The sequence below is a fragment of the Notechis scutatus genome, chromosome 11 (assembly GCF_049901735.1).
Source record: "Notechis scutatus isolate UNSWTSFEM ecotype Mainland chromosome 11, rNotScu1.2, whole genome shotgun sequence".
Lineage (NCBI taxonomy): Eukaryota > Metazoa > Chordata > Lepidosauria > Squamata > Elapidae > Notechis > Notechis scutatus.
Window position 1 is genome coordinate 2,459,999 of NC_142019.1, and position 121,896 is coordinate 2,581,894.

General features: G+C 44.5%; 1 protein-coding gene across 6 annotated transcripts; it reads left to right on the top strand.

The window, feature by feature from the left end:
* Positions 1 to 56,234: 56,234 nt before the first annotated feature.
* INSYN1 (inhibitory synaptic factor 1) lies at positions 56,235 to 121,661 on the top strand. Of its 6 annotated transcripts, none has more exons than XM_087972520.1 (3): positions 56,235 to 57,360; positions 57,949 to 58,880; positions 120,350 to 121,661. In XM_087972520.1, the coding sequence occupies exons 2-3, from the start codon at positions 58,719 to 58,721 to the stop codon at positions 121,046 to 121,048; spliced, it is 861 nt and encodes a 286-aa protein (XP_087828646.1). In that variant the 5' UTR covers positions 56,235 to 57,360; positions 57,949 to 58,718; the 3' UTR covers positions 121,049 to 121,661. The 6 variants fall into 6 exon arrangements, with proteins under 6 accessions (XP_087828646.1, XP_087828650.1, XP_087828647.1 ...); XM_087972524.1 differs by lacking the exon at positions 56,235 to 57,360 and adding an exon at positions 77,512 to 77,590 and having other exon boundaries at positions 58,792 to 58,880; XM_087972521.1 differs by lacking the exon at positions 56,235 to 57,360 and adding an exon at positions 103,942 to 104,093 and having other exon boundaries at positions 58,817 to 58,880.
* Positions 121,662 to 121,896: the final 235 nt, after the last annotated feature.

Genomic DNA, 121,896 nt, shown 5'->3' on the forward strand with positions numbered 1-121,896 from the left:
GTATAAAATTCAGGGGTTTATTATACAAAGAGAGCTAGCTCCAGGAACGCAGACTTCTTGCTATCTCTCGCCTTCCTGAAAAATAAAATAAACCTGGCTTCCAAGTAGCTGTCTGAATCCTTGCACCAGAGTATTCCCAGCAGGAAAATCGAATCCTCAGAAGAAAGGCATTTTCCAGCCTTTCAACAGAACGTACTGGAGATGAACAGCGGCCATGTGGGGCCATGTGATCACCATTTGCAACCTTCCCAGCTAGCTTCCGCCAAACAAAATCAAGGGAAGGGAAAGCCAAATTTACTTTAAAACCATATGATTCTCTTAATCATGGGCGTGTGTTGGCTCAGTGGTTAAAGGCACTGGCGTGGTCAGCTGGAAAGCTGACAGCCCGGGTTTAAGACCGAAGCACTGCGCGACAGGGTGAGTTCCTGTTCCTGTGATGTCCCGGGGTGTGGCACGAAGGCAACACAGTCAGATAAGCAATAAGAGTCCCTTTATTATCTCCAACTTTGCCTCCAACGTCTTTCTGGCTGGAGAAAAACTCTCCCAGGAGTAGCCTTTGATTGCTGAACATTAAATCCAAAACATGAGCAACACAAACTGTAACTTAAAGTCCAAACAAGCCAAACTGAAATAATTAGTTTGGCAGGGCAGGAGCAAGGATTTCAGACTTGAAAACACAGCAAAACTCACACAGTTGGGAAGATGCCAGGAACACAGATAAGCCACGACAACACAGGATGAAGTCACATTTGTTCCCAGCAGCCTGCTGCACACAGCCTGCCTTTCTTATCAACTGTCTTCCCAGCTGTGGCTAATGAAGGGAATCGGGGCCCTTTCCTCCCTCATAAGCCACACAAACCACATTACTCTCTTCTCCGTTCTTCCCTGCGTGCCCTAGGATAAAGAGTGGGTGGACCTGGATCTTCCTCTCAACTCCCTCTCCCTTGTTCTACCTCTTCCCTGCTCTGCCCAGCCAGACTTTGCCCTTCCCCAGCCTTCTCCACAGCCAATGGAGTCACACTCCCACTCCCTGTCAGCTGTCTGGCTTCCTCCTCGGATTCAGACTCTGACAGGGGCATGACACTTCCTCACTCCAGCTTCTGCCCACATCATAAATTCAAAAGTGTGCAAACACGAATAAACAAATAGGTAGCACTTCGGTGGGAAGGTAACAGAATCCTGTGCACCTTTGGCATATAGCCATGATGGCAAACCTATGGCACGCATGCCACAGGTGGCACGCAGAGCCATATGTGCCGGCACGCAAGCTGCAGGCAAACTTACCTCACTGTGCATGTGCATGCCTCACAGCTGAGAAAGGCTTCTGCAGGCTTCTCAGGCCAAAAACTAGGCCTGTTTCGTCACTTCCTGTTTTTCTGGAAATACTGGAAGTGATGAAACGGGGCTAGTTTTCGGCCTGCAAAACCTGCAGAAGCCTTCCTCAAGCCTCTGGGAGGCTGAAAAAGGTCTCAAACCAGCCGAAAATTAGCTGTGAGGCGCAGTGCAGGTAAGGGGGTGGTGGGGATCTGTGGGGATTGCTCATGCATGTGTACGGGGCATGGGGGACGCACATTGCCTTCTGGGTGCTGGCATACGAATGCAAGCGTGCACACAATTTTTGGCACAGGAGCCCAAAAAGGTTAGCCACCACTGGCATATAGCCTTGCTGACCACATGACCACAGAAAATGTCTGACGCTGGCTCCTTCAGCCATGAAACGGAGATGAATGCTGCACCCTAGACTGCACACACAACTGGAGAGATAAACCTTTATCTTTACCTCTTTTTTAAAAAAAAAAAACACTTGTAGCGATCAGCTTAACAACCGTGGCAAAAAAAAGGACATAAAATCAGGCACAACTCACTTAACAATTGATTTGCTTGGCAATGGAAATTCTGGTCCAATTTTTTGGTCATAGATCAAGGATTACCTGTATTCTGTGCTGCGGAACCAGGACGCTGTGATGGCATATGCTCAGGTTATAATTGGAGGGTAGCAACTCAATATTAAATACTAAATCCATTGTCATTGGTGCATATTGTGTCTAGGCAGGAAACAGTGGCTTGCCACAAATTATCAGCCTTGCTGGAATGATTAACCCAGATTCCTAAGATTGGGTAGGACTAGAAGCAGAAAACCATAGTCTCTCTTCATCAGGTGGTGCTTTTCCCGTCTCTCTCTCTCTCTCTCTCTCCCTCCCCTCCCTCCCTTCTCCCTTCCTTCCTTTCCTCTCTCTCTCTCTCTCCCTTTGTCTTTGCCTCTTTCTGTCTCTGCCTCTCTCTCCCTCCCTCCCTCCCTCCCTCCTTCCTTCCTTCCTTTCCTCTGTCTGTCTCTCTCTCTCTCCCTCTCTTTCTCTCTCCTTCCTTCTTTCCTTCCATCCTTCCTTCATTTCCTCTCTCTCTCTTTCTCTGTTTCTGTCTCTCTGTCTCCTCCCTCCCTCCCTCTTTCCTTCCTTTCTTCCTTCCTTCCTTTCCTCTCTCTCTCTCTCTCTCTCTCCCCTCCCTCCCTCCCTTCTCCCTTCCTTCCTTTCTCTCTCTCTCTCTGTCTCTCTCTTTGTCTTTCCCTCTTTCTGTCTCTGCCTCTCTCCTCTCTCCCTCCCTCCTTCCTTCCCTTCCTTTCCTCTGTCTTTCTCTCTCTCTCTCTCTGTCTCTGTCTCTCTTCCTTCCTTCCTTCCTTCCTTCCTTCCTTCCTTCCTTCCTTCCTTCCTTCCTTCCTTCCTTCCTTCCTTCCTTCCTTCCTTCCTTCCTTCCTTCCTTCCTTTCCTTTCTCTCTGTTTCTCTCTGTCTCTGTCTCTGTCTCTCTGTCTCTGTCTCTCTCTCTCTCTCTGTGTGTGTGTGTGTGTGTGTGTGTGTGTGTGTGTGTGTGTCTGTGTGCATGGAGGGGGAGAGAAAGCTCGGCAGGGAAGATGGCAAGAAAATCACCAGGAGACAAATCTCTCCAGAATTCCACAGAACAGCAGAAGTATTATGAAAAAATATCCCCTTGATTAACATGTTGATGGAATAAACACTTCCCCGTGAAGGCCAAGTCATAAATCATATCCCATTTTGCCTTTACAAAGAGAAATAAATAAATCTAAGGGAGATTTAGCAGAGATGTTCCACAGCTATGAATTCAAATTGTACTGCCTGGGGAAGGGGTGCTAGTCCCCTGCTGATTCTGAAAATAAGGGATGGAGGGAGAGAGGATACAATGTCTAAATACAGAACCAAGAGGGGCTACTGAGGACATCTGTCTAATCTCCCAAGTCCCCGAAGAAGTGAATTGTCCCGTGACTAAGTAGGACAGGTGGGGAGGAAGCCAACCACCAGATTGCAAGAACACAAGGGAGAGGTCTGATGAGTGTGATAGCCTCACACTGCAATGAACAAGGATATATATTCAGTTTTGCAGCTACTAAAATTGTTGGATGAGCAGGGACAAAAACAGCCAGGGAATGGATTGAAGTCTGGGAAACAGGCCTTTCATCAGTCAACAGGAATACTGATTTACCACCAGCTTATCAAGTACTTAGGAGGCAAGGGCTTGGCAGCACAAGGAAACAACAACCAACAACTTAATAGCCATCCATCCATACCTAATCAATAACTAAAAAGCCACACACAGCAAGCACTGTATAAATACCACATACAGAGTAGCCGAAAGTGCACAGTCTTCTAGAAAGAAATTCCCCGAGGATGGGTTCCAACACAAGTTTGAAAGCTCAGAAAACTAAACCTCCAATCCTGGTGACAGACCGAGATGGATTCTGTCTGGAGAAGTCCTCATTAAAGCAGTAGAGCGTCCACCCTCTGGTTGAATACATCTCATGAAGATAAGTCCACCTCCATCCTGGTCATTAGTACCACTGTTGAACTGCTCTTACTGGGGATTTCCCACATATCAGAAGTTCTACTTCTGTTGATGAAGCCTAATATTGCATTGGCCTTTTTAACAGTCACTATTGACTCTTATTCAAGATCCAAGGTGTTCTTCACACAGATGATCACCCAACCACACATCTTATTTTCTCTATTGGTAAACTTGATTTCTGCTTCCAGAGTGAAGACCATTTCAGTGTTCTCAAAAAATGTTGTTGTGCAGTTTTCATCCTACATCTCTAACTTATCAAAGTGTTTTTATCTCTTCCTACCACCCCTCCCTTCCAGTTTTGCATCATTTGGAGATCTGATTGGCCTTCTCAACCCCATTATCCAAAATGTTGAAGAACATCCGATTCTCCTTGGAACCCTTCTTGATATCTCACTCCAATCTGTGCCAAAACCCATGGACATATCGGTATCTTTGTGTTTGACTCCAGGTCAGGGGTCTCCAAACTTGGCAACTTTAAGACTTGTGGGAGTTGGTCCACAAGTCTTAAAGTTGCCAAGTTTGGAGACCTCTGCTCCAGATCATGGCATGCAACTTCTGGTTTTGGACTTAAGGATGTGGTTGACCATTCTCGTTGAGACAATCAAGTGTGTGAGTGGAGAATCTAACAGGAGGAATGTATTCCCTGGTTGATGGGTAGAGAAAGAGAAGAGAAGTCTTATTTGTGCCGGTTGAACATGGAAGGCATCTATGGATCTTCTGCCACTGTGGAAGAACGTGGGGGTGGACTGAGGTCCATGTAAAGTGATGATAGCATTGGTTGGATCTGAAGATTTGGCTTTGCCAGTTCAGTTTCTTACCCACAAACAGATGCCTTTGACCCAACTCTAAAGTTGGAGGTGGGGAAGGAAGAAACCCCATCTTTCTTTGATTGTGTTCCGATCAAATAGAGACTGGATTCCTCTGTCTTCCACAAACTCAAGGCAACAGTCCAACTAACATAAGACTTATTCTCTTCTTAGAAAAGCTCGAGCCAAAATAGAAGTTGAATATCTATTGCTTTTTCTCTTGTTACCTGTTAGCCTTTTGGCATTTTCCAGGAGCAGCTGGCATACTCTTTTGTTTCTCTGCTTGCTATTCTCAACTGCTCTGAAAACAAGTTTTTGTTGTTCTTAGCATTCAACTCTAAACTTACCTCATCCTGACCTTTCATTTCTCGACACCTTCTCTACAAATCCAAGTTACTCCGATGTACTTACATGTGGCGAGTTAACCTTCTTCTTTCCCCCTGTATATTATCTTCAGGTTTTTGTTGCATTTTTGTTTTTGCAGGGTTCAGTTGACTTCTCCCTGCAGGCAGTTGTTTGCAATTCTGCTTGGTCTTCTCCTTTTGAAAGAATTCCCCACAATCCTGAGCTGTTTTTTTAATTCCCCGAGATTGTTCCTATTCCCTTTCTCTCCAAAGGGCTGACACGTTCTTTTTATCTTGTATATCAGGGTCAGGCTTGAAAGCGGGTGTTTATATATATGAAAGAAGAGGTTTGCGAAGCTTCAAAAACATGCTTTGCTTGGACTGGGTTTCCATTGATGCATCTGTTTTGCAAATCGATGCGCTCCTGATTTGTTTTTAACACCCCAGATTTAAAGGCTGGAGTGAAAATTCTGTATTGCTTTCACTTGGCGTCATTCCAAATTCTGGTCTGGCTCTTTCACTGGCCGCGTAGAAATTTCATCCAATCGAGAGGGAAGATAGGAAGCAATCTACGATCAGGAAAGGTGACCGATTTGCTCTTGAATTTGGCTGGCTAAAATTTGGGGTCCACTGAGCCTTCATCAGGAGATCACACATAACTTGAAGGATTTAGGCCACTAATAGTGAACCTATCACATGTGTGTCAAAAGTGACATGCCACAACTGTTTTGGGTGGCACACCAACAAAGCCTCACCAGCAATCAACACCCAGCTAGGCAGAGATGAATGCCAACAGTAATATCATACCAACAATCAAGGATTAAACAAATCAAGGAACTAGCAACTCAGACAAACAATCAAACAAACAGTAAATAACAGCCTTATCAAGGAACTACCAAGAAGAAAACAACAGTTCTACCAACAGTGACAAGGCAAACCACTGTATATAAACAGAGAGCATATCTCACTCCTTTACAGCACTGATGATGTTACCTAGCTGGGTCATGAAACATCTGCAAGAAAACTGGGCCACCAAGGAGCCCACAGTTCTCCTCTTCCTCCTCCTTCCTCCTCCCCTCCACAAACCCCACTCTCTTTGGTACTGATTATGTCACCTAGTTGGTGACATACAATGTCTGTAAGAAAACAACCAAGCTCAGAGACCACCAAGGTTTCCATAAACCTCAACCTCCTCCTCCTCCCCCTCCTCTTCCTCCCTTCCACAAACCACATTCCCTCTTGTAATGATTATGTCATCTAGTTGGGTCATGAAATGTCTGCAAGTAAACAATCAAGCTCAGAGACCACCAAGGTTTCCATAATCCTCCTCTTCCTCCCCCCCACAAACCCTTCTAGCACTGATGATATTCCCTAGTTGGGTCCTGAAACGTCTGCAAGAAAACAGCCAAGTTCAGAGAGCACCACAATCGGATCCTTCTCCAAGAAGGCTTGCATGAAACCAACACTGTGCAAAACACAGATAATGGAATTTGGAAGACAACAGATTCTTCCTTTCTCACGTTGTTGTTGTTGTTGTTGTTGTTGTTGTTATTATTATTATTATTATTATTATTATTATTATTATTATTATTATTATTATTATTATTATTATTATTATATTTTAAGAGCCTTTCCTCTCCTCTGGATGAAAGATCCTAAAGGGAGAAGATGCATCTGGTATGCATGGCATTTGCGCACCAACTTCCTTTCATTTGACTCTAACACAAAGCACTTTTAGCATTGGAGTGCAACATGATTCACTTGAGATTCTATGGCATTAGCAGAAAGAATGGCTGAAGCATAATAGCCTTGCCTTAATAGCGTCAGGCACAAAAGCGTGCATTTTTTTTTTTTAAAAGATGGGAACAATAATCCCAAATTAGCTGCAGGGATTGTGTCTTTGATGAGTTAAAGGTTTTCCTTGAACTGACAGAGACTAACTAGCGATCTCATTCTCACACCTCATTTCACTGTGCATGTATGTGTGTGTTTTTAAAAAGCACTAACCTGTGTAAAAGAGCCATGACATCAAAATTAAAAATAATGGTTCCCACCCCTATAATCTTATGGGAGACAATGGATTACTGTTATAAATACTTTGTCAAAGAACATGGGGTAGTCAATTTTTTAAAAAAAAACAAAACAAAAACAGAACAGTAACATTAAGTAAACATTAAGCAGCACTGACTATAATGGCCCTCTTTTAATTGGGGGTGTCGGTCGGGAATAAAGGTAAAAGTAAACGGTTCCCCTGTCCAGTCGTGTCCGAGTCTGGGGCATAGTGCTCATCTCCGTTTCTTACCCAAGGAAGCCAGCATTGTCCAAAGACATTGTCCATGGTCATGTGGCCAGCCAAAGGTACACAGAATGCAGTTATCCTCTCATTGAAGAGGTACCTATTTATCTACTCGCATTTGCATGTTTTCGAACTGTTAGATTGGCAGGAGCTGGAGCCAGGAACAGGAACTTATCCAGTTGGATGATGTCAGGCCTCAAACCTGAGTTGCCGGCTTTCCAGCTGACAAGCTCAGTGTGTCAGGATTCTGGCAGTTACCCCAATTAAATCATGAGTCTTGTGCCAAACTTCCAAAACTTCAAAAGGATTTATTGGGAGTTAAAAGGTCCAGCACTGCCTGGGTGTAGCCAACTCTGAGACATAATTCATTGTCACCCTTCATCCTGGTTTTCCCCCACCCCCTGGGTGTATCCTAATTCATATTCTCCAATGGGACACCTCCATAGCCAAGAGTCATCAATCATGCTCTCCAGTTAGAATTTTGCACGGCACAAACTTCAGTCACCTAGTTGCTATCTTTGAAAACATTTATGGAATGCAGTTTAGTTTTGCAAGCTGCTGCGTTGCTCTCCCCTCCCTTTCTGTTGGCAATTCTAAAAAGACCATAGAAATATTTTATGAGTTGACATAGTGTCTTTAACCTTTTTGGTGGGGAATACAAAATAGAAAACATAGAGATTGGCTAGGAGTGATCCCTGAGAAACGGTAGCCTAGCCATACCCTTGGCGTGGGGGAAAGTTGGAAGAGAAAACAATATTCCAACCCAGACCAGATTGCAATGAGTATGACTTTATTTCTGTGCTATACACGGAATCCTCAACTTATGACTGATCGCCTAGCGACTGAATCTACTGCAGGGAGGGTATTTATGACCTGGACTCAAAGGTCAATTCAAACAGTCATGTAAATTGTATTTGGGGTGCCCAGCCTGCATTGATGATGTTTTGCAACATCCCTCAGTCATGTGGCCATGATTTATGATGTTTATACTCATAAATTGGTGTTTGCTTCCAGTTTCTGTCAAAAAATGCCCATTGTGGACAATGGATTAACTTAACGACTGCCACAAAAAAGGTGGTAAAATAAGGTAAGGGCATGCGGTGACCCACTTAGTGATTAGCATGACTTAATGAGTGAAATTCTGGTCTTTATTACAGTTGTAAGTTGAGGACCACCTGTATGTACCACAGACAAAAAGAGAAGGAGGGAGGGAGAGATTTTTTGAATTAATCAGGGTGACCACTGTAGATGGGATAATTTCAACTTTGCATTGTTTTGTGGCTCAGTCAACAAATCTGAGTTAAAGCAGTAAATTCTGGATTTTAAACTCTCATGATTAACATTCATGTTAATTGAATTAGGAGGGAGAAACACGTTGAAAATCTACACATTTTGGACTCCAGGGGATTCCAAGCTGAATCTCTGTTCTAAGGATCCCTTGGCAGTGAATTACAATATGCTATATAGTTCTAGTGTAAAACTGAAATTTATAGTACACATTTAAAGAGAATTTGGAAAGAGTCTGAGTCATAATTATGCCAGAGGGAGGCCAATTAAACATTTTTACCTTTATTAAAACTCGACTTCCTACGTTTCTTAGTTCGCGAAACAAAATACAAAATATTTTCCTAAGGAGATTTGTCACCTGTGAGTATTTGTGCTTTAAATATTGGGAATGTGGTGTTTGCCTGAGACAAATCTTTTCCACGTGGAGAGAAACTATCAGCACAAAATTATTAAGCCAGAATCATAAATGCAATGCTACAAATGGCAGAAAATTCTTTTTTTTCTAGAACCAGTTTTAGTTGTCTTTAATAGAACCCCTATATAACAATAGGAAAAACATATTGGTTACCAATGTGTATTCCTTTTGTTTAATTCCAATGTTCATATTAGATAGCAAAGATATTCCTCAATTCAGTTAAGTTTACCCAGTGGTGGGATTCAATTTTTTTTTACTACCGGTTCTGTGGGTGTGGCTTGGTGGGCCTGGCAGGGGAAGGATACTGCAAAATCCCCATTCCCTCCCCACCCCACTAACCTGCTTTACAGCCCCATTCTCCTGTGCAGGGCAACCAAAGAAGACCCAGCCGATCAGCTGAGCCTTGGGAGGCAGAGAATAGATGGGGTTGGCAGGGTCAGTCAGAGGTGGGATTTGCCGGTTCTCTGAACTACTCAAAATTTCCGCTACTGGTTCCAGAACTGGTCAGAACCGGATGAATACCACCTCTGAGTTTACCCATGCTTGTCAAGATGTTATAATAGTCCAGAAATTGGATGGTTATCATATCATATCCCTAGATGAATTGATACATAAAGCATCCCTTAGCAGGAAAATTGGCTAATTTTATTATGCATTGGAATCCAGATTGAATTCATATATTGTTTGGAAGAGATTTATGGGTTGACTGATTTGAATCCGAGCTCCTAGAATAGAAGTTCATTTTAGTTCAATTTAGAACAAGACATGGTTATTTCCCTTTTTAGGGCATATGTAGGAGGAGCTTAGATATTGTTCGTTTTTCAGATTTGATTCACAATCTGACAGGGTTACACCACTATCATCTAAGGATTCCAAGCTCTCAATCTAAAGAGTTGTACCTTTCACTGAAGTAAAATCATTTCAACTACAAAAGGCCTCCATCTTGAATTTATTTTCACTGGAAAAAAAAAACTCTGATCTTTTATGCCCATACATGAGCCAACAATCCTTAAAATGCCTCTTCGGGATATGGTTTAGACTTGAAGAATCTCTTAAATTGAAATTCTTGCTGGAATTCATGGTGTGGCCTAGAACCCTCATCTGGAACCTCCTAGAACTTCTGTTTGCTACTCCTTGCTATGTTATGGCATCATAAAGCATCCGAAGTTATTGTAACACTACAAAAAGGCAAGCTGGAAGAATCATTTGATGTGATCTTGACCTGACCTGGACATGATATGGATCTTAGAAGAATTACAATGGAAGCACCAATGATTAGCTCCAACAAACTACCTGAACTAATGAAATCTGGAGATGAACAGTGATCTTTGGATCCTTCAGTCTCCATTCCGTTATCTCTAACACTGGAGACCTAAAGATGAGGAATCTAAAGATAAGTCTAAAGATGAGAGTTTCTCTTAGCTTCTGGTGCCTCACCTGGTCCATGATCTACCAGGATGGATTGACAAGAAGGTATGGGAGGTGCTTATTTCCTTGACCTTATTAGATCCAAGATCTGGACTCCAAAATCCTTTGGAAATGTAAACATTAGAAGCACAACTTGGAGATCATGCTGGCCATACAGGGAAGGACAAGGCATAGCACAGAATCATAGAGCTGAGAGGGACTTTAGAGGTCTTCTAGTCCAACCCCTTGCCCGAGGCAGGAATCCTTATACCATCCCAGACAAATAAATGAATGTCCAATTTTTTCTGGAAAACTTCAAACCCCACCAGATGAGTTTCCTGATGGTTCTAGTTTTCTCTCTTGATCTTCTTCTCAATCTTGGATTTTTTGTGCTCTTCCTGGAAGCATTCTGTTCCTCTACCTTCTCTTCTTTCTTTTTTCTTTTTTTTTTTACCTTCTTCTTCTTTCTTTTCTCCCCCCCACTCCTCTCCTCACAGCAGAATGAGACATTTCATAAAAAGGCGAGGCAACAATATGGGGAAAACGGAGAAAGACAATACAGCTTGACAAACAGAAGGAAATGAATCTCTTTATGAAGATGGAACCGGAGAGAAAGCGAGTGATTGAGTTTTGCTTGCTAGAGTGGCTAAAAATAAAACTTGGGTTGGATACAAACCTGCCAATCATGCCTTAATAATATCTTTGAATGAGTGCGAGAAGCCGGGCAGTTTTAGCCTGGCTGAAGAATCTTCTTGAATGAGTGATAAAATTTCGTACTCGCTTGAAAGGGCATCGGAAACAAAGGGAAGGGTGTTATTTTCCCCAAGCTTGAAGCAGCTATCCATCATCTATGTGTAAAGCTTAATTTAGAGGGAAGGTTAAATGAGGGGCTGATGGTCACACAAGAAAATCACTCCAGTAAGGCACTCACTCTCCTTAAATTTCAGAAGGTTTGAAGGGAGCTGAGAAGGGGATGCATTCTTCCAACAACTGCTAGAAACAGCGCTACAGCTTCTTTGATTTGGTCTTAGGAGGTCACCATTGATCATGATTTCCCTTAGGATGCAGTGGTGCCAATTTCTACTCCTTCCTTCCCCATTCTCTCTTTCCCCTTCCTCCCTTCCCCACTTCCTCTCTTTTCCTCCCTCCCTCCCTCCCTACGTACCTACTCACATACATACCTCTTTCCTTTCTCTTTCCTTCCTTCCTCCTTCTCTCCCTCCCTCTCTCCCTCCCTCCCTTTCCTCCCTCCCTCCCTCCCTCCCTACGACCTACACACATACATACCTCTTTCCTTTCTCCTTCCTTCCTCTCTCCCTCCCTCCCTCTCCCTCCCTCCCTCCCTCCCTACGTACCTACACACACACATACATACCTCTTTCCTTTCTCTTTCCTTCCTTCCTCCTTCTCTCCCTCCCTCTCTCCCTCCCTCCCTTTTCCTCCCTCCCTACGTACCTACACACATACATACCTCTTTCCTTTCTCCTTCCTTCCCTCTCTCCCTCCCTCCCTCCCTCCCTCCCTCCCTACGTACCTACACACACACATACATACCTCTTTCCTTTCTCTTTCCTTCCTTCCTCCTTCTCTCCCTCCCTCTCTCCCTCCCTCCCTTTTCCTCCCTCCCTCCCTCCCTCCCTCCCTACGTACCTACACACATACATACCTCTTTCCTTTCTCCTTCCTTCCTCTCTCCCTCCCTCCCTCTCTCCCTCCCTCTCTCCCTCCCTCCCTCCCTACGTACCTACACACATACATACCTCTTTCCTTTCTCCTTCTTTCCTTCCTCCCTCCTTCCCTCTTTTCCTTCTCCTTCCTTCCTTCCTTCCTTCCTTCCTTCCTTCCTTCCTTCCTTCCTTCCTTCCTTCCTTCCTTCCTTCCTTCCTTCCTTCCTTCCTTCCTTCCTTCCTTCCTTCCTTCCTTCCTTCCTTCCTTCCTTCCTTCCTTCCTTCCTTCCTTCCTTCCTTCCTTCCTTCCTTCCTTCCTTCCTTCCCTTCTTTCCCAGTATATGCATAAAAAGTAAAAGATTGGAAGCGTATCCCAGGGCATATTTTGCTGAATTTCAGAAATTTCAGAAATTTCTTACACTGAAGGAGTAGTACCACAATAGCTCTTACTCAGTCCATCAGGTTTGGGGTTTGTTCAAGATACTGAAAGAGAAATCAAACAGTGAACACAGCAACCTAAGCCCTCAAGGAATAAAACCAAGGCTCACGCTAAGCCATGATTGACCCAATTAATACGTTGCATGATCCCAGCTCCATATGAAAAAAGATGTGCCCTCCAAAACATGACTCCTTTTAATCATTGGGGGTTTCTCCAATCCCCTGAAGGAAGGGGAGAAGAGGACCCCACAGGTTTCTGACCAAGAGGCCCATCACATGTTCTCTGAGCATGGTTTCAGTCTTCCCATATTGCCCTGAAAGGCTGCAGGCAGTGCAGGGCTACACCGTATGGGATTTGGTGTCAGTTCTCTGGCTTCACACTTGTGCTGTCAATTTATGACAGAATCATCACGATGGCTGTTTTTACCCAAGCCCCCAGTTTGAACTATGATGTGTATAAAAAGTTGGTGCCATTGCAAGGAAACACAAGGGAAGAAAATGAAGTGATGAAGTGCCATAAAGGCAGATGGAAATGTCATTTGTAACAAGAGATTTTATTCTGGTCCACAAATCCCTTTTTTCTGCTTTTTTTTTTTTTTTTGGTGTCTGGGGTGCTTTTCTTTTCTTTTTTAAAGTTTGCTTTAGTTTCCTGTCCGAAACCAAGATTCATAATTTCTTGGGAACAAGCAATCCACTGAATGACATTATTTTCCAAAGCATAATTCATTTAATCTTACCATAGGATATACAGATGTTCCAAGCCATTCCAGTTTTACATATATGTGTTCACACACCAATCCATACCTTCTTTTTCTGAAATAGTTCGCATTTCCCTTTTTTCCTTAAAAAAGAGGCATAACAACATGGTTTAGATGTGTCTCCCCAGAGGGGCAGCTTGTTGCAACACAGAGTTTTGTGGCTTTTAAGACTGACAAAATTGCTTCAGCATTCATTTATTAGGCCATGCAGTCCACTTTTAATGAAGTAGACTTCAGTACATAAAAACTGACCTTACAATGCATTTGTGAAGTTTTTCTTTAAAAACATTATTTAGTTAGTTAGTTACTTAATTAGTGTAGGTGAAGAGCAGGCGGAGCTGGAAGGTGGAGTTAAATGTGTCATCAGTTTAGAGTTGTTGTGTTCACACAAGTGTTCCAAATCCAGCCACCCCTTGAATTCTATTGACCCTTATCTGGTGCCATTTTACTGTTGCACTTTAGTTGACCAGATTCCTGTGTGTAAGCATTTAAATCTTTGTGTAAATCTTGTGTGTAAATCTTACATATATTACAACCTTACAAGTACTCCTGATCTTTTCTGCCTTTACAGCCAGAGACGAATTGAGTTCATTCAGTTGGCTAAGCCAATCTATGCATTTCAATGTTTTGGTTTAGTATGACACCTGAATCTAGACACGCAGTCTAGAACATACCATCTCCACCTTTATAATATCTCCTCTCTTTTTTTTTTATGCTTGCCATTTGTCCTACTTCTAATTTTACATCTCTGCTTTACAAACCAGATGCTTGTTAACAACCTTTGCCGTTCAAAACCCATTTCCTTTCTATCAGATCTTTGTGGGTCTCATACGGCCAAAACTGAATTTCCTAGCTAACCGAGAGAACCAAGTTGCTATGGGAATAGCAGCAATTAGAATTTGAAGTATTTTTGGGGGGCGGTGGGGCGAGGAAATATTCATTGGAATAGTGGTGTTATTCATACAGGTTCAAGGAAACCCAGTTCCTAGAGTACAATCCAAGATAAATAAATTCAACAGGCTGTTGAAGGCTGAGGAAAGCAGCTGTCCGTGTAAATATTCTAGCAAATTCCAGAGTTCTGATTAAAACATACCCACCAATGATTGAAAAGCTTTTTAAAAGCTCAATGATGGTGTTTTAAGGAAGGATCCTTTGTCAAATCAAAACCTGTCAAGTTGTCAGGCACAAGTAATCAGGGCTATACATTAAATTGCAGCTAAGATTTATTCCTCAAACTGATACATAAGAATCTAATCAACTCACGTTGAATACTAAATTGGGGCCAGATAAAGATGAGCAGAATTCAAGAGAGGTTGGATTAGTTTGTGGGAATGTAATGACTCTAGACTGATGACTTACTTGACTCCACCACCACCCCCGTCCCCAACTCTGTCTGCTCTTCTCTTATGCAATCTGAGACCAAGGTGATGTCATAACAGGATTAAAAATAAAAGCTGGGCATCTAATTTTAGATCCATATCTCTCAATCTTGGCAATTTTAAGATGGGTGGACTTCATTACCTTCCATCTAGTATCGCTTGCCTGAGACAGTTGCCTTATTTTGTCCAACGGTAGGACACATTATGGGAACAGAGGTGGTCTTCAGCCAGTTCTGACCAGTTCTGGAGAACTGGTAGCGGAGATTTTGAGTAGTTCGGAGAACCGGCAAATCCCACCTCTGACTGGCCCCACCAACCCCATCAATTCTCTGCCTCTTTAGTCCCAGCTGATTGGCTGGGTCTCCTTTTGTTGCCCTGCCCAGGAGAAGGGAGCTGGAAAGCATGTTAGTGGGGTGGGGAGGGAATGGGGATTTTGCAGTATCCTTCCCCTGTCACGTCCACCAAGCCACGCCCACAGGTAGCAAATTTTTTTGAATCCCACCACTGTATGGGAAGACCAAGTTCTCTCAAGAAGGGTCTAATGCTGGGAAAGGTGGAAGAAAATAGAAGAGGATGTCCAGCTTCAAGGGGGATGGAGTCAGTCACAGTGGTAATGGGGCACCATTGGAAGACTTGAAGAACCAGGTTAGGCACAGATCTTCATGGAGAATGTCTATGTCAAGCCTGAATATGGTTAAATGGTGGATTGGTTTATATCTGGTTTATTCATATGAATTCAGTTTGACACACCTGGGAGCTGAAAGTGGGGAGAGCTGAGGTGGAGCTCCAGCCAAAACAACATAGCAGGACAATGAGTCAACCACGTACCAATGGCTTCCTGGAGGAGCGAAGTTGCCAGGAAACCATCTCACATCCTGGTTGGACAATGTGACATCTTGTTTTGGAAAATTGAGAAAATCCTAGTTATAGTGACGTGGAAAGTCAGGAAACCTTCAGTACTGGCTTTCCACTAGTTAGTGCCAAGATAGTGTACCTTAATAAACTTGTTCTTTGAGGAATTGAAATGCCTCAGAGTTCGTTTGATAATGGTTGCATTTCTTGGAATCTGACTTTAAGCCACAACCTGACATTCTACCGATGTGGTTGCTAAGAGTCAATAACGATGGCACATACTCAACCAAAGAGATGACCTTGCCTGGTCTGGCTTACAGATCTCACTATCACCTTTCTGACTTCAAGCACTTTTAGTCACCAAATTCATGACAACTGTGATGACCCAGGGTGGGATACAAAATAAACAAAGTATATAAACAGGTGAAGCTCCTTTTATTCCTTCAACTAGGCTTCAAAGCTCCAAATATCCTTGACTGGAGACAAAAAACCTCCCCACAAACAGTTATGAAAAGGAGGAAATGCCGTTTAAACTAAAAATGCCTATAAATTATAAATAGCAAAAATAACACAAACCACACTGAACCAATTAAGGGAACCAGGCAAGATAAGGGCTTGAAGATGTCCACAGATATCAGAATACACACTGGGAAGGATGCCAAACTCAGATAGGAATGGACAAACTAGAGATATTTTCACGCTTTGTTTCCAGCACTGGCCCATACGCATGTCCGTCCTTTTAAACAGTTCTCACAGCTGCAACCCATGAAGAGGATCAAGGCCCTTTCCTCCCCCGTAGACCACCCCATTCATGTCTCTCCCTTATCCTCTCCTCCCTGCATGCCCTAGGATGGAGATGGGATGGGCCTGGCTGCCCAGCTGGCTTCTGCCTTTCCTCAGCCTCCTCCACCACCTCCTGAGCCACATTTCCACTCCCTGTAGGCTGCTCCTCCTCTCCCTCAGAGTCAGACTCCACCAGGGGCATGACAACAACTGTCACTCCATCGGTCGTGATAGGTAGGACTTATCTACTGAACCCATACAGCTCGACTTATGACCACAATGGACCCCACAATTTCTGTTGTTGTCAGGCATTTGTTAAGTGAGTTTTGCTCCAGTTTTACAGCCTTTCTTCCCACGGTTGTTAAGTGAATCGCTGCAGTGGATAAGTTAGTAACCCAGTTGTTAAGCAAATCCGGCTTTCCCATTGGCTTTGCTTGTCAGACGGTCGCAAAAGAGTCTCACATGACTCTTGGGACACAGCAATTGCCATAAGGATGAACCAGTTGCTGAGCATTTGAATTTTGATCACCGGATCCTGGAGATGCCACAAAGGTTATTACTGTGAGAAACGGCCCTAAGTGTCTTTGTAGCCTTGAATGATCCCTAAATAAATGAACTGTTGTAAGTCAAGGACTACCTGTAGAAGGGAAGAAGCAAGCCAAAGTGTTTAGCAGGCCAAAGACTTAACGTTGGGCTCCGAGATGACAAATGATTAAAACGGCCATTCTTTGCACAAGGTGAACATCAGCACAATATGCAGAAGAGAACTTACCTCGCCCTCCCACCCCACAAAGCAATTAGCTTGGCATCCGATTTATCTTGGGGACCAGGAGTGCTGTTAGTGCAACTCCCCAAATAATGCTTTGCCAAACGGTGCATGTAGTTATTATTAAAACAATATTGAGCACTAAAAATATACCGTTCCAGGGAGAATCCATGCTGATAGAGACAATCAATCATTTATTACCCACCCAGGAGTTGTGCCAGTCATCATACCAACTGGAAGGAGAACGGCAAAGGCGGTTGGCTGTTCAGGACAAAACCATCAGGAGGACAGAAAAAAGGAGGGAAGAGACCCAAAGACGCTTTTTTCAAGAGTTTTTCTTTGAAGACATTTCACTTCTCATCCAAGAAGGTTCTTCAGCTCTGACAGGACAATGGGGAATGGAAGGATTGATACTCCTTGCAGGCTGCTGGTCATTTGCATTCTTTTTAGAGAGTTGTTGAGGCCACTTGGAAGCTTATCTATGTCCCTTCGTTGTCCCAAAGGTGCTTTTTCAAGAGGCAACTGGACTTTCTGGTTTTTCTTTGAAGACATTTCACTTCTCATCCAAGAAGCTTCTTCATGTCTGATTGGATGGTGGGAAATGGAAGGATTGATACTCCTTGCAGACAGCTGGTCATTTGCATTCTTTTAGCGGGTTGTTAAGGTCACATGGAGGATTATCTGTGTCCTCAGGGTCACCTGAGTGGTGCAAATTGGTGTGGGGCCTTCTTGGAACTGTTGGAAGGACTGCATTGTAGACTGGAGATAGAGGATGCTGTATCCCTCTGTTGAGGGAGGGCTGACCTAGATGGCCTCTTTGACCTCTCTTTCAAACCAGCGGTCCTCTCTGTCCAAAAGGTGGACTTTGCTGTCTTCAAATGAGGGACCTGTGTCTTGCAGTTGGACTGCTGAATCTAGTCCCGATGTGTTTGTTCTACTATGTTGCACCATGCGCTTATGAAATGGCAACCATGCGCTCATGAAATTGACCTGGATGACTGAGAATCTCCATAGACAAGAGAGAGGAGAGGAGACTATTCAGAGGAAATGTCCTACCAGAAGAGTTGACAAATAGGTTTACCTTCGTAAGATAGGACAAAGAGTTGCTGGATAGGGATGGTTTATCTCAGTGGTCTCCGACCTTTCTGGCTTGGGGGAAGGGATGGTTGTGTGAGAGTGGCAGTTCATGCAAGTGTGCACACACATGCTCGCCAGCCACTTGCACGGCCCAGTTCCAAATGACCAATGGCCTGGTAGTGGTCCATGGCCCTGGGGTTGAGGACCCCTAGTCTATGTGAAAGACAGATCCCCCCTCCCCCATTGTTTCAGCCTGTTTGGTAAGACATGAGCCATGGCAATGCAGTGGTTAGAGTGCAGTACTGCAGGCTACTTCTGCTGCCTACCGGCTGCCTGCAATTAGGGTTAGGGTTATTCCAAAACAGAGAAATATTTCCCATCTGGGCTTGAATCTAAGAAACCAATGCAGTAACTATAGATGCTTCCATTCAGCTATGAGGATAGAGACCAAGGCTGAAAGAAATAGCCCCTCTTAGCCCGTGTTATTCTTGATTCTAAAAATTTTTAAAAAAATCAAAAGGCCTTTCTTGTATAATTGATTTTCCCGAGCTGGTACTACTACCAGTTCCACAATTATATCCATTCCCATTTCTCTCTTGCGCTGAATGCTACTATTCACATTTTAATAGGGGAATGCAATAAAACAAGGATTGTTCATTCTTGGCTTATGCTGGGTCTTTGATCAGGGAAGTGTTAATTATGCTTGAAAGCGAGAGGAACAGGCTAATAAAAAGGAGATCAAAGAAAGAGGCAGTTAATCTGAGCTCACCCTTGTTTTGCCTTGTGGGTTGAATCTTCCTAACTTCCAGGGAGTCGCCCTTAATATCTTTTTAGAGATCAGGAGAATTAATTATTGGAGGGAGAGCAGCAGAACGTGGGGGCAGAGTCAAAAGAGGGAGCGGCTTAGAATCCCTACTAGCCACAAGTGAACTAAGTCTAATCCCCCTTGAATTCTGTTGACCCTGTTGACCTCCAAGGAGGTGCTAACCATTACTTGAGAGATTTAGTCCACTTGTGGCTACGTAGGGATTCTAGGTTGACCCCTCTTTTAACTTCACCCCTTCTCTTTCACTAATGCCCAATTCACCTACTCCTATAGCAGCTCTCAAGTTGTTTCTTTTTCGTATTTCAGACTTCAACTAGGTTTGAATTGCATAAAAGCAGGGAATTCCATAATTTTCCAATGTACGAGAGGGCTGCTGTGTTGATCTAAGCCAGTTTCTCACCTTAAATTCTCACGGTTTTAAGAGGTATGGCCTTCAACTCCCAGAATTCCTCTTCTAGTGCTTTTTAAGCTATAGAAAGACACATCCCTGTATTCCCTTTCCTAGTCCTCTGCAGTTACACCCTGGAGAAAATACCTTGATCTTAAGACAGTTGTGGGCACACTGTTTTGTGCAAACATTCCCAATCATCACGTTCCCTTCAATTACACATCTCCAGCCTGGGTACATATGTATTTGTTGAGTGACCAGTGTTACAGGCCACCCACATCATGTCGAGTGTTTGTGTGGCGTGCGAGATTAACCGCTCCAGCCTTGTCCAAACAAAAGGAAGTGATAGCCCAGCGATTAAAATAGTGAAACATTCATAAAATTCCTGCAGTGAGTCCACTGGAGGAAAAGGCAGATATTCAATACCCATTTTAAGGAGAGCAGAATTGGGATGATTCAAACCTCTGGGGGATATAATTCCAGAGGGCAGCTGTTGCAACAGTAAAATCACACCCTTGAGGAGCCAGCTGATGATACATTTTTGATAGTGAGACCAGAAGTATGCTCCTTCGGCCAAAGAGCAATAGCAGATTTATATATTGCTCTCTCTAAACAGTTGTATAGAGTTAACATATTGTCCCCAACAATTTGGGTCCTTATTTTACCAACCTCAGAAGGATGGAAGGCTGTCAACTTTATTCTCCCTCTCCCCTGCTCTGCCCAGCCGGCCTTTACCCTTCCCCAGTTTCCTCCAAAGCCAACAGACTCCTGCTCCCTGTCAGCTGTTCGTCTTCTTCCTCGGATTCAGACTCCCACAGGGCCATGACATTAGGGCACAATTGTGGTTGTAAGTTGAGGATTACCTATAGCCTACAGAAAGTCCTCAATCAACACCTGTAAGGAAGTCTATCCATTGCAGTAGGTGGATGTACTCTATGAAGCCAAACAAGCTGCCCTTCCGCCCACAAAAGTAAAAAAAAATAATCAAACTTTTTGTGTCCCGATTACATCGTTCCTTCTTGTAGGTCATTGATGGAGACCTTTGATGTTCTACTAAGCTGTCTGACTCTGGCCTCGGAGCCAGGGATTAAATGGAGTCTGAGTCCGGCGATCTCCGAAGTTCACAGTTTCTGTGGCCTTTGGAACAGTGGTCAAAACGGACACCTGGAACGCTGAGCATAGTTGATAATTAAGTGACAAATACGACACCCCGAATATACCGAAGGTGGATACGACAAAATGGAAATTGCCACGGCCTCCTCAGAGAGAAAAATGGATTTACAGAATGCTCCAAATATGCTCAATTACCCCGTTTAATTGACTTTGAAATGGTACACAGAAAATTAATAATTGTCAGATAAAAGGATCGCTTTCATGCCATATCAGAAGACGCATCTGGCACCAGCCAGGAAGGCCAGTTCAACTGTTTTTTAATTGAATTCTTGTGCAAAGGGGGATTTTCCTTTCCCAAGGCGGCAGCAGGGAATCAAATAAATCTATTCCGACGACAATGAACATATACATTTATTAGGTGGTTCTCTGCTCCACTCTTCAATCACGTTCGGGGGGGGAGGGGGAGGAAGGACATAAGGATGTAAGACGAACTGCGCTGTATGGAATACAAGTCCATTAGCCAACGTGTTGGTCTCCCAGGCAGGATTCACAAAAAAACCCTGGACTCTTATTCAAGAAGGATGACTACTACATGGTTTAGGGTGGCATTGTCAGCCTTGGAAGTCATTTTTTTACTTGGAACAGAGGGGGTATCAGCAGGTTCTGACCAGTTTTGGAGAACCAGTAGCGGAAATTTTGAGTAGTTCGGAGAAGTGGCAATTGATACTTCTGACTGGCCCCATCCCATCTATTCTCCGCCTCCTGAGTCACAGATGATCGGCTGAGTCTTCTTTGATTGCCCTGCACAGGAAAAGGGAGCTGGAAAGCAGATTAGTGTGGTGGGGAGGGAATGGGGATTTTGCAGTATCCTTCCCCTGCCACGCCCTCCAAGCCACACCCACCAAGCCACGCCCAAAGAACCGGTAGTAAAAAAAAATGAATCCCACCACTGCTTGGAAGCTTCGAGGATGCCACATTTAGTGCCTGGGAATTAGGGAGGAGGGATTTCATAGAGAGGTGGAAGATTAGACTCAACAACATTCTTTCTCAGAGAGTCAAGGACAAGTTGCCCTGCACCTGGAGGGGAGTGCCTGGAGGAAGGTCTCCAGTTGGGCCGATGATCTGATTGGGCCGTGTGATCGACTGGCGGGTGCAGGGGATGGATCTTTGAATTTTTCTTTTGGGAAGGGAAAAACACAGAACTCTCAGATTTGGGTTTTCCCAGATGTGCAAATATGACAACTCTAATAAAACGGAACTTTGAGGAATTGTTTGTCTCAGAGTTTATTGGGTTGGTTAGCTGGAACGCTGACATCAAACCGAATCTCTAAATCTCCAAGGAGCTTCCCAGGCACCGGGATTGTCCGGGGCTCCTGAGCACCGAATGCCAACCTGCCAACTGGGCGGCGTGAAGACTCCGGAAAAATGGCTGACAGGCATTAATATACAGCCATTCATTTAGAAACTGTTCAAAGTTACAATGGCACTAAAAAACAAAGTGACTAATCTGACTGGCTGTTTTTCACAGTTATGACCTTTCCAGCATCCCCTTGGTCTCGGGATCAAAATTCAGACTACTTGGCAACTGGCATGGATTCAGGACAGTTGCAATGTCCCAGGATCACATGATCACCATTTGTAACCCTCCCAGCCAATGTCCAAACAGCAAAGTCAATGAGAGAAGCCAGATTTGCTTAATGACCAGCAGTTCACTTAACAGAGCAATTCACTTCACAACCGTGGCAAGGAAGTTCGTACAAGGAAGCCAAACTCACTTAGCTGTCTTGCTTAGCCATGGAAACGTTAGCTCAGTTGGAATTGTAAGTTGAAGACTACCTGTATTGGGGAACACCCAGGATTACACAGCCAACCAGAGGCTTCTGGGAAATCGGAAAGGAGACTTGCTCTGTCTACTAGAATTATCAAGGAACATATGGCCCTCTTATGGGAGGTGCTAAATAACCATCATTAGTAACTACTGATAGGCTTATCATGAAGGCATTTAATCCATTTTAAAAGCCTTTAAGCTGGCAGTGAGGTCCATAAACCAAGAACATCTGAAGTTAGAACTCTTAGTATAATAAGGCATGTTCTTAGCATACCCGTAGCCATGTTATCAACATTCGGCACAGGGGATATATTTACTACAATTCCAAGACCAGTTGTGACCTTCCCAGCTGGCTTACAATAAAGTCAGTGGGGGAAGCTGGATTTGCTTAACAATTGTGATTATTTTAATTTATGTATCTATCTGATTTGTCAATTGCTTACAAGATAATAGGTATAAGTATAAACATGAGTATGAATACAGGAAATAGACATACAAATAAATGGGGACAATAGGACAGGGACGGTAGGCACGATTGTGCATTTACGCATGCTCCTTAAGGATGGGGCATGTAATAGTGATGATGTCCTTAACAACTGTGGCCATAAAGGTCGTAAAATCAGGCATGGCTGACTTCAGCCCCATCGTACTTAGCAACGAAAATTCTGGCCCCAGTTGTGGCCTTAAGTCGGGGACTAGCCATATGCAAAAAGCAAACCCACTTGAAGCTTAAGATAAATGTATTAATGGCACAGGCAATTCAACATGGAAACCATGATCAAAGTGTTAGTAAGGGCGCCTTCACTGAACGGTGTAAACAACAGGTTGGATAGACGTTGTTTATGGCTGCCTGGAAGATGATTATTGCACGGAACAGAAGGTTGCATACAGTGGTTCCTTACACCCAGTTATCGTGTGGGAGAAAGAGAGTTAAGATTGTGCGGAAAAAGAGGGCTGAGACAGCTCCTGCCTTGCAGTTCCCGGAGTCTATGCATAAAAGTGCTAGTAGTCTGCTTTAGCTTGGCAAGATTCTGTCTACAGGTGAGGAACAATAAAGAAACTGCTTAGAAAGACCTCCACATATCTTTATTAGTCCTTGGAACCTGACATCAGCTCTCTCTCTCTGTGTCCCTGTGAAACATATAAGTATTTCTGAACCCTGACAATTTCCAGGGTTCAGAAACATATGTATTCCAAAATTATAGTTCCAGCTTTCCAGGTTTTTTGGAGAATGAATCTGGTAACTTCCTCCAAGCCTAACAGGTGGTCAAAGCTTGGACTGAAATACAATGTGCCCCTTGCTGGTAAAATACTCAGGAGTCACTCATGGTAATGTAGAATCCATTTCAACTGCACATAAAACAGTTTATTGTCACTTAAAGCAAGAGCTTATTTTAGGAGGCTCCGGAGAGTTTTTCTACTGCTCTAAAATGGGGGAAATTACTCCCAAACTCTGCCTGAAATGTGGAAGACTTACCTGTAGCAGAATAGCATCCAAGGGAGATGGGCTGTGAAAAGAGACATAGCTTCTTCCTTTTTTTTTTTTTTTTGCACACCTTCAAAGTAAATCTGATGTGAAATTTAATTCAAAGGGGAAACCGTCTCTAGATTATATTTTAGCACATTTTACCTCATCCACAATTTGAGGTGGTTTCCCCCCCACCCCACCCCACCCCCGTGTATTGGAGTCCATCCTTCAGTCTCATAAGACCTTGAAAGCAGACCAGATTTTGAGTTTTGATTCAATCTACGGAAACTCTAGAGAGTGATGTGGTGATTTATACTGTGTTGATCATTGTTCTTGATGTTTATCTTTGCTTGAAGCTCAAGAGTGGGGTTTTTTTTTCTCATTTAAAGTGCCACATTCAGTCATTCATGATTTACTAATGATATATTTGGACGCCCTTGATGGTTTTTATTTTTCAGATCACTTGTTTACTCATTTCTTCTTGATTCTTTTAGTTCCCTGATTTGTTTTTGTTTTTTCTATTTGCATTTGTTCAGTTTCTCATCAAAAATTAAATTAAAGAAAAGGGACAAGCACTGATGTGAGAGCAGTGTTCCAATACTTGAGGAGCTGCCACGAAGAAGAAAATGTCAACCTATCCAAGTGCCTGAAGGCTGGACACATTTCACACATTTGAACCTGTACCCACGCGACCATCAATGGGTCAACTATCATCTGAAGCTCTGGTTCCTCTTTGGTGGTTACAGTACACATCTGTTTTGTCGATCTTGTCACTCAAAATCTTCACATATACAATCAGCCCCAACAATAAATAGGATTAGTTGAAAAGAAGGACTGGGGTGACATGATAGCAGTCTTCCAATATCTCAGGGCAGTGGTGGGATTCACATTTTTTTACTACCTGTTCTGTGGGCGTGGCTTGGTCGGCGTGGTGTGGCTTGGTGGGTGTGGCTTGGTGGGCGTGGCAGGGGAAGGATACTGCAAAATCCCCATTCCCTCCCCACCCCACTAACCTGCTTTCCAGCTCTGTTCTCCTGTGCAGGGCAACCAAAGAAGACCCAGCTGATCAGCTGGGACTCAATGGGAGGCAGAGAAGAGATGGGAGCGGGGCCAGTCAGAGGTGAGATTTGCTGGTTCTCTGAACTACTCAAAATTTCTGCTCCCGGTTCTCCAGAACTAGTCAGAACCTGCTGAATGCCACCTCTGTGGGAGGGCTGCCACAAAGGGCTGCCACAAAGAAAATGGAGTCCAGCTATTCTCCAAAGCACCTGAAGGTAGGACAAGAAGCAACGGATGGAAACTAATCAAGGAGAGAAGCAACCTAGAACTAAGGAGAAATTTCCTGATATTTAGAACAATTAACCAGTGGAACAGCTTGCCTGCAGAAGTTGTGAATGCTCCAACACTGGAAGTTTTTAAGAAGAGGCTTGGACAACCATTTGTCTGCAATGGTAGAGGGTTTCCTGTCTAAGCAGGGGGTTGGACTAGAAGACCTCCAAGTTTCTTTCCGAGTCTGTTATTCTGTTATTCTGATTTGATCCTCGATTGACTTCTGCTTTGTCTACATCCTTGTGATAATCCTTGTGGTAATCCAAGCAACCTGCTGTTTATCAAATAGCAAATACCCAAAGCTCATCAGGGTCCTTCTGCCCCTGTGACTATTCATCTCTGCTCACACGAGTTAATAAAATTCCACCAACAAAGAAGCATCTTCTTGTCTCGCCAAAAAATACTCATCCATCTGACTATAGTATTTATAGCTTCTCGGGCATTACAGTGTGATTCCAAAATAAAATTATAAAATTAGAGTAGGAGGAGGAAGAGGAGGAAGGAAGGTAAGATTTCAATAGTAGGAGGACAGCACCAACTACCCAGAATATGATTTCATCCTCTCCTACAACATGTTTTGGTTTCAAATATAACACGAAGTCTCATCTAGGTGGGCTCTTGTTATGAGTCACATACCTGCAGGCTGCTCTCCGCTGAATTCAGATGCCTTCTAGCCTTATTTCTCTCCCTTGCTAAAAATGGTAGGAAAGCAAAATACTTGGAAGAACCCAGGCTGATCTTCCTCTGTGCAACCTGTTAAGAGTACAAGAATCATTCCTGGAAGAAAAAACATAGTTTTCCAGAGTCACACAGTTGTCTTCTAAGACACCAAGAAGCAGATTGGGACAATTCACCATGGTTGATTCAGCCTGGCTGATGCTCCCCAGCCATCTCGTCATGCTCGGTTCACCCCAGCCAACATGCCCTGGCCAACTCACCACAGAAACAACTCACCCCAGCCAACTCACCATGGGGTAGTTCAATGAGCGAAAAACTCAGGAGTGGGGCAAGTAGAATTGCAACTCACCCCATCCTGGAGAACTTCTAACTTGAGAAGGTTCAAACCTTAAGGTAAAAGTAAAGGTTCCCCTCTCACATACGTGCTAGTCGTTTCTGGCTCTCAGGGGTGGTGCTCATCTCCTTCACAAAGCCAAAGAGCCAGCACTGTCCGAAGACGTCTCCGTGGTCATGTGGCCGGCAGGACTAAATGCTGAAGGCGCACTGAACACCAAAGTGGTCCCTATTTTTCTGCTTGCATTTTTTACGTGCTTTTGAACTGCTAGATTGGCAGAAGCCGGGACAAGTAACGGGAGCTCACTCCATCACACGGCACTAGGGATTCGAACCGCCGAACCGCCAACCTTTCTGATCGACAAAGTTCAGCGTCTTAGCCACTAAGCCACCGTGTCTCTTAAAACCTTAGGCTTTTAAGGTTCAAACCTTAAAGCAAGACAAATTCACTCGTCCCTCTTTTGGGTTATCCTGCGTTGAATTCTCCCATGGCGAGTCGGTTGGGCGAAGGAAGCTGCGGCAAGTTGTCCTGGACCTTCAAGGCGATAGGAAGAGATGGGGAGAGAAATAATTCAAACCAGTTATTGCTCATTGTTCTCTAATTTAGCATGTATTGATCGGAATGGGAGTTCTGCCAGGTAATCAACACCTCCATTTAGCAAGGATATTTCAATAGAAATAACCTTAGCAATTAAACCGATTATCTGCTGAAGTCCAGAGATACTGCAAGCATTGGTTGCTTGTCATCTCTTTTAGTGCTGCTACAACTTCAGAATTACAGTAGTCCTCAACTTGCAACAGTTTACTTAGTGACCATTCAAAGTTACTACAGCCCCGAAAAAAGTGACTTAGGACCGTTTTTCACACTTACGACCTTTGCAGTATCACGTGATCAAAATTCAGATGCTTGGCAAGTGCCTCATACTTACGACAGCTGCAGTGTTCCAGGGTCACGCAATCCGCTTTGGCGACCTTCTGTCCAGCAAACTTAGCTTGAATGGGATGCAGTGGCTCAGTGGCTAAGGTGCTGAGCTTGTCGATCAGAAAGGTCGGCAGTTCGGCGGTTCGAATCCCTAGCGCCGTGTCACGGAGTGAGCTCCTCATTCCTTGTCCCAGCTCCTGCCAACCTAGCAGTTCGAAAGCATGTAAAAAATGCAAGTAGAAAAATAGGGACCCCTTTGGTGGGAAGGGAACAGCGTTCCGTGCACCTTCGGCGTTTAGTCCTGCCAGCCACATGACCACGGAAACGTCTTCGGACAGCGCTGGCTCTTCTTCGGCTTTGTAACGGAGATGAGTACCACCCTCTAAAGCCAGAAACGACTAGCACGGATGTACGAGTGGAACCTTTGCCTATAACTTAACAACCACAGCGATTCAGTGAATGACAAGTAAAGTTGTAAAAGGGGGACAGGCTTACTTAACAATTTTTTTTTCACCTAGCAAGAGAAATTTTGGTCGTCACTTCGGGACTACTTGCAGTTTCCCAAATGGTGGAAATAAAGGCTTTGGGTCTTTACCGATCGAGCTGAGCATGTTTTCGGAGTGCAGCCAATATGTATTCCAAGACAACGTTCTTTTGTTTCTTTCCCTGCCTTGTAATCTTTTAAAGTTGAGAGAGAGAGAGAGAGAGAGATTGGCACTTCCTTCAGGACTAGGGATGATATCATCTACTTGAGAGCCTGGGTGATTGATTGACCCGTTTTGTTCAGCCAAGGGAATGAGATGATAATGATGTTTTCACTTTGCTACTGATGTATTGTAGAGGATCAATGGGGAGAACAGGAGGAATAATCAAAGCAGACTCTTTCTCATTTTCTTCGGGATGGCATCCATTTCACGCTAGCCTTTTGAAAATGAAAGCTCCTAGTGGCCAGGGTGGGGGGCTTTATAAACTGGAAGGAAAGCATTGTGACCCTTGTGGATGACGCTTGTCCAAGAATCGCTGAGACAACAGGCTGATTCTGCAAACTGCTTAGAGTCAATCTTGAGCCGGTGAGAATCGAACTGCTAGCAGTTGACAGAATTAGCCTGAAATACTGCATTCTAACCACTGGCAAGGAAGGAAGGAAGGAAGGAAGGAAGGAAGGAAGGAAGGAAGGAAGGAAGGAAGGAAGGAAGGAAGGAAGGAAAATAGCAATAGCACTTAGACTTATATATTACTACATAGTGCTTTCCAGCCCTCTCGAAGCAGTTTACAGAGTCAACTGAGTTGACAGAATTAGCCTGAAATACTGCATACTAACCACTGGCAAGGAAGGAAGGAAGGAAGGAAGGAAGGAAGGAAGGAAGGAAGGAAGGAAGGAAGGAAGGAAGGAAGGAAGGAAGGAAGGAAGGAAGGAAGGAAGGAAGGAAAATAGCAATAGCACTTAGACTTATATACTACTGCATAGTGCTTTCCAGCCCTCTCCAAGCGGTTTACAGGGTCAGCCTCTTGCCCCCAACAATCTGGGCCTTCATTTTACTGACCTCGGAAGGATGGAAGGCTGCGTCAACCTTGAGCCAGTCAGAATCGAACTGCTGAAATGCAGCCAGCAGTCAGCAGAAGTAGCTTGCAGTACTAACCACTGCACCACCACCACCACAGCCCATAGATCGCAGTTAGTTACTCCCCAGACAATCATGGATAGATCTTGAAGCTCTGCTGACCTCAAGAAGTGGAATCAGTCCTGAGATAAACATCCACCTGCCTTTCTGAACTTTCTTTGGGGAGCAGAAATATGGACTTCCTCAGGGTGGCACAGTGTTCGGGAAGATCATAGTGAGTTGATGTCCTTCAAACCTTACCAGTGAATTCCCAGAAAGAGAAAAACTGGGACCAGATCACTCCGAGTAGAAAGGGCCCCCAAAGCCGGGCTTTTAATTCACGCCCATGCAGGAACTTGCCCTTTCCTTACCAAAATGTCTTTTTCTCCCCAGAAAGTTTGCTTACTCAGACTTTAAAATTTATATGCCAAGAGTGATGCCAGTAAAGCCTTTTGTGAATCAGCAGTGATGCTTTCCATCTGCTGTGTGTGTGTGTGTTTGTGTGTGTGTGTGTGTGCACGCACGCACGCACGCACGCCAAAAGTTTCCTCTTCGTCTCTCCTTGCCTTTAAATCCCGAATTGAAAGCCTGGCTTGGTGAAACATCTGCAGGATGTTTAAGGATGCAAAATCTGGCATGGATCTTGCAGACTGTCAAAAAGGATATTGTCTGTTTTTAAACGCATCCTTTTCTTTCTTTTTTTTTCTTTCTTTCTCTTTCTTTGTTTCTTTCTTTCTTTTACATCTCTTCTTCTCTTCTCTTTCCGGTTCGTAAGACCGAGTGTTCTTTTTTTGTTTTTTTTTCCCTTTTGTGTATGTAATGTCGATATGTTTTTAATTGTAAATTTAATAAAATATATTTATAAGAAAATGGAGGACTTAATGGGGCCTGGAAAATCAGTAATGCGTCTTGCAATCTTTCCCTTCCCTTGGCTCGGATCGGCATTGGAGGGGAATATCGATCCGATCCAGGGATGTGACCAGCTTGGCAATGATCTTCTGGCATAGTCAGACACGGTGGCTATCTTGCATTACAAGGGAGCCGGTGCAGTGCGAGAAGTTGGTCCCAGTGAAGCAGTCGGGAAGGAACACAATGCGGCAAATTTGGCTGACGTTGAGCAGGACTCCAAGGACAGGTAGTCCTTGACGTACGACCCTAATCGAGCCCAATTAATCTGTCGCTGAGTGAGACCTTGGTTAAGTGAGTTTTGTCCCAGTGCATGACCTTTCTCGCCACTGTCTTTAAGTGAATCGTTTCAGCTGTTGTGTTAGTAACATGGTGGCTAAATGGCTTCCCTGTTCCCTGGTCATCCATCCAGGGCAGTTGCCTAGCAGCCAAATTTTGACCACGTGAATGTGAGGATGCCGCAACCGTTGTTAAATGTAAGTAATTTGTAAGTAATTTGTTTCAAACACTTTGCCCATCAAGGAGAATATGTGCAGCTCGGGGTTGACATGAGGAGTCCTTGGTGCTCTCTGAGCTTGGTGGTTTTCTTGCAGACGTTTCATGACCCAGCTAGGTAACTTCATCAGTCCTAGAAGGGAAGTGGGTTTTTTGAGTGGAAGAGGAAGAGGAGGAGGAAGAATAAGAGAACTATGGGGTCTTTGCGGCTTGCTGAGCTTGGTAGTTGTCTTGCAGACGATTCATGACCCAACTAAATAACATCATCACTGCTAGTAGAAAGTGGGGTTTGTGGAGAGGAGGAGGAGGAGGAGGAGGAGGAAGAGGAGGAGGAGGAGGAGGAGGAGCCTTTAGTGGGGCCTTTAGTGTCTTCTGAGCTTGGTTGTTTTCTTGGAGACATTACATGACCCAAACTAGATAACCTCATCAGTGCTAATGACTATGCTAGATTAAAGCGAGGACTAGCACTGATGAGGTTACCTAGTGGGGTAAAGAAACGTCTCCAAGAAAACAACCGAGCTCAGAGATCACCCGGGACCCCCCTCAATTCATCCTTTCCCATTTTTTAAAAAGCTAAAATATTTGCAATCAGGGCTAAACCCTGATCAACGTTAATTTCCCCCCCCTCTCCCTCCACCTCTTCTACTAGACCTGGGAAGGCAATTCTGTCATTTCACAAACCATTTTCTAAACCTGCTTTCAGTGCAATTGTGGTCTCTCGCCTTCATGCCACTTTCAAATTCCTCTCACCCTCCACACAACCTACACAGCATTTCTGCTTTTCATGTTTTTTACATTCTTTGAACCACAGCCTGGAGCAGAAAAACAGGCTTGCCGGCAAGAAACTCCCGAAACCCAATATATTGTGATTTAAACTTATCATAGAGAAGGTTAAACGATACCATAATTACGGATATGCAGCACTCATCAAATGTAAATGGCTTGGAATATTCCCAGCTTTTGGGAGGGGGCGCGACGTGGAGAAATAGAGTAAAGCTAAAGAAATGCTCAAATGGTAAGGAGAATGTAAATGTTCCTATTTCCTTTTTATAGAAGTCATCCAAGTGGGGTAAGAACCAATCTATGAACACTTAGCTGAACTTAATTCACATGTCATATTTCGAAGCGCTGCCTGAGTAGGTAATCTTCTCAATGACCCTCCAAGTGAATGTAGTCATTGTCTTGGTTAGGAGAAGAAGAGGAGCTGCATTCCAGTCGTGAACATAGCCAAATTAAAAAGGGAAGAGAGCAACCAACAAAGGAGAACATTTGGGGTTCCTTCAGGAACTCTACGGACATCCATGGAAGGGCTACTCAGTAGCAGAAGTTCTAGAGTGGAAAATACTAAGGTAAAAATTAGGACTGCAGTAAAATCAATTATTACCCACCTGCCTTCCATGGAGGACCTGTATCCTACACAAGTCAAAAAGAGGGCTGTGAAAATATCTACAGACCCCTCACATCCCGGGCACAAACTGTTTCAACTCCTACCCTCAAAACGACGCTATAGACCACTGCACACCAGAATAACTAGACACAAGGACAGTTTTTTCCCCAACGCCATCACTCTGCTAAACAAATAATTCCCTCAACCCTGTCCAACTATTTACAAAGTCTGCAACTACTATCACTATTAATCTTCTCATCACTCCTTATCACCCCTCCCCTCCCACTTGTGACTGTAGGACTGTAACTTTGTCTCTTGTATCCTTACGATTTATATGGACTGTTTCCTAGTATGATTCGATTGCTTATTGTACCTTATGACTATCATTAAGTGTTGTACCTGATGATTTTTGACTCTTGACGAATGTATCTTTTCTTTGATGTCCACTGAGAGCATTTGCACCAAGACAAATTCCTTGTGTGTCCAATCACACTTGGCCAATAAAGAATTCTATTCTATTCTATTCTATTCTATTCTATTCTATTCTATTCTATTCTATTCTATTCTATTCTATTCTATTCTGTTTTCTATTCTATTCTCTATTCTATTCTATCCTTATTGTACCCTATGACTATCATTAAGTGTTGTACCTGATGATTCTTGACTCTTGACGAATGTATCTTTTCTTTGATGTCCACTGAGAGCATTTGCACCAAGACAAATTCCTTGTGTGTCCAATCACACTTGGCCAATAAAGAATTCTATTCTATTCTATTCTATTCTATTCTATTCTATTCTATTCTATTCTATTCTATTCTGTTTTCTATTCTATTCTCTATTCTATTCTATCCTTATTGTACCCTATGACTATCATTAAGTGTTGTACCTGATGATTCTTGACTCTTGACGAATGTATCTTTTCTTTGATGTCCACTGAGAGCATTTGCACCAAGACAAATTCCTTGTGTGTCCAATCACACTTGGCCAATAAAGAATTCTATTCTATTCTAAAAGATAAAGGTTCTCCCTTGTCCAGTTGTGTCCAACTCCAGAGACCAGTGCTCACCTCTGTTTTTCAGCCAAGGGGTCCAGCTTTGTCTAAAGACACTTCCATGGTTGTGTGGCCAGCATGACTATTCGCCAAGGTGCACGGAATGCTTTGCCTTCCCTGCAAAGTGGTACCTATCTATCTACTTGCATTTGCATGTCTCTGTGGTTTCTTCCCGAAACCCCAAACACTTTAACCTTAGGCTGTCTACTGTTGACCTCACCCCATTCTTAAGAGGTCTGTAAGGGGCGTGCATAAGCGCACCAACATGCCTACCATCCCTGTCCTAATGTTCCCTTTTATTTGTATCTGTTTCATGTATTAATAATGATGTTTATACTTATATATATATTATCAAATGCATGCTTGACAAAATAAATAAATAAAATAAAACGTTTTTGAATTGCTAGGTTGGTAAGAGCTGGAGTAAGGAATGGGAACTCACCCCATGACACGGTGCTTGGGTCTCAAACCTGGGCTGTCAGCTTTCCCTTTGACAAGCTCAGCATCTTTAAGCCATTTTTGCCCCCTAGAAAATACTAAAATAAGCTTAATAGAGTCATAAAACATAAAGAAGGGGGGGGAAACCCATTGTTTCCCCTAGAAAACTCCAGTCTTGCTGCCTGTAGAATATGTGACTTCATCCATTTTGCATCGTTGACTCATCTGCAGAGGTCCTTGCTCCTCCCCACCACACCCCGAAAGATTTCCAAAGATTTCTTATGTTATGTGAATGATACATTTATTCCTGCTGTCAATCCCTTTCCAGAGAATCAGATTTTAAAAAAAATTGGACGAGGGGCATTTTGCGCAGCCCTTTCCTTGACAAAAAAAAATAATCCCTGTTTTGTCCTCTGGATGATTCTGAGTGGAGTTTTCTTTCCAAGGGGTTGGAACTGCGGAGGAACGAAAGATTTTGAGAAAGGGTAGCATTCCTGCTTGAGCAAAGAATCCCACCCTGTGCCACAAGAAGAGGGAAAGTTTAACTAGGCTTCTGCATCTGTCAAAGAACTCGATTCATTTCAGTTCACCTGGCTTTCCAAAATCTAGGTCTATTTTTAGATCCATTTCGACAAGTCCCCAGAAGCAATTTCTGTATTTTTGCCTATGCTGGCATAATTTTCCCAAGGGATCTTTCATGCCCTTTTGGTTTTGTTTGGATCAGAGTCCAGCCCTGGAAGAGTCAAGAATTCATTGAGGTCCTTTAAAGGAATCGCTTAAAAACAAACAAACAACCGTGGATAATGAGGACTAAGGAAGGGCCAACGGGTCGAAGCTGCAATCAAGAAACCCCCGTCGCTCCCAAAGATGTCTATTTTACAGGAAGCTGGCATGGGGGCAATCTGCATGTCACTTAAAAAAAAATTGGCATCTTCACCGAGTCCCTGGAACAAAAATTGTTCTGGCTGCCAGACAACAAGACAATTCATATCTCCTGACTTTGCACTCTTTGACAGTTGATAACAAAGCTTCCTCACACCCCAGTTGGCATGGGCACTAAGGGGAAAGACACAGAGGATCTTCAGTGAAGACCCAGACAGAGCTTGCAGCCAGAAGAGAACCCACATACAGTTAGGGTTATCGCAGGTCTCCTTCCGAATTGGATCTGAAGTTACATGGTCCAAAAAGATGTTGAGACTCTAGGAAGAGTGCAGAGAAGAGCAACAAAGATGATTAGGGGACTGGAGGCTAAAACATGTGAAGAACGGTTGCTAGAATTTGGTATGCCTAGTTTGATGAAAAGAAGACTTGGGGTGACAGGACAGTATCTCAGGCAGGAGTGGGATTCTACCTGTTCCCACCTATTCGCTAGAACCGGTTGTTAACATTCTAAGCAGTTCAGAGAACCGGTTGTTAGAAGAAATTACTGGCCTAATCCTGTAAGGAAGGCAGGAAGGAAACATTCTGGTGTTGCTGACAGAAACTGCCTCTCTGTTAACCCTTATTACATTCTTGGCAGGACTAGACTTCCTGTTTCAGGAACGTCTCTGGAGTTTTTTTTCCCCCTCCTTTGCTGGTACTTTGCTTGTGTGGAGTGACCATTCAAAGTTACAATGGCACTTATGACCCTTTTTCACACTTATGACTGTTGCAGTATCCCCACAGTCACGAGAGGCCAGGCGAGGAGATGCGTGCCTTGATGTGAGTGATATTGAGTTGGCCACGCCCAACCTATAACATGACCACCAAGCCATGTCCACCCAGTCACATGACTACCAAGCCACGCTCACCACCTAAGCCATGCCCACAGAACCGTTTGTTAAAAATGTTGAATCCCACCCCGATCCCCAAAGAAGAGGGAGTCAAGCTATTCTCCAAAACAACTGAAGGCAGGACAAGAAGCAATGGGTGGAAATTAATCAAGGAGAGAAGCTGTAAAGCACTAGTGAGGTGATATATATGTCTAAATGCAATTGCTATTGGTACTCCATCTTTATCAGGAAATCCAAGGGGAGCCATTGTTCATTGTCACAAAGAAGGGTGTTTTTTTTTTAGACTACCCTTCTAGATACACAAACACACACACAAGGGGACCAAGTTGAGAACTACAAAAGAAAGCCCTGACTTAGAAATATCTTCTCAACTTCTTCTAGCCCGTGGGTCTCTAGCTTCAAAGGCCCATGCAGAGTTTGGAAACTATCTTTAATTTCATCAGCTGTGAAAAAAAAACCATTAGCAGCCTACTCAAGCCTGTCTAAAATATTCATCTGCAAAATATTTTATGCAAAACTGCCTCTATCTCCAAAAAGCAACCACTAAATTTTAACATCGGCATTTTAAATTCCTTTTCCCGCTACCTTCAACCTTGATACATATAAAACGAGAGATTTGCAGGGCAAAAAGAAAGAAAGAAAGAAATTTTAAAAACGCTCAGACAACTTATATTCTACATTTAGAAAGGTGATTATCCTGGATTTGATATCCAGGGACTTAAATCATCATGGAAGAGGATGCCCATGTTCAACAAGAGGACGATTACAGGCCCTGCCAGGTTTACAGTCTGCGTGAAACATTTTCCTAACTAAGTAACTGTGAAATCTTCCCATTAGAGAGAGGAATAGCCCTTTTCAAAAAAAAAAAAAAAAAATCAAGCTGAATCACTAGACTAAAACACAGGTGATATAGATTCCAATCACCAACTAGAGATGACTTGGGGGTCTATGACCTTGTGCCCACCTCTTTTTTAACAGCTCATGGCTGTAATCCCAAAAGTGCTCTTTTCCCAAAGGCAACTGGACTTTGGTTTGTTTGTTTTTAAAGACATTTCGCTTCTCGTCCAAGAAGCTTCTTCAGTTCTGCGGAGAGGCAGTTCTTCAGAACTGAAGAAGCTTCTTGGATGAGAAGTGAAATGTCTTCAAGGAAAAAAAAAAACAAAGTCCATTTGCCTTTGGAAAAAAGCACTCTGGGGAACAACCATGACTGAGAATCTCCACAGATATTCATGGCTGTAAGTGTGAAATGTTGTGTAGTAGGTCTCTGTGTGCACTCAACATGGGTGGTCTCATGCTTTTTAGAGAAGGGCAGACCAGAAAAAGTAACCAGTAGGGAGGAAATCCATTAGATTCAATCGAGATTTGATCATTTTAAATGGAGATCTAAAGGATGGGAAAGAGTTTCACTTGATTTTTTTTAATGCTTTGCTTACTTCTTCATGTCACTAACTTTGGAGCAACCTAGTGTCATCTCAGTTCCAGCTGGACTTCATTCAATTAACAGAATACCAGAGCTGGAAGGGACCCTGGAGGCCTTCTAGTCCAACCCTGCTCAGGAAGAAGACCCTATACCAGGGATCTGCAACCTGTGGCTCTGGAGCCACGTGCGGCTCTTTCAGGCCTCTGCTACAGCTCCCTGTTGGCTGATCCCACCACTGGATGGCCCTTCCCCTTCCCGTCACTCCTCACCTGGCCTGCGAAGGTAAGGGGGAGGGCAAGGGATGGAGACTCACTCCACATTCCAGAGCAGGAGGGGAGTGATGTCGAGTTGGCCACACGCCCACCCAGTCACACCGGTTGTTAAATTATTGGCTCCCAGTGTTTTCTTTTCTGTGAGAAATAGGTCAAAGTGGCTCTTTGAGTGTTTAAGGTTGCAGACCCCTGCCCTATACCATTCTAGACCAATGGCTGTCCAATCTCTTCTCCAGTGATGGAGCAGTCACAGCTTCTGAAGGCAAGTTGTTCCACTGGTTAATTGTCCTCACTGTCACAATTCCTAGGTCCCAGATGCAGTCATGACTTTGAAAACCTACCAGGTTTAGCCTGATGTTGCCTAGAAGATATTTTTCAACATTTGCAAGGGGCAGGGAAAGAATGATAGTCTTGGTCAACCTTGATTCACTTGCCACTTCTATAATTTTTCATGGCTCCTGTGATCCAAAAATCTGCTCCCACCATGGCAGCTAATGCATACTCCTGGGATAATCTGTAAAAAGGCCTGCAGCTGAAATGTAATTAAATTTAAATTAAATTTAACTTTCTTTTGCTGGGATATTATTTGTACAGTGTGTCCATGTACTATAGCAAGCATTGTGCAGAGAATATAAAGTCTCCAGCTCTGACTGAACAGCTGAAAGATATCAGAGGCATCAAAAGCATCAAGCATGATTAATAGAGACCCTTTCCTCCTGCAGGAGAGAATCATGGTATTATAGAGTTGGAAGAAAGATGCAGCAGGAGGAGAGAATGTCTCCAAAGCACCTGAAGACAAAAAGAAACGGGTGGAAACTTATTAAGGAGAGAACCTAGAACTAAGGAGAAATTTTCTGATAGAGAAAACAATTAACCAGTGGAACAACTTGCCTCCAGATGTGGGTGCTCCATCACTGGAGGTTTTAAAGAAGAGATTGGACAACCATTTGTCAGAAATGGGATAGAGGTTCCTGCCTGAGCAGGGGGATCAGACTAGAAGACCTCCAAAGTCCCCTCTGTTATTCTGCTTCTCAACTTTAAAAGGCGTGGACTTCAACTCCCAGAATTCTCTTAAAGTTGTCAAGGTTGAGAAACATGGATCTACTCTGATCCTGTACTTGCAAGACCAACTGATCCTAACTGGCAGATGACCACCCAGCCTTTTGATGAAGACCTCTGTCTGAAGGGGATCAGGTCAAGGTGATCGTGTCTGATTCTGTTCCCAGATCTACACGTTTCCAAAAATGCAACCAAAAGACAGAAATCTAGAAATACAGCTATCTTCAGTTGTATTAAGGGACAGCTGTTGGAAAACAATTGTCCGACTCAGGAGGAGGGATCAAACAGGGAATTAGCATGGACTCCTTATGTTACCACAAGTGGGTAAGGCCTGACTCCCTCTGAATTCTTTTGAGTCTTATCTAGTCTTTCTTAAGCAAATCTATCAATCTGGGAAGATTCCTGTGAAATTGGCATGGAACAATGAAGTAGCTAGTCTAAGCTCTACACACGTGGGTTTCAAATTTGAAGCACGCGTAGGCTATTGCAACCATCACCGCTTCTCGGTTTGCCAACGAACCAGGGGGAAGGGAAGGGGGAGATGGAATATAGGCTCCAGACATCAAGAAGATAGCCATGAGAGCCAAGGACACTTGAGCAGGTGTTTGCCAAAGCCAAAGACTTTTTCTCATAACAATACGATGAGGCTCAATTGGACAATGTGACTTGCTCTAATAGCGGGGAGGGAGAACCCTATGCTTTAATTATGTGGGCTTGTGTGGGAATTAGCTAGATCTGGTTTTGCCCTCATCAGTGCTGAAATGATGCACTCAAAAAAGTTTTGCATTCAGAGATTGGATCATCTCGGCCGTGCTTGCTTTTGGTTGGGTCAACTTGCTATCTGTCAGAATGTTGATGGTGGGTTCAGGTTTTTGTGTCTGACAACAACAGGCCTACCCTGCCCTGATGACATTCTGTTGAATGGCACAGGGATGATCAGGTTGTCTTCTCGTGTCCTCGAAAACTGGCCAAGGTAGGGATGCTGCCCCAAAGCCAATGCTCTGCTGCCCTTCCCTGTGCTGCACAATGCGCACACATGCACAAATGCTAGGCTGCAATCTCTCTTGCTCTTCACCACTTCTCTCTGCCTTCCAACTGTGACAAAACAGTTCCCACACTAGCAAAGGCTGGGCAAAGCTGTGATTAGCAAGCATGAGCTGGAGTTTATTGATGTGTTCCAGCTAATGAGGGAAATGATGATGATAAATATGTTTGGCACCAGTGGACAGAGGTAGTAGGAGTGGAAAAGATCACACCAGACACTTGTTTTTTTAAAAAAGAACCCGCAAAACCACCCAGGGGAAGGCTGATGTGAGTTAGGACAGACTCCCTATGCAGAACTTCTAAAGCTTCTAATGAGACTGAAAAAGCCAGAAAGCCAGAAAGCAACGGCTTCACTTCTGTAGATCTTCTCAGTCCAACAAGCTCTGTTTCCCAAAGATATGGATTTTAATTACTCAATTGTTAACAGTTCTGTCCAAAAGTCCAATTTGGCATACATAAAGCTCCTTTCTCCATTCCCCACCACCACCAAAAAAAATTGCCACCTAAACAAATAAAGCAGTGATGGGATTCAAATCTTTTTTTTTTTTACTACTGGTTCTGTGGGCATGGCTTGGTGCGCGTGGACATGGGAAGGATACTATAAATTTTCTAGTCAGTGGTGGGATTTGCCGGTTCTCTGAACTACTCAAAATTTCTGCTACCGGTTCTCTAGAACTGGTCAGAACCTGCTGAATACCATCTTTGAAGTAAAGTAGGCTAAGAAAAAGTGCAACTATAACAGAACAGAATAACAAGAGTTGGAAATAATCCTTGGAGATCTTCTAGTCTAACCTCCTGGTCAAGCAGGAGGCTCTATTCCAGGGGTCTTCAAACTTGGCAAGTTTTAAGACTGGTGGACTTCAACTCCCAGAATTCCTGAGCTAACATGACTGGAGGAGGGATTCTGGGAGTTGAAGTCCACAAGTCTTAAAGCTGCCAAGTTTGGAGACCCTTGGAATAGATAAAGAGAGGTAGAATAGATAGAGATAGCATAGAATGGATAGAATAGAATAGAATAGAATAGAATAGAATAGAATAGAATAGAATAGAATAGAATAGAATAGAATAATAAGAATCAAATAAGGAATAAGCACAGAATAAGGAATAAGAATAGAGTAGAATAGAATAGAATAGAATAGAATAGAATAGAATAGAATAGAATAGAATAGAATAGAATAGAATAGAATAGAATGGAATGGAATGGAATGGAATGGAAGGGAAGGGAAGGGAAGGGAAGGGAATAGGATAGATAGATAGATAGATAGATAGATAGATAGATAGATAGATAGATAGATAGATAGATAGATAGATAGATAGATAGATAGATAGATAGATCAAGGCTCCTTCAAACTTGGCAAGTTTAAGACTTGTGAGCTTCAACTCCCAGAATTCCTGAGCTAACATGACTGGAGGAGGAATTCTGGGAGTCGAAGCCCACAAGTCTTACACTTGCCAAGTTTGAAGACCCCTGCTCTATACCATTTCAGACAAATGGTTGTCTAATGTCTTCTTAGAAACCTCCAGTATTGGAGCACCCACAACTTCTGGTGTCAAGTTATTCCATTGATTAATTGTTCTCCCTGTCAGGAAATTTCTCCTTAGTTCTAAGTTGCTTCTCTCTTTGATTAGTTTCCACCCATTGCTTCTTGTCCTGCCTTTAGGTGCTTTGGAGAATAGCTTGACTCCCTCTTCTTGGTGGCAGCCACATAGATATTGGAAGACTGCTATCACGTCTCCCCTAGTCCTTCAGTCTCCCTTAATTTGACCCACAGAAACAACCGTTTCCTGGCCCCAAATCACCTGGTGAACTTCCATGGCTGGAGATGGACTTGAAACGGGTTCTCTTTGGTCATGGTCCAACATGTTCAACCTCTACACCCTAGTGGATGTTAACCTGATGTATCAGCTAAAATATGTACTCTAAATCTATCCGAAGCAGTTAATTTTAAGCCAACACTTTCTGGGCCAACAGCCACTCGGATTTCGAACAGAGGCTGTGCTCCAAACCACCACCAACAATAACAAAAAAAAAACCATAGACGTCTCAGAATATAAATTTGATTTCCTTCCATTTAAATGTGAATAAGATTATTTTAAATGTAATAGGTTCAGCCTTCCATGACATTAGAAAAGCCCAGCTTTCTGCAGAAGAAGGTCGGAGTTGGCTCCAAGATGCCAATCCCCATCTAAAAGACAACTTATTGGCCTCTCCCTTCTGCATTAAAAGGTTTAACCAGCATGGTCCTTGAATCGAACTTCCGCTCGTGTCTTCGGCTGTCCTTGAACACAGTGGGAAACAGGAGCAGGCAGTCGTACATTTATCCAGACCCGCAGCTTCTTCTGGCTGCTCTGCTCAGACACCTCATACTCGCTCCTCTGCATGCAGACCAGCCGTGGGATTCCCTTGAGCTTAGACAGCATGTCCTGTACTACCTGAAAGGCCAATCAGGCTCGCATCTTATGCCACCAGACTTGAAATTCTAGAACTAGAAAACCTTGAATTACGCCGTCTTCGGTCTGATTTAAGCATGGTATATAAAATCATACATTGCAATGTCCTACCTGTCAATGAATACTTCAGCTTCAACCATAACAACACAAGAGCACACAATAGATACAAACTCAAAGTTAACCGCACCAAACTTGATTGCAGGAAATACGACTTCAGCAATAGAGTGGTCAATGTCTGGAATACTCTACCCGACTCTGTAGTTTCTTCCCCAAACCCCAAAAACTTTAACCTTAGACTGTCTACTATTGACCTCACCCCTTTCCTAAGAGGTCTGTAAGGGGCGTGCATAAGCGCACCAACGTGCCTACCGTCCCTGTCCTATTGTTTCTTATTCTTCTTTTATTTTTCTTATATGTACCCATTTCATGTATTCACAACTATGTATACACTTATACTTATTATCTTGTAAACAATTGGCAAATCAAATAAATAAATAAATAAATAAAATAAATCTGCCCCCAGAGACCGCCCCCCTTCTGAGCGTGCAAGAGTTGCAGAAGAGCCCAAAGGAGTCAGTGGTGGGATTCACATTTTTTTTACAACTGGTTCTGTGGGTGGGGCTTGCTGGGCGTGGCTTGGTGGGAGTGACAGGGGAAGGATACTGTAAAATCCCCATTCCCTCCCCACCCCGCTAACCTGCTTTCCAGCTCCGTTCTCCTGTGCAGGGCAACCAAAGAAGACACAGCTGATCAGCTGTGGGCATGGTTTGGTGGGTGTAGCGTTCTGTGGGCATGGCTTGGTGGGTGTGGCATGGCTTGCTGGGCGTGGCTTGGTGGGAGTGACAGGGGAAGGATACTGTAAAATCCCCATTCCCTCCCCACCCCGCTAACCTGCTTTCCAGCTCCGTTCTCCTGTGCAGGGCAACCAAAGAAGACACAGCTGATCAGCTGTGGGCATGGTTTTGTGGCTGTAGCGTTCTGTGGGCATGGCTTGGTGGGTGTGGCATGGCTTGCTGGGCGTGGCTTGGTGGGAGTGACAGGGGAAGGATACTGTAAAATCCCATTCCCTCCCACCCCGCTAACCTGCTTTCCAGCTCCGTTCTCCTGTGCAGGGCAACCAAAGAAGACACAGCTGATCAGCTGTGGGCATGGTTTGGTGGGTGTAGCATTCTGTGGGCATGGCTTGGTGGGTGTGGCATGGCTTGCTGGGCGTGGCTTCGTGGGAGTGACAGGGGAAGGATACTGTAAAATCCCCCTTCCCTCCCCACCCCGCTAACCTGCTTTCCAGCTCCGTTCTCCTGTGCAGGGCAATCAAAGAAGACCCAGCCGATCAGCTGGGACTCAATGGGAGGCAGAGAATAGATGGGGGTGGGGCCAGTCAGAGGTGGCATTTGCCGGTTCTCCGAACTACTCAAAATTTCCACTACCGGTTCTCCAGAACCGGTCAGAACCATCTGAATACCCCCTCTGCAAAGGACACAAACCACTTTCAGACTTTCCGTGTTGTCCACCTTTCATTTTAATTACAGTTGCAAATGTATATATATCCAAACTGCCTGTGGTAGGATTACTCCTAGCCTTGCCCAACTGCCATAGGAAGGCCAGGCCCCTCCACGGCCACCAACCCTCTGTTGAACAGCGGCTGGCGAGGAAATCGGTTTCATCTGCCGCCGATCTAGCTTTTACATGCTATTAAAAAGCTCCTGTCTGTTTGTCACCTTTAATGAGCTGAAACGGAGCATCACAGGACAACAACTTTGGAATCAAGCTGCTTCAAACGGTCTCATTTAAAGGACGTGTACCAGCTCCGGCACTCACTGCTCCCATGGAATTGAAATTTCAAGGATTTTCAGATCTGCTTTATAGGGAGAGTTACGGCTGCTGCGGTGCCACCAAAACGCTCTGGCCAACCACGGTCGTACTGCCAGGATTTCCAAGTCTCCCTTCCAGCTTCCCACAAGGAAAGTCAATAGAGAAGGCAACAGGAAGTTTAGTTTATTTATTTATTTATTTATTTTGTCAAGCCATTATAAGACAACAGGTATAAGTATAAGCATGGTTATGAATGCTTATATGTGATTATTATGTTTTCTTATGCTATTATGTTTTTTTATTTTTCTTATAAGTATCTATCTCATGGATTCAAAACTATATTTATTGCTTATACCTGTATCTTGTAAGCGATTGACAAATCAAATCAAATGTAAATGAATACATGAAATGGATACGAATAAAAAAAGAAACAATAGGACAAGGGTGGTAGGCACATTGATGCGCTTATGCACGGCCCTTACAGACCTCTTAGGAAAGGGATGAGGTCAATAGTAGACAGTCTAAGGTTAAAGTTTTTGGGGTTTGGGGAAGAAGCCACAGAGCCAGGTAGAGTATTCCAGACATTGACCTCTCTGTTGCTGAAGTCGTATTTCCTGCAATCAAGTTTGGTGTGGTTTTACCTTGAGTTTGTATCTATTGTTTGCTCTTGTGTTGTTATGGTTGAAGCTGAAGTATTCATTGACAGGTAGGACATTGCAATGTATGATTTTATGTACTATACTTAGATCGGACCGAAGGCGGCGTAGTTCAGGTTTTCTAGGTCTAGAATTTCAAATCTGGCGGCATAAGGAATTCTGCAACAAGTAGAGGAGTGGAGAACTCTTCTTGTGAAATATTTCTGGACTTTCTCCACTGTGTTAATATCAGATACATAATGCAGGTTCCAGACTGATGAGCTGTATTCAAGTATTGGTCTAGCAAAAGATTGGAAATCTGATCCCTCTGCTTTCTTCCCTCCCCCCATTCATGGTCATTCTGTTTATCCCTTTACTGTTGTTTTGGTTGCTGCTGTGCAACAAGGTCATCTAGTGTAATAAGATTGGGACTGGATTAGGGACCTCTGTCCTCACTGTGAGTTGTGTTAGGGGGTGTGTGCACAAAGGGAGGCTCAGCCAATCTCATTGTACGCATGTTGTACTCTGACAACAAAGGTAATAATAATTAACCATTTCGTTGTGTCTCTCTCTTGGTGACTTTACAGGCACCATGCTACTCTGTCAACCACATTGTCTTTCACTGCTGTTCAGGGGCGGGTTAGATACAGATACAGATAATCAGAGTTGGAAGGGACCTTGTAGGTCATCTAGTCCAACCCCCTGCCCAAGCAGGAGACCCTACACCATTTCTGACAAATGGCAGTCCAGTCTCTTCTTGAAAGTCTCAAGAGATGGCGCTCCCACAACTTCTGAAGGCAACTTCTGTTCCATGGGTGGATTGTTCTCCCTGTCAGAAAGTTTCTCCTTATTTCCAGGTTGCATCTCTCCTTGTTCAGTTTCCATCCATTATTCCTTGCCTGGCCTTCAGGTGCCTTGGAAAATAGCTTGACCCCTTCCTCTCTGTGGCAGCCCCTCAAATATTGGAAGATTGCTATCATGTCTTCACTGGTCCTTCTCTTCACTAGACTAGCCAGGCCCAGTTCCTGCAGCTGTTCATCATATGTTTTAGCCGCCAGTCCCCTCATTATCCTGGTTGCTCTTCTCTGCACTCTTTCTCGAGTCTCAACATCTTTTTTATAGTGTGGTGACCAAAACTGGATGCAGTACTCTAGGTGTGGTCTTACTAAGGCTTTATAAAGTGCTATTAGTACCTCCTTTGATCTCGATTGTATCCCTCTGTTAATGCAATTTAGGATTGAATTAGCTTTTTTGGCAGCTGCTGCATACTGCTGGCTCATATTTAGCTGGTTGTCCACTAAGACTCCAAGATTCCTCTCACAGTTACTGCTATTGAGCCTGGTTTCACCCAGTCTATATGTGTCCTTTTGGTTTTTCTTGCCTAAGTGTAGGACTTTACTTTTCTCTATTAAGGATCACTGGTGCCCTAAGCATGTTCTTAGTCTGCTTAATGGTGAATACACCACCGCCGCTGTTCAACATTGCACCATATTTGATGTCATCAAACCAAGTGAGTTCTTTGTTTGCCCCTTCTTCTTGTTCCTCTAACCATTCCTCGCATCCCAAAGATGCTTTTTCAAAAGGCAGCTGGGCTTGGTTTTCCCTTGAAGACGTTTTCGCTCCTCATCCGAGAAACTGAATTGAAAAAGAGAGAACTGAAAAAGCTTCTTGGATGAGAAGCAAAACATCTTCAGGGAAAAACAAAGAAAGTCCAGTTGCATCTTGAAAAAGGAATCTTGGGAAACAACCCTGACCTGGATGACTGAGAATCTCCACCAGACGTTCCTCGTTCCCGTTGCCTTCTGCAATGAATTTGCCCGCAGGACACGGCTAAAGTAAATCAGACGTGGCCTTATGATTTTAGCTTCTAGCGATGTGTCTGGTTTTTCCTAGTTTATCTCTTTAGGTAAGTAAATATTGACAAGAGATGACCCAGTGGGTCGTAGGCTGTCTGGTTACACTTAACAATGAAAACATTCCCACGAAGAAGCTGAGGAATGAAGCTGTGAAGCTGGCCTGACCAAGAAGTTGAAAGAGATGGGGACATTGGGTTTAATTTATTTATTTTAATCCAAATTGCCTTCCGGCTAGGAACTGTTGGAAGAAATATCCTTCTGGGTTCAGTTCCAAAGACACTGGAAACATGGAGGCTGTTTGGAAGGTTTAATGTTGGACAGGACCACGTGGCCTGGAGCTCCAGAGTGAAAAGGAAGGATGATCACATGCTTCAAGGTGAAAGAAGAGATCAAGAAAAAAGGACTGAATGCCGAGAGTGCCTGGGTTTTATCCCCTCTGTTAGGATTTGAATTGAAGCTTGTATTCTGATTGGTTGTCAGACTCCCATGAGGGGCAACTCTGTAGGCTGTCCTGAGTTCCAGGCTTGGTTGAGCCTTGCTGGATGATTATGCCCTTAAAAGGGCTTTTGGCAATTGCTATAGCTTTACCTGGAGATCTTTGTTATGTAAAGTATTCTGGTCCAGGCCTTAATGGCCCACCCATTAACAAAGGTGGGGGTCAGTTTCTGCTTCTGAGTTTCTGCTCTTTTTAGAGGAAATATTCTGCCTTTTTAATTTTTCCTAGGCGATTTCAATTTTCTAGGAGAAGGGTGGGTGCTAACTTCCTACAGAACTAGCGTTGGCCCAGATATCCCTGTTGTTGTTGTTTTTCCTCCATGCCCAGAGTTTGCACGGACCAAAACTCTATTGAACAAGATCTCTGGCAAGAACTGGAGCTTCACGCAGCGGGGTGATTAATGGAGCTTCTTGCTAAAACAAAAGGCCATTAAGAGCTTTTAATATTTGCTCTCTTTCCTCCCTGAATACTTCATTTCATAGTTCAATGCAAATTCTATGTGTTTTTCCCTCGGTGAAGAATTAATAAGTGAAGGGAAGGGATGTTGATTTTGAATATCTTCCCTTTTGTATTTCATAATATTAGCATTCCCAGAATTTGGGTGGAGAGTCACGCAGCTGTAGGAGATGGCAAAAGCCTTGCCTTGTTTCTCCTGAACTGTCACAGGTGAGACCTCACTGTCACCCTACCGAGAACGTTTTGCTTTGCCAGGTATCTTCTTTTCTCCTTTTATCTCTGGATTAGAGAAGCAACCTGGAATGAAGGAGGAAATTTCCTGACAGTCAGAAAAATTAATTGGAGGAACGGTTTTCCTCCAGAAGTTGTGGATGTTCCATCACTGGAGGTTTTAAAGAAGAGACAGTCATTTGTCTGAAATGATATGGGGTTTCCTGCCTGAACTATGTTCTGACCCACGCCCTTTCCCGACAAATCAAACACAATCCAAAAGGAACAGAAACCTTGTAATGCTTCTGCAAAAATAATGAGCTGTGATAAGCACAAGCCTTGCCAAACTGTGCGAGACTTGCCAAAAGATAACAGACAAGAAATAATTTGCAATACAAGAATCTTCAAATACAAACTCAGGATACTGGAATGTCCACGAGGCTGGAGTTTCAAAACGTCTTTGCCTTCTGCAAAGTACGTTCGTTCACAGCTGGCTTTTATCTTGTTGAAGGAGGGGCCATTGCCTTGCAGCCTTACTCCCGAGTTGCCCGTGCTGTTGTAGCTGCTCTTTCCTGCAAGCAACCCTGAACGCATGTGCACTTGGCACAGGCTCCTCGGGAACCTCCTCATTGCTGCTGCCAGCCCCCACAATCTCTGAAGGCAGCAGTCCACTCCCTAATGGTCCTGGCCCCTCATCTGAGTCCCCGCTTTCCTCAGCCGTTTGCACCTGCTGCTGGCTAACCACAACAGGGCTACCACCAAAGGCTCATGAAATTGAGAGAGGGATGCAGTTCTGATCGGCCTCGATCAGCCCTCATCCATAGTTACTCTTCTTCTCAAAGTCCAGGTGCTGGATTCAACATACTTTTGTGTTCTGAAGGCTTATGTTAGCATCCTTAGCATCCATAGGGAGATAGTCCAGACAAAAAATACTCCTAGAATAAGTATCTCTATTGCAAGATTACATTAATAGAATCTTGCAAGCTGAAAGCACATTTCCTCCTCGGTTTTGCAAACCAAGGGAAGGTCTTTTCTAAGTTGTCTGCCATGCCTACACTCCTTCCATGGACTCAGCTGCCCTTTATCTGTTATCTAGTCTGCAGTTCTTCCAGCTGTCTTCAAAGGTCATTGCAAATACCTTTACAGGACCCCAGAAAACAGCAAACTATAATGCCACAGATAACAGATAATCAGAGTTGGAAGGGACCTGGTAGGTCATCTAGTCCAACCCCCTGCCCAAGCAGGAGACCCTACACCCTTTCCGACAAATGGCAGTCCAATCTCTTCTTGAAAGTCTCAAGTGATGATGCTCCCACAATTTCTGAAGGCAACTTCTGTTCCATTGATTGATTGTTCTCACTGTCAGAAAGTTTCTCCTTATTTCCAAGTTAAATCTCTCCTTGTTCAGTTTCCATCCATTATTCCTTGTCTGGCCTTCAGGTGCCTTGGAAAATAGCTTGACTCCCTTCTCTCTGTGGCATCCCCTCAAATATTGGAAGGCTGCTATCCTTTCTCCCCTGGTCTTTCTCTTCACTAGACTAGCAACACAGCAACACACATCCCATCTCTTTGGCATGTTCCCTTTGATGTTTCCTAATCCATTGATTTTGGGGGATCCCTTCCTTCCTTCTCCCTCCCATCTCCCTCCCTCCCTCCTCCCATATGGAATTTGAAAAGGATTTTTGCCAAAATAAATAATAAATTCTAGGATGGGACAACTCCAAGAGAGAATTCAGCCAATGGGAAAAGAAAGGCAGTAACTAACATGACAATATTTTTTAGTCCCATAAAGCTCAACAGTATTTCATTCTCATCTGGCATCCTAAAGACACCACTATGCTTGGGATTGTCACATAAATGTAGGAACAAGCCTATTCATATTAGGATTCACGTGGAATTAAGATGCCCGGAGCACAGCTGCACAAACTGTTGTGCCCCCGAAGCTGAAATTGAAGTAGGTATGTCTACGCTTCCACATTTTTCAAAGATAATCTTCTGGGACTGGAGACTTGACAAATCCATGATAGAGTGACTGGCATTGAAATATAAAATACGAAAGGGAGAGAGAGAAAAGAGAGCAAAGAAATATATCACTCAACAAATAATTGTGTTTAATTAGAAATTATGTCTACTCTAGTGACAGGTGGCAAAAGAATATGTGCAAGATTACACAGTGATGTATCAAGCACCATGAAAAGGGAACGACAGCTGTGAAGGAAAAAGTACACCAGTATCCATCTTAGAGATACTGCTAGTTTCAAGCGTCTATCTATTTTTACTCTTTGTTGTGGAGATCAGGATTCCTTCTGATCTTTTGAATTAGTGTCCTCTGATGGCTGGAGATCTAAGGTCTAAATCGGGGATTTGCAAACCTGGCAACTTTAAGACTTGTGTGCTTCAACTCCCAGAATTCCTCAGCCACCCATTTTTTGTAATGTGGGGACCAAAATAGGATACAGTATTAGTGCTCTTACTAAGGTTTTATAAGTCAACAAAACACAACTGCCTTGCTTCATGTCATAAGGCAATGGTGCTCACCTTTTATGGCTTGGCAGCCCACTTGGGAAATTGGGTGAGGGGAATGAGGCTGCGGGAGCCTTCGAAAATTCATGATCTTTAGTAGGCTTAGACAGGACAAATTTTGAACAATATTAGTTGAGTTCTATATATGTACACAGATAACCCACTCAGGCAGGCAGGCAGGCAGGCAGGCATTAATGCTATTGACAGGCATACAAATTGTTCGGTATTTTTGAAGCAAAGTCATTTGCTAATAGTATCCCAGTTCTAAGTCATCAAAAATAATCAGGACTCCATAAATAGCAACAGAATAAGGACACTAACTGAGGTTTCAGGAGGGCTAATTGCCAACTTTCTTTTTTTAACTGATGAAACCCAAGAACAGCTCTCCAGCACAATGTGTTTGAATTATGAGTGGTGTAAGAGTCCTCCCCTTTGCTAACAACAATGCAATATTAAACAAACAGCTTTGATCAGAACCCTCTAGAGATGATTTATATTCCATTTTGGAAATTCTGCTGCTCAAAACTTTGTTATGGAAATTGAACCAAAGGAAGCTTACAGTCAAAACAGCAGCTGAAAAAGCCAACGGAGTCTTAGGCGGCATTAACAGAGGGATAGAATCAATATGAATACCGCTTTACAAAGCCTTAGTAAGACCAGACCTGGAATACTCCACCCAGTTTTGGTTACCACAATATAAATAGGATGTTGAGACTCTAGAAAAAAAATGCAGAGAAGAGCAACAAAGATAATTGGGGGCTGGAGGCTAAATCATATGAAGAATGGTTGCAGGAATTGGGTAGGTCTCGTTGAATGAAAAGAAGGACTAGGGGTGACATGATAGCAGTCTTCCAATATCTAAGGGGCTTCCACAAAGAAGAAGGAGTCAAGCTATTCTCCAAAGCACCTGAAGGCAGGACAAGAAACAATGGATGGAAACCAATCAAGGAGAGAAGCAACCTAGAACTAAGGAGAAATTTCCTAGCTGTGAGAACAATTAACCCGTGGAACAGCTTGCCTCCAGAAGTTGTGGATGCTCCATCACTGGAGGCTTTTAAGAAGAGACTGGACAGCCATAGGTCCTCCTGCTTAGATTGGATTAGATGACCCCCAATGTCCCTTCAATCTCTGTTATTCTATGTTCTAATGGCCTTGCCTTCCATTGGCATAGTTCTTGATAAAATGAGTTGGATCTGTTCATATTATCCCAGAAAATTTGAACCATCAAATTAACAAGATGATCAACCAGGAAATGTTCATCAGAGGGTCCTTCCTTCCTTTCTCCCTCCCTCCCTCTTCCCCTCCCTCCTCTTTTCTCCCTCCTTCCTCCCTTCTTTTCTCCCTTCCCTTCCCCTCTCCCTCCTTCCCTTCTTCCTCCCTCCCTCCCTCCTCCCTTCCTTCCTTCCTTCCTTCCTTCCTTCCTTCCTTCCTTCCTTCCTTCCTTCCTTCCTTCCCCCATCTAAGTCTTTTGCAAACTATCAAATTTGGTAACTGAGCACAGAAACTGACATTTAAAAACATCCCCGCTGTGCCATGGATGTTTATTTATTAGGCAAAATATAAAGATCACAGCCATTTAGAAACAAAAGGGCATTGAAGAGTCGGTGAACCGATCACACAAAGCCATCTAACCTACCACTCTATTTAGCATAGACGTGGCGTGAGGATTTCGAAAAAGTCCTCTAACTCACAAGCTCTCCATCAAGTATTTCGAGTCTCTGTACATGAAATAGTCATGCTGACACCGAATAGAAGAGTGCTACAGATATTGCTACACCCCTATCAACATTAAACATGCATTTCTGAAATGTGCTCTTATGTCTTACACTCTCTGAAGCGCCAAGGTTGTGAGGGCTGCTCGATTCGAGCTAAATTGAGGGCAACTAGGCTGATAGACAACCAACGGTGCTTCCATGCTAGATCTAGAGCAGAGGCCTCCAAACTTGGCAACTTTAAGACTTGTGGACTTCAACTCCCAGAGTTCTCCAGCCAGCTATGTCGAAGTTGAAGCCCACAAGTCTTAAAGTTGCCAAGTTTGGAGACCTCCGATCTAGAGGAAAACTCAGAGCTAGGGATTGATCCTTCTGATGTGACATTTACCAAACCACTGTGATGGAGCTGGGTTCAAGAGAGGCCTTTCACGCTTCCTACTTCACTGAGTGACATCACCCGACGGTGACTGCCCCTCCCTCAATGTCACCGGTCGCTCCAAGCAGAATGCAGAAGCCAAGGTTGAACTTCATCAACGGGATCATAGGCAGGGGTGGACTATTGGGGGTTTTCAGGGTTCGGGAGATCCCCTTAAGCTAAGATACTGTGCAGTTTGGAGAACCCCCAAATCCCACTCCTGGTTGGCCCCGCCCACCCCTCCCTTCCCAGGAGTCCCCACGTGGCCTGTTTTCGGATGCAGGTAGCGTGCGTCCTGCACTTACCTACATCCAAAACAGGCCCCCGGAAGTTCGAGAAGGCCAGAAGTGGGCCTGTTTCCAGCTTCCAGAGAGCCTCCAGAGTCCGGGGAAGGCAAAAAACACCACCCTGCTGTAGTGCAGGAGGCCGACTAGGCCACACCCACCTACCCAGCCACCCAGCAGAGAACCCTCTGCTAAAATTTTTGAAGCCCACCCCTGATCGTAGGATTCAGAAGGAAAGGAACTCTGGAAGGACAGCGAAGTTTTCAGCTCTGAATGGACAGAGTTATTCTCCCACAATATCTGCAGAGGTGTTGCGTCCGACGACAATCCTGTGTTGCAAAAGCTGGCTGAACCCAATCATCTGCCTCACACCTTGTTTCTACGTGCGCCTATATTCAGCAAAGTGGCTTCACCTTTATCCATCTGTTACCACTTTAATGGTTTACATGCACAATTAACTGTGTGTGTGTGTGTGTGTGTGTGTGTGTGTGTGTATCCTTGTTTTGCACCAGCTGTCACCAGCTAAGAACCTGTTCAGCAGGCAAGAAGCTTTGCTGAGTCGAGGCAGATGCAATTCCATAATACAGGTTTTTCTTTTCAAATGTCTCTCTACCCCTCCCCCCTCTTACCATAACAGGTTCAATATCGTGGATTTTATTGCTCTTTTTTTTTTTCCTAGAAGGAAAGTCAAAAATAGCAAACTAACAACCAGCTCGCTGTCTTGTCTGAACTCACCTGTAGCTTAGCCTGGCTGAGCAATTAATAGGTCTGATAATGTCATCCTGACAAAGCGATCTTCTACTATAGGAATATACTGTACTATACTATACTCCGTTTCTTATCTAAAGGCATCCACACCTGTCTTTTCTTCTCCTTCTCCTTCTCCTTCTCTTTCTCCTTCTCCTTCTTCTTCTCCTCCTCCTCCTCCGTTTTTATTACATGGTTAAATACCCTGCATTTCTTATTTATCTCTTATTTATTTAAATCAATTGCCGGTTCTCGTTTTCATTTGTTTCTCATCTGTCAGAATGCGTCCTGTTCAGTTCCATTATTTGAAATTAATCTTGCACTCAGCAGATTATTGATTAATTTGCTGTGTGGGTGTTCAGCTATGAAACCTTCAGAGGAAACCATGCTACTGAATTAAAATAATTAACCATGTTCACAACTCCCTCAAATTGGTCTATCTATCTACCTATTCATCTATTATCAATCAATATCTATCCATCTATTTATCTATTAGTATGTCTGACTGTCTGTCCGTCCATCCATCCATCCATCCATCCATCCATCCAGCTATCCAGCTATCCAGCTATCTAGCTATCTAGCTATCTAGCTGTCTAGCTATATATTATCAATCAATATCTATCCATCTATTTGTCTATCTATTAGCATGTCTGTCTGTCTCTCTGTCCATCCGTCCATCCATCCATCTATCATCTATCATCAATATCTATCAATCTATCTATTTGTATCTATTAGTCTGTCTGTTTGTCTACCCATCTATCTATCATGATCATCAATCTATATCTTTCTAGCCATTCATTCACCCATCCATCATCTCAAATTGATCAAGTAGAATAAACAAATGGTTGCAAGTCAATGGACTTCCTGGAACATCCTGCTTCTTAGTCCAAAAAGGTTAGCTTGATGTTTCTTCAGCAGCTCAAACTTACGAAGCAACATCCTGATAGCTGAAGACTTCTTCAAAGGGATTGGATGCCATCCTACAGTTTCGGGATTAGGATTGATAGATACATGTGAAATTAGGGGATTTGGGGGCAGTCTGGAGGGCTCAGATAAATTCTTGAGATTCTGTGGCAGGGAAGCTCGGAAGACACAGAAAGGAGAGCAAGAACCTGTCTCTGTTAACTCTACATTCTTCCCTCAAGAGCAGAGCACCCAATGAATCATGTTCTAACAAAAAACATAAACAAACATGGAAAGAAGATAGAGAGGGGGAGAGGAAGTGAGAGTGTGGTGAGAGGACATAAAATGCAACTCCCAAAACAATTTTGGGTGATTAATCCTTCCATGGTTGCTAGTCATCAGTTCTGAAAGTACAACCTACACTACAGAATAATAAAGACTCAAATCTACTTTTCAGTACCGCACATTGATGTGATCCTTCTCTGAGGAATACAAATTGGATGAACACAAATATCAGATTACCTGTCCTGGTTTTCAGAGCATCTTTCCAGGCCGTACCTAAGCCTGGTTTTTTCATAACCTCCAGTAGAGATGAAAACCTGGGAGAGGCATTTGAACATCACATCCCAAATCCCACCTCCCATAAATTAGTTTTGGAAGGCTGCGACTCTCGTTGTTTTCCGAATGGATTCATATGGAAACAGCCTTTCTTCATCTGGTCAAGGAGGTGTTTATCTGAAAATTCGTAAACACACAAACACGGACACGCACACCAGAGGTGGTAAATCAGCAGGTTCCACCATGCCACACCCACCAAGCCACACCCACAGAACCAGTATTAAAAACATTTGAATCCCACCGCTGACCCACACACATATACTGTCCCCGAATATCCTGTGATCATCAGCTATAAAAAGCAGGAAACCTTCTAGATGTGTATATGGGGTTTCTGTAGCGTTTTTTCCAGGCCGGTGGTGGGGGAGGAGGAAGAGGAGGAAGAGGAGGAAGAGGAGATCACCCAGTAAAAGGAAGGGGATGAGTGAAAGGTGTCATCCCTTCTCTGGATAATCAATGTCTAAGTGGACATCCCAGAATTTCTTGACAGGCTGTTATTCCAATTTCTCCCATCTCTGAGACAACATGACAAGGAACTGCAACGGTGTTAATTACGGGAAATTGGAGTCAAATATACAGACAGATAAGAATCATATTATGAAGGACAGACATCTTAATCTTTACTGAACATACGGCCAAATATCTCTGGATATGCCAGCAGGTGTATTTATACCTGAACGAACTTCAGGAATTAGCATTTTTCCTGCTTGATGAGAGCAAAGAAGACAAAAGACTGTATTATCGTCCCTTTCCTACTTTTCCATTCCATCAGTGATACAACACTAGGGTAGACTTGTGAGATTCAGCTGTGCCTGAAGTCTAAATCCCCAGATTCCTCACCATTGATCCTGCTTTCTAGGGCAACTGAGATTCAGCAACATCTGGGGTGTCATAATGACACCCTTGTTCTAAATCCCCAGATTCCTCACCATTGATCCTGCTTTCTAGGGCAACTGAGATTCAGCAACATCTGGGGTGTCATAATGACACCCTTGTTCTGTCAACCACATGCTGTGGATGCCAGTAATGTTGGAGGAAGGTTTCTGAAATTCACCTTTTACCAGGAAAAAGAATGGTAGTGGACATAAACGCATAGCACTTCCTTTCTTGAAGCACCAAAGTGGTCCAGAATATATATTTTTTCATTCTGGAAAGAAGTGGGAGAACCTGGGAGCAGAATGAAAGAGGGATCAGGAATCCCAATTATCGCTACAAGGAAAATCAGTACAACCTCCCTTGAATTCCGTTGATCCATATCTCACCCTAAACAGGTGCTATGCATAGATATGACTAGCAATACATCAGTTTAACTGCATCTTCATGGGTGCACCTGATCTTTTCCCACCTGGCAGGAAACATCTCAGCTCACAGTTTACTAACCGTGAGTTGAGAAGATTCCTGACAGGTTCTGGAACATGCTCTAAACAGAGCAGCCAAGATGACAAGGAGACTTTGAAGAAGCTTGGAAACCTTGGAGACCTTAGAGAACCTTAGAGGAAAGAAGGCTCCCTGGAGACTGAATAACTACTTGAAGGACCCCCATGTAGAAAAAAGAAAACAGACAAAAGCCAAGAGGTTTAATTTGCAAGGAAGTAGATGTTGGCTGAAGATCAGGAAACAAGGGACTCAATGATGTTGGAGATGTTTAAGAAGAAGCTGGATGGACCTCTAAGGAAGAAGCTACAAAAAGTGGATGTCTGCCCTGAAGAGGGGGTTGGACTAGATGCTCTCCAAGACCCTTCCCCCACCATTGCATTCTGCAATTTTACAAAGGTGGTCCTTGACTTGCCACCACAAATGAGCCCCAAATTTCTGTGGCTGTGAGAGATTTGTTAAGTGAGCTTTGCCTCGTGTTATGACCTTTCTTGCCACAGTTGCTAAGTGAATCACTGCAGTTGATAAGTTACTAACCAGTTGCTAAGTGAATCTGGCTTCCCCATTGACTTTACCGGTCAATGGGGTTCGTCTGACTCCAGGAAACATTCCAACCGTCATAAATATGAACCAGTTGCCAATTATGTCTGGATTTTGATCCTGTGATCATGGAGAGGCTACAAAAGTCCTAATTGTGGAAAACAGTCATAAATCACTTTTTTTTTAACACTGCCATTGTAACTTTGAATGGTCACTTGTTGTATCTACTTGAAGGAACATCACATAGAAAACAATTCTTCAGAAGACCAGACCACTTGGGAAGGAAGTCAATGTTGGTTGAAGATCAGGAATGATCTACAAAGGGTAAGAGCAAGGACAGTGGTACAAGGGGCTCAATCCTGCTGGAGATGTTTAAAGGGATGGTCCTCTAAGGAAGAAGCTACCAAAGTGGGCTCCAGCCCTAAGCAGGGGGCTGGACTAGGTGCTCTCCAAGTGTCTCCTCCCAGCCTTGCATTCTGCCGTTCTATAATTCTATTATAGCATACATACCGTTGGCCAGAGATCTATTCCAATTGTACCTTTCTTAACTACGTTTGTAATTGGCTTAAAAAAAAAACACACACACACACACACACACACAGGGAAGGTTTTGGGGGAGGGGGGAGGGGTTTCTCCTGCTTGCAGCTATCAGCTGGGATGCAGGAGGTTCTGGCCCTTTAAATCCCCCTGTACCACCAAGGCCCTGCCTCCTTTTCTGACACAGCAGCAGCAGCTTAGCATCTCGGAGCTGAGCAATCGCCTTCAAGCTGGCAGACTGTGAGGATGTCAGGAGGGAGGGAGAAGCCTCCAGTGCAATTTTTTCCACCGCTCACTAGCAAGAGAGGAGGAGGAGGAGGAGGAGGAGGAGGAGGAGGAGGAGGAGGAAGGGTGTCGGGCAGCTGCGGCCGATGCAAGACGCTCAAGCAGATCTCAGGAGACCCAAGTGGGAAGAGGACCAGGGTGAAAGTGGTCAGCATCTGCTTCCTTGCCTTCTAGCTGGCCCTGCAAGCACTGGAATCCGGACACTGGACTTGCCTCGCTGTCACTCAAAGTCTGGGAGCTTTAAAGAAGAGTGTATTTTCTCTCTCTCTCTTTCTCCCTCTCTCTTTCTCTCTCCCTCCCTCCCTCCCTCCCTCTCTCTCCCGGTCTCTCTCTGTCTCTCGCTCTCTCCAGCTTTTTGCTCCAAGCCCTTCTTCTTCTTCTTACCATGATGCAAGCCGTGGTCTCCAAGAGCATCTATTAAGGGCTCCAGCAGAAGCATCTCCCTCCTCCTCCGTTTCTCCATCCCTTGGCTTGGCCCTTCCAAGTTGCTTCCAGTTGCTGTTGGGAGATCCCTGACCCTTGGCGTCCAATGCATTAAGGACACCCGTGGGCTCCCAGACCCTCTTGCCCCAAGCTGGGAACCATGGTCACCTGTGGACTCAAGGCCTGGGGGGCCGCGGAAGTGATGGGATCGCACCCTTCTGCTCTGCAGATGGCCAGGCTGCAAAGCCAGAGCTACTGAACGGAAGAGATTACTCCCTCTAGCTGGTTGCAAGAGGCAGGGGGGAAAATTTCTTCACGTCTCTCCCACCTTGCTTAAAAGGAAACCATAAAGCAATAATTCAAGAGGTATCCTCAAGAGCTAAAGGATTCAACCTGAGAAACCGTGGGGGAGGGTTGCTCTACGTGGTGGTTTTATTTTTATTTTTTTAATCTTCTATTTTTTTTATTGGATGTGTCTGATGCCTCAACCACCAATGTCCACTGTCGCTTGGTCTCAGAGGACAGGAATGGAACCTGAGAATCTGGTTGGCATCCAAAGGTGCTGCTGAAAGGAAGAGCCAAGAGATCCATTTAGTATGAAGTGGGTTCCCGAGCAGCTACTGTGGTTGTAAGTTGCCGCTTTTATAAGTCGTCTTAGTGGATAGAAAGGGAGCTGATCTTTTCTTGGACTCCCCCCACCCCCACCCCCCCAAAAAATCGGTTGGAACCACAGAACCTTTGCTCGATCAGGGGCCCCCGAGGAAGAGAGGAGGTCTAAAAGTTTCCGTTGGACGGTGTGTAGAAATCAGCGCACTCCCTCACGGGTTGGGGTGGCTGAGGGTTGCCGGTGCAGGTCAGGGTTTCCCATTCCAGGTGGGATCACCTTGGGATGATTCATAGGGAAGAGGACTTCCTGCAGAAGGGAAGACCCAAAGAAGGAGAACCCCCCCCCCACTAAAAGCAGGAGTGTTTCTCACTCAGGGTCTCCTTGAAAGACAGAGCTGAACTCCATTGGTGGCTCTTCTGGGTGAGCAGAAGGTAATTCTTCTGGGGGGGGGGAGAAGAAGAAGAAGAACCAGGAGTCACCATGGGAACACCCAGTCAAGTTGAAGTTCAGCAACTTGGAAGGCTGGTGGTGTCCTCCCCAAAGCAGTTTCTCATGATGCTAATTTCTGCCCCCCCTTCCTCTCTCTCTCTCTTTTCTCTAACACTGCAGGAAATGGTGTGCAATACTCCGTGCTTCCAGCAACTCCCCAATGCCCCCTTTGAAGGCTAACTCTCCCCATGTTCCTCATTTTTAAGGAGCTTCCTAAGATCTCAACAAGACACCTCCAAAGCCTGGCTGGGCTGGAATTGCTGCATGACCCTCTTTGTCTGCCCAGGCTGTACGGATGGCAGTCGAACCAAGCTACCCATGCAGAAGACTCCCGGGCGGCAGAGGTGGAGAAGACCCTGAGAAAGGAATCCAGACCCGAGATCTCCCAGGGATTCTCCCCAAGAGCAGTGATGAAGTAGCTGGAGGTGGCGCCCTCTCTGTTGGGAAGGAGAACATGGCGTAGAGACTGGCAGGGACCACTGGCTTCCTTCTGCAGAAGCAGAGCACAAATAACACACCTTAACCCTTTTTTTTTTAAGCTCATGGTCTGTGGCATTCTCTCTCCCAAACCGGTTTGTGGACCGATGGTGATTCCAAACCTTGGCTATCTAGATGGGTTGGTGCCCAAGTTGGAGGAGATGTATGTGTGTTGGGTGCATCATCCCCTCAATCCCATTCCATTCTCTCTGGCTTTGTTGGCCCGTTCCAGTGACCCTAAGGAGAACGAAGAATAGGAAGTGAGTGCGCTGCTGGGACTTTCTGGGCAGGGGGGAGCGTTAAGATGTGGAGATCTCCCCACCCAAGAGAGGCTCTGTGGAGGCACAATCTGGTTGGGCAACAGCAGAATGTGCAACACAACTCTGGCCCAGCTCCCCGGCACCCTGTGAAGAATGAACAACCGGGACTTGCAGGATAGGAAGCGCACTAACAACACAACAGACGGCCCCAACGTCAGTGAGAAGGAGCGCATCCGAGGCCGCATGAAAATGGTGATTGGGCAGCTAGAAGGCATTCTGCAAGAACTCAAGGAGGTGGCGAAGGAACTTCGAGACGTAAGTCTGGTTCTTGATGTGCGTCCATACTTAGGATGGGGCTAAACGACCTGGAACAAGGCTCTGATTGTGCTTTTGTCGAATGGTTGTGGGTAAAGAGGATTAGAGAAGTTGCAGGAAGTGGATGGGGCAGAAATGTGCCAGAAAAAAAGTGCCTATAGTTGTGTTGAGCTCTGTCTTGTTCTTGATCCTGATTTGTCTTATTTTAAGGATCTTGGTTGTTTGGGAGCATGTAAGTTCGATGCCTCAAAGGTGTGATCATTCCGAGGTTGCCAAAATGTTTTCTTGATGCACTTCTGACTTTTGGTGGCTCTGGGTTATAGTCTGTGTATTCTTCACATTGTGAAAATGTTTCTTTGCCAAATGTGATGTTCTGGAGTTTTGCATTGACCATTGTGGACATTATGAGGTGATTTAGCTTAAAAATAGACCAAACAAAGAATATAACTGTTGGTTCAGTTGGCAATATCTTGTAAATGGATGGGAGTGAGATGATGGTCAAACGTGGGCCATCAATGGTTGTAGAGTGGTACTCAAAAGTGACCATACCCACTGTGCTTGGAATATAGTCTTTTTGTGAAATTCTTGGTCAGAAAAGTATTGGCTGTTAAATCTTGGCTAGATGATGGTACATGAAGCTTCCAAGTTGATTGGGCAGCACCACCAACTTAGCTGGATTCTCCTTCTCTTGCGAGATGTTCTCTTGCCTTTCCTTCTGGGATCAACATGTTCATTGTCCTAGATAGGTTCTTTCCTTCAGCTTGTTTTCTGGAGATGGAAAGTGTACCGTAGCCAGGAAGATGCAAACCAAAGTGATCCAGTCCAAAAACTGCTAATGGGTTGATGGGCCTTGCAAATGTCCTACAAGGTCAACTTCTCACCTTCTCTCAATTTGGTAGCCTCCAAACTAAAGCCCTTTCAGTTTCAAAATGCATTGTGTCTCTTGAAGAACTTGCTTAAAACAGGATGGGGTTTAATGTGAATTTCATCAATTATGACTCCCAAATCTTACCCTCTCCCCACCTCCAAAAGCACATCTACCACCCCAAAAAGAACAGGGGGCCTTTGCTTGCCATAACCAACTCTCCATGGTCAATTCGTCATGGCCAACTCACCACAGGCCAACTCACCATGGTCAACTCACCATGGGACAACTCACTGCAGATCAATTCAACAATTCAATCTAATTGTTTAAAATGATTACAAAATTATAATTCTTGTCATTCTCTTTTCTTTTTGTCCCTCCTTTGACATCCTTTCTTTAATTATTCTATTCCACTATTTATTTGACATTAGTGTAACTCTTGTCCCGTTGACAGTTGTCCCTGGAGAGTTGGCCATGGAGAGTTGGCCCATATGAGTTCCTGGAGCCTTTTATCTATCTATGGCAGGGGTCTTCAAACTTATCAGCTTTAAGACTTGTGGACTTCAACTCCCAGAATTCCTCCTCCAGTCATGTTAGCTCAGGAATTCTGGGAGTTGAAGTCCGCAAGTCTTAAACTTGCCAAGTTTGAAGACCCTTGATATATGGTATCTCTCCAGGTCAAGGGTCTTCAAACACAAGTTTAAGACTTGTGGACTTCAACTCCCAGAATTCCTGAGTTAACATGACTGGAGGAGGAATTCTGGGAGCTGAAGTCCACAAGTCTTAAAGCTGTCAAGACTCCTTGAAGACCCCTGATCTAGGTAGACATTTTCCCTTTTCTTTTTTGTAATCTTGGACCCTCAAGTTGTAAAATATGTTACTACCCCTTTGCTCACCACTTGTTCAGCCTCAGCCAATATCTACTGGTTAATTTTTTTTTTAAGTTTCTCCCGCTTACTCCAATAGGAGTTCAGCATTAGAAGGAATTGATGGGCATATTGTGCTCTGTTTTGTCGTCTTTGGGATTCTCAGTTCAGCCTCTATTCACAAAAAAAGCCAGATGGATGGATGGAGGGAAGGAAGCAGGGAGGAGGGAGGGAGGGAGAGATAATAATCCAGGGATGTACGACCTTCAAATGTCCAAAAGTCACCCTAACCCTTTGAGTTGGTGTCCTGGCCTCACGATCCTCAAAGTAGGAGAGGTCAGGAGGATAAACATCTGGAATGAGCCAAGGCCAACCCAACCCAAAATCATAATTTGATGGATATCCAGGATTACAACGGCAACGGTTATGCTGAACTTCGGCTGGGAGATTTGATTGCAAGGTGATTCCGCTGAGCTACGAAATTAATTTTCTCTACTAAATTCAACAGCAGGCTCCCAGCAAATCAGGTGCTCTTAAACCAGTTTGGACACCGATGTCAAATGGTCAAACTGAATTGAATCAAATTGGATCCGTGTTTTTTTTTTCATCCAATCCAGAAGTCAATGGATAGATGTGGACCTTATGCTTTTCCTCTGGGCATCAAGATTTCTCCTTCTTTCATTTTAAAAATCTCAATTGGAAGCAGCTTTTGGAAAGTCACATACATGTCATTCTTAGGGCCCACATGAGTTCCTGGAACCTTTATCTATCTATGATATCTATCTAGGTAGACATTTTCCCTTTTCTTTTTCTAATTTAGGACCCGAGTTGTAAAATATGCTACCACTTCCTTACTAAACTTCCCAACCCTCTTCTTTCCTTATTTGTTGTAGTTTATTTATTTTTTTAATAAAAATCAGTACAAGTTAATATTTATTAGTTACCACTATGAAATAGATTTCTGGCCTGCCTTTCAGAGCAAAACCATAGACTTCTTGGAGTCAGGTCTGATCCCTGATGACTTCAAAAATATGTTGTTTTCCTAGCAACAACCTAAAAGTGGATTCTCAGCTGTTTTTCTTCACGGGGACCTTCTCTTTTCAGATTCTCAGTTTAGTTTTTAGGCAATGGGAGATGTTTCCTTCAAGTTAGGATAACTTCATTGTCACGCTGAATGTACACTAATTGGCATACGTTAAAATGACATTTTGTTGTCTTCAGCTCTCAAAGGGACACCACTTCCACTATACACTACATAAACATGACCCAAAAATTGTGCATATATCCACATACCCACATATATTTTAGGACACAGAGAAACAACAGTCTAGTTCGGATGTATACATATACTTGGCAAGTACTAGTACTAGCAAGTACTAGCAAGGTCCAACTCTTTCTCCTCACCTACTTTTCCTCCTCCTCCTCCTCTTCCTCCTCCTCCTGTTGTTCTCTTCCTCCTCCTCCTCTCCTCCTCCTCCTCCTCCTCTTCTTCTTCTTGTTTTTCTCCTCCTCCTTCTCCTCCTCCTCCTCTTCCTGCTGTTGTTGTTCTCCTCCTCCTCTTCTCCTCCTCCTCCTCCTCTTCTCCTCCTCCTCCTCCTTCTTTTTCTTCTTCTTCTTCTTCTTGTTTTTCTCCTTCTCCTTCTCCTTCTCCTCCTCCTCCTCCTGCTGTTGTTGTTCTCCTCCTCCTCCTCCTCCTCCTCCTCCCTCCTCCTCCTTCTCCTCCTCCGTGTCCTCCTTCTGCCAAAGTCCCCCAGTGCATGCCAATTGGCAGGGTACATATCACTTTACAACACACTTTAAAAAATCAATAGGAAATCTAACTGTTAAGTGGAACAATATTCACTGGAGGCCTTGTCATGATAAGAGCTTCAGCCAGACAGAAGACAGGAGAAGCAACTCAAAACTGAAAGACACAGCTACCTAAAATGAACTGCTGTCGTTCAGAGTCCTCGACTTACAACACTTTGTTTAGTGACCATTCCATGTTACAACAGCACTGGAAAAATGTTGCTTAGGAGGGAGAGAGAGAGAGGGGGGGAGAGAGAGAGAGAGAGAGAGAGAGAGAGAGAGAGAGAGAGAGAGAGAGAGAGAGAGAGAGAGAGAGAGAGATTGATAGATTCAGGGGTCTTCCAACTTGACAGCTTTAAGACTTGTGGACTTCAACTCCCAGAATTCCTCCTCCAGTCATGTTAGCTCAGGAATTCTGGGAGTTGAAGTCCACAAGTTAATTAAACTTGCCAAGTTTGCAGACCCTTGTGATAGATGATAGATAGATAGATAGATAGATAGATAGATAGATAGATAGATAGATAGATAGATAGATAGATAGAGATAGAGAGAGAGAGAGAGAGAGAGAGAGAGATGATAGATTGATAGGTGATAGATCAGGGGTCTTCAAACTTGACAGCTTTAAGACTTGTGGACTTCAACTCCCAGAATTCCTCCTCCAGTCATGTTAGCTCAGGAATTCTGGGGGTTGAAGTCCACAAGTCTTAAAGCTGCTAAGTCTGAAGACCCTTGCTCTATTCAATAATACAGGGATTTAATAAGGACTTCGATGACTTCATGTACCCCATGAGATCATCCTGCCCATGAAGCAAATTAGGACATCATCATGCAAAGGAGAGGGATAACTTTGATGGACACATGACATAGCATGCAATCTCGCATAGACTCCAGAGGTTATCTCATTTGTGGGGTGACATCATGATGCATGGGACATCACACTTCCCTTGCACATGTGGGCATCTAGGAATGGTGATAATTCTACCATTTCTTCAAAGAATTACTTGTTATGGCTGACACATTTCCCAGTAGAATAACCGAGTTAGAAGGGACCTTGGAGGTCTTCTAGTCCAACCCCCTGCTCAGGGAGCTGATCTCCAATCCTATCCTTTATACTTTTCTTCTAACCACATACATGCTTCACAACTTCACTAATTATCATTTTCCTTAAACACCTGTGTATATTACTTTCAGTTCCTCATTTCCAACAGTTTCATTCTTCCTGTTTTAAACTTATCCATCCAAGTGCATACTTTGCAAAAATATGTTTTCACAGTTAGCAACGGCTCAGCAGGATTACAAATAGTTCTAGCTGAAAACTTTGGTTCGTGTCTCTTTCTTCTGGGGCCTCCTATCATCCATAGGGTTTATTGAATCTAATAAATCAACAAGCTATATCTTTGATTCTCACAGGGCAGCCCCTCAAATATTGGAACACTGCTATCACGAGTGTGGTAACCATCTGGAGCAGTTTCCCTCAACCTGGTCAAGTTGAAGATGCGTGGACTTCAACTCCATGGCTGGCGGGCGAATTCTGGGAGTTGAAGTCCGCACATCTTCAAGTTGACCAGGTTGAGGGAAACTGCTCTACATGTTACCGTTTCAATTCCAGCCTGAAAAAAGGAACAGCCGTCCTCGCTTCTTCTGTTTGCTACCAAAAGCTGCTTGTGTGACAGGAGGGAAGGCCTCAAGTGAAACAAGCCAAGTTTAGCTTCACCGTGATTCAGCAATTAAATTCTTCCGGGATTTCTTGTAGCAACAGGTTAAAAGCAGGTAGACGGAATAGATGTTTGGTTGGTTGGTTGCCTGGTTACACAGAAATCCTTTCCTTGCTGAGAATTCATGTCTGGGCTCTTTAAAAAATGGGCTAGTACAGGTTCAACTTGTCAGCATCTCAGGTGCCATCTTCACAGGGTAGAAAATATGTCTGGTTCCCCCAGAGACAGTTTAATGCAGGGGTGTCTAACTTTGGCAACTTAAAAACTTGTGGGCCACAATTTTAAGACTGGTGAACTTCAAAACTCTCAGAATTCCTCAGCCAGCCATACTGGCTGGGGAATTCTGGGAGTTGAAGTCTGCAAGTCTTAAAGTTGCCACGGTTGGACATTCTGGCTTAATACCTTTTGACGCAGATGTTTAAGACTCCCTCTTCACCTCTTACAAATCCTAAAATCTTCCCAGAAAATTGGCATTCGTTCTGCCTGTTTTTGGGATGCAGTCTTCAAGGAAGCTTCCAAAGCCAGGGTTGATCTTCAAGCCAACTGAAATTAGGATCCTCTGCCAGAAACCATGGTTCACTGGAACCTTGGTGTGCTGGAGACAACACACCCAGCACTGTGGTTCATGAAGTTAGCTTGTGTGTCTTCACAATTTGAGCTTCTGGTCTCTTTGTAGCTGCTGTTCTGGGCTTGCAGGTTCAGGGGGAAAGGGACCGATCCTATGGTTGACCAACTGTGATTAGTCATGATTGCCAAATGTAGCTGATGCTTTCCAGAAGTCTCATCCATAAAAACTAAGACTTGTTCTGTGACCCCCTTTGCTGATTATGTGCATGTTAATGAAAAGATGGCAAGCGGGGGTGTCAAGATAATGACTTTAACTGTGCAAATGAAACTTCGGCCTCTTTTTTTTACCAGCAAGGATCATGCAATTGCAGCCAACATCTGGATATTTATCTCTCCCTCTGCAGATGCTCCTTATTACATGCATTGGCGGCTATCTTTCCCCCACCTGCTGCACATTAAAAGATATTTAAAAATCACTTTTCAAACCCCTTTAAGAATAATTAAAGAAACCAGCTAAACTCCCACCGCATCCGGTTGCTGCTGTTCCATATATTCCCCTTAAATCCACAAATTATTCATTGAAGGCGGAGTTGTGCAACTTCCATGTTTGTAAACCTCCCCTCTGGCAAGGATTTGGAGAGTTCCAGGTGCTAAATTTGAGCAGCTTGCTGATGTGTTGCTGGATTCATAGCTCCCTTGGAGTCATTCTCTCGTTCTCCTGTAGATGCTCAGCTTTTGAGGCCCAACTGAGATTGATGGTTGATTTATTTTGATCTGAGATCTTTTGTAAGGTCTTCTAAAGAAGTTCTACCAGCCTGATCTCTCCTTCCCGAATGCAGGGTATGGAAAAGAGGAGAAGACACTCTTATCCTTGGTTTTCTTCCCTTCCCTTGTCCTATAAGAGAGTTGGAAGGGACCTTGGAAGTCTTCTATTCTCCTCCATCCTGCTTCTTGCTTTACCAACCTCCTTCTCCTTCTTTAAGATTCTCTTCATTTTGAAAGCCATCACAGTGGCGCAGTGGTTAGAGTGCAGCACTGCAGGCTACTTCTGCTGACTGCCAGCTGCCTGCAATGTGGCAGTTCAAATCTCACCAGGCTCAAGGTTGACTCAGCCTTCCCTCCTTCCGAGGTGGGTCAAAGGAGGATTGTTGGGGGCCATAGGCTGACTCTGTAAACCGCTTAGAGTGGGCTGTAAAAACCCTGTGAAGCAGTATGTAAGTCTAAGTGCTATTGAGACTGCAGGCTTACTCTGCCCACTGCCAGCAATTCGATTGTCACCAGGCTCAAGGTTGACTCAGCCTTCCCTTCTTCCGAGGTGGGTCAAAGGAGGATTGTTGGGGACCATAGGCTGACTCTGTAAACCGCTTAGAGTGGGCTGTAAAAACCCTGTGAAGCAGTATGTAAGTCTAAGTGCTATTGAGACTTCAGGCTAACTCTGCCCACTGCCAGCAATTCGATTGTCACCAGGTTCAAGGTTGACTCAGCCTTCCCTCCTTCCGAGGTGGGTCAAATGAGGACCCAGATTGTTGGGGGCAAGAGGCTGACTCTGTAAACTGCTTAGAGTGGGCTGTAAAGCATTGTGAAGCGGTGTATAAATCTAAGTGCTATTGCTAAGTGGGAAAGGGAGAAGGAGGGAGGGAAGGAAGGAAGGAAGGGAAGGAAGGAAGGAAGGAAGGAAGGAAGGAAGGAAGGAAGGAAGGAAGGAAAGAAGGAAGGAAGGAAGGAAGGAAGGAAGGAAGGAAGGAAGGAAGGAAGGAAGGGCCGTGATGGCACAGTGCTTAGAATGCAGTATTGCAGGAAACTCTGCCCACTGCCAGTAGTTCGGTCCTGATTGGCTCAAGGTTGACTCAGCCTTCTGTCCTTCTGAGGTTGGTAAAATGAGGACCCAGATTGTTGGGGGCAAGAGGCTGGCTCTGTAAACTGCTTAGAGAGGGCTGGAAAGCCCTGTGAAGCAGTGTATAAATCTAAGTGCTATTGCTAAATGGGAAGGGGGGAAAGGAGGAAGGGAGGGAGAGTGGGACCCAGGGAAGGAAGGAAGGAAGGAAGGAAGGAAGGAAGGAAGGAAGGAAGGAAGGAAGGAAGGAAGGAAGGAAGGAAGGAAGGAAGGAGGGAAGGAAGGGCTGTGATGGCACAGTGCTTAGAATGAAGTATTGCAGGAAAACTCTGCCCACTGCCAGCAGTTCGATCCTGTCCAACTTAAGGTTGACTCAGCCTTCCATCCTTCCAAAGTTGATAAAATGGGGGCCCAGATTGCTGGGGGGGCAATATGCTGACTCTGTAAACCACTTAGAGAGGGGTAAAGCACTATGAAGCTGTATATAAGTCTTAAAGTGCTATTGCTTATCTGTCAACCACTCCAAAATTTGGTGGCCAATTGGTCTCATTTTGGAGGTATAGTTTGGGTCTGTTTTGAGATCTTGGTGAGGATTTAAACAAAGGCTTGACTGTGATGCATCTCCCAAAGCTATTCTCCATTAACCTCCCCTTTTAACATCTCCCAAATGTAGACTTTTTTTTTTTTAAAGGCAAATTGAAAAAAAAAATCTTTGTATCACCCAACAGGTTTCTGTGACTCTCCATAAGATCAGGAAGTCCCATCAATCAATCTTAAAATAGCCAGGGAGCGGCATAAAACAACACCAGAAGATGACAATTTTACAACCCGTCCAATCTGAAGAGCCTAGCCTACATGTTGCGAAAAATAGCTAAAACTCAGATTTTTCCACCATTGCTACGAGATCATGAGGTTGTTAAAATTGATGGCGGACACTGCAGTGTAACGTAATGCATTGCTCAAGTGTGTCACCTAAATGCTAAAGATATAAAACGAGGGGAAAACAACCACACACCAGAATTATAAATAGAAGATTCTTAAATGAGAATGCCATTCAGATCTAATACAAAATTATCATTTTGATATTAAAACTATGTCAACAGTAATACGGTACAGTATAACATGGCGGTATCAGTGACGCTATATATACAAGCCCAATAGCCAGTAACATTTCTTAGGTTAAATTGTTCAATTAGTTCAAAAAGTACAAAATTTAAGATCTGGAGGACTTTGAACTTTGATCCCCAAAATTACACACACACACACACACACACACACATATGTATGAAGAAATTCTATATATGTCATCATTTGCAACTTTTCTCAATGCACATTGTTGTTATTGGCGCTCCTGGCATACGTGTTGTAAAATAACTACTCTTAGTATTCCTCATTTTATACATAGACATTCCTATTGCCAACTCGTAAATCATTCCTATGCCTGTTTCCAAGTTGCCGTAAGAAGGAGGCGGGGGTGGGGGAGGGAAAGGCCTGAGCGAGCAGTGGGGTAGATGAAGGCCAGAACCACATTCCACACTTATCTTATAAAGATTGTAGCCTAGGCTACTGGATCTTCTGCTCTCGAAAATCCTTCATTGGAGAATGTGATTGATGACACCCAGCCTGTGAATGTGTTTCAGTTGGAGAATCTGATTGATGACACACCCAGTGGGGTGGGGGGCAAACAGGGTCATAGGTGATAATAAATTATGTGTCTCAGAGTTGGGTTCATACAGGTTAGTGCTGGACATGTTGCTCCTAATAATTCTTTTGAAGCTTGGCTCAAGGCTCATGATTTAATTAGGGCAATCACCGGAACCCTGACACGTATAAATGGAGGTTTTGATGCATTTGTTTCAAATACGGGTATTCCTCAACTTACGACATTTAGTGACCCGTTTGAAGTTACAACGGCTCTGAAAAAAAGTGACTTAGGATCGCTTTTCACGCTTATGACCATTGCAGCATCCCCGTGGTCACGAGATCAAAACTCAGGCACTTTGCAACTGACTCGTATTTACAATGGATGCACTGTCCAAAAGTTGTGTGAGACAAGCAAAGTCAACGGGGAAATCAGATTCAGTTAACAACCGTGTGACTAACTTAAACAACTGTGTGACTAACTTAAAGCTGTGGCAAGAAAGGTCATAAAACGGAACAAAGCTCACTTAAGAACTGTCTCATTTAGCAACAGAAATTTTGGGCTCAATTGTTGCGGGTTGGCTGTGTGTATATTTCTTTCAAAGGGATGGTAGCCTTGGGGGGGGAAAGCTTGTATTATTATTTTTTTCCCCCTTGTGGCTTCTTATGGCTTGTTTTCAACCGTTCCCCAAGGAAATGGGACACACAATAGATACAAACTCAAGGTAAACCGCACCAAACTTGATTGTAGGAAATACGACTTCAGCAACAGAGCGGTCCATGTCTGGAATACTCTACCTGACTCTGTGGTTTCTTCCCCAAACCCCAAAAACTTTAACCTTAAACTGTCTACTATTGACCTCACCCCTTTCCTAAGAGGTCTGTAGGGGGCGTGCATAAGCGCACCAACGTGCCTACCGTCCCTGTCCTATTGTTTCTTTTATTTTCGTATACGTACCCATTTCATGTATTCATAACTATGTATATACTTATACCTATTATCTTGTAAGCGATTGACAAATCAAATAAATAAATAAATGTCCACCCGAAGGATATGAAAGGACATTTGCTGTCTCCTTGGGAGGAAACTGAAGGCTGGAGTGAAACCTGTCAGCAAAGATGTGGGAATGAGCTGCAATATTTATTCCCAGCAATGCTGCTTTGGGTCCCTGGTGCCAATAAGGATCAACCCCGGCTCGTAAATTACCTCCAGGGTTGCTGACAGCTTGTTCATTGGCCTCCAAGTGTAAATTCAATCTTGGAAGGGAGTTTAGAGCAGGGAGCAAACTCGCTATCCATTAACAAGAGCCATGAATCTTGGCTGCTTTGTAAAGTAGTGATCCACAGTCCAGAATGGGGTGGACAATTTAATTCTCCAAGGTTACAGGTGATAACACCAAGGTTCTCCCCCATACTGGCCATCCTCAGCAGGAAAAACAGGATTGCCACATCTGGCTCACCTCTGCAGAAACTGGGGAACCCATAGCACATATTACCTGTACTGGTTTGAAACAGATGTGCCCTTCCTATGACAGGATTGGTTTGTTCTTCTGTTGTGATGAGCTGAAAATCTCTCCAAAGCTAGTCCAAAGGTGCTTTTTAAAGACACAACTGGACTTTCTTGTTGAAGACATTTTGCTTCTCATCCAGGAAGCTTCTAAAGTTCTGACTGATTGGTGGGGAATGGAAGGATTTATATTTCTTGCAGACAGCTGGTCATTTGCATCCTTTTAGAGAGTCGTTGAGGCCACTTGGAGGTTTATCTGTGTCCTGGGGTCACCTGGATAGTGCAAACGAGTGTGTGACCTTCTGGGAACTGCTGAAGGGACTGTGTTGTAAGCAGGAGATAGTGGTGTCACATCACTTCCTCTAATCAAGGAGAGAAGCAACTGACAACTAAGGAGGAATTTCCTGACAGTGAGAACAATTGATCGGTGGAACAATTTGCCTCCAGAAGTTATAAATGCTCCAACACTGGAGGTTTTTGGAGAAGAGATTGGACAACCATTGGTCTGAAATGGTCTAGGATCTCCTGCCTGAGCAGGGGGTTGGACTAGATGACCTCCAAGGTCCCTTCCAACTCCGTCATTCTGTTAAATCTGTCCCACAGACATTCTCTATTTCGCCCCACAAGTTGAGCTGTCCATGGTACTGAAACATAATACGTCTCTGCAGATTAAATTCTTGTGGGTCAGAGCAGCAAGTCAAATGCACCCCCTACCCAACGCCCAGAGAGTAGGAAGGCAAAAGAAAATATAGTGTGTTGTGTGTATGTGTGTGTGTGTATATAAAACAAATTTGTAGCTGGATCTGTGAGGTTTGTCAGAAACCTGAACAGAGTCCTCTTGTGTCCATCCGTAGAAAAATAAGTGATTAGAGGAAGATGTCCATAAAAAGAGCCACATTTCCAAACCTGGCATCTCTGGAGTTATTCTGTCAAAAGAAGGCTGAACAGAAGGCTGCCTCTTGAAAAAGCATCTTTGGGACAATCAGGGCCTGGTTGACCGAGCATCTCCATAGACATCTCCAAAACTAAGTTTCCTTTTAGGGTGCTGCTGATCCTCCGAGCATCTGTGCTTCGGGCCCTGTAAGGGAAGAGCTAACTGGCTGGTTTTGCAGCTGCCTCTTAGTACCCCCAGAGAAAAGGAACAGGTGTTAAACTGAAAAGCTTTTGTTAGTTTCCTCCTCCCCTTCAGCAATAGACCGGTGCTGTGGAAAGCATCTGTCCACTGGATTTGTTTCTCCACCCTTGCTTTTGTTAACATTCCTCTTTTTTCTTTTTCTTTTTAACGGCATGAAAGTAAGGGGATTTTTTGCTGTTGCAAAACCTGCATTGGCTTAAGGCAGTGATTTTCGCTTCTTCTTCTTCTTCTCAGCACTTCGCATCAACAGAAGGGAAGACAACCATTGCTTGCCTTCCGCCTGAGCTGCGGGGAAACAATGGCGGCATGGGAAAATAAATACGGTCTCCAGTTTCATATGCAATGTATTTTGCAATTCAGATCCTGGATGTAGCAGAGGAAAAGGGCGGTTGTCCCTCCTATCCTGGATTTAGGAGGGTGGAAGGGACCTGGTAGCCCTTTTTCAGACCAACAGATATTATGAAAAAAAGCAAAAATGTTAGATTTTTTTGTTAGGTGTTACTACACTCCTTCAGAGTCTGGAATACCAAAGGCTCATGTAGCTCTTCTACAAAAGTCTGGGTTGAGATGGATAGACGGTCAGCGTTGGAAGCCATTTTTTGCTTTGAAGCTTCGAGGCTGCCCCATTCAGCGCCTGGGAATTTGGGAGGGGGAGAATTTCATAGGGAGGGGGAAGATTAGACACAACAACATTATTTCTCAGAGAATCAAGGACATGTTGTAGACCTGCACCTGGAGGGGAGTGTTTGGATGAATGTCTCCAGTTGGGACGATATTTTGATTGGTCCATGTGATGGACTGGTGGATGCAGGGGATGGATCTTTGGTTCTCTTTGGGGAAGGGAAAACCCAGAATTCTCAGATCCAGGTTTTCCCAGAAGTGCCAATATGACAACTCTAATAAAATGAAACTTTGAGGAAATGCTTGTCTCGGAGTTTATGGGTTTAGAGTTCCTTAGTTGGAATGCTGACATAGACACTTGGTCGGCTTCAACTGATAGATCAGGATGCCAATCCATGGAAACCAAAGACCATGGACCTCTACTTGGAACTCAGAATAATGGAGTTGGAGACCTTCTAGTCCAACCCTCATCTCAAGCAGGAAAGCCTGTACTGTTTCAGACAAATGATTGCCCAATCTCTTCTTAAAAACCTCCAGTGATGGAGCATCCACATCTTCTGGAGGCAAACTGTCCCACTCGTTAATTGTTCTAGCTGTTAGGAAATTTCTTCTTAGTTCCAGGTTGCTTCTCTCCTTGATGAGTTTCCACCCGTTGCTTCTTGTCCTGCCTTCAAGTGCTTGGAGAAAAGATTGACCCCCTTCTTCTTGGTGGCAACCCCTGAGATATTAGAAGACCGCTATCATGTCACCCCTAGTCCTTCTTTTCATGAGACTAGACATACCCAATGCCAAATTTCTGCTTAGTTCTTGGTTGCTTCTCTCCTTGATGAGTTTCCATCCGTTGCTTCTTGCCCTGCCTTGGGGAACAGATTGATGCTCTCTTCTTTGGGGCAGCCCCTCAGAGGAAGGACTGTAGTAGCATCCCTTCAGCTTTTCATTCCTAGCCCGGCCTTTCCTGCATTACGAATGGCTTCTGCCTGCAATCTAATCTCTTATCCCTTGTTCTCCTTCAATTCTCCTCCAGCCCAGGGTCACTTTGAACACTGACATTCAACTTCAGAACGGAAAGCTCATTAATATTAATCTTGTGTTCCTTCTGGTGATTAATTTATCCTCTCTGCCACCAGGATCCATTTCCTGCCCTTGCCTGTTTTTTTCTTTCCCCTGTCCCCATCAATTTCTATTTTAGAAAGCCTCTGTACTTATTAGGATAAAACTTTGTCTCCATCGCTTAATAACTTCTAAACAACTTCTATCACATCCTCATCACTTTATGGCGGTTGAGATAAAAGCCAGCAGATCAGCACAGCTGGAAATGAATTATTGACCATGAGGCACACCTAACCAGGGTGTTATTATTCTCCTAAGTACTTGTTATGAGAACAAAACACAAGCCTTCCAACAAAAACATCTCCCCCACCCAAGTCCTCTTCCCAGCCCACGACATGAATGATAAACCTCCAGTCCACACCATTCAAAGATAGCAAAAGCACTGAGACTTATATACTGCTTTACAGTGCTTTCTTAGCCCTCTCTAAGAGGTTTACAGAGAGTCAGCATATTCGCCCCCAACAATCTGGGTCCTCATTTTGCCCACCTTGGAAAGATGGAAGGCTGAGTCAACCTTGAGCCTGGTCAGGATCAAACTGCTGGCAGTTGGCAGAATTAGCCTGCAATACTGCATTCTAACCACTGGGAGGGAGGGAAGGAAGGAAGGAAGGAATACCAATAGCAATAGAACTTATATACCACTTTACGGTGCTTTACAGCCCTCTCTAAGCAGTTTATAGAGTCAGCATCTTTGCCTCAACAACCTGGGTCCTCATTTTACCCACCCCAGATGGATGGAAGGCTGAGTCAACCTTGAGCCTGGTCAGGATTGAACTCCAGGCTGTGGACAGAGTTAGCCTGCAATACTGCATTCTAATCACTGGGAGAGAAGGAAGGAAGGAAGGAAGGAAGGAAGGAAGGAAGGAAGGAAGGAAGGAAGGAAGGAAGGAAGGAATAGCAATAGCAATAGCTTAGATTTATATACCGCTTTATAATGCTTTACAGCCCTTCTCTAAGTGGTTTACAGAGTCAGCCTCTTGCCCCCAACAATCTGGATCCTCGTTTTACCCACCTCAGAAGGATGGAAGGCTGAGTCAACCTTGAGCCAGTGAGATTCAAACTACCAAATTGCAGGCAGCTGGCAATCAGCAGAAGTAGCCTGCAGTACTGCCCTCTAACCACTGCGCCACCATGGCTCATCAAGATGGTCTAATCAAGCAGGTTTCTAATAGCGAATAAAGGTGTACATACCTATCCCAGGATAACGTTGCAGGATCCAATCTGGTTTAGTCTTCTGAACTCATTCGGACTTGGGCTGGAGACCATCCTCAGGGAATTCCTCTCTAGCAGAGTGTATGCTTTCGGTTATTCTGTGTGTGGTATTTATACAGTGCTTGGCTGTGTACAGCTTTTTAGTTGTTGATTGGGGTATTGATGATTGGCTAGTAAGCTGTTGTTTCCTTGTGCTGCCAAGCCCTTTGCCTCCTAAGTAATTGATGTGCTGGTGGTAAATCAGGACTCCTGTTGATGGATGTTTCCCAGGCTTCAATCTCTTACCTGGCTGTTTTTGTACCTGCTTGTCCGACAATCTTAGTAGCTGCAAAATTGAACGCATGTCTTTGTTTGTTGCATTGTGAGGCTACCAATGAGTTCAGATTTCTAATAACTTCTTCATTATCAGTAACTGGCTGTAAGTTGAGGTCCAGTTTTTGATATTTTTTTAAAATATAAATGATGCTGCGCATCAATGGATAGATGGCCTAGACATTGGCCTTTGAACTTGGGTCTTTTTAACATTTATATTTTGTTGTTAATCTACGTGAAACATTAACATATATTGCTAGGCCCTGTCTGTTATGCCATCCACTAAGTAAATAAATTATAAATTCAGTAACACATGGTTGCCATCAGAGGCAAAATTGTTATTGTACACACCAAGATGGAAGGATAATGAAATACCCACCACAGAAGATTGGATCATAAAATTGATGGAGCTCGCAGAAATAGCAGAGCTGACCAGTTTGGTCAGAGGAAAAAAAAAAGATAATTAAAAAAAAAAGATTGGAAACCTTATATGGATTATTCATTGAACACAGAAAGATGGAATTGATTTGGCGATTTAAAAGAGTGAAAGAGAAAGGGGAAAGAACAAGGTGGCAATTAGGGAATACGAATGAAGAACAAAGAATGAAGGTTCTATGGGGTTTGTTTTTTTTTTGGTTTTTTCATTTTTCTTCTTAAATTTTCACAATTTTGGTATATTGAATAATTCTAGCAGAACATTTTTTTTAAAAAAAAAGATGGTTACCATCCAAGTGTGTCTAAAGAAAGGTCATATGGCTTAATAGAATAACAGAGTTGGAAGGGACCTTGGAGGTCTTCTAGATCAACCCCCTGCTTAGGCAGGAAACATTCTACCATTGCAGATGAACGGTTGTCCAATCTCATCTTCAAAACCTCCAGTGTTGGAGCATTCACAACTTCTGGAGGCAAGTTGTTCCACTGGTTAATTGTTCTGTCAGGAAATCTCTCCTTAGTTTCAGGTTGCTTCTTGATTAATTCTTGATTCATTTCCATCCATTGTTTCTTGTCCTGCTTTAAGATGTTTTGGACAATAGGTAGACCCTCTCTTCTCTGTGGCGGCCTCTTAGATATTGGAACACTGCTACATCTATGTCTATAAACATGTAGCACAATTTAGGAGATTTATTTATTTATTTATTTATTTGATTTGCCAATTGTTTACAAGATAATAAGTATAAGTGTATACATAGCTGTGAATACATGAAATGGGTACATATAAGAAAAATAAAAGAAGAATAAGAGAAACAATAGGACAGGGACGGTAGGCACGTTGGTGCGCTTATGCACGCCCCCTACAGACCTCTTAGGAAAGAGGTGAGGTCAATAGTAGACAGTCTAAGGTTAAAGTTTTTGGGGTTTGGGGAAGAAACCACAGAGTCAGGTAGAGTATTCCAGGCATGGACCGCTCTGTTGCTGAAGTCGTATTTCCTACAATATTTCTCAACTCTTTGGCCTGATTCTCCAGCAGCCAACCTGTCAAAGATGTGGGTCATTAAGAGAAGACAAGAAGGAGGAGGAGGAGGAGGAGGAGGAGGAGGAGAAGAAGGAGGAGGAGGAGGAGGCATTCTTCCCTTGGTCGATCCTCTCCAGGATTTCAGGCATTATAGGGTAGGGAAAACAGATGGAAAGGTAGTGAAAGCAGAGGGGGAACAGGAGGAGAAATGAAATAGAGCAAAGGCAAGGTTAGATCCAAGAGGAGGAAAGGTCAAATACGGAAAAGAGCGGCATCCATCTTTCTTCTTTGGTTCTCCCTTTTCCTAAAATGGATGCTGGGCTACTTCGCAAAACGGTAGAAGGAACTTAAGTAAGGTTAAAGTGGGGAACTTAAGTGGGGAAATCAAGAGGTAAATGAGGCATGTTTCCCCCAACTTGAGGCCTTACAGCCAGATATCCTGGGAAATTGTAGTTCTTTCTCCTTTCCATCCTCCCCTCCCTCCCTTTGGAAGTTGTGGGGTGCTCTGTCACTGGAGGCGTTTAAAAAGAGACTGGACAGCCATTTGTCTGAAATGGCGTAGGTTCTTCTGTTTGGGCGGAGAAGTTGGAGGAGAAGCCCTACAAGGTCTCTTCCAATTCTGTTATTCAGATATTCTGCCATTCCCTTCTTTTCTCCCTCCTGCCCTTCCCTGCTCCCACTCCCCTTTCCTCCCTCTCTCCATTCTTTCCTTCCTTCCTTCCTTCCTTCCTCCATCTCTTCCTTTCTCTCCTTTATTTCCTTGGTTCCTTCCTCCCTTCTTTCCATCCTTCCTTCCTCCCTCCCTCCCTCTCCTTCCCCTTCCTTCTTTCCTTCTCTTCCTTCCTGCCTGCCTTCCTTCCCCTTCCTTCTTTTCTTCCTTCTCCTTCCTTCCTCCCTCGTTCTCCTTCCTTCTTCCCTCCTTCTCCTTCATTCCTTCCTTCCTTCCTCCCTCGTTCTCCTTCCTTCCTCCCTCCTTCTCCTTCCTTCCTTCCTTCCTTCCTCTTCCTTCTCTTTCTTCCTCCTCCTTCCTTCTTTCCCCTTCCTTCTCCTTCCTTCCTCCCTCCTTCTCCTTCCCTCCTTCCTTCCTTCCTTCCTTCCTTCCTCTTCTTTCTCTTCCTTCCTCCTCCTTCCTTCTTTCCCCTTCCTCCTCCTTCCTTCCGCCCTCCTTCCTTCTCTTCCTTCCTCTCCTCCTTCCTTTCCTTCCCCTTCCTTCTTTCCTTCCTTCTCTTCCTTTCTTCCTCCTTACCCCCTTCTCCTTCTTTCCTCCCTCCTTCCCCTTCTTTCCTCCCTCCTTCCCTTCCTTCCTTCCTTCCTTCCTTCCAAAAAAATAGGTCGATCAAAACTCCCGATAAGAACCTAAGCAGGCTCTCTGATTTCAACTCCCATCTTGTTTCCAAGCATTTAGCAGAACTCTGGGGAGAATTTCAGGAAGGGAGATGTTTTTCCCTCCCCCTCGAAGGCAAGAGGGTTGCTCCCCATCCTTTCCTCCTCCTCCTCCTCTGGCTTAGAAGCCCGGGGACCCCCCCAAGGCCCCTCTTCCCCCATCCCCCAGGGCCCGGAGCCTTGGCGTTCTCGATGAAAGCAGCCTGCTTGACTCCGCTGAAGAAGGGAAGCAGCCCATTGGGTGCCCAGATGAACCTGGCGGGCTTAGCATCCCTCTGCCCAGCTGCCTGCACCCTCCTGGGGGGGCTGAGGCTCCAGGCCTGAAGGTCCCCAGCAAAAGGCAGTGACATTCAAGGAGCCCCGAAGCCAGAGAGGAGGGACGACGTGATCCAAGGAAGAACAGGGCAAGAGTTTGTTTTCCGAACTGTCCCCTCCAGCATTTTCCCCTTGGATGTTCTCGGGGAGCAGCCTCCGGCCTGGCACCCTCTGCTGGAGGCGGTGGGAAGCGTCCCGGTTCTGCCCCCCCCGCCAAACTTCCCGCCCCCCCCCCCCACCCCCTGTTCCCCCAGCAGGTTTCCCACTCCCGACATTGATTCAGTTTCTCCTTTTGCTTTTGTGACAGGCCTCTCTCCCAGCTGTTGCCATAGTGATTGCAGTGACCATGGCGTGGAGCCTAAAGCAAACATCAGTTCTTTCGAACCGTATGATTTATATTCCCAGTATTTCTCAGATGTGTTAAATACAGGATCTTAATTGACTCTTTCCTCTGAAGTCAAGTCAGATTAATTAAAAAGAAAAAAAAGAAAGACATCAAGCTTCCAATTTGGCAAAGGTTTCTGTATTTGAGTTCTGGTACACTCCTTCCTCCCTCCCTTTCCACCCTCTATTTCTCCTTCCTTCCTTCCTTCCTCCCTCCCTCCCTCCTTCCTTCCTCTATTCCCACCCTCTATTTCTCCTTTCTTCTTCCTTCCTTCCTTCCTTCCTTCCTCCTTCCTTCCTTCCTTCCTTCCTCTATTCCCACCCTCTATTTCTCCTTCCTTCCTCCGTCCTTCCTTCCTTCCTTCCTTTCCTTCCTTCCTTCCTTCCTTCCTCCTTCCTTCCTTCCTTCCTTCCTCTATTCCCACCCTCTATTTCTCCTTCCTTCCTTCCTTCCTTCCTCTCCTTCCTTCCTTCCTCCTTCCTTCCTTCCTCTATTCCCGCTCTCTATTTCTCCTTCCCTTCCTTCTTCCTTCCTTCCTTCCTTCCTCCTTCCTTCCTTCCTCCTTCCTTCCTTCCTCTATTCCCACCCTCTATTTCTCCTTCCTTCCATCCTTCCTTCCTTCCTTCTTTCCTTCCTTCCATCCTTCCTTCCTCTCCTTCCTTCTTTTCTCTCCTTCCTTACTTCCTCCTTCCTTCCTTCCTCTATTCCCACCCTCTATTTCTCCTTCCTTCTTCCTTCCTTCCTTCCTCCTTCCTTCCTTCTTTCCTTCCTCTATTCCCACCCTCTATTTCTCCTTCCTTTCTTCCTTCCTTCCTCCTTCCTTCCTTCTTTCCTTCCTCTATTCCCACCCTCTATTTCTCCTTCCTTCCTTCCGTCCTTCCTTCCTTCCTCCTTCCTTCCTTTATTCCCACTCTCTATTTCTCCCTCCTCCTTCCTTCTCTTCCTTCCTTCCTCCTTCCTTCCTTCTTTCCTTCCTCTATTCCCACCCTCTATTTCTCCTTCCTTCCTTCCTTCCTTCCTTCCTTCCTTCCTTCCTTCCTTCCTTCCTTCCTTCCTTCCTCTCTCCCTCCCTCCCTCCTTCCTTCCTTCCTCTATTCCCACCCTCTATTTCTCCTTCCTCCTTCCTTCCTCCTTCCTTCCTTCCTCCCTCCCTCCCTCTCTCTATTTCCACCCTCTATTTCTTCCTTCCTTCCCTCCTCCCTTCCCTCTATTTCTCTTTCCTTCCTTCCTCCCCTCCCTTCCTCCTCCCTCCCTTCCCTCCCTGTTTCCTCCTTTCCTTCCCGCCCTCTATTTCTCCCCCCTCCCTCCCTCCCTCCTTCCTTCTTCTTCTCATTTGCTTTTCCCAAAACAAAGTATGAAAGACGCTGATTTGCCATCAAATTCAGATTGTTCTAAACAGGCTGCCCGGCCGATGCATCGTCCACAGGGAGCCTGTGCCATCCCTCCTGTTATAAGGGTGCCCACCTGGGAAATCCTTCCCCTTTGTGAAAAGGGATCCAATTGGGCCCCTAAGTATATTGTCCTGAAGCCGACAATGAAAGGAGTGACTAATTTCTAACACCGATGTGTGTTGTTTTGCGGAATAGATGTGTATTAACTCTGTGGCTGCTCCTTATAAATAGAAACACAATGTGACTCACCTACAGAGGGGGAAAATCGTGGCCACTAAGGGTCTTCGTGGCTCGGTTGGCGTTTTAGATAATGTCGTGCCAACATTTGGCTGCTGAATTTCTCAAGGGGGCTCTTTCCCTGGGAATTGGACTTCTGTTTTTCTACCTCGTTCTCAGACAGGTTGAGAATTCCTTTCCCGTTTCTCTCGCTGTCGGTTTTCCGCTTCCTCTTTCCCCAGGGGGCTATTACTGGTGTTGCTGCAGTATTAAAAGAACGAGAGAGTTGGAAGGGGGCCTTGGAGGTCTTCTAGTCCACCCCGTGCTCCAGAAAGAGACCCTAGACCAGTTCAGACAAGGAAAGGAAGGAATCCTCCAGTGATGGAGCCCACACCACCTCTGGAGGCCAAGTCGTTCCACTGATGAATTGTTCTCACCGTCAAGAAATTTCTTAGTTCTAGGTTGCTTCTCTCCTTGATTAGGAAGCAATTGGCAAACCAAATAAAATGAAATAAAAATAAAATAAACACACGACGAAGACGAACCCATTACTTCTTGTCTTGTTTTGGAAAAGGCCCCTTTCTTCCAACTCTACGATACCGCAATTCTCTTCTGCAGGGGGAAAAGATCTAGATTCATCTGTTGCTCTGAAGTCTGGCAGCCATGAAGCAGGGAGGGGAGGCCTGCTTGGGCAGGTTGATTTCAGTAGATTCCTCTTTAATGTAATGCCATTCTATTCTTACACGACAAAGCTGGCTGGGTATGTCTAGCTTAATGAAAAGAAGGATTAAGGGGGGGACACGATAGCAGCCTTCCAATATCTCAGGGGCTGCTCCAAAGAAGAGGGAGTCAAGCTATTCTCCAAAGCACCCTAAAGGCAGGACAAGAAGCAATGGGTGGAAACTCATCAAGGAGAGAAGCAACCTAGAACTAAGGAGAAATTCCCTGACTGGGAGAACAATTAACCAGTGGAACTGCTTGCCTCCAGAAGTTGTGAATTACTCCAACACTGGGAGTCTTTAAAAAGAGGTTGGATAACCATTTGTCTGAAATGGTCTACGGTTTCCTGCCTAGGCAGGGAGTTGGGCTAGAAGACCTCCAAGGTCCCTTCCAACTCTGATATTCTATTCTATTCTATTCTATTCTATTCTATTCTATTCTATTCTATTCTATTCTATTCTATTCTATTCTCTATTCTATTCTATTCTATTCTATTCTATTCTATTCTATTCTATTCTATTCTATTCTATTTTCTATTCTATTCTATTCTATTCTATTCTATTTTCTATTCTATTCTATTCTATTCTATTTTCTATTCTATTCTATTCTGTTCTGTTCTATTCTATTCTATTCTATTCTATTCTATTCTATTCTATTCTATTCTATTCTATTCTATTCTATTCTATTCTATTCTATTCTATTTTCTATTCTATTCTATTTTCTATTCTATTCTATTCTTTATTCTATTCAAGAATTCTGAGAGTTGAAGTCCTCCAGACTTAAAGTTGCCAGGTTGGAGACCCCTGCTTTAGATAGATGGCCGTCCTATTTCTTTGGGCCTCTTTTCTTCTTGTTGACCTTGAAGGACAGGTCCAACCTCTTGGAGCCCAACCAGCCAAGATCAATCGGTTTCCCCTTTTCAACCCAGCTCTTTCATCATCTCCTCTTTTATTCGTGTGTGTGTGTGTGTGTGTGTGTGTGTGTGTAGATTTTTATTACCCCGTTCTTCCTGATTTCCCTGCAACCGCCTTCTTCGCCTCTCCTGAGTGTGCTTCTGTGTATATAATTAGGTTGGAGGGAGCTTGCCGTGCAAGCTGCGTTTCAAGCATTGTGCTCTAGAGTTGTGTGTAGGGTAGACTACTGATCTCCGACAATGGAGGCTCAGAGTTTGCTCCTGACTCCAACCCACCCCTCTCAAATTTGTGCAGGAGACGAAGGCGGGAAATTAACCTATTTCCCCACCTGTTTAAAATGTGTTGAATAAATGCACCCTCGCCTTTGCTGTCTATTTTAGGCGTTGTGGGCTAGCAAAAGTGATGCCAGTCTATGAAAGGGAGGGAGGGAGGGAGGGAGGAAGGAAGGAAAGGAAGGAAGGAGGGAAGGAAAGGAAGGAAAGGAAGGGAAGGAAAGGAAGGAAAGGAAGGAAAGGAAAGGAAAGGAAAAAAAAGAAAGAAAGAAAGGGAAGGAAAGGAAAGGAAGGAAAGGAAAGAAAGAAAAAATGAAAGAAAGAAAGGGAAGGAATGGAAGGATGGAAAGAAAGGAAAGAAAGGAAAGGAAGGAACAAAAAGAAAGGAAGAAGAAAAGAAAGAAAGGAAAGAAAGGAAAGAAAGACAGACAGAAAGACAGAAAGAAAGTAGGTAGGTAGGTAGTAGGGACATTTCACGGTTTCTACTGACCAAGAATAATCCCAGTTTTCATTGAACACAAGGCTCCTTGGCGTGAAATGTAATTCCAAACAAGGAAAATATTTTGCATGTCTCTCTTTTAAATTAGTCATGAAGGGCTCTCAGGCTGTGCTATGCTGCTCTTCTCTTCTCTTGCAGCTAACTAAGGTCTTAAGGAAGACAGGTGAAGCTGGCCTTCCTTCCAGATCGCCAGAAGATAAATGAAATCAGAGTAATCTTGGTTGATCATAAGGTGAGGGGGTCAAGCTATTCTCCAAAGCACCTGAAGGCAGGGCAAGAAGCAACGGATGGAAACGAATCTAGGAGAGAAGCAACCTAGAACTAAGGAGAAACTTCTTGACAATGAGAACAATTAATCTGGATTTGCCTCCAGAAGTTGTAATTCTGATCGTCTCGTTGGTTCTTAAGATGATTCTAAGAACATTGCAGAAATTCTTGGAATTATGGCTCTTTTCCGCTTCTCTCTCATGCTTCGAGATAAATTTGGAGCCCGGTGTAATGAAGGTGGCGTATCACCTTTAGGTATGAAGATGTTTGTTACTAGGAAATGCCAGTCACACGTCTTGTTAAAATATTTAAGAATCCACTGTATGTGTAGAGGCTTCCTACTGCTATAGAACGCTTTGTCAGGATTCTGGCAGTTACCCCCAATTCAATCCTGAGTCTCGAGCCAAACTTCCAAAACTTCGAAAGGATTTATTAGGAGTTTCGGCACTGCCTGGGTCAGTGGGATTCAAATTTTTTAACAACCAGTTCTGTGGGCATGGCTTAGGTGGTGGGCGTGGCTTGGTGGTCATGTGACTGGGTGGACATGGCTTGGTGGTCATGTGATTGGCTGGGTGTGGCCAACTCAACATCACTCACATCGAGGCACGCATATCTCCCCGCCTGGCCCCTCATGACTGTGGGGATGCTGCAACAGTCGTAAGTGTGAAAAAGGGTCATAAGTCGCTTTTTTCAGTGCCATTGTAACTTTGAATGGTCACTCCACACAAGCAAAGTACCAGCAAAGGAAGGGAAAAAAAACTCCAGAGAAGTTCCAGAGACAGGAAGTCTAGTCCTGCCAAGAATGTAATAAGGGTTAACGGAGAGGCAGTTTCTGTCAGCAACACCAGAATGTTTCCTTCCTGCCTTCCTTACAGGATTAGGCCAGTAATTTCTTCTAACAACCAGTTCTCCGAACTGCTTAGAATGTTAACAACCGGTTCTAGCGAATAGGTGCAAACCTGTAGAATCCCACCCCTGGCCTGGGTGTATCTACAAGCAGCAGAGGAAAACTGAGGAACCCACTGAGACTTTGCCTCCACTCCCATTTTGCTCAATGAAGTCTAATACATTCTGAACAGAATTTTCCCATGCAGCCCGGACGGTGTTTTATTGAAGGGCAGATGGTTGACTTAAGGACACTGTGATGTAGACTCGGAGTTAGTTAAGGAGGCCAGCTGGTTGAGATGATTAGTTTGCCAGCTGCCACACCGGATGGAGTTTGTGGGAGGGGAGGCATAACCCCGGGGCCAGTAAGTAGCTGCAAGCCATATCCTATTGCTTTGGGGTGAGGCTCTAGAACCTCCTTGAAAAGTTGTGGCTCTGTTGCAGCAACGCCAATGTGTGAGTTTGTCCCTGACGCAGGCAGTAAAACACGTAATATTTTATTTTACAGTAAAGCGAGCCCAATATTTGGGGAAACAAAGGAGAGATGGAAACTAGGAACCTTCTAAGAGGAGGCAAAATACTTATCCTATAGAGTGGGAGGAACCGAAATAACTGAACGTTTGAATACTGTTTCCCTATATAAGATTTGTTACTGAAACAGAACAACTGCATATCTGTGGGGTCTTTGGGCCTCTGAGCTTTGCAGTTTGCTTGTGAGACGTTTCACTACCCAACGAGGTAACATCATCTGTGCTATCACCCATTAGCCCCTTTGTTACTTTATGCTCTTTTTTCCTGCTATCTACCATGTGCCAAAACTTAAGGCTTCTCAACCTGACTTACTCTGAGATTCATGCAACACTTTGACCTAGAGGAAAGGGAGTTTGGGTAGTTTCTGCCTCAGCCCAGGACCCCATCTTTGTGATCAAGTCATCTGATGATGGGGTTGCTCCAGACCTTGCTCCAAAGAAGAAGATTCCCCCCCCCCAAAGAATGGGGGAGGGAGAGAAAAAGGGGATGCGGTGGCTCAGTGGCTAAGATGCTGAGCTTGTTGATCAGAAAGGTCGGCAGTCGGCGGTTCGAATCCCCAGCGCCGTGTGATGGAGTGAGCTCCCATGACCTGTCCCAGCTTCTGTGAATCTAGCAGTTCGAAAGCACGTCAAAAAAAAATGCAAGTAGAAAAATAGGTACCCATTTGGTGGGAAGGGAACAGCGTTCCATGTACCTTCGCCATTTAGTCATGCCAGCCACATGACCACGGAGACGTCTTCGGACAGCGCTGGCTCTTCTTCGGCTTTGTAACGGAGATGAACAGTGCCCCCTAGAGCTGGAAATGACTAGCACGGATGTGCGAGGGGAACCTTTCCCTTACTTTATAAATAACTTAAGGTGGCAAAGATGCATAATATTCCTTCCTTCTCCTATTTTCCCCACAATAACAACCCTGCGAGATGGGTTGGGCTGACAGAGAGGCACTGATTCAAAGTCACCCAGCTGGCTTTCAAGTCTAAGGTCGGACTAGAACTCACCATCTCCTGGTAGTTGGTCCAAAGTCACTCAGCCAGCTTTCATGTCTAAGGTGGGACTAGAACTCACCGTCTCCTGGTAGTTGGTCCAAAGTCACTCAGCCAGCTTTCATGTCTAAGGTGGGACTAGAACTCACGGTCTCCTGGGGATTGGCCCAAAGTCACCCAGCCAGTTTCCATGTCTAAGGTGGGACTAGAACTCACGGTCTCCTGGTGATTGGCCCAAAGTCACCCAGCCAGCTTTCATGTCTAAGGTGGGACTAGAACTCACGGTCTCCTGGGGATTGGCCCAAAGTCACCCAGCCAGTTTCCATGTCTAAGGTGGGACTAGAACTCACGGTCTCCTGGGGATTGGCCCAAAGTCACCCAATTGGCTTTCATGACTAAGGCGGGACTAGAACTCACCGTCTCCTGGTAGTTGGTCCAAAGTCACTCAGCCAGCTTTCATGTCTAAGGTGGGACTAGAACTCACGGTCTCCTGGGGATTGGCTCAAAGTCACCCAGCCAGTTTCCATGTCTAAGGTGGGACTAGAACTCACTGTCTCCTGGGGATTGGCCCAAAGTCACCCAGCCAGTTTCCATGTCTAAGGTGGGACTAGAACTCACTGGTCAAAGTCACCCAGCCAGTTTCCATGTCTAAGGTGGGAACTCACGTCCGTGGTCGTCCCTAGAACCCGTTCCCAGCCCACAGTTTCATGTCTAGGGGGACTGAACTCACGTCTCCTGGATTGGTCCAATCACTAACCAGCTTCAGTCTAGGTGGGACTAGAACTCACGTCTCTGGGATTGGCCAAAGTCACCCAGCCAGTTTCCATGTCTAAGGTGGGACTAGAACTCACTGTCTCCTGGGGATTGGCCCAAAGTCACCCAGCCAGTTTCCATGTCTAAGGTGGGACTAGAACTCACTGTCTCCTGGGGATTGGCCCAAAGTCACCCAGCCAGTTTCCATGTCTAAGGCGGGACTAGAACTCACTGTCTCCTGGGGATTGGCCCAAAGTCACCCTTATGCCTAAAGCAGCACTAGAAATCCCCATTTCCTGATTTCTGGCATAAATACACACAGATTATTATTCTAGCACCAATTCTAGCCTAGCACGCACATTGATATATAAACGCTTCAGAAATTCACTGAAGAAATCCTCTCTCATTCATTAAAACAGCCTCTTGTTTCCAGCTTGCTGTTGGAACCTGGGGAAAAATATGTCCCTGCTTTTAGAAATCCATCCATTAAACTTAGAGAGACTCTTAAAGCAGCTATACCTCAAGGGTATCATTTCCCCCCCCCCTACTTTTGAAGCAAGAGGGGAAAGAAGATTGTTCTCTTCTTTCCTTCCCAAGCGCAGAAGCCAACAGGATTAGCAACATGCCAAATTTCAAGTTTGTAGGCTTTATGGTTCTGGAGATTTTGTGATGGTGCATGAATGGTATTTCACTTTTATATATATATAGATCAGAGGTGGGTCTTCAGCAGGTTCTGACCAGTTCTGGAGAACCAGTAGCAGAAATGCTGAGTAGTTCAGAGAACTGGCAAATCCCACCTCTGACTCGCCCTGCCCCCATCTATTCTCTGTCTCCCGAGTCCCAGCTGATTGGCTGGGTCTTCTTTGGTTGCCCTGCACAGGAGAACGGAGCTGGAAAGCAGGTTAGTGGGGTGGACTAATATGTATATAGGACTTCCTGGATGGAAACGAGTCCTGATTTGGAAACATTTGCCTTAGAAGATCAACACCTGTCCTGAGACAAATGCAAGCCGCCAAAATGGACAATTTGAATCCGTCTGACCTGACCACGATCTTGTTAGCTCTTGGAGACCTAAAGCATGAACCCAGGCCCAGCTTGGCCTTTCCTTCTGATGCCTTGATGCAGCTCCTTGCTGATGGGATCAACGGAGGAGAGTTTAATTGGGAAGATTAACAGGGGGAAGAACAAAGTTAATACGAGATTGTCTGCAATTACCAGCTGCTCTTGTTCTCAGAAGCTGGTTTTGGCAGGTTTCCTGGCTGCTTCTCCATTTCGTTAAATAGGTCACGTAGGTAGTAAGTAACACCTGGTGCCTTCAGCCTCTCGAATTGCAATCCCCAGTAGCCCCACACAAACACACACACACACACACACCACGTCCAACATGGACCATGAGTGAGGAAAATGGGAGATGTGATCCCTCAACATCTCCAAGAAAATTACAGCAGCTTATTGAATTTCATTTATTTATTTATTTGGGAGGCCCTGCTGTGTTTTTTCAGACTGCATTCTTTCCTTAGATGTTTGGCTAAGCCGTAAAATAACACTAATTTATCTGTAGCTCAAAAGAAAAAGAACATTTAAAAGAAAGAAAAAAGCAGGAACAAACCATCTACCTGTTTGTAATTTTAGAGAGAGACAGACACAGACACACACACAGACACACACACACACACACACACACACACACAGAGAGAGAGAGAGAGAGAGAGAGAGAGAGAGAGATAAAACGCAGGATCTGTTTAAGGCCAACTCACTCCAAAGAAGAAGAACCAAAATTGAAGGACAATAACATTAAAAACAAATGCAAATAAGCAAGAAGAGATTGGATTAAATTGAGGTCTTGGAGGTAATTGCTGATCTCTTTGACCTGCTGGTTGATATACAAGCTGGATTTCTCTGGGCAATCTTGAAACAAGGTTGATTACTGTAAGAACTAAAAACAAATATTCAATCATCTATTTTATATAATAAAGACATACAAAAGACTTATGAATAGAGTAGTAAATAGTAAGTAAAATAAATCTTATGCATATAATAAACAATGTAAGCCTTGCGGATGTAGTAAAGACAAACTAAGATCTAACAGTCATGCTGGTCTATGAGTTGGAAGGGACCTTGGAGGTCTTCTAGTCCAACCCCTTCTGCCCAAGTCCTCATACCATCCTGGACAATTGGTTGTTCAAACTTTTCTTGAAAACCTTCAGCGATGAATGACCCACAACTTCAAATATTAATTGTTCTCACTGTTTGAAAATTCTTCCTTTGTTCCAGGTTGGCTTTCCCTCAGAGAAGCTTCCACCCATTGTTTCTTGTCTTACCCTCAGGTGCTTTGGAGAATCAAACTTTCTTCCCCCTCAAATACTGGAAGACTGCTATCACGTCACCCTTAGTCCTTCTCTTCATTTCTTGCAGATGTTTCAATACCCAACTAGGTAACATCATCAGTGCTAGAAGGGAGGAGGGTTTGCAGGGAGGAGGAGGAGGAGGAGGAGGAGGAGGAGGAGGAGGAGGAGGAGGAGGAGGAGGAGGAGGAGGAGGAGGAGGAGGAGGAGGAGGAGGAGGAGGAGGAGATGGTGGAGAATGATGATGACTGTGGGGTCCTTTATGGTCTCTGAGCTTGATGGTTTTCTTGCAGACCTTTCATGACCAAATTAGGTAACATCTTCAGTGCTAGAAGGAAGTGGGGTTTGCAGAATGGAGGAGGAAGAAGATTACGGGGGTCCTTGGTGCTCTCTGAGCTTGGTTGTGTTCTTAAAGACAATTTTTTTTTTTTCGAAAAAGTTTTTTTATTTTTATTTGAAAACAACTCCATCTTTCCATTATACAGTGCGTCGACTGGGTACATATACCTTGTGCAAATGTTTATAGTTTGTATACATTTCTCACTGAAATTACATTCATGTTACAACCTACTCAACCTTATATATATATATCTTATCATTATAACATTATCATTTAATGTAAGACATTTCATGACCCAACTAGGGAACACCATCAGTTTTAGTCCCCTGGACTTCCCACAATGACCCAACCGATAACCCTTCCTCTTTTCTCCCCATCATACGTCACGTGAACCAATCCCCCTTCAGTTCCAATTCTCTCTGCGCCATTCACGTTGACCTTGAATTACTAAAGAATTTATTTTGTCTACTGAAAGCTACTCAAATAATATCAGCCCCCTCCGTTTCTCCGCAGCTATGTGGCAGCTTTTAATAACGATTCCAAAGCTGACATGAGGTTTGCAAGCCACTGATATATAAACAGAGTGTTAACAAACCACTCCTGTCTAGTACCAATGATGTTTACCTAGTTTGGGTCATGAAACGTCTGCAAGAAAACATCCCATGCTCAGAGGGCATTAAGGACCCCTCATGTCAACCCTGAGCTACAAAATATTCTCATTTATTGGTTTTTGTGACATTGTTAAGCCACCCAGAGTTGCCCAACAGCAGCAGCATATAAATGGAAGATAAAAATAGGATTTAGAAACGATGACAAGTTGACAGAATGTCCCGTCCGCCAGTTGCAAAAGACTGCAATTTTTCGATCTGCAAAGGTACCACACTTATGCAGGATGATATCCTCGGCTTTTGGGGGGCTGAAGGCAGTGCCCAGGAAGACCAACAGCAGCTAATGAACTCGCAGCTGTGACTTCACATGGTGGTGAACAGATAATAATAATAATAATAATAACAATACCCATGGCTATTAACTAACACATTAAAGCGACTTCCCTAAACACCAACTGCTCATCTAATTATTTTTAAGCAGTCATTACTGTATGGGGATATGGGCAAAGCTGCCTTAATGGGAGGGCCCAGCAAATGATGTGGTTTAAAAGCTGGGGAGGGGGGGGGAAATGAACTAGACTTTGCCAGAGCTGAAGTCGCACACCCGGCGTTGTTGCATTTTAATCAGAATAGAGCTGGAAGGGACCTTGGAGGCAATCTAGTCCAATGGTTGACAACCGGTGGGCCGGCGACCAGTGGTGGTCTGTGAGAAAATTTTGGTGGTCCGCAGAGAAATGTCGTCCCCCCAAAGCAATTAATCCAGGCTGCGTGGGAACACAAGGCTGTGCCACCCACATGGCCCGCGGGACCACAAGGCTTGTGTCGCTTGCATTGTGAACAACGTGTAGTGAGGGGAGGGGGGAAAGGGTGGGGGAGAACTTGCCCCACTCATCCCATGCTCCTGGCCTGGCCACCGGGCTGCTTCTTTCCGCTTCTTTCTTCTTCTGCTTTTGGCTGCACGCAAGGAAAGCAGCAAAAGTCTTTCTTTCTCTCCCCCAAATGTGTCTTTGGGACCCTGCAAGTTATCCTTGCTCCAAGAGGCTGAGCTGGCAAAGACTCATTTCTGGCAGAGTTTGGGGGAGAGAAAGAAAGACTTCTGCTGCTTCTGCTGCTTTCCTTGCATGAAGCCAAAAGTCTTTCTTTCTCTCCCCCAAATGTGTCTTTGGGACCCTGCAAGTTATCCTTGCTCCAAGAGGCTGAGCTGGCAAAGACTCATTTCTGGCAGAGTTTGGGGGAGAGAAAGAAAGACTTCTGCTGCTTCTGCTGCTTTCCTTGCATGAAGCCAAAAGTCTTTCTTTCTCTCTCTCCCTCCCTCCCCACCCCCCGAGAACAGAGCTGGAGATGGTATCCTTGATCCCAAATAAAGAACGATCGATCGGTAGGAAAACGGGGTGGGGGGATTTTTCTGCAGAATTTTTTGGGGATTTCCCCAGGGTCTCTGGTCCGCGGGATTTAAAATGATGAGTTTGGTGGTCCCTGAGGTCCAAAAAGTTGGCGACTCCTGGACTAGTCCAACCTCCTTCTTAAGCAGGAGACTCTATCCCATTTCAGACAAATGGCTGTCCAATTTCTTCTTGAAAACCTCCAGTGATGGAGCACCTGCAACTTCTAGTGGCAAGCTGTTCCACTGGTTAATTGTCCTCACTATTGGGAGGTTTCTCCTTAATTCCAGGTTGCTTCTCTCTTTGATCAATTTCCAACCATTATTTCTTGCCCTGCCCTCTGGTGCTTTGGAAAATAAGTTGACCCCCTCCTCTTTATAACAGCCCCTCAAATATTGGAAGACTGCTATCATGTCACCCCTAATTCTTTGTTTTCTCTCGCCTAGACATTTGGGAAAACATCTCATTTCAGTTAATTACTCCACTTTCGATTGAACAGAATCATTTGTTTTTTTCCATACTGTTTTGAAGGCTTTTAATGCAATCCACTACAGGTAGTCCTTGACTTACAACAGTTCATTGAGTGACTGTTCAAAGTTACAACGGCACTGACAAAAAGTGACTTATGACCGTTTTTCACACTTCCGATCTTTGCAGCCTCCATCATGGTCACTAGATCAAAATTTGGATGCTTGGCAACTGACTCACATTTATGACAAGCCAAGTCAGATTCACTTAACAACCCTGTGACTAACTTAACAGCTGCTGTGATTCACTTAACAACAATGGCAAGCAAGATGGTAAAACGGGGTAAAACTCGCTTAACAAATGTCTCACTAGGCAACAGAAATTTTGGACTTAATTATCGTAAGTCAAGGACTAACTGTATTGTATGGGCTGCAGACAAGATCTGGTTGAATGTATAATTTTGTCAATAGTACAGTTGTCATGCCCCTGTTGGAATCTGACTCGGAGGAGGAAGCCCAACAGCTGACAGGGAGTGGGAGTGTGGCTCCGTTGGCTGTGGAAGAAACTGGGGAAGGGCAAAGTCCGGCTGGGCAGAGCAGGGAAGAGGTAGAACAAGGGAGAGGGAGTTCAGAGGAAGACCCAGGCCCACCCTCTCTTCATCCTAGGGCACACAGGGAGGAACGGAGAAGGGAGCAATGTGGGTTGCATGGCTGATGGGGGAGGAAAGGGTCCTGATTCCCTTCATTAGCTGCAGCTGGGAACACAGTGTATAAAAGAGGAAGCTGCGCACAGCAAATTGTTGGGAGCAAATGTGAATTTATCTGGTATTGTCGAGGCTTATCTGTGTTCCTGGCGTCTTCCCAATTGTGTGAGTTTTGCCGTGCTTTCAAGTCTGAAATTCCTTCTCCTGCCCTGTCAAGTTAATTACTTCAGCTTGGTTTGTTTGGATTTTAAGTTACAGTTTGTGTGTACCTTGTTTTGGACTGAATTTTCTACAGTTAAAGGTTGTTCCTGGGAGAGCTTTTCTCCAGCCAGAAGGTAACCTGGACATTGTGGGCAAAACTGGACATAATAAAATGACTCTTCTTGATTATTTGACTGTGTTGCCTTTGTGCCACACCCCAGGACATCACAATAATACTGTATCCTTGTGATTATGGGTTTCTGAATTGTAGCGAAGCTAACAGGATCCAGGAAAGCTTTAGCTGTTTTATGACGACATTTTTTTTTTATTTTCTTCTCTCTGCTTTTCTGGATCTTGGTGATTTGTATTGCATTGGTTTAATAATATTGACCCTTGCTCAGCTCACATCAGGTTTGGGCAGATTGTATCCTGTACGGTGTGTATCTGGTTCTTTGTTAGCACAGGGGAGTGAGACCTCTTGATTGTGGAGTCCTTGGGGCTGCCTGGACAAACTCAGAGAAGCCCCAAAGACTCCAAGGTTCAACTCTGAAGCCACATATATTCTCTTCTCTTGACATCTTGATCACCCCAGAGGGAAGAGGGAAAGGCCTTGAAGGAGAAGATTAAGAGCGGTTACCAAGGCAACAGTCAGATAAGAGGGCCTTGAGTCCAAGCCAAGAAAAGCTCTCAGATAGGTCCTCCAAGAAAGGGGAAAAAGAAAGAAAGAAAGAAAGAAAGAAAGAAAGAAAGAAAGAAAGAAAGAAAGAAAGAAAGAAAGAAAGAAAGAAAGAAAGAAAGAAAGAAAGAAAGAAAGAAAGAAAGAAAGAAAGAAAGAAAGAAGGGGGTGGAAAAGGAAGGGAAGGGAAGGGAAGGGAAGGAAAGGAAAGGAAAGGAAAGGAAAGGAAAGGAAAGGAAAGGAAAGGAAAGGAAAGGAAAGGAAAGGAAAGGAAAGGAAGGAAATTAAAATAAGGAAGGAAGGAAGGAAGGAAGGAAGGAAGGAAGGAAGGAAGGAAGGAAGGAAGGAAGGAAGGAAGGTTGGTTCTTCAGATTTGCAAATTTTATTACTATTACTGTTACAGTAGAACCCAAAGGTGCTTTTTCAAGAGGCAACCGGACTTTCTTGGCTTTTTGCTTGAAGACATTTCGCTTCTCATCCAAGAAGCTTCTTCAGTTCTGAAATGAACTGAAGAAGCTTCTGAAACAAACTGAAGAAGCTTCTTGGATGAGAAGTGAAATGTCTTCAAGCAAAAAGCCAAGAAAGTCAAGTTGCCTTTGGGGGGGAAAAAAGCACCTTTGGGATGACAACCATAACCTGGATGATTGAAGAATCTCCACAGACACAGTATTACAGTACAAGTCCTCCTGGCCAATGAGCATCATTTCTTAGTCTGGTCTATTTTGTTGGGGATGACAATTACTTTACAACCTGCTCATTTCTTCAGTTCTAAGGGTGGAATCCTGGGGAGAAAGCAGGTCACTGTAAACCAAAATTTCCCTACTTGCTCTGAAATAAATCTTCACCAAACAAGCCTGTGACGTGCAAGAGAGAGAGAGAGAGAGAGAGAGAGAGATATTCAGATACAGAGAAACAGAGAGACAACTGCTGCGGTCTTTGCATTTGCACCTGGATGTTTTGATGTGCCAGCTCCGTATGCCCAAAGCCTCCTTCAGAAATCAATGACCCAGCAGCTGTGCCCCTCCCTGCCAGGGCCGGCCTGCCAAATGCACAGGGAAAGATCCGTTCTCTGGAAGGGATTCTGGTGCCCACGAGCCAGCGGAAAATAAGATGCCCTGGTGCCATCTTTTGGCAGCATTTCCACCTTGAGGATAGAAGAAAGCAAGATACGGGCAGGGGGGTAGAGGTCAGAGGCTGACGAGGAACCCTTCTGATTAGCAGAGCTCTCAACGGGGAGACCCAACTCCACCACTTTAGTCCGTGGAGCTGGTTAGAGCCCACCTGATAGTAGCGATGAAAGGGCTGGGCTGGAAACCAGGAGACGGTGACTTCTAGGCCTCCCAGCCAGCTGAGCGACTCTCGGTCAGCTGTGATTGTGGGGAAAACAGGAGGAAGGAATATTATGATAGCTACCTTGAGTTGATGGGATGGAGGAGGAGGAGGAGAAGGGGAGGAGGGGAGAAGAGGAGGAGGAGGAAGAGGAGAGGGAAGAGAGGAAGAGGAGGAGGAGGAGAGAAGGAGGAGGAGGAGGAGGGGAGGAGAAGGAGAAGGAGAGGAGGAGGAGGGGAGGAGAAGAAGAGGAGGAGAAGGAGGAGAGGAAGAGGAGGAGAAGGAGGAGAAGAAGAGGAGGAGGAGGAGGGAGAGGGGGAGGAGGAGGATGGTGGGATCATCGGTGTTCTCTGCACTTGGTTGTTTTCTTATAGATGTTTCATGACCCAATTGGGTAACATCGTCACTGCTAGAAGGAAGGGAGGGGGAGGAGGGGAGGAGGAGGAGGAGGAGGAGGAGGAGGAGGAGGAGGAGAAGGAGAAGGGAAGGAGGAGGAGAGGAAGAGGAGGAGGAAGAGGACTGTGAGATCATCGGTGTTCTCTGCACTTGGTTGTTTTCTTACAGATGTTTCATGATCCAATTGGGTAACATCATCACTGCTAGAAGGGAGTGGGGGAGGAGGAGGAGGAGGAGGAGAAGGAGGAGGAGGAAGAAGAAAGAAGCAGGAGGAAGAAGAAGAAAGAAGAAGAAGAAGAAAGAGGAGGAGGAGGAGGAGGAGGAGGAGGAGGAGGAGGAGGAGGAGGAGGAGGAGGAGGAGGAGGAGGAGGAGAAGAAGAAGAAGAAGAAGAAGAAGAAGAAGAAGAAGAAGAAGAAGAAGAAGAAGAAGAAGAAGAAGAAGAAGAAGAAGAAGAAGAAGAAGAAGAAGAAGAAGAAGAAGAAGAAGAAGAAGAAGAAGAAGAAGAAGAAGAAGTAGAAGAAGACATTGTAGTTCTTACTTTTAATACTTGTAAGTCGAGGGCTGCCTGTATAACAGCCAAGTATTTCTGATGGATTTGGCTCCATTGGACTTGTGGGTGTCTCTGTGGGTGTCCCTGGGATGTGTGTGTTGGACACACCGTTCTCCTGTTTGCATCAGTCCTTCGCTTGGCTGCCTCTAGCACAATTTCCCAGCACAATTAGCTTTAAAGCTGTTTTAGAAATGCAAACGTTGAAGCCTAGAATCCGATATCACACCGGCCGATGGCAGGTCCTCCGTACTACTCAAGCCAGGCCCGGCTGGCCAGATACAAGATCTTCCATCGAACTGTACTAACGGAGTTTAGATTTCCCCCGTGGCTTGACTCCGGTTTCTGTTTTCGTTCAAGACCCTCCAGTTGTCATACATCACTTCTCTTTTGCCTTGACGTTTGGCTGCCAAGAATGCTGTGAAAAAATGATTTTTTTTTAGGTCCCACTAGATGGCAACCACGAAGGGAAGGGACCGGAATGTGCCAATGCTGTCCAAACTAATAATAAAAATTTTTAAAAAACAAAACGCCAGATTTTTCTGACAGACAGGCAATGCTGCAAATAATATGATTCTGTGATATCTAGGGCAATACGGGCTGATGATCAATATCTTTCTAAGAAAAAGGCTTCTGGGATTATTTTTTCCGTCCCCCATCACCCCCCCGATTCTGGTGGGATTTGAGAATTTTTAAATGTTTATATATAATTCCTTATTTTCTTTCCTTTCCTCCCTCCCTCCCTCCTCCCTTCTTTTTTCCTTCTTCCCTCCTTTCTTTTCTTTCCTTCCCTCCCATTTCCTTCCTTCCTTCTTTCCCTTCCTGTTTTTCTCTTCTTCCCTCTCTCCATCTTTTTCTCCTTCTTTCCCTCCTTTTCTTTCCTCCTCCCTCCCTCCCTCTTTCTCTCTGATCTCCTTCTGACAGCTCTGTCAGTTTTTATATAGTGTTGCTTTTAATTTTGTTTCACATTTTATTGCACACTGCTTTTCCGTATTTTTTTTAATGAAGAGCAGGATAGAGATTTTATATGACCACCAACAGCCATTAATTACAAGTGATTGGTGCACTGTTATTTTGGCTCGGAAATTGCATACGATTGCATATGTTTGGCACAGAAATACATGAAGGAATGTTTCTTGCTATTTCTTTCTTCATCGCTGAATGATTCAGAAATGTAACTGAATTATGACCAATCCATGTGAAGCTGAAAGACACCAAATTCATGAGAGAGAGCGGGAGGGAAAGAGAGAAAGAAAGAGAAAGAGAGAGACAGAGACAGAGAGAGAGAAAGAGAGAGAGCAAGAAAGAGAGAAAGAGAATGAGAAAGAGAGAGACAGAGAGAGAGAGAAAGAGAGAGACAGAGAGAAGAGAGAGAGAGACAGAGAGAAAAAGAGACAGAGACAAAGAGAGTGAGAAAGAGAGAGAAAGAAAAAGAGAGTGAGAGAGAGTCAGAGACAAAGAGAGAAAGAGAGGGAGATAAAGAGAGATATAGACATGAGAGACAGAGAAAGAGAGAGAGAGAGAGAGAGAGACAGAAAGAAAGAGAAAGAGAGAGTGTGAGAAAGAGAGAGGGAGAGAGAAAGAGAGAGCGAGAAAGAGAGAAAGAGAGTGAGAAAGAGAGAGAGAGAGAGAAAGAGAGAGTGAGAGAGAGAGAGAAGAGAGTGAGAGAGACAGACAGAGAAAGAGACAGAAAGAAAGAGAAAGAGAGAGAGCGAGAAAGAGAGAAAGAGAGTGAGAAAGAGACAGAGAGAGAGAGAGAGAGAGAGAGAGAGAGAGAGAGAGAGAGAGAGACAGAGAAAAAGAGAGACAAAGAGAATGAGAAGAGAGAGAGAAAGAAAAGAAAGAGAGTGAGAGAGAGAGAGTCAGAGACAAAGAGAGAAAGAGAAGGAGATAAAAGAGAGATATAGACACGAGAGAGACAGAGAGAGAGAGAGAAAGAGAGAGACAGAGAAAAAGAGAGACAAAGAGAATGAGAGAGAGAGAGAGAAAGAAAAAGAAAGAGAGTGAGAGAGAGAGAGTCAGAGACAAAGAGAGAAAGAGAGGGAGATAAAGAGAGATATAGACACGAGAGACAGAGAGAGAAAGAGACAGAAAGAAAGAGAAAGAGAGAGTGTGAGAAAGAGAGAGCGCGAGAGAGTTTTCTGCAAATCTGCACAGAGGTTTCTATTTGCATTCAGACAGACATGAATGAAAGCCACTTTTATATTTCCCCATAAAGGAAATTCCTTCCTGCGCTCCTCTCACTTATAAATTTAGACGAATCTCCTGCGGCTCCTTCTCCTTTTCAATCTTGAGAAAAGAAAATGGACTATGCCTTTTAAGAAGCCGCCTGGTTCATTCCAGAAAAAGGGGGATCTAATTCCCTTGTTCCTCTTTGTAAAGGAAGATTTCATCCACGGGATCCTTCATCTTGGCACAAGAAGGCATCTGGTGTCATTGAACAGCCTCTCTCTGGAGACCCTGCAAGTCCTTATGGCCCCAAATGAGACCCCTGGGTTTCTTGTGTTGTTATTATTTTGGTTCATCGCACAGTCGGCCAGATGTTCCGGTTGGATTTGGCATTTTGGTCTACCTATCAAGTCCTTTCCAAGGACCCAGGATAGGCAGATGTGGGTGTTGGATGGGGTTACAGAGGTATTGTCACAGGATGTAAGCTGAGGAAAGCAAAGCTGCCTTTTGCAATTGACACGATGGTGAATTTGTCAGTGACGATGGTGTTCAAGTGATGCTCCAGTCCTTTTGAGATTGTACCCAGGGGCCCTAGTATTGTTGATGCTATCTTTGCTTTCTTTTGCCACAATCATTCTACTTCTATTTGTAGGTCTTTGTATTTTGTTATCTTCTCCAGTTCTCTCTCTGATTATTATTATTATTATTATTATTATTATTATTATTATTATTATTATTATTATTATTATTATTAGCATTATTAGCATTATTAGCATTATTAGCATTATTAGCATTATTAGCATTATTAGCATTATTAGCATTAGCATTTTGATATTGGGGTTCTGCAGAGAGTAGCTAGAGGTGGCTTTTCAAGCCCTTGAAGTACAACATGACATGCAACTCTGTCGCAGACCCCTGTTCTACAACTCCAAATTCAGAATAGTCCTTGACTTATATAACCATCGATGGTCATTCAATGGTTGAACGGTCATTCAAAATTACAACGGTCTTGGAAAAAAGGTGACTTTCATTTGGTCTTCACACTTACGGCTGTCACAGAGTCCCCATGATCACGTGATCAGAATTTGGCAACTGACACGGATTTACAACGATTGCAGTGCCTTGAAGTCATGGGATCACGGTTTGGGACCTTCCCAACCAATTTCCAACAAGGAAAGCCGATAGAGAAAGCTGGATTCATTTCATAAGCGCAGTGATGTCACTGTGGTGAAAACGGTCATAAAATGGGGCTCCACTTACTTAACAACGGTCTCGCTTCGCAATGGACGTGCCCCTCCCAAGTGTAGTCATAAGTCAAGGATGCCTGTAGTCTTCCGACTCTCGTTTAGCTCATCAGGAGCTCTCCAGGGTCCTGAATTCTGCTTCCCCTGTTTGGATTTGAGTCCTTGAACCAAATAAGCAAGGGTGGGACCACCATGCATGGCTTTTCAATGTTCAGTCTTAGCACGAGCGATTCACACCCCCTACATAGGGCTTTTGTTAATATGTTGTGTTGTGTTTTTTTTTGCTCCAGTCTCTCCGTGCCACAAAAATCCTCCTTTTCCCCCTTTCCATTACAATGAGGATGCCAATATCCCTTTGTTTGCTTCTCATGTGAATTGCAGCTTCCTCTTTGCAAAATATGCCTCATTCTCCTCCTCCTTCTCCTCCTCCTCTTCTCTCCTTCCTTTTTATATCTTCTTTGACAGGGCTGGCTGCAAATGTTTCTGCTTCCCACCCTCCACATCCCCTGTTCCCTGAGTTTTAACAGGGTTTTATATTTTGATGAGGCCCTTTAAAAATAGCTGCCTAGTTTTTGGTCTCCTATTTCCTTACTAGAAATCATTTTAATGCATGTTCTTCCTTTCCGTCACTCTAACATGTTCCTCTCTGTAAACTGGTTCTCGCAGATGGAATCAAAGCTAGCACCGAGGAGATCGCCAAATTTTAGACACGTTTATTTGAGTCTGGGAAATTCTAATCCCTCCCGTGGCCTCTTTGCTACTTGATTTGACATTTTTCCATTTCTGGGCTGGACAATATTAACTTGGACGCCTCTCTCCATTCTATAAGAAGCCGTGCCATTTTAATCCAAAGTTGGCCATCTCTATTGGGCCTAGAATTTCTCCTTGCCTGTGCAATTGGCCTGCAATTTTCCCAACACACCAAATTTCTAATGGAGCTTCTCCAAAGGCACATGTGATATTTTTTTTAAAAAAAAAAAAATGCATCGCCAAACCTTAAAGTGCGGCGGACGCCAAAAGAATAAGTGGTAGTCCAGCTTGTACCTCCATTCATTCTCCCTTCGGATAGATTTCTGCCTGGCCTTCCTCTTGGAGGTTCCTGGTTTACATCGTGACTATCCTACGCTTGGCTAGATTCCTCTCTTGGCTTCGAACCATAATTGTATCGTGTTAGATTAGAGCATGGAAAAAAGGATGGTAGACTTGGTGATGGCTCAAAAGCCCAAACGCAGGAGACTAGTCCTTGGGATGGTTGAATGGAGCCTCCATTGAAAACGTTGGGAGCTGACCGGGTGCTTTTGGGCCGGCGCCTGGTTGGAACCTGGGCATGGGAAGCGCTCAATGGCTTGGACTCATTCTTCAAAGCATATTTCTGCAAGGCGGATGATTTGCTGCCATCTGTTAATGCAAATCAGACTGTAGCCTCCTGGGAGTCCTGAAATCCTTTCTAATTCTGACCTCACCGGCTCTTGTTGTGGTCTTGTTTGCCAGCCTCCCTGCAGTATAAGCCTCGCCCTTCCTTCCTTCCTTCCTTCCTTCCTTCCTTCCTTCCTTCCTTCCTTCCTTCCTTCCTTCCTTCCTTCCTTCCTTCCTTCCTTCCTTCCTTCCCTTCCCTTCCCTTCCCCTCCCTTCCCCTCCCCTCCCCTCCCCTTTCCTCCTTTCCTTTCTCTTGATTCCTTCCTTCCTTTCCCTCCCATCTGCTCTGCCTTCCTTTCTTTGTCTTTTTCTTATTTCCCTCTTTCTTCCCCCTTCCCTTCCTCTCTCCCTCCTTCTTTCTCTCCCTCCCTTTTTCCCCAATTCCTTCTTTCCCTCCCGTACTCCCTCCCTGCCTGCCTCCCTTCCTTTCTGTCTTTTTTTCCTTCTCTCCTTTCCTTCCTCCCTCTCCCTCCTTCTCTCCCTCCCTCTCTGTTCCTTTCCTTCCTTCCTTCATTTCTGTCTTTTTCTTCCTTCTCTCCTTTCCTTCCTCCCTCTCCCTCCTCTCCCTCCTTCCCTCTTTTTGCTTCCTTCCTTCCTTTCTGTCTTTTTCTTCCTTCTCTCCTTTCCTTCCTCCCTCTCCCTCCACTCCCTCCTTCCCTCTTTTCCCTTCCTTCCTTTCTGTCTTTTTCTTCCTTCTCTCCTCTCCTTCCTTCCTCCCTCCCTCCTCTCCCTCCTTCCCTCTCTTTTCCCTTCCTTCCTTCCTTTCTGTCTTTTTCTTCCTTCTCTCCTTTCCTTCCTCCCTCCCTCTCTCCTCCTTCCCCCTCCTCATCTCCCTCCTTCCCTCCCTCCTTCCTCTCTTTTCCTTCCTTCCTTCCTTCCTTTATTTCTGTCTTTTTCTTCCTTCTTTCCTTCCTCCCTCTCCCTCCTTCCCTCCCTCCCTCCCTCTCTTTTCCTTTCCTTCCTTCCTTTCTGTCTTTTTCTTCCTTCTCTCCTTTCCTTCCTCCCTCTCCCTCATCTCCCTCCTTCCCTCCCTCCCTCTCTTTTCCCTTCCTTCCTTCCTTCCTTTATTTCTGTCTTTTCCTTCATTCCCTCCTCCTTTCCTCAATCCCTCCCTCGCCTTCCCCTTCCCCTTTCTTTCTCCTCCCTCCCTCCCTCCTTCCCTCCACAATTCCCCCCTGAACAATTGTTCCTAACCATGTGGTACCCTCACAGCCTTCCTAAACAGCAGGGACCATTCTTTCGAGTTGAAAACCCTGAACTAATCCTAAATCCAATGAAACAAACAACCAATCAATCAAACAAGCAAACCCAATCCTAACCCGAACAATTGTTTTGCTTTTAAGCTTCCGTGTAGCTTGGAGAACGGATCCCTGCCGAAGAAGCCTCTTTGGCCAATGCAAATTGGGATGGGAAGCTTCCAGCTGAAGCAGATGGTTCTGAGGAGAACCAGGAACTGAGCCACCAAGAGTTTTGTAGGTAGCAACCAGCATTTTGATTAGGATCTGGAGGCCTGCTGGAAGACCCCGGTGCAACTCCACCATACCAGTGTCCTCCTACTACACCACTCACACCGGTCAGGAATGGGCAGCCATGCCTTGCACCCTTTGCAACCTCCTGAACATCAAAGGACACTACCAGTTCTCCCTCCCTCCACTACCAGTTCTCCAGAACTAGTCAGAACCTGCTGAATAACACATCTGGATCCCCAGTTCCCTTACCCTAACTCTTCACCAACATTATTCTGAATTTCCTCCAAATTGTCCCTTTGGGTGAAACAATTCCTTTCCATGGTCTACAAAAACTTCCTTCCTTGTTTCCTTTGGATCTATTCCTGTCAAGAGGCAGAATATATTCTGTTTATAAGGGGGGGGGGGGGACCCAATGGAAATGGTCAAAGCAAGAAGTGAGAAAGACATGAGTTACAGCACATAGAATTGCATTGAAAAGATGCATTTAGCTCCATGTTTGGGTTCAGGGGAGAAGACGTTCTTTCCTTAAGCATTGTCTAATAGTTTAATGAAAAGAAGGGTCAGAGGTGACATGATAGCAGTGATTCAATATCTCAGGGGTTGCCCCAAAGAAGAGGGAGTCAAGCTATTCTCCAAAGCACCGGAAGGCAGGACAAGAAGCAACGGATGGCAGCTAATCAAGGAGAGAAGCAACCTGGAACTATGGGGAAATTTCCTGACAGAACAATTAACCAGTGGAACTACTTGCCTTCAGAAGTTGTGGCTGCTCCAACACTGGAGGCTTTTAAGAAGAGACTGGACAACCATTTGCCTGAAATGGTATAGGGTTTCCTGTCGGAGCAGGGGGTCAGACTAGAAGACCTCCAAGGTCCCTTCCAACTCTGTTATTCTATTCTATTCATTCCTATCCTGTCCTATCCTATCCTATCCTATCCTATCCTATCCTATCCTATTCTATTCATTTCTATCCTATCCTATCCTATCCTATCCTGTCCTGTCCTGTCCTATTCCATTCCATTCCATTCTCTATTCTATTCTATTCTATTCTATTCTATTCTATTCTATTCTATTCTATTCTATTCCATTCCATTCCATTCCATTCCATTCCATTCCATTTTATTCTATTCTATTCTATTCTATTCTATTCTATTCTATTCTATTCTATTCTATTCTATTCTATTCTATTCTATTCTATTCTATCCTATCCTATCCTGTCCTATTCTATCCTATCCTATCCTACTCTACTGTATTCTTATTCCTTATTCCTTATTCTATTTACTCTACTCTACTCTACTCTACTCTACTCTACTCTACTCTACTCTACTCTACTCTACTCTTATTCCTTATTCCTTATTCCTTATTCCTTATTCCTTATTCCATTCTATTCTGTTCTATTCTCATTCTCCTGATCAATTTTTATTTTTTCCCAGCAATTTTTTTTGGGCAGTATTGGGAAGCTGCAGCCCTGGACCATCTGTAGGACCAACCGTTCCCATCCAAATTAGAAGCTGTTAGGAATAAGCTGAGAGCAGAGGGAAGGCAGAGGGATGCTGGCATTTCCAGATCTAAACGATGATGAGACCAAGCTTTTATTTATGCTACATTGGCTTCCTAATGCAATATGGCGAGAGAACGTTTTGGACTCACGTTGATCGGTCCTGCAGTGAAGTTGGAGCTGCTGATCGAAGAGGATACAGGGGGGTCCTTGGCTTATGACCACAATGGAACCCAACATTTCTGTTGCTAAGTGAGACAATGGTTCAGTGGTGACTTTTGCCCCGATATATGACCTTTCTTGCCACTGTTGTTAAGTGAATGACTGCAATTGTTCGGTTAGTAACAAGATGTTAAGTGAACTCTGGCTTCCTCATGGACTTCACTTGTTAGAAAGTTGAAAAAGGAGACGGTGGTCCCAGGGGTTTTTGCTCCATTTTATGACCTGTCTTGCCACATTGTCGTTAAGTGAATCACTGCAATTGTTCGGTTAGTAACCCGGTTGTTAAGTAAATCCAGCTTCCCTGTTGACTTTGCGTGTCCGAAGGTCTCAAAAGGGGATCACTTAACCACGGGGCACAGTAATGGTCATAAGTATGAACCAGTTCCCAAGCATCTGAATTTTGGCCACCTGATCGTGGAGATCCTACAAGGTCATAACTGTGAAAAACGGTCCCATTTTTTTCAGTGCCGCTGTAACTTTGAGCGGTCATTGAACAAATGGTTGTAACTCGAGGACTATAGGTCCTTGTTCTGAAACGGGTCCGATACAACTGTGAGGATGCAGTCCTGAGAACCAAAGAGCTGGGTTGAATTTTTTTCATTTTCTCCTCCAACTTCTGGCCAATTGTCCTTGAACTCCCTTATTCGCTGCTTATTTATTTTTCCCATGTCGGAGATTCAAATCTTGAGCAAGAGGTGAACATGAGATGAGCCCAGGCCTTTTCCGAGGATCTGTTCAGTGGTGGGATTCAAACATTTTTTACTACTGGTTCTGTGGGCGTGGCTTGGTGGGCGTGGCAGGGGAAGGATACTGCAAAATCCCCATTCCCTCCTCACCCCACTAACCTACTTTCCAGCTCCATTCTCCTATGCAGGGCAACAAAAGGAAACCGAGCCCAGAAGTGGTATTCAGCAGGTTCTGACTGGTTCTGGAGAACCGGTAGCGGAAATTTTGAGTAGTTTGGAGAACCAGCCAATACCACCTCTGACTGGCCCCCGCCCCCATCTATTCTCTGCCTCCCAAGTCCCAGCTAATTGGGAGTGAAAGAGAAAGAGAGAGAGAGAGAGAGAGAGAGAGAGAGAGAGAGAGAGAGAGAGAGAGAGAGAGAGAGAGAGAGAGAGAAAAAAGAAAAAAAAGACCCAGCCAATTAGCTGGGACTCGGGAGGCAGAGAATAGGTGGGGTTGGCAGGGCCAGTCAGAGGTGGTATTTGCGGTTCTCTGAACTACTCCAAATTTCCGCTACCGGTTCTCCAGAACTGCTCAGAATCTGCTGAATACCCACCTCTGGGCTGAGTCTTCTTTGGTTGCCCTGCCCAGGAGAATGGAGCTGGAAAGAAGGTTAGTGGGATGGGAGAGGGAATGGGGATATTTTGCAGTATCTTTCCCCTGTCACGCCCACCAAGCCACACCACACTCACCAAGCCACACCCACAGAACCGGGAGTAAAAAATATTGAATCCCACCACTGACCCAGCCGATCAACTGGGACTCGGGAAACGGAGAATAGATGGGGGGGGGAGGCGAGGCCAGTCAGAGGTGGGATTTTCCAGTTCTCCAAACTACTCAAAATTTCCGCTACCGGTTCTCCAGAACTGGTCAGAACTGACCGAATACCCACCTCTGTATCTGTTGTTTGATGTTGTTGTTTTAATGATATTGCGATATCAAAAGTCTTGCAAACCTATTGAAAAAAACGCTGAGCCCTGCGCCGTGTGGGACCTTAAACCTTCCTCATCCTGAGCTCCTGGGAAGGATATCAGGGAGGATATTAGCATGGGATGGTGTGGGGGTGTGGCCAAATCCAGCAGGATCTATTCAGGATTCGGGTCCCCCTTTCCCACATCTGGACTCTCTTTTCACACGGGGATCAGAACATCCTTGGCGCCACCGCTCTCTTTCGTTCCGCGCAGCATATGGCAAGCGAGGTCAGGAGATCTGCATTTATGTCTGACTACAGCCGGGGGGCCAAGAAGCTGGTTGGATAATTATGTCCAGGGGACACGGAGTGGTCGGAGCCAAATTCAAGAGGAGCTGGAAGTTCCTGGCAATCGGCGGATGTTCGGTGTGTGGTTTGTTCAGAACACACAGATGTATAAATATCAGGATGAGCTAAATTCAGCATATGCTTCTATCTCCCCTCCTCCCTCCCTCCCTCCCTCCCTCTGCCTCTCACTGGCATTCTCTCTCTCTCTCATTTTCTCTCTCATTCTATCGCTCTCTCTCATTCTCTCTCTTTCTCTCTCATTCTCTTTCTGTCATTCTCTCATTCTCTCTCTTTTTCTCTCTCTCATTCTCTCTCTCCCATTCTCTCATTTTCTCTCTCTCATTCTCATTCTCTCTCTCTCATTCTCTCTTTCATTCTCTCTCTCTGTCTCCCCTTCTCCCTCTCTCTCTCTCATTCTCTTTCTCTTCTCCCCGTCTCTCTCATTCTCTTTCTCTCTCTTTCTCTCTCATTCTCTCTCTCTTTCTCTCCTTGTCTCTCTTTTTCTCTCTCTCATTCTCTCTCTCCCATTCTCTCTCATTTTCTCTCTCTCATTCTCATTCTCTCTCTCTCATTCTCTCTTTCATTCTCTCTCTCAGTCTCCCCTTCTCTCTCTCTCTCTCTCTCTCTTGTTCTCTTTCTCTTCTCCCCGTCTCTCTCATTCTCTTTCTCTCTCATTCTCTCTCTCACTCTCCCTTCCCTTTCCCCCTTTCCTTCTTTTCCTCTCTCCCCCCCCTCTCTCTGTGGCGTGTGTATTTCTGAATGAAAAGCGATCTTGCTGCTCGTACCAAGGCAGGAACAGAAGGGAGAAAGGAAAGGCACGGAATCTCATCCTTAATAACAAGTTACAATTTGGTGCAAGGATACAGCTAGCATATGTCATCCTCAGTTTTTTTTTTTTTTTTTTAAATCCTTACACAGCCATGTATATTTTTTTAAAGCATTTCCCAAAATAACTATATTGTATATGTAATAATATTTAGGGGACTTTTTAAAAATGGATCCTATAAATAACCATAAGCATATAAAAGAGATTTGAATTTTAAAAAGTGGTTTATTTGGAGCACTCGTTTTAAAAGCAGCTTCATGGTGAATTTATTCTGACGAAGCATGTAGATATTCCCTCCCTCCTTCCTTCCTTCCCTTTTTGGTTTCATGTCTTTCTTCCTTCCTTCCTCCCTCATAGGAAATGTGATAGAGTAGAATAACAAATGAATATGTACAAGACGTCTATTGGAGCCAGATTTAATTTGATCTGCACTCTGCTATTTACTATTCCTGCGGAGGCTGTCAGATCAATGCCTTTTAAAAATGCACATTTGGTGAACGAAAATGTTCCACAATCTCTATTTGAAGCATGAGATTTTGTGCAAGCATTTCACACGGAGAGACACAAGCTAAAACCACACACCATATTCAAAAAGGAGGGGTATATTCTGATGAACGGACCAATATAAAACTGACAGAAAGAACCCAACTGTAATGACATCATCCATGAGTAATGGCATGTAAGAATGACCTTAAAAAAAAACCAGGGGAATAAGTTACAGTCCGGGGAAGGGTCAGAGAAGAAGTAGCTCAGCCCTCAAAAAAAAATGTAGGCATAATAAATATTTCAGGAGGGATCCTTCCTACATTTTTGGGGTTATAGAGGTGATGTTGAGCCTACTTTGAGACTTACAAAATTGTGGTTGCAGGAATTGAGTATGTCTAGTTTAATGAAAAGAAGGACTAGGGGTGACATGATAGCAGTCTTCCAATATCTAAGAAGTCCCTCTTCTAATATCGAATATTATATATATAATAATATCTAAGAAGTCCCTGTCAACCTATTCTCCAAAGCACTTGAATGCTAGACAAAGAACAGTGGATGGAAACTGATAACGGAGAGTCAGCTAAGTAGGAATTTCCTGACCGTTAGAACAATTTATCAGTGGAACTACTTGCCTCCAGAAGTTCTGGATGCTCCATCACTGGAGGTTTTTAAAGAAGAGATTGGACAACCATTTGTCTGAAATGATATAGGATTTCCTGCTTCAGTGAGGGGTTGGGCTAGAAGACCTCAAAGGTCCCTTCCCACTATGTTACAGGTTATTCTGTGAATGGAACCTTACAATAAGGTAGAATGAGTCCATAGGTTAATGCTTCCTGTCTGGACTGCTTCACTAGCCTGATATCAACCTTGCAAGTAGCAAAGTCCCCATTCCCTACCCGGCCTTTGTCTTTACAAGAAACTAGGGATGGTCCCTTCTTAGATGTTTGTTATGTCCACATTTGTCTTTTTGGGAGGGTGGGGCTAAGTTGCCTCTTGTTTGATCATTGTCCCAGCTGTGGCTCTTCCCTGCCTTCTAAGGTCATTCCCACATCACAGGATGGCACCATGATACCACAACGACATCAGAGGTGGGTATTCAGCTGGTTCTGACTAGTTCTGGAGAACCGGTAGCGGATATTTTGAGTAGTTCGGACAACTGGCAAACACAACCTCTGACTGGCTCTGCCCCCATCTCTTCTCTGCCTCCCACTGAGTCCCAGCCGATCGGCTGGGTCTCCTTTGATTGCCCTGCCCAGGAGAACGGAGCTGGAAAGCAGGTGAGTGGGTTGTGGGGAGGGAATGGGGATTTTACAGTATCCTTCCCCTGTCGCTCCCACCAAGCCACGCCCACCAAGCCATGCCACACCCACCAAGCCATGCCCACAGAACGCTACAGCCACCAAACCATGCCCACAGCTGATCAGCTGTGTCTTTTTTGGTTGCCCTGCGCAGGAGAACAGAGCTGGAAAGCAGGTTAGTGGGTTGGGGAAGGAATGGGGATTTTGCAGTAGCCTTCCCCTGCCACACCCACCAAGCCACGCCCACCAAGCCACGCCATGCCCACCAAGCCACGCCTACAGAATGGGTAGTAAAAAAATAATTGAATCCCACCACTGAACGGCATTATCATTGTGCAAAGAACGAGAATGCTGTGACCCGAACCATTTGTGCCGCAATGTTACCACACTTCGTTCAGACGTACCTCGTCTCCCTCCCACGTTCCTTGATGCCCCCTCTGTGGAGCAGCCCGATCTGTCCATCTTTGGGATGAAAGCGATCTGGCGAAGAAGGGAATTTAAAGAAATGCAGTTCACCTTTGAATCCATGGCCGAATAATTGCTTGCTACCTGCTGGTTTTTTCTTGTTTTTTTCTCTGACAAGCTATAGTTGGGTATAAAGTTACCGCTGGCTCAGCTGTGGGTTCGCTGGGGACGTTGGAGAGAGACATTATTTAGAGTTGGGTTTGTCTTTCTAATTCCTTCCAGGCCCACAGAGCTGGATAATGCTTGCTTTTCAAGCGCATTCTCCCTCTTAATCAATGCAAGAGAAATTGGATAATGCCTCCACTGAGACCGGGCAGAGAGAGAGGCACAATAGCTGAAGCAGAATGCAGCCATCTTCCCCTTGGATAGAGTATACGGAATAACAGAGTAACAGAAGGGAGCTTGGAGGTCATCTAGTTCAGCCCCCCCTGTTCAAGCAGGACACCCAGGCGAGTGGCTGTCCAGTCTCTTCTTAAAAGCCTCCAGTGATAGAGCACAGTGGTGGGATTCAAATTTTTTCACTACTGGTTCTTTGGGCGTGGCTTGGTGGGCATGGCAGTGGAAGGATATACTGCAAAATCCCCATTTCCTCCCCAACCCACTAACCTGCTTTCCAGCTCCGTTCTCCTGTGCAGGGCAACCAAAGAAGACCCAGCTGATCAGCTGAGACTCAATGGGAGGCCAAGAAGAGATGGGGTTGGCGGGGCCAGTCAGAGGTGAGATTTGCCAGTTCTCAGAACTACTCAAAAACTCCTGCTACCAGTTCTCCAGAAATGGGTCAGGATCGGCTGAATCCCACCTCTGATGGGGCAGCCACAACTTCTGAGGGCAACCCATTCCAACAGCAGTATGAACCTAATGGTGGTTCATGATCCCCACATGTCCTTTTTAACATAATTTTGCAACACATGCAGATTTTTCATTTTACAGAAGTGTTTGCTTGCTTGCTTGCTGGTTTCCAAGTGATTGAATTGATTAATTAATTTGTAGGCTGGCCAGCTGCAAAACAACTCGAGACCTTTCTCCCCCACCACCAAATTTTTTTAAAGAATTGCACTTCTGCGACAAAGAAAATTACCCCCAAAGAAGAAAAGAATAAACTTTATTTTATTTTAAATAAATTAAAATACACTAAGCTAACAAAACCTCCGTGAAACCAGAACAATGCAAGGGAACCAATGCAAGGTCTACCCTTTAGCAGGAAATAAATAAATAAATAAATAAGTTGCAGATTGGCTTTGGATCAATTAAAAGAAAAAGGCACACAGCTTTCCTGAAGGCTGCGACTGAAATTACCCAACAGGAGACATAAAATAGGTCAGAGGGAATCACGAGTGCCCAGCTGCTTATGTTTAATGCTTTTTTGGATTTGAGACCAGGGTGAGATGAACACGCAATTCTGCGACACAACCAGGACTTGTATTTTATTGTGACAGTTGGAATGGAAACAGCTCAAAGTGAAGGGCTTAATATTTCCTCTGCATTCCTTTAATAGATGTCCGCGGGCTTTTTCCGAGGAGTTTTCGCTGTGCGCACGATCGCCTTTTTATCTTCAATATTACTTCTCTGGCCAGGCTACAAGCGACACACAGTTGAAGCCACGATAGGAATGGGTTTTATTTCAGTCTGATTGATTGGCCTATCTGAGGTCTACGATCCGGTTTGTGGCTTGACTTTTAACCCCAATCCCAACACATCTTCGCAGGATCTCGGCAAGGATGGTCAGCCCTCGACTTACAACTGTATTTGAGTCTGGCAATTATGGCTGTTCAGTCGGGATGCTCCTAAAGCAAGACCGTATCAGTTCTCTAAATAAATAAATATCATTTTAAAAATGTCCGTTTTCACCCAAAATGTTGTATATCAAGTCACAGGCTTGTGGGCTCCTGCAAAATAGCCATAAATGTGGATTTGTTGCCATATGCCCAAAATGCAATCATAGGATGCAGAGAAGATTGGACAATGTTGGAATTTCAAAAGTTAAAATCACCCCTTTATTGCTCCAACTTTACCCCAAACGCTCCACGTTATGGCAAGTCCCAGAGCAAAGTGATCTCTCTCTCTTTCTCTCTCTCTCATTCACACACACACACACACACACCGCTCCAGCAGCCTCTGGCTACAAGTAGTCCAGCAAAATGCTGTAAGCACAAAGGCTGCAAAGCAAAAAATCCAGGGAGGCAAGGGAATAATTCCAGGAGTCCAGGAAGCAAAGGAACAAGGCAATTAATCCAGGAAGAAAGAAATAAAGCAAGGAGCCCAGGAAACTACAAACGTTGGCAATGGCACACAAAACTCCAGGAATTCAGTGTTTGTTCCCGACAAGCACCATTCCCCACAGCATCTCCTCAAAGCTCAGTTTCCAGGTCTGCCTCGTGAAGAGGGGTGGGGCGCTCGCCTCCCGAGTTGTCAGGTCAGCCTGCGCTGTTCCTGCCTTCTCTCCACTCTCCGTGCTTGGGGATCAAGAGAGGGCGGTCCTTGCTCATCGCCTGATCTCTGTCACTCATGTTCACGGCTTACCCTCTCTTGTTGATCCTGTCCTGTTTCTCCTTGCCTACAAGCCATCCCAATCCTGAAAGGCCCTGGCCTGTCTCAGCCTGCTCCTCCTCCGGCTGGTCTTCCTCTTCAGATCCAGGCTCCGATGAGGGCATGACACTTACCTTCTCAATGTTTTATAAGTTCTAGTATTATTTATATCCTCTTTTGAGCCAGTTTCGTGTGGTGGTTAAGGCGTCAGGCAAGAAACTGGGAGACTGTGAATTCTAGTATTGTCTTGGATACAAAGCCAATCAGATGAGCTCGGGCCGGTCTGAGATGACCCAGAGTATCTCAGAAATATAACAAAATCCAAAACGTAACTAAAAGTCCTTTAATGCCTTCAACTTGCTTTCACTGTTTAATTGTTCACAGTGGAAGAGTAAACTATTTTTCAAAATAACATTTCAAAGGCAAGAAACACAGTTCACATTCAAAGAGCCGATAATGAAGCAAAAACAAACAAAAACAAACCGCACTGAATAAAGTTCCACGACAGACCAGGATAGATAATGGCCAACTTCAGGAAGATAACCAGGAACAGTCCGTTGGAAGAACGCCAACCAAGATAAACCTTCTTTAGAAATCAAACACTAATTTGTCTCCAGCGTCTGTTAGCACGCAGGTCCAAACTCTTATGCAAACATCACACCTGCAACCCATGAAGGGGATCGTGGCCCTCTCCTCCTGAGTAGACCATGTTTTACCCTGATCCTCACCTCCCTGCGTGCCCTAGGATGGATAGGGGATGGGCCTGGGTCCTCCTCTGGACCCAGGAACATATCCAGGCAGCCTCCGATAATCAGACACAACCGAACAGAAGGAGGCGGGGGGAAAGAGTTATCTCTGCTAGTTATTTATAGCATTACGATTATTCATTATAAAATTCATTTTATAGGATTCTTTTGCAGCTTTAACTCCTGCCCTCTGTAATTTTACCTTAATAATTTAATCTTTACCATCTTTTTATTCTGTCGCGATGACTCTTTTATTTGTATTTCTATTTTACAGTAATTGCGGCGTTGTTAATTCTCAGCTGGTCTGTGGCCAAAATAAAATGGATTGATGGATGGTCTACCAAAAAAAGACACCATGTATTTTCTGAGGGAGATCCATATCCTTTCAATCAAAACCTTCACTGCAACATTGGGCCAAGCTAGAATTAGGTGGCCCAAAAGAGGCCAATTTTGCAACACATGACTGTGATCGCTTTAGGCATAGTTGATTGGCAGCTGAAATCCAGGGTGGTGGTATGTAGATGCCCTATTCTTTTCTTTCACAGATCAACCAATGTCCATCATGGCCACCCACCCCTCTTTAGCCTGACCTCCTATTTTTGAGAGTGCACACAATTACAATAATGGCATAAATGGCCAGTCTTCTTTTGTGTGGGGACACAATGACCAGAATTACAAGCCGGTATCACAGCTGCAAACTTTCTTCGGCTGCCAATTTTTGATCCAGATTTCTCATGTACCCACAGACCTCTAGCAGCTGGAGGTGATATTTTTTTACATTGGTCCAGAATTATATTTTGTGATCTCTGTAGCACCAACTGGGCCTCTGGATTAGAGCTTGAGAGACCCAAAGTTAACAGAATGACAGAGTTGGAAGGGACCTTGGAGGTCATCTAGTCCAGCAGTCGCCAACCGGTAGGCCGTGAGAAAATTTTGATGGACCACAGAGAAATCTCACCCCCAGAGCATTCACCTGTCATCCTGCTTCCCCCTTCCCCCTGGGTGTGCCATAAACCAGTTTCTCCAATTAAGCACATACACAGGCTAGGTGTCATCCATCACATTCTCCAATTAAAGTTTTTCGGGGGCAAAAGCTCCAGTAGCTTAGCTACAATCTTTTTTAAGATAAGGTTGGAATGTGCTTCTAAGTTCATTTGCCTATGCTTCTCTACTCTGAGAAAGAAAAAAAAACCCTCTTTCTTATGGGAACTTGGAAACAAGTGTAAGAATGATTTACGAGTTGACATTAGGCTCCCCTCACTTCTTGAAAGTGACCTATGCAGAGCAAAAACAAGTTGAGTGCAAGTATAGAATTTAGGGTTCCTGACAATCAGCACTAAATTGGGGCTAGATAAGAGTTAACAAAATTCAAGAGGGTTGGACTTGGTATCACTTGTGGGAACACGATGACTCCAGGCTAATTCCTCTCTTGACTCCACCCCCCAGTCTCTGCCTCTTCTTTTCCTACATGTGTGGAATTACAGCCACAGGTTCTGAAATCCCTGTGGCATTATCAAGAGTCAATGCACCGCTGTGCTGTACGTCTATAATTACATTGCATTTCCAAAAGTGGTTCCATATCACTCCTGCTCATCAGCGAGGGCTAAAAATGTGTTGAACATGTGTAATTGTCCTGTAGATGATTTTTCATATTACCGACCACCTGACTGCAACTTTTAACAGCCCCAGGCAGACGAACGTGTTCTATTTCCCCAAGGAAATCATTCTTTCAGTTCCAAGTTCAACCTGCTCATTTTCATACCCCTAATGAGTTTCATCTCGCCTTTGAGCAGAAATGAATATTCAACGCCACCTTTGGATGCCATGAATTTCCCGCAGACACTTGGCAGGGGGTGGAGTGGGGGGAACTGAATGCAAATGCCAGGTCTTTTGGGGGAGCTGGTGAGGGAGCTGCAGAATTGTAGAGGGGGTGCCAAATATTTGAGAATCTGTGTTTGTAGTGGGGCTTAATGGAATTTCCTGGGGCAAGAGTAGAAGGTTAGCCTTGGTCCAGCTTGGTCAATTACCTTTCTCTGTCCAACCTGTTTTGCAGGGCTGGTGTGAAAATAAAATAGGAGGAAGGAAGACTGAATACTGCCTTGAGCTCTTGGAGATAAAAATTAGAATCAGAATAGTGCTGGATGGGACCTTGGAGGCCTTCTAGTCCAACCCCCTGCTCAAGCAGGAGGCCCTAGATCATTTCAGACAAGTGGCTGCCCAGTCTCTTCTTAAAAACTGCCAGGGATGAAGCACCCACAACTGCTGAAGGCAACTTCTGCTCCACCCGTTAATTGTCCTCACTGTTAGGAAGTTGCTTCTCTCCTTGATTAGTTAGGAATTAATTGATTAGTTAGGAATTAGAAGTAGAAAAAGTAGGGTGTAAACTTTTCCTCTTCCTCCTCTTCCTCTTCCTCCATCATCTTAATTATCGTCCAGATTCTAGAAGAAAGCAAAGCTGCTAAATCCATTCATATCAAAGTAATCCCCCTCATTCACTTTTTCTAACTAAAATATTGATAGCATGCAGTTGTTTCGGTTCAATCTTCGACGGAAAAAAAATAGATATTTCCCCATCTTTTCTCTGGCCGCTGTCGCTGCCAATTCATCCTATTTTATCTCTCTCCCTCTCTTGCACATTTTTCCTTTGGAAGCTCCCTTGTTCAAAACAATGGGTAGTCCCTGTTAGTCATTTTTCAGGGTTCATCTCTCAAAGTGGGATCTTGGAGAGTGGGTAATCCCCGTGTCATGCCCTTGTTAGAGTCGGACTCTGAGGGAGAGGAGGAACAGCCAACAGGGAGTGGAGGTGTGGCTCCGGAGGTTGTGGAGGAGGCTGGGGAAGGGCAGAGGCCGGCTGGGCAGTCAAAGGAAGAACCAGGCCCATCCCCTCTTCATCCAAGGACACGCAGGGAGGAATGGAGAAGGGAACAACTTGGCTTATGAGAGAGGAAGCGGCCATGATCCTCCTCATTGGTTGCAGCTGGGGAGACTAGTATATAAGAGAGGTGATTACAACACAGCGTTGCCAGAAGCAAAGCATGTTTTATTTTGGTCTGAAGTTATCTTGATTGACATCCTTCCAAAAGAATGTGCCTTGTTATCTCCTTGAATTTGGTAATTACTTATCCTGGTCCATTGTGAAAATTTCGTCATTATAGTTTGTTTAGTTTTTTATTTCACCTCTATCTGCTCATTAAGTTTGGACTGTATTGCTTTCTTTTGAAGACTATTTTTGAATAAGTTTTATCTCCAACTGAGAATTATTGAACAGTGGGGCCAAGTTGGAGGCATTAAAGGACATTTATTTACGTTTTGGATTTTGTTACGTTTGTCTTACACTCTGGGTCATCACACCCTGGAAGATCAGCAAAGCCATCCAGATGCTATCACCTAGCCAGATTCCCTATTTTTTCCCCCACATCCTTCTGCCTCCTTGGGGAAGCCCCTATTTCATTTCCATTCCCAAAGCAAGATCCTGCCCTCAGCTCCATGGTCAAGCCACCATTCCTCTCCTGCTAAAGTTCAAGAGTCCCTTCTCTCGACGCTTGTAGTGCTGTGCAGTGAACGCATGAATATTTATTAACCCAACCAAATGTGTAAGGACATAAGTAGGCATTCATTATTCAACATGACAAGGGCAGCTAAATGTGTTTGTATTCAGAGACCTGAGTTGCAAAGCTGGACAACTTTGGAGATACCTAAATGACTCAGAAGAGGTTTGGTGATCAAAGACTGATTTTGAAAAGCGGCAGAGGTTGGACGCTTTGAGTTTTCTTATAGAAAAAGCTGTGAAGGCCAGCAGTGAGGGAGGAGAGAACCCTGCCAGATCCAGGCAGAGCCGAAGCAGAACAGAAAAGCAACACTTTCTGCTCAGCAAATATTATTCAGTAGTAGTGTGCCTCACAAAATCAGAAATGAGGAGGTGATAAGCTGCCTGAGAAAGCCAAGGGAAATCATCATAACCATAAAAAAGTTAGAATATTTTGGAAAGTTAGACTATTTTGGACACGTGATGCCATACCCAGAAAAATACGGTGTCAGGGTTCTGATGATTGCCCTAATTCAGGGGTCTGCAACCTGTGGCTCTGGAGCCACATGCGGCTCTTTTGACCCTCTGCTGCAGCTCCCTGTCAGCTGATCCCACCACTGGCTGCTCCCCGTCACTCCTCGCCTGGCCTGCGAAGGTAAGGGTAATGGCTGAGGATGGAGACTCGCTCCATATTCCAAAGCAGAAGGTGACTGGGTGGGAGTGAGTGACCTCGAGTTGGCCATGCCCACCCAGTCACACTGGTTGTTAAATTATTGGCTCCCAGTGTTTTCTTTTCTGTGGGAAATGGGTCCAAATGACTCTTTGAGTGTTTAAAGTTGCAGACTCCTGCCCTAATTAAATCATGAGCCTCGAGCCAAGCTTCAAAGGAATCCGAAAGATTTATTAGGAGCAACATGTCTGGCACTAACCCATATGGAGCCAACTCTGAGACACGTAATTTACTGTCACCAGTACTACTATCATCCAGTAGCCTAGGCTACAATCTCCACAAGATAAGTGTGGAATGTGCTTCTGGCTTTCATCTGCTGCACTGCTCCCTCAGGCTCTCCCCCCCCCCCTTCTTATGGCAATTCGGAAACAGGCATAGGAATGATTTACGAGTTGACATATGGCATCCTTCACTTCAAGGAAAGATTGAAGGCAAATGAAGGTCCAGGCAGAAGAAGAACATAGTGACTTCAAATCTAAAATCAAAAATTCAAAATCTAAGGGACTGATTCTTGACTCCTGATGAATGTATCTTTTCTTTTATGTATACTGAGAGTATTTACACCAAGACAAATTCCTTCTGTGTCCAATCACACTTGGCCAATAAAGTATTCTATTCTATTCTATTCTATTCTATTCTATTCTATTCTATTCTATTCTATTCTACTCTACTCTACTCTACTCTACTCTACTCTACTCTACTCTACTCTACTCTACTCTACTCTACTCTACTCTACTCTATTCTATTCTATTCTATTCTATTCTATTCTATTGGACAACAGCACTTTTTCGTGTGGCTGTTGATCAAAATAGGATCGAATTTGTTCCTACAGAATCCTCAATAGGTGGACATCCACCCTTTATTTGGATACCACCAATGGAAGGAAAATTACCACCTGGGAAGGCAATCAATTCCATTGATGAACCACTGGGAAATTCTTTCTGATGTCCAGTCAAAAATCTGTTTTCTTTTAATGTAAACCTATAGTTTCTGGTTCTACCTTCTGGAACAGCTCTGAACCATTCTGCCCCATGACAAGTCTTCAAATACTTGAAGACAGCCATCATGACTCCTTGAATTTTTTTTCTTCTCCAGACTAAACGTAGCCAAATATTTGCTCTTAAACTCTTCGTTTTCAAGTTCCTTATCCTTGGGGTTGTTCTCCTCTGGACATACTCTCTGTTATCAATATCCTTCCTACAATGTTGCATCCAGAACTGGATGCAATACTTCTAATCTGATCTATCCAGTGTACAACAAAGAGTCTGATTAAGCTCTACAGAAGCACTTGGCCTGTTTCAGAAGCATGACCACCTCGCAATGACGCAAAGCAAATCATAGGCAAGGGTGGGGGGAAGTGGTGCTATTGGTTACACAACCCCACTGAACCTACTTAAGGGATCAACTCATTTATATCTTTGCTCAATTGAATCACACAACTGTCAGATCACCCAAAAAGATCCGGAAAGCCCAGCCAACAAAACCCAAGATTAACAGTAATCACATTTGGCATATTGTGAAGCTGCCAGGTTTCAGCTGATCTGCTCAAGAGTTCTGTGTAAATATGCTCAAAAGGTTTTGTGTCCCTCTCATGTCCATAGCCTTTTGTAAAGGTTCACCAACACCATTTTTAATATTCTTAATGGGCAACCCTTACTTTCAAAACTGACCTCTTGCCTTTGCAGATACTTTCAATTTCCTTGTAGGATTTCAGTCAAGACCTTCCTTTGTTATTCAGACCTTCTTGCAGGTTTATTTCATGCCTTTGAGTTGATCTATACTTTTAACAGACTGACATTTGGTTAATTTTTATCTGCCATCTGCTGTTTCAGTGCTGCAGAAACAACCAAGATGACTGCGGCACTAAAAAAGAGATTTATTCTAGCAGAAGATTATGTGTCTCCTCCATCCCATGCAGGAAATCTCATCCTGCGTTGACATGGAAGTGCGGATGAAATCCCTTCTCTGGTTGTTTGCATCCTGGTTTACGTAGAGGTTCCTTCTAACTTGGGTTTTATGGTCATGGGTTTTATGGAATGAATTCTCTGTGTGATTGTTTTTAAGATTCATTAAAATAATCTGTCATTTCTGACCTTCTTTAAAAGGCAGAGTGGCATATTTGTGTGTGTCTATTGGTAAGTAACCTGCATTCCCGTGAGAACTGTTTTTAAACAGCCTTTTTAATAGGTACTTCTTGCTTTAAATAAATTCCTCTAATATATGAGTATTAAAATGCAAGGCCCTCCAGAGAGACCTATTTTTGAATGCCATGTTTGGAAATATGGCTCTTTTTATGGACATCTTCCTCTCATCACTTATTTTGGGGTAGATTTTTGTATGGATGAACACCAGAGGAGTCGGTTCAGCCCATAGTTAGGTTTTGACAAACCTCACAGATCCAGCCACCAATTATATATTTTTTTTCTTTTTCTTTTTTCTTCCTACTTTCTGGGTGTTGGGTAGGGGGACATTTGACTTGGTGTCCTGATCCATAAGAATTTCCAGGGGTCTTCAAACTTGACAGCTTTTAAGGCTTGTGAACTTCAACTCCCAGAATTCCTTCTCCAGTAATGTTAGCTCAGGAATTCTGGGAGTTGAACTTGCCAAGTTTGAAGATCCTAGATTTAATCTGCTGAGACATACTATGTTTCAGTACCAGGGACAGCTCAACTTGGGAAAAATAGAGAATGCCTGTGGGGCAGCTTTAACAGAATAACAGAGCTGGAAGGGACCTTGGAGGTCTTCTAGTCCAACCCCCTGGCCAAGCTGGAAACTCTATACCATTTCAGACAAATGGCTGTCCAATCTCTTCTTAAAAACCTCCAGTGTTGGAGCACTTAAAACTTCTGGAAGTAAACTGTTCCACTGGTTAATTGTTCTGTCAGGAAATTCCTCCTTAGCTCTAGGGTGCTTCTCTCTCTCCTTGGTTGGTTTCCATCCATTGTTTCTTATCCTGCCTTCAGTTGCTTTGGAGAATAGGCAGTGGTGGGATGCTACCGGTTCTGCCCAGTTCTATAGAGCCGGTAGCTCTGAAGAGCAGCAGACACCAAACCAGTTCTGTGTCCACTGCTGTTTGGCCCACCCACCCGCCTGGGCTCTTACCTGTCTTTTATTTCCTGTTTTTCAACTTCAGCTGCTTTGCGTGGTACAGCTGAGGTTGAAAAAGCAGTTTAAAAGTGGCTTTTCAAATGCTGCACACCCGCACGCAGCTCTTATCAGCTGTCCGGGCAGCACAGCTTAGGGTGTATTACACGTGCACGCAGCAAAACATAATCACCCAACCGGTAGTAACACCGGTTGAATCCCACCCCTGAGAATAGGTTGACTCCTCTTCTGTGTGGCAGCCCCTCAAATATTATCATGCCACCCCAGTCCTACTTTTCACTAGATGTGACATACCCAGTTCCTGCTACCGTTCTTCCTATGTTTTAGCCTTTAGTCCCCCAATCATCTTTGTTACTCTTCTCTGCACTTTTTCCAGAATCTCAACATTTTTACTATAATATTTGAACCCGAAGATACTGTAGTAGCAATAGAGATCCTGTAGAGGGCGCATGCAGCATACTGCTGTGCCTAATACACATGGGCCTCTTTGCATGATCTCACTCCCTGTCCCGGGCTGGTAAGTCCTGGACTGTTGCAATGATCTCACCTGTTAAGATCATCACTATTCTTAAGGATTGGTGAGGGGATTCACCAATGCTAATGCTGTATCTATGTTGCCTTTTGCTACTTGTGGGAAACCATATAAAAGGAATAAACACTACGTGAGTAGCCAGACATTTTGGCACCCTGCACAATGACTGGTCTTTGAAATCCATCAAGATATGACTGAGATTTACCTTAACATATTGAACATAAATATATATGAAGAGAATTCTCTTCTGTTGGTATTATATGAAGCTTTCCTTGCCAATAACAATGATGATTAAGTCACCCCTTCCTTCCAAAACCGTTCAGCTTCATCTTAGTGAAGACCTGCATTCTGTCTCTTCATAGGAGGCCCGTAGCTTGTCTTGACTTGTGTAGCTATCATTTAAATTCTCTCTGATGGTTCAGTTAATTGCATAACTCTGTTCTCCGTGGTGGAGCAGAAAGCGATAAGCTGTGACTTTTCTTTTCATCTCTTTTTTTCTTCTTCTTCTCCATTTTGTAGCAACCCACAGCACCTTTAAAAAAACAAAAACAAATGGAAAGAAGAAAAGGCATCCGTTATGGGAAGCTTGGCATTCTGCGTTGACAAGTATTAACGTCAAAATTGGTTCTTTCCGCCCCTCCCTTCATTTAAAACAAAAAGATTCTCGATGAAGAGACATTGCTTCTTAAAGCATCACATCCAGTGGTGGGATTCAAAAAATTTAAGTACTGGTTCTGTGGACGTGGCTTGGTGGGCATGGTGTGGCTTGGTGGGCGTGGTAGGAGGAGGTTACTGTAAAATCCCCATTCCCTCCCCACTCCTGGGAGAAGGAAACTGCAAAATCCCCATTCCCTCCCCACCCCACGAACCTGCTTTCCAGCTCGGTTCTCCTGTTCAGGGCAACCAAAGGAGACCCAGCCGATCAGCTGGGACTCAATGGGAGGTGGAGAATAGATGGGGTTGGCGGGGCCAGTCAGAGGCGGTATTTGCTGATTCTCTGAACTACTCCAAATTTCCGCTTCCGGTTCTCCAGAACTGGCCAGAACAGGCTGAAAACCACCTCTGATCATGTCCTAATATGAAACTGGCACGTAAAATATATTGCTTGTATTCCCTTCCTTTCACTTGACAACCTTTGCCATGTCCATTCCCTCGTGTCGGCACGGGGCCACCCTTCCCCTTTCGTTTTGTTAAGAAGAGAGCCAAGCTCTGATGTTGAGGTTGGAGGCATATTTTCTGCTCTCCTCTTGAAAGCGTACAAGGTTTTTTTTTTTTTTTCCCCCAAAAAAAGAAATTCTTCACGGCCAAAATGAATTTGGTCTGGGTAGGCTCAAAGCGATTGTCGAAAGCTTAAGTCCTGCTTTTAAAAAAGCAATCAACTCTGCGTGACTTCACGTCTCCTGCAGTCGCCAGACCAGGGTGGTGAGAAAGCCGCACGGTTGGTGTGGCTTTAAGTCATCCCTCGTAAGGGGGATTCTGGCCCTGTCCCAGGAGTGGAAGGGGGTAGGGGAAAGCGACGGGATAGCAACCGTGGATCAAGGCTAGGACAGTATGTGGCGCAGTGGGCTAGAGGTAGAACTCTCACCTCACAATCAGGAGGCTGTGGGTTCAATTCTAGGTAGAGGCAGATATTTTTCTCTCTCTCTCTGGACACACTGAGAATTTATCTGTTGAACAAAACTCTGCATTGGTGACAGGAAGGGCATCTGGCCAATAATTGCTCTGCTCCATTCAGTTGTCTGGACGCCATCCTGCAAAGGGATTTCGAGGTCATAAAAATGCCATGATGATCAAGGCTGGGAAGGCCATGCTTTTTGGGGATGCGCTCTTGATGTCCTCAGAGGGGATTGGACTTCAGCGCCATGCTGTCTGGTAAAACTGGGCATTGTGATCCCAATCTATTTAAAGGAATGTTGTTGTTTTTATTTCATTTTTATCTGGACTTTATTACTGTAAAAGGAACTCAAGGCGGTGAACATATTCCTTCCACCCTCTCTATTTTTCCTGCATGATTGGTCGGGCAAAGAGAAAGGGACTGTTTCCCGTGATATTCTGTGGGTCTTTAACAACCTTCTCTTTCTCTCTGCCCACTAGGTGGTCAGCCAGATCGACAAGTTGACCTCGGACTTCGAGTTTGAGCTGGAGCCCGACGATTGGACGACCACCACGGTGAGCAGCACCTCCAGCAGCGAGAAAGGTGGGGGCCTGTTTGACCTTGGGCACCTGGATTTCATGACCTCAGATATCCTTTCCGACAGCTGGGAATTCTGCTCCTTCCTGGAGGCCTCCACCCCTTCTGATTCGGGCGACGGTTCGGAGCAGCAGCCGCCGCCACCCCAACCCCAGCCGCCACTGGGTCACCAGCCCGATTATCAGCTGATGAATGGCGGGGTGTTGCTCTACAACGGGCCCCGGATTGAAACGCCAGACTCTTCCAGCGAGGAGGCGTTCAGCTCCATACCAAGTCACAAACCTCCCCATCCGAGGACGCCGGGCACCAGGGAGCGGGTGCGTTTTAGTGACAAAGTCCTCTACCATGCTTTGTGCTGCGATGACGATGAGGAGGCGGACAGCGGGCCCCTTCCGGACGACCCTCCGGAAGAGCCCAACGAGACAACTCCGAAGGGGGGCACGTTAGTGGCCAAGACAGCAATGCGGCGGTCCCCTCATCTTGGTAGTGGCCAGCTGCGGAAGGTGACCCGCAATAGCAGCACCCAGACAGTGTCGGACAAAAGTACTCAGACGATTCTCCCTTATGTTTCGAACAAGCAGAAAATCAACCAGAAGAACTGAGGGCCAGCAGGGGTGAAGGGAGGGCTGGGCTGAAGAAGAAGAAGAAGCTGCAGCAAGAGAGAGAGAGAGAGAGAGAGAGGGAGATCTATAAACAGATAGATAGATAAATTTCTCTCTATATTTAAGTCAATAAATAATCATGATATGATGAAAAAAAAAAAACCGGAAACGGGATATCATCTAACTACCTAACCGTCATGTCAGGACTCAGGGAATTTAAACTGTTTTGTTTGTTGAATGTTGTGTTTCTCCCGGTTCGTGCATCGCCTATTTATACACAAAAGGAAACACACTTTACCCCATTTCATGTCACAAAGTGGGGGGTGGTGGTGTTTCCTATTGAATATGAGGAAGAGTAAAATCCACAAAGTCCCCCGAGTTTTTCAGAATAGCATGTTTTGACAAACTAGCTTATTCCCGCTTCCTGCTCCCTGGTTAATGATTGTGTGATCTTGACTAACATAGAGGAGTTGATTAATGGGGGAGAGAGAAAGAGAGAGAGAGAGAGAGACAGAGACAGATGGATAGAGTTAAATTATGGATGGAGATGCATGGATGAAGATGGATGGTGGAGATGGATGGAGAGAGAGAGAGAGAGGGAGGGAGGGAGGGAGGGAGGGAGGGAGGGAGGGGTATATTATGGATGGATATGCATGGATGGAAATGGATGGGTGGAAATGGATGGATGGATGTGTTCTGACCAAGGCTTCCTGAGACAGTTAACAGTCACACGCTGTTCCCAAAAAACTTTTTTTTATTTCAACAGCTGTGAATTATATGCATTCACAGCCCGTAATGAGTCCCAAACAGTTTGTGAATAGTCCAACAGAAATCTGCCACAATCCTTC

Coding starts and splice junctions, on each gene's coding strand:
- INSYN1 (XM_087972520.1), top strand. CDS start 58,719: ATGAACAACCGGGACTTGCAGGATAGGAAGCGCACTAACAACACAACA. Junction 58,881..120,349: donor TGGCGAAGGAACTTCGAGAC/GTAAGTCTGGTT, acceptor TCTGCCCACTAG/GTGGTCAGCCAGATCGACAA.